The 144,179-nt window shown below is 38.1% G+C and overlaps 7 protein-coding genes and 1 pseudogene across 10 annotated transcripts; 1 reads left to right on the top strand and 7 right to left on the bottom strand.

Moving 5' to 3' along the window:
- Nucleotides 1–13,420: 13,420 nt before the first annotated feature.
- On the top strand, nt 13,421–14,674 carry LOC122672534 (uncharacterized mitochondrial protein AtMg00810-like). The gene has a single exon (XM_043869997.1). It carries the CDS (start codon nt 13,421–13,423, stop codon nt 14,672–14,674), a length of 1,254 nt encoding a protein of 417 aa, XP_043725932.1.
- A 7,856-nt stretch (nt 14,675–22,530) lies between these two features.
- LOC122671329 (uncharacterized isomerase BH0283-like) lies at nt 22,531–56,710 on the bottom strand. The gene is made up of 7 exons (XM_043868482.1): nt 56,676–56,710; nt 56,375–56,593; nt 48,858–49,181; nt 48,138–48,299; nt 46,420–46,503; nt 46,158–46,334; nt 22,531–22,560 (listed from the first exon to the last, which is right to left on the bottom strand). Exons 1-6 carry the CDS (start codon nt 56,703–56,705, stop codon nt 46,227–46,229), a joined length of 927 nt encoding a protein of 308 aa, XP_043724417.1. The 5' UTR covers nt 56,706–56,710; the 3' UTR covers nt 22,531–22,560; nt 46,158–46,226.
- LOC122671326 (heavy metal-associated isoprenylated plant protein 33-like) lies at nt 23,053–25,317 on the bottom strand. Its single transcript, XM_043868475.1, has 3 exons — nt 24,883–25,317; nt 24,608–24,683; nt 23,053–24,383 (listed from the first exon to the last, which is right to left on the bottom strand). The coding sequence occupies exons 1-3, from the start codon at nt 24,910–24,912 to the stop codon at nt 23,053–23,055; spliced, it is 1,437 nt and encodes a 478-aa protein (XP_043724410.1). The 5' UTR covers nt 24,913–25,317.
- LOC122671327 (probable E3 ubiquitin-protein ligase LUL4) lies at nt 33,584–42,057 on the bottom strand. 2 transcript variants are annotated; one of them, XM_043868477.1, is made up of 4 exons: nt 41,823–42,057; nt 41,496–41,789; nt 34,591–35,077; nt 33,584–33,952 (listed from the first exon to the last, which is right to left on the bottom strand). In XM_043868477.1, the coding sequence occupies exons 1-4, from the start codon at nt 41,984–41,986 to the stop codon at nt 33,860–33,862; spliced, it is 1,038 nt and encodes a 345-aa protein (XP_043724412.1). In that variant the 5' UTR covers nt 41,987–42,057; the 3' UTR covers nt 33,584–33,859. The 2 variants fall into 2 exon arrangements, with proteins under 2 accessions (XP_043724412.1, XP_043724411.1); XM_043868476.1 differs by having other exon boundaries at nt 41,496–42,057.
- Nucleotides 56,711–61,025: 4,315 nt separating the features above from the next.
- On the bottom strand, nt 61,026–73,952 carry LOC122671328 (uncharacterized isomerase BH0283-like). 3 transcript variants are annotated; one of them, XM_043868480.1, is made up of 6 exons: nt 73,914–73,952; nt 73,595–73,822; nt 69,539–69,859; nt 69,151–69,312; nt 61,371–61,454; nt 61,026–61,285 (listed from the first exon to the last, which is right to left on the bottom strand). In XM_043868480.1, exons 1-6 carry the CDS (start codon nt 73,941–73,943, stop codon nt 61,178–61,180), a joined length of 933 nt encoding a protein of 310 aa, XP_043724415.1. In that variant the 5' UTR covers nt 73,944–73,952; the 3' UTR covers nt 61,026–61,177. The 3 variants fall into 3 exon arrangements, with proteins under 3 accessions (XP_043724415.1, XP_043724416.1, XP_043724414.1); XM_043868481.1 differs by lacking the exon at nt 61,371–61,454 and adding an exon at nt 68,757–68,840; XM_043868479.1 differs by lacking the exons at nt 61,026–61,285; nt 61,371–61,454 and adding exons at nt 68,512–68,671; nt 68,757–68,840.
- A 4,872-nt stretch (nt 73,953–78,824) lies between these two features.
- LOC122671334 lies at nt 78,825–111,633 on the bottom strand (annotated as a pseudogene).
- Nucleotides 111,634–120,014: 8,381 nt separating this feature from the next.
- LOC122672535 (putative nuclease HARBI1) lies at nt 120,015–120,935 on the bottom strand. Its single transcript, XM_043869998.1, has one exon. The coding sequence runs from the start codon at nt 120,933–120,935 to the stop codon at nt 120,015–120,017; it is 921 nt and encodes a 306-aa protein (XP_043725933.1).
- Nucleotides 120,936–135,154: 14,219 nt separating this feature from the next.
- Nucleotides 135,155–141,022, bottom strand: LOC122671332 (uncharacterized isomerase BH0283-like). The gene is made up of 6 exons (XM_043868486.1): nt 140,971–141,022; nt 140,662–140,880; nt 137,170–137,487; nt 136,584–136,745; nt 135,471–135,554; nt 135,155–135,385 (listed from the first exon to the last, which is right to left on the bottom strand). Exons 1-6 carry the CDS (start codon nt 140,998–141,000, stop codon nt 135,278–135,280), a joined length of 921 nt encoding a protein of 306 aa, XP_043724421.1. The 5' UTR covers nt 141,001–141,022; the 3' UTR covers nt 135,155–135,277.
- Nucleotides 141,023–144,179: the final 3,157 nt, after the last annotated feature.

The raw sequence follows: 144,179 nt of genomic DNA on the forward strand, positions 1-144,179 counted from the left end.
GAGAATCTCTTTCCCCTCAAAAATTGTTGTGTCTTTGATATTGAGCTCAAGAAACTCAAAAATCAAAGCTTGAGCGATTTTATATTAATTTCTATATTTTTTGGGGGAGAGGGGAGAATTGAATAGAATGGTGTATTGTAAGTTATATGCTTTCTCATTGAATTATAATAAAGAGATTAAGAAGAGAAGATAGAACTATGATACGGATTATAAGAAGAGAAGTGGATAAATGTGGATTAATTGAATCAATTGTCTATGATCATCGTATCCCCATGTTAAACCAAAAAAAAAACGAAATTATGCTTGTGTTTTTGTTTGGTCAAATGTTCTTTGTGTCGGGGGTGTAAGTTGTGCTCAAACACTTGGGGGTGGGTAAAATGATTATCTTACCCCCTTGAATGATAGACCCATGTGTTTGGATGTAGACTGCGTTACGGCACAGAGAACATCACCCCTTTTTTTTTTTTTTTTTAGTAGATGAAATTATAATCACATGAACCACCCACCAATCCCAATCTGATGATTCTATGTTTGTTGTTGAAGAGATAATCGTAATCTCTTTAAGCTGTTTTTTTTCTTCACAAAGTAAATCATATTAAGCAGAAGATGAGCTAGCTAATTAAGCTAACTGATGGGCATCATCATCAAACACCAAAGTAGAGGTAGAGAGCAAAAGTACTTCATCATTACAACCTCAAGGAAACAGATAATTATTCTAACAGCTTTGTTATCAAAAAAATTAATTATTCTAACAGCTCACAGCTAACAGCTTTTTCTTTTACGTTTCTTGACTTTTGCTGGCTTTGGAGTTGTCCTTTGTTATGAGGCTTTTATTTTTAGTACACTCTCATTCAATTCAAAATGCTTCTGTCACTTCTCTTACTGGCTTTTATTAATAAGAGAAGAATTCTCTTTCTTTAATTAGAGTCTTAATTTCTTTGATGAATGATGATGAATCCACTCCAATCTACCTCGTAATGGTCACCCACTCACCCTAAACCTGCTCTTTTTTTTTGTGTACGTCGACGTCTTTGGGAAGAATGTACGGTTTAAGTGCGTGACAAAAGCAGCAAAGCTTATTGGGGAAGAGGGAGGCAGACTAGGCAGTATAGTTTACCCCTCAAGGTCTCCATCTTCCACATTAAAGATTTGTATTGATGGCAAGTTTTTAAAATTCGGGTTTTGGTTAGGTTTTCGATCATATTTTGATCGAGATCTAAAACTTTCTTCAGATTAATTCAAATTTTGGTTTCGTGGCATAGAAATTATTTTTTTACCTTAATTCTTGCTGTACTATTTATTTTTGACATTCTAAAACCAATTCATGCATTAGTTTTATATAGAGAACACTAAAAATAATACTTGTGGTTTTGATTCAAGTATGATATTGTATATTGTTCTTGGACATGGTATCAAATAAAGTTTGATCGAAACATAACATTGTCATTATAAATCAAATTTAGACAATCTTGGATTTGTTAGAAATCTGTGTTTTGATAGCTTTCTAACAAGTTCAAGATTGTTTAAATCTAGTTTATATTGAAGGAGTTATTTATCGGTCAAACTTAATTTGGTGTGAGTAAATGTTGTCAAAATCGCTCTGAATGAAAATATTTTTTGGACATCAAAATAAATGAATATTTTACTGCACTTTTGGGTTTTAGCAATGTTTTATCATATTAAGATTTAAGAAATTTTTAGATTTGAGAAAAAACCCCAGCATTAAAAAGTTGAAAATTGTTCTTACCGTCGTAAATCCAGTTTTTGTTCTTGAACTGAGAGATTGATTTTTTTTCTTTTAAAATTTGATTTTTTAACTATTTTTATTGGATTAAAATAGGGGGTATTTGCTTATTTATGAATAATACCTTAAGTAAATGAAATACAAATACATTTCATTTACTTAAATGATATTAGGCATAAATAAGTGTATGTCCTGGTTTCTAGCCTGGTTACTGACATACTCAAATATCAACTATATTGGTTTCGAGCCAGGTTTTCCCAAGTTTTGATGGGCATAAGTGTCGAAACTTGCAAAATTACCAACATCTCAATCGAAACTGATCGAAACCATTGAATTTCGATAGAAACCCTGGATTTTTTAAAATCACCCTTCAATTTGTCTCGAAAACATGCGAAACCGAGTTAACTCGATGGTTTCGACAGGTTTGGAGTTCGCCTTCTATGATTGATGGTAACTATGGTAATTATCCTTACCAAAAAAAAAAAAAAAAAAAAAACTATGGTAATTATCATGTGGGGCCATCTAAATGATACCTGTAAAGTTAAACTTAGAAATTGACATAGGACATCGGTCTTCGATTGATGGTTGGGACCACTGGTCGTAGTAGTGTCTGGGGTATATTGGTCTCGAATTCAAGACCCCTTTTTCTCTATAGCCTGCAACAAATCAGATCTTTTCTGGAATAAGTGTTGGTCTTTCGTGGATCTGTTCCTTGTGGAGTGTCTAAATGACATTTATAGATGTCATTTAAAAGTTGACAACTTCTTTTAATTATCTCGTCATATTCCAAAAGTTTTTTAAATTATAAATATTAAAGAATTTTCTAGTTAGAAAAAAATGAATGCACTATTAAAAGGGTAAACAAATAAAATTACAAATTATTTGACACCTTGAGAGGTATCAATTAAAATCCCATATCAAAATCTATCATTGTTTGACACATTTTCTTAGTACATATATGGAATGACAATATTTATGCTCAATGGAAAAAAATGTAGGGAAGTAGTTTTCAGATCGAGAGTGTGGCCTATACCAGCATTCTCATGAGTCTATCTCTCTACACCTCAAAACAAAGGGGTAGAACTATCTTTTTATATGGAGAGGAGAGAGATAGACTCATGGGAGTGTTAGCGTAGACCACACTCTCGGACATAATTCTTTTTTTCATAAAGGTATTATACTTTAAGGGAGAATGTTTTCTGTGCTGCAGCGCAGCCTGTGCCCAGGCACATGGGCAGCCTGTGCAGGGGGGCAGGGTGGTCATTGCGTCCAACCCCCATGTGCCTGGGCGCAGGCTGCGCTGTGGCATAGAGAACAGCACCCCATACTTTAAATAGTAAAAAAGTAAAGTTACAAATTATTTACAGGGGTGTTAATAACAAAAAGTGTGTTAATTATTTGACAAATTATCAAATATATTAGAGTAAAGTGGATAGTTATGTATGGTTACTCTTAACTATCATAACCACTCTTTTAATAGTATAGCCATCTATTCAAGAGTATGGCCTACACCAATGCGCTTTGTATCTATCCCTTTCCTCTGGTAATAGGGGCAGATATGTCATTTCAAAGGGAGAAGAGAGAGACAAGCTCATTGAGAGCACTAGCATAGGCCACACTTCCAAACCGTAAACATTTTTCCTTATTTTAAATAAGGTGCAAGCATGTTTTGGAAGACTTTGAACATGTCTCCTACTTTATTTTACTTTCGAGGAAGAAATACATGTACACCACAAAAACACATCCCTCTCAATAAATACCACCACTACTAGCTAAATTATGAGCTATTAGCGTTTTTATATTTCTAGTAACATATTCTACCAAAAAAAATATTTCTAGTAACATAATGAAATGAAATGGAACTAAATTGAAATTAGGAAAAACTAATCTCTTCAAGAAGAATAAAAAAAAATTCAATTATTGTAGCAATTGTTCTTGCAATTAGTTAAGCATTCAGCCACAAATACGTGTAAAAAAAAATTTAAAAAGAAAATAAAAAACAGAAAGCCCACTTTAAATTTTAGGCTGTTGAGGAGGTCAATTATTTTTGCCTTTATTTGGGAATAATCCCACGTCATCTAATTTTTGGTGCCTAGAATGACTTTATATCTAATCGCTTAAGCTTTTGACTTGCATAATTCAACAACTTTTTTAATAACCCTTCTTAGCTAATATGAGTATGGATGAAAATTTAAAAAAAAAATAAAAATTAGCACTTAAGACATATGCTTAACCATAGTCAACTAAAAATGTAAACGTCGTTTAAGATGTCAAATAGTTTTCTTTTATTGGCGAATAATCTCATATCATCTAAGTTTTTAGGACTTCAATGACTTCAGATACTATTGATCGAGCCACTCCATCTAATCGCTTAAGTTTTTGACTTGTAAAATTCAACAATTTTTTTAACAATCCCACTTCTCACTCAATATAAATATCTAAGAATTTTTTTTAAAAAAAAATTAAGACTTAAAATGCATGCCTAACCAAAGTCAACTAATGATGTAAATGCCCATCAAATCCCAAACAAAATACAATTCGAAAATACAACGTGAAGTTTCCTCTAGGTTTTTCAACAGAAAATATAATCGAAAATATTAATGCATTGTAGGTCATACAACTGAGATAACAAAAGCTGTGCGTCTAGCTTCTACTTACAAGGACCATCAATAAATTTGGGGCTGAGTGAAAGTCATTTTGTCTCTTAACATTTAAAAAGAAAACATAAAATAAAGGACAATGTTTTCTTCCACACATAGAGGACAGTTCACAAATCTCTCTTAGGGTTTTAGTATGTTTCAAAATACCCTCACAATGCCCATTCCCACCCTCTTCTACCCCTTAGTGAATGGCATTTACCGTGGGTGGAGGGAAACTCGATTCTTAAATTAAATGATCCAAATAAGGTAGTCTTTTTGCTAGGAACAATCTTTCCAATCCATCAAAGTACAGAATATGATAATTGGCAGGCTCAAAATAAGCCCTGGCTTGGTGATCTTAGCTTCCAATGAACTCACTCTATATCCACCCGGGTGTAGGATTAAATAGTTGAATGTGCAAAAGTTCCTAGTATCCAAATAACCCAAATAAAGGTGTAGGCTGTTGGGACTCTAGATTCCACGTAGAAGGCGGAAGTAATAATTTTACATCCGATGTGAGTAACCCGATGTGAAGACTTATAAGTACTTGGATACCTTCTCCTCAATGACTATCTTTTAAAGATAGTTATACCAAAATCCTAAAAAGTGGTATCAGAAACAATTTTGTCACAACATGGTAACTCAGGTGTACCTACTTAGGCACCCACTCCTTGTGGAAAGCAGAAGTAAAAATCCTACAACGAATGTGAGTGGGATACTATGAACATAATGAAAACTTCTTTAATCATCTTCAACTATGAACATAAAATTAACTTAGAAAACTCATTAAACATAGTAAATAGATTTTGAGAAAGAGTTCTCTGCCTGGGAGCATCGCCCTAGCATGAGGACCAATGAAATTGTGCATGGAAGCATCAACGTGCACGGGATTTCTACCTTTCATGGGCGAAGGGCGATCATTTCACCCCATCATATGTTTGGTGCAAGAGTGTACTCCGGACCGAGTCCTTTTTCCTGTAGATTTTACTTCACTTTTCAACCAAAGTGAAGTAAATTTCAATAGCAATTTTAACAACAGAGAAATTTTTACATCATTTTTCCACAGAGTATCTAAAATGTAATTATTCTCAATTATGCTATTGCTTTTTCTTTTTTAAAATTTTTTCCTCATCTTCTACCCGAATTTTTTTTTTCCCCCTCATCTTATTTTACTTCCTAAATAGATGAAGCCATTAGGAGTGGAGGGAACCCAAAAACAAAATTTGGAAATAAATAAAACATCTAGTTGTTTGTGTAAATAATCAAGTATATTAGAAGCTATGCTGCTTTATGCTTAATATTACTTGTGAATGAGGTTAATTTGCCGTTATTAATACAGCTACTTAATTTAAATATTTAATGGAAGATCACTTGAAAGAAGGGTTACCACCCAGCTCCATATTTAAAAAGAAATGTTAGTGAGAATGTTGTTTGTGTAATTTATTGCTTTCATGGTTACTATGGAAACAGTTCTGGAGTACAACTACACAGAGCATCTATGTCTGGCTTCATGAAGACTACTATTGAAACCAATTGATGAGATTGTTAATGCATAATTTTAACATATGGTTATAAAGAGTGAGATTATTAGAGTGTTTAACTTAAGCCAACTTTTACCAAAAAAGAAACTTAAAAGCCAACTATATTACACCAAAGAAGAAAAAAAAAACCAATTTTATAACATTGGCCTTTGGGTGGTATTGAAGATAAGGGTGTCAATTTGTGATCGGAATCACGAACCATCTCAATTTTGACCCTTTAAAATGTTAAATTGAGGTGTCTCATTACTAAATGGGCTAGATCTAGGAGCTGATTTTGAGACCTATTATTAAATGAGATGGGTTTTCCACCTAGCCTAGAATTGGAAGACCAATAAGTAACCAACTAGTACTAGAACTGCCATGATCCGTTTAAGATACATATTTACTTATTTAAGGTAAGTTAATACTTACTCGTTTGTACTTGTCGATAGTTACTGACATGTATCATATCTGTAAGGTAAGGATGGAATACAAATTAATATAGATTCATACAGTTTGATAATAAATCCATACGGCTCGATACTAATCAATACACTTGATATTTATCGATAATTATCTTATAAAAAGATTTGTGGTAGCGATTTGAGATGGGGATTCTATTGTTACATGAAAAATAATTCTAACCAAGCAAAATACAAATTGTTTCGATCATTACACTTCCACAAATATCAGATTGAAGTATCTAATCTGCGTGAGGTAAGTATGAAAACCTAATTTTCTTTTTTTTTTTTGTGCTCGGAATCAATTGAATAAAACAAAAGAATATGATAATTGATTTGTAATTTTTTGACCATATACAATACTATACATCTTTTAAATCAATTTTCTAACAAGAATTATATTGTAATTACAAAGAAAAACTAAAGATTATGTGTTTGAACCATTTAGAAATAAAAATAACCAAAGATTATGGATTTGATTCCTTAAAGGGATTTTTTTTTTTGGGTTGAAGATTCCTTACGGATCAGAATTGATAAATATTGCAGAGCCATGATCACATACATGCGTCGACTGTTGAAAGAGACACTCGATCACAGTCTCACACACCACGATCTTTTATTATAAAAGTCTAATCTCATCTCATTGGATAGATAAAATCCATCCAATATGATGGAGAGGACATATAATAATAAGAGATATGATATGATTGATGAAAGATGTCCACTCATAATGTCAATGTCCACTTCAACAGTCAAATCCACCTAACACAAAATCACAGAAAAGATTACATGCCCCCAATATTAAAACAAGATGGGGTACCATTTCACTTGACCCTGACACTTCCAGAACAATAATAACGCCTAATATTGTGGATCTTTATCCTGCAAATTTTTATCAGGTCCTGGTGTCTTATGCATGTCCCTAACAAGGGGCGCAATGATGATTTCACCTCTGTCCAAGTGGGGTCTATTTTTTTTATTATAGGCACTAGGCGCATGATTCTAAGTATCCGTATTGTATCGCTCTTATCAGACGATTCGTACCGGTTTTACTAGTTATCGATACTGATATCATATTAATATCGTATCGGTAATACGGTATAGACAAGGGGGTAAAATGATTAGAAAACACATTTTTAAAGGGAATTCAGGGGTGACTTTGTCCGATACAGCTGATCCAGGCCGATACCATATCGATATCGTATTGATTTTACGTGTTGCCGATACCCGTTTCAATACCATGCACTAAAACCATGTTTAGGGGGAATTGCAGGCGATAATTTTCCCTAACATTGTTAGGTGTCAATTGGTCGATTTGGTTTTATCGATTTCGGTATTGAAATGAGTGAGTTCAAAACTTGAATTAATAAGGATGCACCGATTTTGATTTGGCTTGGTTTCGATTTCTTATTAGTTTCTCTTAATGGTTTACTATCGGTTTGATTTCGATTTACCATGTAAATATATTACTAAGATCAGTTTTGGTGCGATCCGATTTGGTTTCTATATCACAAAAACCCAGCTCGAAACATGATCCATTAAGCTGTTTAAGCCCTTCTCCACTTAATATGTTATAAAGTTTTAGTCTTACCTTACTTTGTTTAAGCCCTTCTCCACTTAATTTACCCCCCCAAAAAAAATACATACATCTCCACTTAATACCTTAATATTTTGAATTGGATCCTAAAACAGTATTTTATAGGACATCCCACTATATTTAATATAGGCAAGAGATTAAAATCTAGTCATATGACCCCACGTTTGATTTCATGAAGGTGGGACAGTAATGTTAAGTGCCCGTGTGCCCTACGCATAAGGGCTACATGATCAGGTAACATTCGTTTTTTTCTTTTAAATATTAATATTAATAAAGAAGCAAAATCTATCTTGAATGTATTTTCATGAACCATTTGACTATTATAGAACCACATGACCAAGTAGCATTCTTTTTCTCATTTAATATAATACATAAGTAAAATCATCTTGGATGTATCATCATGAACTATTAGATTATTTGGGATCTTAAATGTGTTTTTAAGGGTTATCTCCACCTTATTTCCACTTAATAATCTAAGATTTAAGAAAAAAAAAAAAGGTACTTAAATTAAACTTCAAACTCTCAAGTGATTAATAGAAACAAAATTTTAAAAATTAAAAGCTGGAGTGAAGGAAGATGTAATTGAACATGAACATGAACATGAGTGGAGAATCAACTACACTTCCCAAGAGATAGAGAGATATGTATAATTTAAGTACCTCAAGACTTGGAAGATCTAATTGAACATGAACATGAGTGGAGAATCAACTACAATTCCGAAGAGATAGATTTGTATAATTTAAGTAACTCAAGACTTCACTTTTCAAGAAAATAATTGCCCACCAATTAGTCAAATTAAAGAGAGATCCAAACCCCACTACTACTGCTACTACTACTCGTCACATCGATCAAACCCAACCTCAAAAGACCAAACAATAAAAATAGTAATATTTTCCCTATTTCAATATAGTAACAACCAACTGTTATACATATCTGTCATACGGTCAAACATTTGGTGGGTCCATTAAAATGCTTTTATTCCCTATAGTAGATCCATGGTTTTAGTACACGGTATCAAAACGGGTATCGAGTGAATTTATAGATTGATACGGTATTAGATCGGTATCAATATGGATCATTTGTATCAAATAAATTTGTCTCTAATTCTCCTTAAAATATAGATTTATTGATTATTTTATCCTTTATTTGTATCGTTTCACTGATACGATATCAATATAATATCAAAATTAATCACTTGCAAAATCGATATGTATTGCCTGATGATATGATACCGATAGCTCAAGCCATTGATTAGACCACCTTGTTTTGTTCTGCATGCGAGCTTAAAAAGTCTTCACTGTTCCACCTTAATTGTGAGAGGAGAGTTATGACTTTTGCTTACCTTGATGGAGATGTTGATTTTTCACAAATAGTTGGTTTACCCACACCACCATCACCACCACCACCACCACAGCACCCGGAAACGGAAATGGTTGGGACTTAGTGGTGGACCAGTCACTGGTGGAGTAGACGAGGAGAAGTGGTGGAGTAATATTACTAAGAAGAGTGGAGACACCACCACCACCACTATCAGTCACACCCATCCACCTGTTGCCGGGGATCAAGCAAGTTGATGGGGGATTGGATGACACTGTTTCAAATGGACTCATTTGCAAGAAAGAGAGGCACACTGTCCGCATACGGTAAGCTAAGGAACAACATCACTGTAGGCATGAGACAGAATTTTATACAAGAGGGACAATATCATTTCAAAGCGGGAAGAGAGAGATGTTAAGAAAACAATGCCCAGAATTACGATTTGCAGAAGAAAACGAAAAAAAGAAAAAGAAAACATACAACACACAACACCAAAGATTTACGTGGTTCATTCTTAAGATGGGAAGTTATGTCCATGGCCGAACAATAGAATAGATTTCACAATCTTTTGGAAATGTTACAAACCTCTCTACAGACTACAGCCTTCCCAGAGATAAAAACATTATATAGAGAAATTGAACCTGTGAAAGTACAGAAATACCCTCAGATCCAAAAATGTCAAATCGAACAGGGTTGGACCAAAACATAATATATATCTCAAAATATTTTTTTTTGAAGATCTTGACGAACGCAACACAACACATTACCTTTGGCAATGATGTACGTCATTTTTCAGCAATTCGACATTGTTTCGAGGCTGAAACGATCCTTCGAAGATTCCAACCGCACTTTCTAGACCAAAATCAAGCTTCACCAATAACAAGAGATAGCTAAAACGGATGCTTGTTTGTGGTATACCAAGAATGTACCCAGCTTTTTCCCTTGGAAAAGTTTAGATTATGAAAGTTTAGGCTTAGTATTTTTTTTTTGTTGTTGGACCGAAAAGAAAAACTGAAATTAAACATGGTTAGGTACAGAAATATGACCTCTAGCTATGTCCTACTTGTGGGGCAAAGTTTTGACCTTTTTCATGACCTGTGAAAGACCAAGTCAAACACAGGTGAACGTTGGCTCTCCTAATCTCCAGCAGTCTCTCACAGTTGGAGATAAGAATCCATCTCCTACAATCTCTCAACTAGAGATAAGATAATAATCCCCTTCCCGTTGTTGTAACAACAATTCAAAATACAAATTGTAACTATCTCTACGGAGATATTTCTTGTACAAATTCTATAAATACAGAACTCAACCTCATTGGTTGAGCAAGCTTTACAAACCACTTCCGCATATCACTTTCATGGTATCAGTCGCCTTCTATTAAGATCCGTTCCTTTATTTTTATTTTTTTTCTCTTTCTTTCAAAACCCAATGGCCAATACCAACAACACTTCTAATCCTTTCCCAATTACAAATCTGTCCAATCTAGTGTCTGTCAAACTAGATGGCACGAACTACCTTCTTTGGAAAGAACAACTTGAATCAATCTTCATCTCTTCTGATCTTATGGGCCATATAGATGGCTCTGTCACAGCACCAACCACTCAAGTTCAACCAACAGATCCTGAATCTACCACACTAATACCCAATCCTGCATATCACTTATGGAGGAAAACCGATCATTTTGTACGTGCTTGCATTAACGCTACACTTGATCAATCACTCTCATCTCACATCCTTGGTCTCACCTCTCGCAAAACAAGTGTGGGATGCTCTTGAAGAATTATTTCGCATCACCAATCGCACAAAAATCCTATCTCGCGTGATGAGCTTCTAACAATCAACAAAGGAAGCTCCACCATCACTCGAATATCTCGCAAAAGGTAAAGTCTCTTGCTGATTCACTTGCCGCCGTCGATGATCGAGTGAAGGATTCTGAACTAGTTGGCTATACTCTAAATGGCCTTGGACTGGATTATACTACCTTTGTCATAACTATGGAGAACATGAATCCTCCAGTTAAGTTCAATGAACTGCGAGCAAAGTTACTCACTCATGAGCAACGTCTACGTAAAGGCTATGGTAATCACTCAACTTCATCTGTTGATTCCCACATTGCACTTTACAATACTGATACGGCTCGTAAGTTCAAGCCTTGTGGCAATGGTAATCCAAGGTACCAACAAACCCACACTCCCACCAACCCATCACCACGACCTAATCAAACCACAACCCAATCCATTCCATTTCAGCAATCACCCACCCACCCTACCCACCAAAACCAACGTCCATCATCACCAGCCACATCACAAATCAAATGTCAAATATGTGCCAAATTTGGACATACCGCAAGTAAGTGTTTCTTCGGTACTCCACAGAAGCGATTGCACTAGCACCTCAAACCAATCCTTATGTTGGTCTTCATTCAAGATCATCATCAAAGGCACCAAACTCTGCGTACAATAATGATGCTCAATGGATACCAGATTTGGGTGCTACATCTCATATGACATTTGATCCAGCCCAACTACAACAGTCCAATCCTTACAACGGTGAAGACCAAGTGTCTGTTGGTAATGGTAAGCGTATCTCAATCTCTCACACTGGTACTGCCATTTTACCAACAAAATTGACACCTTTGAAACTCCAAAATGTGTTGGTTGTTCCACAAATTGCAAGGAGTTTACTTTCAATTTCTCAGTTAACCAAGGATAATAATTGCTCCGTTGAATTCTTTCCATGGGGTTTTTCTGTCAAGGACCTGCAATCAGGTACAACTCTAATGACGGGACCAATCAGGGATAATCTCTACACATGGCCGAACCTTTCAGGAGGAGATATGGCACTCTATAGCTCCACCGTACCAGCAACAACTTGGCATCATCGGCTAGGCCATTCATCATCAAAAATTCTTCATCAAATAAGAGCTTCGGATCCTTCTTTAGCAATTCCGCTAGTCAAGAATAATACTGTGTGTGCCTCTTGTCAAATGGGTAGAAGTTGCAAATTGCCATTCAGTCAGTCTGGTCAAGCATCACAGCCTTTGGAACTTGTCCATTGTGATTTATGGGGACCCACTAGACACTATTCCAATAGTGGTTTTAATTCTTACATAATTTTTATTGATGATTTCAGTAGATTTACATGGTTTTATCCATTGCGATTCAAATCTGAAGCTCTACAGTGTTTTCAACATTTCAAGAAAATGGCTGAAAATATACACAAGTCAACAATCAAATATTTCCAAAGTGATGGAGCCTTAGAGCTCACCAAAGGGGTGTTTCAAGCCCATCTTGATGACTGTGGCATTCTTCCAAGAATCTCTTGCCCACACACACTGAGCAAAATGGTGTCTCGAAAGGAAGCATAGACACATTACGGAAATGGGGTTGTCACTGCTATATCAAGCCCATATGCCAAAACAATATCGGCTCAAGCCTTCACAACAACAATTTATGTTATTAACCGGCTTACCCACACCGGTATTACAAGGCCAATCTCCATATGAAGCATTGTTTGGCAGTAAACCAGATTATCAGGCATTACGGGTTTTTGGAAGTGAGTGTTTTCCTAACCTCCGTCCATATAGAAGTGATAAACTTTGTCCCAAATCCAAGTCTTGTGTATTTCTCGGCTATAGCCTATACCACAAAGGCTACAAATGTCTAGATCCTACCATAGGCCGTGTCTATCTTTCACGCCATGTAAAGTTCAATGAGGCCATTTTCCCATTTGCCACAAAAACTAATAACTTAGACACCCCCAGCCGTCCCTCACCCACCACAACCTTAACAATCCCAACCACCTTGGCTACACAACCAAACCCAATACCACTTGTTTCCCCAACAACATCTTCCACACCAAATTCCCCACCATCTCCTCTAGCATCCAATACACCTTCTCCAACACAACTTACTCCATCATTTACTAATCAGCCTCAAACCAATAACCCACAACCCACCCAAACACAACCACCTCAGCCAATTACCAATCCAGCCTCAACAACCACACAACAACCTTCACCATTACCCGCACCCCCTCCTCTACCTACAACCACTCATCATCCTATGGTTACCCGAAGCCAAACTGGCTCCAGGCGTCCCAAAATCCAGATGAGTTTGTTGACCACACGCCATCCTTTACCTATGGCTCTCACAGTTCACCTTACAAAAATACCCCCTGAACCAACATCATACAAAGTGGCTTCAAAGAACCCCTCATGGGTTGCGGCAATGGATTCTGAGTATAAAGCCTTGATGCAAAATCAGACATGGACTTTAGTTCCACCATCTAAAGAAATGAATATAGTGGGCTGTAAATGGGTTTACAGAATTAAGACCAAGAGTGATGGGTCCATTGAACGGTACAAAGCCCGTTTAGTTGCAAAAGGGTTTCATCAACAACCAGGTATTGACTTCACTGAAACCTTCAGTCCTGTTGTTAAACCAGCCACTATTCGCACTATTCTCTCTATTGCAGTATCACGTGCGTGGCATGTCAAGCAACTTGACGTAAAAAATGCCTTCTTACATGGCAACTTGAATGAGGCAGTTTATATGCATCAACCTCAAGGCTATGTCAACCCTACGGTTCCAGAATATGTATGCCATCTTAACAAGGCTCTTTATGGTCTTCGTCAAGCACCACGAGCTTGGTTTCACAAGTTCAGCAATTATCTGATTCAAGAGGGTTTTCGACAAAGCCTAGCTGATTCCTCCATGTTCATCTATAAAGGTGAAAGGGGCATGATTGTCCTACTTCTTTATGTAGATGACATCATTATCACAGGTGACAGTGTTGATCTTATAAAAATGGTAGTTACCCGTTTAAGTCACAACTTTGCTATGACAGATCTTGGTGACCTCCATTACTTCTTGGGCATTGAAGCAAATCGAAGTTCCAAGGGCATCACTCTCACACAGACCAAGTATGCTCTACAGTTACTAGAACGAACAGGCATGACACAATGTAAGCCTATCAATACACCAATGCCCAGTGGACACAAATTATCAACACAGAATGGTGAACCACTACCTGAAGCACATGAGTATCGGCAAATAGTTGGGGCACTTCAGTACCTCACAATGACCCGTCCAGACTTAACTTATGCTGTGAATCAGGTCTGTCAATACATGCACAAGCCAACAACTGATCACTTAGCTGCTGTGAAACGTATCCTAAGGTATGTTAAAGGAACAGTCGGAGCTGGAACAACTATCAAACCGAGTTCTCTCAACCTACTAGGTGCATACACTGATGCAGACTGGGCAGGCTGCCCAGACACTCGACGGTCAACGTCTGGATTCTGCACCTTTTTGGGGAGTAATCTTTTGTCATGGGGTTCCAAAAAGCAACCCACTGTCTCCGCTCCAAGATCAAGCAGCAGTACAAAGCATTAGCATTCACCGTCTCTCGAATTACTTTGGTTGTCTTATGTTTTCAGAGATCTGAACTTGGACATTACTCTACCTCTAATTGTATGTTGTGACAACATTTCAGCAACACAAATGTCAGCCAACCCAATTCTACATGCTCGTACAAAGCATATAGAGGTTGACTATCATTTTGTGCGAGATCTTGTCATCAACAAACAAGTACAAGTTCGCTTTGTTCGCTCCACTGAACAAATGGCAGATATCTTCACAAAGGGTTTACCAACACCTCTCTTTCAGCAACATGCAACCAAACTCCTTTGGCTACCGCCCAAGAGTTTGTGGGGGGATGAAAGACCAAGTCAAACACAGGTGAACGTTGGCTCTCCTAATCTCCAGCAGTCTCTCACAGTTGGAGATAAGAATCCATCTCCTACAATCTCTCAACTAGAGATAAGATAATAATCCCCTTCCCGTTGTTGTAACAACAATTCAAAATACAAATTGTAACTATCTCTACGGAGATATTTCTTGTACAAATTCTATAAATACAGAACTCAACCTCATTGGTTGAGCAAGCTTTACAAACCACTTCCGCATATCACTTTCAACCTGCTAGTTGTCTACAACAGAAGATTTGATATAAGAGTGACAAAGTTGAGAGTGGACATAGACAGAGCAACCAGATCCAAAGAAAAAACCATTGTCGTATCTAAAGCCCTATGTCATTGTTGTCTACATCCGTTTGGCCATTATGTGGATCTTATGTGTACAAAATGGTAAAATGCACTTTCTTTGAGAGCGTAGTGTACGCTAGCTCTTTCCCAAATCTCTCTCTGTTCTGTCTATGAAATGATGTATCTATTTCTTTATTGTGTGAGAGGAGAAAGATAGACTTAGAGAGTGTTAGCGTATACTATACTCCTGGATAGAGAACTCAATCCCGCCTACAGGGGTAAGGGTCCAGGATATATAAAGACTTCACACAATGAGGACGGGAGAGAAGTATGACCCTCCATTTTCTTCATTGTGGGTGAAGAGAAACTTTATATTAGAAGAAAATCAGTATTTTACATGTAGAAAAATTGTTCTCCCCATGATCGAATGTTATTCCAACAAACTTAAGGTTTACTTGACAGCCGCACCATCTTAAATTCTTCTTAGGGAGTGTTTTTGGTTTTTGTTTTTGATTTTTTTTTTTCCCTTTTTGGGTTGAATAATAATTCTTGCAGGGAGTTGGAATTGGCAAGTCGATTGTGGATGGGTTGACATTTCATGGATTAACCGTGTATTTAAACTAGGCTTCCATCTCATGGGTCATTGAATATTATATTTTTATTTTTTTGTATTTTTGAAAAAAATTGACTAAAATTGGCATAATTAAATTTTCAATCACTTTCTTAGACTCATTTCTACATAAAAAACAAAATATTACATTAGAATTAAACTTACAATTAAATAATGATTGACATTATTAATTGTCACATAACTACCTTGTGGCATATATTATCTCTTTGGTGACATCTCATACCCCGTATGGAAAATAATCGAGTAAACCATTAAGTGAGTCGCGAAAAGGCTGGATACAATGTCGGTATACCACATATTAATGAGAAAGAAAAAAAATGAAGATTTTTTATTTTTTTGATAAGAAAAAGAAAAAGAAAAATACATCCAACGGTATGTATATTGGTCACATTGGCCATTAATGGTAAATAAAAAAAAACAAAAAAAAAAAACCCAAAGGAAATAGATGGTTCACCCAATATTGGGTTTCTCTCCCATACATGAACTCATTGTCTCTCTTTATTACATGAAATGATATATCTACCCCTATATATAATACCGTTCCATCCTACTTTATTGGAACGTTTCTTTAGACAATTTATTCACGGAAGTCTCTCTTCTTTTCATTTTTTTTATTGGGTGGGGAGTAGGGAGGAGAGTACATGGATGGCTAAATATATTAGTTGTCGCGGTTTTGCATAGATTGTGAGCTGATTTGTTTTTTATTTAATTTTTGTTTTCGCTTTGACTGGCTGTATCAACTCTGTTCTAAGGGTGTCAATTGGGGTAGTTCCTAACATTTGGGATGGATTCGTACTGTTATTGGTACCAAAAATGTCAATCCCAATACTGTCCCATTTAGTTAACAAGAGCAAACCTAGGACCCAGTACTGATTATTAATGGGACAGGATAGTATTGGTTCTTAAATGAATTTAGGCCAAGAAAAAAAGCAAGGAGATCGAACTTTAATGGTTCCTAACGAGATGGTTCCATTATCAATTCTATAGATCTTTTCATTATCATAAAATATAAAGTATTCTTTATTTTAAGAAACAACTTAGAATATAAAATCACGATGAAATGATCAAGCCCACATGTGGTATTAGTGCCATCACTAAATAAATTTATAGAAATATAAGCAATGGTTCATCAACTGAAACTTCAATAAGATAAAATACTACTCAAATACTTTAATTGCACAATAAAACTTGAATACAAGAATATGAAATATACTCTTTGAAAACGTACTGGTTTGTGTAGTTCCATTTGATGCCTAAATGGTATTTTGATATTATTATCATTATTGGTATCATTGCAAATCTAGAAGATCAGATCATGTCCTTGTATAGGTATTGTCCAAGGCGGCCATTCCATGTGAGTGACCCCGAAGGCGTTGGGCTCTTCTATAATGCGACACAGTGTCTAACGGACATCTAATGGCTTTGTGTGTTTAGGCACGTAGTCCAATACATTGTCTATATATTGGGTTGCGTGTCCAAATACAAGATCATCAGCTGGTGTGCTACACTGTGTCTACGGAGGACCCGAATCCGACCCTGATGGGCTTTGGACGGTATTTGTGCAAGGACAAGATTCGCTTTCAAAATCTTGTCTGAGACTGTTTCATCTCATTTATTATTTGATATCAAAATTAGATTTCAATACCGTGATGGAAAAGGTTGAGTTGACAGTTTCAGTGAGGATTTTGAGTGCAGGTGGGGCCAGGGTCACATCCAGCCTCTGCTCCTCCGGTGAAGAAAAAATGCAGAATACAACCACACCATCCGGCGCGGGACTCTCAGCCTCTGCGCAATTGTTTGGATCTTTGCCGCCAGCAGGACTTTCTGGGGGGCCCACCGTGAAATATATAAGAATTTGGAATGCAAACCTAAAGGAATAAACATTAATTTTCATGATCCCATCCATCTATGTCGTGTCTAATATCAATCAATTTGCGGCCAACAGTTCACAAATATTTCTTAATGGTGGAATCCACTCCCCATTGAATGCCGAATTTGAATCCTCTACTGCCGATGCAGCGCAATGTCCACTTTATCCCTGTTCAAATACTTTGTTCGAGTGGGGGTAAGGCGGTCTTTGCATGTAACACTGTGTCTGAATAACATGGTCTTATCGAACAATTCGACGGTATGCCCCATCCAATAACCCAATCTTTTTCCTAAAAATATCATAAAATAAAGAAAATTCCCATATTCTAATACTGTATCATTTGTCATTATAGGTGAAGTGATCCAAATCATCTCGGATCCATCTAGTATTCCCCCTCTGGAGATCTCTTCAATTGTTGAGGATATTAGATATCTTTGTGCCCCCTCTTCAATGCAATTTTGTGCACATTCCTAGGGATTTGAACAGCATTGCCAATACCCTAGCTAGAAAAGGCCAATCCATCCGGTGTAGGACTTGTTAGAATTTTTATCTCCTACAATTCTGACACCCTCCAATTTCCCTACAATCCCTCACATGGATGTTGAAATGACCACTTATCCATTGTCTGGACACACTTCCCAAGGCAATGGGTAAGTGGTCATTTCACTCTCATGTGAGGGATTGTAGGGAATTGGAGGGTGTCAGATATGTAGGTGATAATGATTCGGACTTGTTGGCCTAATTCCACTCCATGGCTCTCTCAACTTTGTCAAGATGAGGCTTGGGCTTGTAATCGATTTTCCTTTGAATAAACCAATACTTTACCTCCAACCAAAAAAAAAAAAATCAGTACTTTACCAAAAAAAAAGAAGTTAAAAGCGCATGTGGACGGGCCCACCTAACATTGTCGAGATTTTGTCAATTCGAGAACATGGTTTTGAATTGCCGATCAGATCGGTCGATATTAGCCAGATCGGATTGGTATCGGTCGACGCTGATCCTGAGATTATACCGATACAACAAGGTTTGACTGGATCATTCCTTGGATCGATCGATCTGATCCGATCCTTGATCGATCCGACTGAATATTTTTTTTTTATTTTTTTCAAAGTTTTTAGGTTTTTTTTATTTATTTATTTTATCTTGACCAATATTGACTGATATTGATCGATACCAATCGATATTGACCGAACCGATCCGGATAATATCGACCGATCCAATCCCGAGATCAAAACATCCACCAACTTTGGCCGATTCATGACCCGATCCATAAAAAAAAAACGATTTTTGGGGTGTTTGACCGATCCAGACCGATTTGTACCGATCTGATCCTGATCCAGAAAGGTTTTGGCAATGACCGATACCAAGTCCGATACTTGGATTTTGAACCTTGTTCGAGAAGAGGGGAAACAAATAAGGAGCTGAGTAATCTACCAAAAAAATAAAGAACTAAGTTGCAATCGTCAAGAGTCAAGATACTCTCTCTCTCTCTCTCTCTTACATAAATGGGATACAGTTCTTGCACTGGGGCGCAGGGTGCGTCTAGACGCATGGGATGAGCAAAACGATCAAACTGCCCCCTGAATGAACCAAAGTCTGCTCTTGTCCCGCCTCATGTGTTTGAGCGCAGCCTTGACCATATGAGCTCTCATGCAAAGAACATTGCCCCTAAATAAATATATATAAATGTAGGGAAATGACTAGGTATGCTAGCATTATATCGTAAACTAGCACACTATATGTCTATCTCTCTCTTCTTCTCTTTCAGGGGTAAGAGAATCATTTCATAGGGGGGGGGAGGAGAGATAGACACAGGGTTCTAGCTTTTGGTATACCGCTAGCATACCCATCCAGGAGTGTGGCCTATGCTAGCAATCCCATGAGAGGACACATGAGATTGTTGGTGTAGGCCGCACTCTCTAATAGATAATTAGTCTCTCTCTCTCTCTCTCTCTCTCTCTCTCTTTATATATATGTATATATATCCATCCGATCATGTGCTTATGCGTGTACCAGTGAAATGACAGCCCTACCCCCATGGAAAAGTAAGGGTGTGCTGATCATTTTGCACCCGACTATGTTTGGGCACAAGTACACGTTACAACACACGACTGGGTGGCGTTCTTTCTCCTTATAATCTCTTCTACTAATTTGATAAGACGCATTCTACTTATTAAATTCTAGATTGGGATTTCATTCCCAAAAATCAGCTTAGAACTAAGCACAAAAGGTTTTGCTTTTGGTAGAGGTATTAAGAGTAATAGTAATTTGCTTACCCAAAAATCAAAGTATGGAAAAGAAATGCTAACCGATCGTTGGTGTAATGTGTACATGCGTCCAGACAGCCCAGCATGAAAAGATTGATGCATCTCTCTAAAAAGGAAAAAAGTACAGGAGGTGCATCACTCTTTTCATGCTGAGCTGTGTTTACGCGCAAGTATACACCGAGACACAGCACCACCAATTAGCGTTATTCTCTCAAAACAGTAAAAGTAATTCTACGAACTCCATTACTCCAATAATGGAAGAGGACTATGGAGTAATGGAAGAGGACTATGAGTAAAGATAGCATCAAACCCACACCCGAATACACAAAAACCCAACAAATCCCACCTCATTCTTGTGAGACCCGGTTAGTTCTTAAATGTATACAGAACACCGCAGAAGCCCAACCCCAAACCCACCTCCCACATGTGATTTCAGTCAAAAGTTAATAAAGGTTATCCCACCAAGTGTCACAATTAATCAAACATCTGGCGTGCATGCAGTGAAACGAAAGATAACGGCTTGAACGAATTTGCTTCTTGCAACAAAACAAGTCAACCGCTGTTATTATGCCTACGCTGAATTTATCTCATAAATACACCACAGTCAATGCTCCCCCGGCATGGTAGGCACCTATTATGAGTTATGCACCTAATGAACTAATAAAGTAGCGTTCCTCTAGTCGGGTCGTCTGGATCGTGTATCGGATAGAGAGACATGGAGACATACTCTGCATGATGGATAATAAAGTTAGAAAATAAGATTTGGGAGAAATAACGTGATCCGATCGCGCAAGGCACGCTTTTCCTGCGCCCTGATCAAATGACCGCTGGTCCGTTGCACCCCTGATTATTTTCAAGTACGATGGTCATTTTGCATGCTTGTGTGTCAAGGTGCAAGGGGTGCGCGTCTAGCACGAGCCGCATGACCAGGTGGTATTCTTTTTCCCATAACATTTATTGTAAACCCATCCTTTAAAAATAACCATAGGAAAAGATGCATGTCCAGGTCCTTATAAACTCCCATATTACTCATTCATATCCTATGCAACACTATATTTCATTTTATTCCTCGATATCCTTGCATTGGAAAAAAACTTTTGTAATACCTTAATCTTACAGTACATTGCAATGCGGACTTGAGAATTTAACATGTGTAGAAATTGCGATATCCAACGATGTTGAGCTTGAGAAGAGAGAAAATAATTTACCTTGCATCGAACTTGCAACATTGGATAAAACTTCATCAACTTGTTGAGTTCTATGACCTACACAACTACAATGCACCGCAAGATGCCCGCACCGTAGAGGATTTTAATCCTCCCAACATTAGAGAAACACAGAGAGTGGTAGATAAAGATAAGATAATAAGATAGATAGGGTTGTGAGAATGAATGACCATTAAATGCCCATCATAACCTTACCCTATACAGTACTTACAATGCCATGATCCCTACTCCGTATATTCTCTTCCATCTCTCATTGGTCAGATTGGATTCGAGAACAGCATCGATGATTGGCCCAATCACCAGAGAAATGCAACGCTCATTCCATAAGACGAGAGAACCGCTGACTCCCTGACCGACTGAGAGCGAGAGGTCATGGATCTTCTTCTGCAGTTACAGACAGACACTGACCGCTGATGACAAAAAGCAGGTTGGGTCCCTGGTTATTTTGATGTCACCGGTTCTCTCCAGTCTCTGGACCATAGCGTCGCCGACTGTACATCCTTTCTCTCTGTGTCCTCTCCGGCTTGGCGTTTTGTGAGTTCCCGGAAATAGGCCAACACATCATGAGAAATGGGACCCACTTCAATTAAAGTTTTTACTTACATAACAAGTCATGGGCCCATAAAAAAGTGAAAAAAACAAAAGAAAAATTCATTACCTAACACATTTTTAAAGGTCCTTCGAGTTGTAACTGTTACGCAGTGCAGTGGCCCGGCCCAACCCATGACGGCGTGACCTAACAACACACACTTTCCCTCAAAAGATTCTGATCCAACGACTTAGATCATATATGGAGGGGGGGGACCTATGATTGATGATTACTCTCTTAACTCTAATTAACACTCACGCATTCAAAAAACCTAAGCGACAGCTCATGTGAGAATGATATCGCTACACGCACCCTTCATTGAGTTGGACTTTCCGGAATGGCTGGTTCAAAAGTGATAGCGATACAGCTGAAGCTGGCTTGAGCCCATGGGCCATTGCCCAACCACCTTCTGCAACTTTCATGATTTATTCACAAAATTCAACCAAAAAAAAAAAAAATTTGATTTATTCACAATCAATTCATCAGGGATCTAGGCCCACCGCCCACGTCACTCCATTATTCACACTGTCATAAATCAAAAAAACAGTCAAAGCAATCATTCTTCAACAAAAAGATTAGTCCTTTTTCTCAACACATCACATAAATTATGGAAGAGAAAGAAAGATTGAAGAACACATAACATTTAAGAACACTTAGGAATGGATAGGAATTGCAGGCCATTCATTTATCTTTCTTATTCTTAATTTCCCCCCACCACCTTATAAACACATATTAACAGATATCTCATATAAAATCTAAGCTCCTCCTCCTCCACAGCCTCAAAAGTCTGCATTTCATCTGCTGCTGATCTTATAGAGTCATAAGATCACATCAATCCCGTTGATTTTTTTGATTATAACATCAATAAATACTCTCTCTCTCTATATATAATCTATTGTAATTAAAACCCTAATTTCCACTAAAGAAAAAGAAGATTAAAAAATAATAATTTGATAGGCCATTCCATATCTCTCTTTCTCTGTAAATTTGGCATCAGACATTCTCTGGTCCATCACTGTTGTTGAACTGTTGAAGAAGAAGAAGAAGCACCACCACCACTCCGCATCATCACCTCCACAAAGAGTAAAAGACAAACACCCAGCAGGTCGAAAACAGAAATAGAGATGGGTCACAACCCAAGCAATTCACATCACATTGCAACTGTTTGCGTTTTCGTCACTGAAGAAATGGGTGTAGGGGTCCACCGCTGCAGTTGGCGGTGGAGGCAAGTATGTAACCGCCGGGGTTGGCCTGGCATACATCATGGGTTGGAACCGTTCGTTCCCGTTGGCACGCTGCTGGTTCATCATCATGGCCATGTACTGTTGTTGTTGTTGTTGCTGTTGTTGGTGGTATGGGTTCCCAGCCATGATATCTGGCCCTGCTCCTTGGAAGTACCCGCCACCGCCGGCATTAATCGCCGCCGCCGGAAGACCTTGCACCGCTGGAATATTGGCCATGCGGATATTCCCCATCTGACCCACATTCCCTCCTAAGCCACGCGTGACATCGATATCATGGAACCCTGGGTGGTGCTGCATGTTGTTAATTGCTTGACCACCACCGCCACCGCCACCACCACCATCATTCTTCCCTCCACCCTTCTTGCCACCACCAGGATTGTTTCCTCCACCACCACCGGCATTCCCATTATTGCCACCCTTCTGGTTATTTCCACCACCGCTGCCATTTTTACCACCTTGCGGAACAGCACCGTTTTTACCTCCATTTTTGGGGGCAGCACCACCTTGATTTTGATTTCCCCCGTTGTTTCCACCGCCACCCTTCTTTCCTCCATTTCCATTCTTTCCATCATTATTCCCACCCATGCCCTTTACTTGCACAGGTATCTCACCACCACCACCACCACCACCACCTTTCTTCCCGTTACCGCCGCCGCCGCCGCCGCCACCGCCACCGCCACCGCCTTTGCCGCCTTGGAGTTGGGAATATTGACCATTACCCATCATGGGTTTCATTTTGTTCAAGCGTTCATCAAAATCATCATCATCAAATTCGTCTTCGTCATCAAAATCATCGTCATCGAAGTCATCAAAGTCATCCTCATCACTGAAGTCATCCTCCTCGGGCAAGTTAAACTTTACGGATTTCTGGCCCCCGAATGACATCTTTGGGTCCTTGAATTGCGGCAGCTTACTCAGATCTCCGAACCCTTTCATCTGTTGCATCTGCTGTAGTTGCCGTTGAAGCAGCTGTTGTTGTTGTTGTTGCTGCTGCTGCTGTTGCTGCTGACCACCCTTCTGTTGGTCTTTTCCACCTTTTTGAGATTTGTTATCTTTGCCACCTTTGCCATTCTCAATTTGCATGTTCTTGAACTGGTTGTTGCCCTTTTGAGCACTCCATAGCTCTGCATGTTTCCCTGATTTACCGAGTTTCTTTATGAGTGTCGCTGGGTCAACATTACCTGAAACTGTCACCTTCCCCTGTTCTGAATCTATAGTTGTGGTATACACCCCTGACAAGAGAAGAGGAGGAAAAAAAAAAAACAGAAATTATGATATGAAAATTGCAAAAAGAAGAATTCAACAGAATTGGATGTTGAAAACACCTTATTGGAATCCAAATAACCACTTTAAGGAACATAATTAAAGAGAGAAAGAGTGAAAACAATCTTAAGAAATGAAATTTCGAAAATTAGTGTTTCTAAGAAAGCACAAATATCTTAGAATCGGGAAATACCATCGATTTTCTGTAATAGTTTCTTCACCTTCTGCTTACATCCTTCACAGTGAATGTTCACTTTGAGAACACAAGTCTGCAACAACCAACAAGAAGAGTAAATAAGACAGATTATTTAGGAGAAAAAGGAAAAAAGAAAAAAGAAAAAAACAAATTCAGAGATAGATGCGGAGTTAAGAATGAAATAAACATAAAGAAAGAGGAACCTAAGTCTGAGTACAGAACAAGCAAAACCCAATAAAAGAAGAAAGAACCCAGAAGAAATGGAATGCTACCTGGATCTTCATAAACTCTTCTTTACTCATCTCTTCCAGTCAAACAGAAACACAAGATATAAAGCGATAATGGGAAGAGAATTTGGAAAGGACAGAGGAAAAAGTCAGGTTTGAGTAACAGAGGTAGCTGAAACAGAGGGGATGACCTGCTCGAAACCCACAAAGGGCTCCTCTGCTATCCTTTATGGTGGGTTCATCCTACCCAACATAGACGCGAAAACAAATGGTTTCCCAGCAGCGGAGAGGAGAGACAACAAGGTTCTGATTACAAAGAGAGAGAGAGAGACTGTTCAAAGGAGGTTGGAAGACATTAAAATGCTCTTTATCACCGCTTCCTCTACTTCAGGGCTGCGTTTGTCCTGTGAGATCAGGAGAGAAGGGGTGGAGACTGGAGACTGGAGACTGGAGAGGGAGAGAGCGCTCTCTAATCTTAGCTTCTATCCTCCCTATTCCCTTATTTATGGATACTTTTTATCAATTTTTTTCTTTTATTTGGCTAATTTATATCAAACTAGGCACAGCCGGTACATCACAGGCATGGTTCCAGTGTATGGTGTCGGATTGGGTATCGGTCACCTTTAAAAGCACAGATCAGCCTTATCACACAAATTTATCCCTGATTTTCCTTAAATATGAGTTTTTAACTATTTTATCCTTTGTTTGGATATCGGCCAGATATTGGTATTGATCACCTTCAAAACCATGTAGTATCGATCGAATCGGGCGATCGATACCGATGCCTCAAATCATCCGTAAAGGTTAGGTCAGCTTGGCTTGAGATGGGGTCGTCTTCAATGAAAATAGAAAATGGAGGAGGTATCAGGTAATGACCGAGGTTAATCTTTGGAATTAACTAGTTAATAGTAAATAACCTAGAACCTGTCAGATAAATCAACCAAATTGGACTGTATAGTAAATAAGTTAATTGAATGCACCCACGTAGTATATGTTACTACTTCAAAAATCCTAAATACTCTCTCTTTCGTCATTCGTCAAAATACCCTATTTGGTCCTCTGAAACGTGACAGGGAGTATAGCGTATCATCCGTCGACCTGTAACGTTTGGCACGCAACCCAACACACAAGCGGAGTATCAGACTGCATGCTCAAGCACTACAGGCCATTGAATATGCACTACACTCTTTATCACACTATAAAGGAGCCCAACGCCAACACCCTCCCCCCTCAAAAAAAAAAAATTAATCCTATTATATCCTCTCTATACCCTCTCACATTCCACTGATAGACCCCACACTCTCTTCTTATTAATCTTTTCCCTCTATTGGATTATTGGTGTATAGTTTCTCTCATTGATGGCCCCTTACAATTAGTAACAAATTTAGGTAATTAATTCATTAGATCTACTGGATGTGGGTTGCATAGCACGGCGGGCCACAATGGCTAAAAATGGAGGGTGGAGGTGAAGGTAGAGGATAAGGTGGAGCCCATGCCATTTTTTGAAACTTGAGGTACACCAATTGTCATTTTCTTAAACATTGATACCTTAGGTAAAACTTGAGGTACCCAAGTAAAACTTAATTCATTTATAGAATTGATTTTAGAGTACATAAAATTTTTCTTTACTGACTTGTTGCTTATTGTTGTCACCAAAGCAACGAAGTGAGAAGTTGTAATTTTCTTTTGATTGCTTATTGTCTCATACCTAAAAGTTATTTAAGGTATGAGTGAAAAAGAGATTTTAAAAATAGGGCAAGAGAAGGGTAACTGGTCGTGTAGCCTTTGCACTAGTGCAGTAACCAATGAAAGTGCACATAGAAAGAAGCATTGGTCTAGATGCGATTTTTTTGTTCACTAGACATAGAAACAGTTTGTTCACGCACAAAGGCATTAGTTTGTGTCTATCTGCAGGAACCATGCTAACCACGTGACCGGTTACTGTTCTTTTTCCCTTAAAAATAATTTATCAATGTAAAAAATTTTCATGGTTTAGCACATTTTTCAAATACACATGTAAAAATGATAGGATTTACCATCGTTTGAGGGGAAAAAAATGTGTTTAAATAAAAGGACAAAAATAAGGTTATAACTTGTTTTTCACCAACATTGGTTACAACAAGATTTTCTTATTTTTTATTTTATCTCCTCTCTACAAAAAATTGGATAAACATTATAGATTGTAAGCATGCAATATATGGTAACAAATGCTTTGCAATCCAATTTGAGAGTGAATTTAAGATAACTTTGTCATAATTCATGGGGATGGGGGAGAGGGAGATGAAATTAAACCTTTTTTCCTTAATTAACTCTTTCTTGCTTAATTTAGAAAATAGAACTAGGTTAAATAAGATAAGTAGAAGCCAAAACACTGGATTCAAATTGAGGCACCATCTCTCCCCAGTTTGGACAATACTTTTGCAAGCCCATTATAGTTGTCGTTCTTAAAAGCCTAACCCATGAAGAAATTCTTGTCCTTTTACCTTCTTTTTTCTTTGGAGATGTACCTTTGCCTGGAAAAGAAGTATGAACTGTGACAAAGTATCTCCAGAACCCCAAAAAACTTTCCTTACTAGATTATATAAATGGCTGGGAATTCTTCTTGGACCGGGTTTTCCTTCATGATCAGCTGTGGTAAATGGATTCGATGAACCCATCCATTGCGGTGGGTTCACATGTGTGTGGGGGTATTGGGAGGGTATTTTGGGAAACATACTAAAACTTGATAGAGATTTGTAAACCTTAGGATGATGCAATGAACACTCCAGTCCAATGAAAAAAGACTTTTTTTATGAAGACTATAGGATTCATATTTTTTTTCTTGTAAGAATAATTAGGAGAATAACTTGTGTAACTGTGAAAGACATGTTGAGATGTTAAGAGTAATAGAGTTATATTTTCATATCCTTGCTGCCTTCATATAATTGAGGAACTATCTTTACCTAATTAATACCTTAAGATTTTTAGTTGGACCTTCCAACAAGACGTCTCAAAGTATAAAAGAGAATCTTATGACTGACTAGAAAAGAGATTAAAATCCTCTACAGTACGGGCATCTTGCGGAGCACTGTAGTGTGCGCCTGCTAGCTCGACATGTGGAAGAAGCTTCATCCAACGGTGCGAGCTCGATGCAAAGCAGTTTTTATTTTTTTTTCTTTCTTCTCGAACTTGGCACAGTTGGATATCGCTTTACAGTGCACCTCAAGATTAGGGCACTATAGAGGATTTATTTTTCCCTTGATGGAATCACACCTACAAGCTGTGGGGGCACATTGCAAGAAATTAATCTTCTATATTGAAAATGATGGAAGATCTTTTGGGTGAATAATTGGGGATTAGCTTGCTTATAGCTTACATTATCATATTTTCCAAAAACATTTCTGCTTTTGTTTCAATAAAGAGAGAACTTTATATTCCTTTGCAGTGTTGTTCAGATTGATTAGGTAGAGTGTCACATTTAGTTGTTTATTTGCTTCACTGGTTCGATTGGTATTGGTCAAATTCACTTCTAATGACTCATGTTTGTTAAGGTTGTTCTAACAAAAAAAACTCATTAATTAAGATTGGTTTCACATTAACCCTAACCCTAAGCCAAATTATAAATTCCATCAAAACTGAGCTGAACAAGCAAGAAGGGAACTAATTAAAGCCTAGGCAGAACAAGGATGGTTCTTATTATACTATTGAAATATCTTTAATTATTGAACCAAGTAAAATAATAAAAATTTAATTATTTTAATTAACAGATTAGTGAAAGTTAGGCAACATGGCCACTAATTATAATATATTGTTAATTACGAACGAGGGAACCAGCATTAAGGCCAAAAGACATATAATTAATCTTCTTTCACTAACTTTGTTAATTCTTCATTTCCTTCCTTGATTGGTGGGGAAGTAGGGTTTAGTGCTTTAGTCAAATAGCTATGGATTAGTACCGTCGGCAAGACGGAGTTGTGCATTTCCATTCCTAAATATGAAATTATGAAAATATGAAGAGAGATTTTTTAAATGGACAACAATGGAACCTTGCTGGAGTGTCAACTTAGGTCTGTACTTCTGGGCATGAGGGAGGTGGGTTGGGGTATAAACCATTCATCCAACTCATTATCTTGCACAAGTTCAAAAGGGTAGAGTACTGAGAAATTTTAATAGAGGGTTTACATTTTGTTAGAGGAGAGAGAGTATCAGTGTAGGCCTCACCACTCATTATATGAGAGGATGTAGAAAAAAAAATCCCCAATCCGACAACAACGTGTGGATCTTTTTCCCTTATTACTAAAAGTTCATATATTTTAATCAATGTATTAATGTCCATGTAATCGTGTTAGAAACAATATTGAATGGAGAGATATCTTTAGGGTCAATCAGGGCCAGACCAAATTGAGGGTTTGTTAGACCTTGGCAGGGCTTGGACTGAATTAAAAGACCTTAAGGTTGGGCTAGGATTTAGGGCAAGTCGGGCCTACCCCGACCCGTTGACACCTCTAGAAGAGACCAAGTTTTCTTCATGGACGAACAAAGGAAGAATCTCCTCATGGCCATATGCATCTATACCCAGAGGTGTAAATAAATAGCCGAAATCCGTTTCCATATCCGTGTCTGTATCTGTTTAGCACTATCAGAATCCGTTCGAAAGCTAAACGGATGTGGATACGGATAGACTATAGCTATCCGAAAAGCTATATTTATATGTAAATGGATAAAATATCCGATTAATAGTTGTGTTCGTATCCGTTTAGCATTATCTGAATCCGTCCGATAGCTAATCGGATGCGGATGCAGATTTAGCACTATTTGAGCTGAATCCGATCTATTTACAGCCTTATCTATACTCTCCTATTAAACCTAGGAAGGATATTTGTAAGAATGAAACTGCAGTTACAACAATACTGTCATGTGCATCATGCGGTGCAACAACGACCATATGTGAACAATGGGTCACACAACAGCGCTGTAGTTACAATAGCGGATAAAAATTCGTGGAGAAGGGATTCTTCGTTTCTCTATGGCTGGAAGAAAAATTTGCCATAGAAGAATGATGACCGTTTCCTTTACTGTTCACCTCGCTTTGCTTAAACCTTGAGTTACGAATCTTTCAAACTTCATAAAGATCCAAAGCCACCCCAAGACCAATCTCTCTCTCTAGATTGGGATTATAGTAAAAAATATAAAATCATTCTCCCCTCCCTTGTTTTTCAAAGTTAAGGATGGAAAAAAATCCAAATTCTAACGTATATGATGTGGGGTAGATTGCGACCAAATAATGGCTGTGCATGGGGACTTGGGTTGGGTTTAACATATTTTGAAAGCTATAAAAGGTCAAAAGAGTTCCCAAAACGGACGGAACTGAAACAAATCTGGAATAGAGGCTGTAGATCTAGCTACCTATATATATAGGCTGCTATAGAGTTAAGATCTAAGATTGCTTCTTGCTTTCTTTCCAATTACGCGAAAGTTTTTCTTCACCACGGTCCATGGGGAGGGAGGAGAGTGCCTAACGAAAGGGACTCCATTTGGTGGAGGCACACCGCCACTCTGAATTGAATTCTTCCATGTGCTCTACCAGAAGTTAGGGATATATGGTATTCTATTCTGTTCCTCCCTCATTAATTCTTTATCTTTCATACACCATGATTGTTACAAATCAGCTATTTCTTCAGCTACCACGTAACTAACATCAGACATTTACCAATTTGGATCCTCTATTGTCGAGCTATCCGGTAGGATCGTGCTGCCTAGACACGATGAGACGTGCAATGACTGTCTTATTTCTGCCCAAGTGCCTTACCCAAGTGGGGTTAAGGCGATCAGTACATGTCTCATCATGTCTGGGCAGTACGATCCTACCGGGTAACTCAGCAGTAGAGGATCTGGATTCAGCATTTACCTACCTTAGATTAATAAGATCAATAGGACGATTATTACTGAATACTGCCCTTCATAGGGGTGAGTGGTCATTTTGCCCCATTTGTATCTGAGTGCAGGCGCACATTCCACCACAGATAACTTTCTCCCTCTAGTATAATTATGTGATGAATATCCATAAAGCTAACTCAAGATTTTGGCGTTTTATATCGAAACACATCTGGTGGAACGAGCAAAGAATATAGTAGAAGAGCTCGAAGGGGAGATCTCTTTCTTCCCTACAGGGCTACAAGCCTACAAGGTACAGAACATCTCCATGATGGAAAACTCATGTTCACTCACGCATTTTGTCATCCACGTGAAATACAATGAGAAGAATCAGATTAGTGCAGGAAAAAGGAAGCTTCGAAATTTAAATATGTAATCGAAATTTCAGAAACGATGGCAGATTCAACGCAAGCACAAGATAACGATAAAGGTGATCGATCGTCCACCGCATTTGAGTGTTGTCGTGTCGTACGTTCTTAATTAATAAAGAACATGATTTTTATTCTGTATTCCTTCTGGCTATCATAATGTGTCCTCTGAGTTCCTACTCCCTTTCCCATGGCTGCGACTTCCTCGAACCCCACCCCCATACAACCTCATGTGAGATATGGTTTTCGGCGTTGGGTTTCTCTGTAGCGTGACACGCTGTGTAGCGCACATTCAATGGCCCTTTGTGCTGGGTCATACAGTCCAATATCTTGCCTGTTTTGGGTTGCATGTCCAAACACACAAGCCATCAATATCTTGCCTGTTTTGGGTTGCATGTCCAAATACACAAGCCATCAGATGGTGCACTACACACTGTGTCACCCTATAGACGACCTGAATCTTGATTTTGGTTGTAGTTCAGTTATATTTATATTAACGTTATCAAGGTGTATGTGATGCACTACTTTTGCGATATGCAAAATAACTGTCATAACTTTAGGAAATTCTGCCTTTCCATGGGGGCACAACGATCATTTAGCACACCTCTATGTCTTGGCGGCACAGGGGGCGGGGCACCACATGCATTTTTCTTCCATATCTTATATATAGAAAAACTTTTTAGATTGGGCCCCCTTAATATGGTTATCAAAGCAATTCAAAAATCTGTCATTTTATGGATAAGTAGGATCTAAGATTTTCTATAAAATTTCAATTCAAATAGAATCCATCAAGTGACAAAACAAAGTTTTGAAAATTTAGGATTATGATAAGAGATGAGGAAGCATGCCAATACACGAGAGTACATTGATTAAATTTGACACATGGTTAATCTAGATTGTCGTATCTATCCAACACAGTAAAAAACTGTGGTATCATATTACACGAACTCGCAAAATTTTTAGAATAACCCACTTACATAAGTTTATCAAGGTGGCCCAAATATAAACTATGTGACAAATCTAGATGGAACCTAAATTTTGTAGGTAAATGATCCCTAAGATCCCTTGCTCGTGTAAATTTTGTAGGCAAGTGATCCCTAAGATCCCCTGCTCACATGTATAATTTCAGTCGAAACTTTATTTCCCAAGTGGAAAATTAGAATTTTGAAAAGTAAAGACCATAGAAGAATACATAATAGTAGTCGGAATACTATAGGCGTGCATGAAAATACATGAGGATACATGTCAATACACAAGAGCGTAACTAGACACTTAAATTTAACATATGATCAATCTAGACATCATCATTCATGTGACACTAAGGATGCACCACTTTGACGTATAGTTTTTATTTAGCTGTATATTGCCACCTTCAAAGAGGGCAGACCTTGACGCCGTGGTCAGGTTAATTGCAACCTAATGGTCGCGAGTTAGCTTTGCAAGTAGACTTTAACTAAAAATTGTGTGTGTGTGTGTGTGAAGAGAGAGTCGGGTGGAGCAGCGGTGCACATCCAACGGCACAGCAAAGACCAGGTGGCACACATGACCCACATGGCCTCTGCCGTGCCGCCAGATATGCACCACCGCCACGCCGATACTGCAGAGGATTTTAATACCCCTTCCCACCCATACCTCAAACCCAAACCCTGAAATCCTGGAACACAGGTCCACCCATGTTCCACCTGAACAAAGTTTCTTCAAAAGAACAATAATCAATTACTACAGTGGTTACATTAAGAGCGTAAATGATAACATACTTCAAGTAAAGGGCAGCAACCATCACAATAATGCTGGCTAGAAAGAAAGTGGTGCTTTGAACACATTGAAACTAATACAGGAGAGATTGGGTTCCAAAGCCTAAATTGACCATACCCATATTATAGAAGATCAAGTGATCTATAGTCCATGGTTGGCACAACGACAATGCAATCCAACCATCTATGAAATTTCCAACAGTTTAGCCATCACGAACCTTTAAACAAAAAAATCAATCAAAATAAGATAATAGTGCCCTCCATTTCTTCAACTTCACACCACTGAAGAACGTGTGCTTTTCCTCTTCAGAATCCCCAACCACGGTTTGGCAATTCTAAATTTAACCCCATTACTTTTAGAGCTAACTTCTTTAGCAAACATTCCCTCTTTCTCTCTCTTCAGAACAAGATATATCCCACCTCCAACCATTCCCCTGAAAAGAAAGATATTAATAACAGTAGACAGACACCCCTATTGAGTCATCTTTTTCTTGCTTTTTTGACTCAATATACTTTTCCCAAGAGAAGAAAAAGGAAAAGGGCAGGACAAAAGAAATGAGAATGGCCTTGAGAAATTAGCACCACCGAAAACTTTCTCCTAGCTTTTGAAACAAAGAGCTACACGAGCCGCTGCACTCAAATGTGCAGAGGCCGAGACCACAGATAGTATAATCTACCAAGGAGACCCTTTAAAAGGAGGAAGCTAATGCAGAAAAGATAAGGTAAACCAGTCATACATGTTGCTTTACTTATAAGTTATATGTACAATTATATTTACAATCCACAAGAGATCAACATACTAATATGATAAAATTATATTTGAGGACAAGATGGGATCCTAAAGAATTGAAATAATAAGATCAATCTAAGAAGAATAAAATAGTACACGGATGAATAAAAGACGCACATAGAGGTAAAAGAACAGGAATACAAAAACCTTATGCAGCACAAGTTGATGAAATATTGAGAAGCGGATCTTTGTTAACTTTAAATCTCTAAGAGCTCCTGTATGGCCTGACGACATATCGGACACTTATTCGATTGATTCTTTAATTCATTAGCACACTCTCTGCACATACACTGAATTTGGAGCACCATTATTCAAGGTTAGCACAAAGCAGATCAAGACAGTTAAAATTGGCCACAACTTAATATTAACAGAAGGAAGTTTTCTCAATGTACTGAAAGAGAAAAAAAAAAAAAAAGTTTTTCTTCCCAGCATCTGTTTCTTTCACGGCCCACCTAGGAAGGGTTTCCTGTGCGGCCCAAATATTTTGTGAACAGGTAGACCCCAAGGTCCCCTACCCACATATATAATTTCAGCTCAAAAGGAAATTTTCAAGTAGCAAAGTAGATGGGAGAGTGCACTGTAGTGGTCAAAGTACCAGTAGGCATGCATGGACATAGGGTATTTGATCCAATGACAGTGGGCACCTCAATCTCTGAAAATGACCCACGGTCCTATCTCAAATCTTTAATATTGACGCTCAATTGGAAAAAGGATCAGCAAACTACCAAATACATCTGAGTTACATTTGGGTAAAACCCAACATCACACAGATGACATCCAGCTGTCCAGAAGACCATAAAAGAATAAATGATGCATGTGGCTCACATCCCGCTGACTATGAGCCACATGCACCAGGAAGCATATGCTACCTGATGGTTATCTTCAATCCTGTAAATGATATAACAGATATGCTCTTGAAGGCTCTTACCAAATGTCGACAAGGTAAGACAGCTGTATCCTTTGGTTCTGTCATGCAAATAACACACTCCTTCCCTTCGTCATTGTCACCTAACCCTGCTTCAACTGAGTCGCCAATTCCATAAATTTCACGAAGCTCATACCGAACCCCATCAACCCACAATATCTGCTTGACAACTCTCACATGCAATGAGTCTCCATTGTTCTTTCCTAAGATAGCTTGAGTAATCTGTGCATTACCAAGCTGACTGTCTGCAGGCTGAGTTGGTAGCCATGCTTCAGCTAAGATAACAAGTGGGAAAACATCTTCACCTGTTGATGGCTTAGACAGATCATCCAACTCAAAGAAGCCTAGGTCAATGCCAGTTCCTGGAGATTGACGGAATTTCTGGCCCAGTCCTTTCTGAAAGGGCATTCTTACTGGCATACAGGCCTCAGGGTATAGTGGACTGAAGCTGCAGTCTGCCCCTTCTTTTGCAAAGTAGAAGACAGTGATACTGGCATCAAAAAGGCAAAAAAGTTAAGTCATAATATATGTCCCAATGTGTGTGTGTGTGTGGGGGGGGGGGGGGGGTGTGTCTGAGAAAGAGAGAGAGACCTAAATCCTAGTTTGCATAAATTTTTTCAACAACCACAATTTGTGTCGTTATAAAGAGCACTCAAATCAACATCTGGATTCTAGTTCATGAGGCATTTTATTGCATTTCTGAATATGTTGTTCTGACCTCCTAACATCCAGCAACGTTCCAACAGGCCAACTTTTTGGGGCTCAATTTGTCAAGAGATCATGAGTATCAGGATTCAATGATAATATTAAAAAACAATTGGCTACATGCTTGTTCAAGGAACAAAATCAAGTTGATAAAAGGCGATCCTTGATTCACATGCACAAAATGAAAAGCCATCATATTTAAGGAATCAAAATGTGTATTCCCGCAGAGTTCACACCATAAGTGGCTCAGTAATCATAAACTACACTAAAATGGTGTACCCAGTGCACGAGGCTCCCACCATTGCAGGGTCTGGGGAGGATCATAATGTACGCAGCCTTAACCCTACTTTCGTAGAAAGGCTGTTTCCAGACTCGAACCCGCGACCCAGTAACCATACACTACACTAATTACAACAAAACCTCACGTACCTGACCACAATTGATTGACACCTGGCTGAGTTACAAGTGTAACTTGGTCCCTGTAAGGCTTTGCAATAGTTAATGCAATGCACCCAATTTAAGCTCGTGTACCATAAACTCCATGGTACTTGGATTATGAACATAACCACAGACAATTACAAATTTGACAAATCAAAAACCAAAAGGCTCTCCGTCCTAATTTTTTTAAGAGTCACCCTCCCTATATCTCTTCCTCAGAATCTCTTTTTTCAACTCTCTACTCAACTACAATATCCTATCCAGGGCCTTTATTTGTGTTGTACAGATCAAAGGCAAATATTCAGAACTTGTTCACCACTACTCCATTCACAAATACAGATGATTGAATTATTGGAGGTCTCTATTAACTCTAGCAGCAGCACTATCTGAAGGTTTTGTAAACAATTTCTAAGGCCTCCAAACCTTCGGTTACAAATAATGAAACAGTAAATAAGTAACAAAAGGAATCTTTTTTTTTTTTTTTGCAGGGGTAACAGAAATTCAAATCCCTTAAATAATTATACTTGAACACTACCATAAAAATGAATTGGATGAATTAGTGTTTAAAAAGAAACCTCTTTATGAGCTTTCAAGCTAACTGTAAAATAAGTAATAAGCCACAGCCTAAGTTTTAGATACATCATGACTGACCCTAATTTTCTAAGTCGCATGGAACAAGGAAAAGTAAGAGTCCACAATTTAGCCTTGATTAAAAACAAAAAGGAAAAATAGTACCGAGTGACATACATAATTCTATGTCACATAGGTTTGGATAAGGGGATTGGGTATGGGTATATGCATCAAAAACCCCCCACTTAAAATATGGGGATATTTGTCCAAGAATAAGTACGTGAGACTCATCTAAAATGCATGAGAAGGAGAAACCGGAGGGGTTTGATGTGCCAAAGAAGGGAGGGGGTTAATCTTCTTCTTCTTCTTCCTTTCAGCAATGCCCAAATTTCCAAATTTTGAGTGCATTTGATGATATATCCCATTCCCATACCCATGGTATGTCATGTTGACACGGGTACTGCAGGGGTTACATCTTACATGGAGTATCGGGGTCAACAGAGTATAGAATAGAGAGTATGAATGCATAAGAAAGCATCAACAGATAGAGGACTCAATTCATCAAATTGTTCCCACTCCATGAACAATTCCAGTCAAGGGATTGTGCAAGTCTTCCCAAAAAGTTGATCAATAACCACCAGCATCATAAAGTATGGTAACCTAACCTATCAGAAATTGAAAAGGAGAGTGATATCAGTGTACCACACCTACTCCCAAGTGATATCTAAGGCAGAGGGTGCATTTCTTTTATGAAGTTTCAGGTGCACTGAAATCATTCTTAAAATAACTAGCATGAAAAAGAAATATTTCCTTCCATACATCTCACGTCATTATGATATAAAATAACATAATTCCATCTATCCACACCATGGTATTTTAGATTTTTTACTATAAATAAACAAGCAAAAGGACATAGGAATTCTCAAAGTCCACTAGTAGACAATGTAATGCTTTGAAGCCCCACATACACAGTCCATGTGAATTCATGGTTCATAACTTTTCCACCAGCAGAGCTATGTCAATCCTCCATTTAGCAGGCAAACCATAACTCTAACCAAGGATAAAAACTTGCCCTTGCCCAACTGCACCAGAATACTGCATGAAGATCTCTTAGGAATAATTGAAATATCAACCCAACTCAAGGGTTCAAATACTAAACCCCACCCAGCCAGCGCAGACTAGCCTAATCACTGAGGTTTTCAACCTCCAACCCAGGCCATTGGGTTAAGCTCAGCCATAATCCAACCTAACTAATCCAATTTTCTATTTTTTTATTGAAATTGGACTGGGTCAGGTTTGCCCAGTTGCAAGGTTACCACAAAATGTGTATAAGGGCCTACAAAACCATGTTCAAACAAAGCATATACAAAAACCATGAAGGTAAAATACATCAATTCACTTAGTACAAAAGACAGAAAACAAAATGACCACACATATAATTGTTTCCAGTCCGAGCATTATTAAGTTATATTTCTGATATAGACCACGTTACATCCTAGGCCTAACCCAGCCAATCCAACCTTGGGCTTACAATTCCTAAGTCTACCCAGAAATGAGACGTGAAACACAGTCCAACCTTGGAATAAAAGTCAGTTGGGCTAGATTGATTCAACTCCTAAAATTTCACACCAGGACCAAGTACTTGGCCCCAACTTTGCCATATATGGGGTATCATAGGCAACCGACAGGTAGAGTGTGTTCAGCTGTACAGAGGAAAACATAAGATCAGCAAGGACTCATCCCTTGCCCCCCCGCCCCCCCCTTCCACCACCACCATTTTTTGCCAATGAATTAGCACGTCTGTTTGCATTAAGAGAAAAGTTTAACAGGTAAAAGGCCTATCAGAACAAAATCCAAAATCTCCATCAATTACATATGCTAACATCCCAGTCTTTAATTCCTTCTGGCTGCTACTGGTTGCAAGAAAAGGAAAGTGAAGGAAGTGAAACTAATTTAATAAGACGATGGAAACTTCTGTAATGATGGTGGTGTAACCAACCTGAAGGCTTACCAACAATAGCAATTAAACTTTTCAAGTGGATTATTTATTTCCCTATTCAAACCCAATCAATTTGACAGAAAAAAGAAGTAAAAAAGTAGTTACTACAATTGTAAGTATTTGAGTTAATTACACAATCATAGTTTGTACCTATTACAAAAGTTATCATTTTCTTCTTGTTTTAATTTTATTTCCCTTCCTACCAGATGGAGTCTTCATTAAATTACTTGAATAGAGTGTTGCTCTATAGTTAGAGGATCACTTTAGGGACAAACATAAATTGATAAGCCTTGCAAGTAAAGCCCATATGTCTGCCTGACTTGTCACTCCAACACCTCAAGAGAATGTCCAAAAAAATCATTTGCATTTTAGGTGATAAACCTAGATTCAGTGGACAGTGTTACACAACAAGTTGACATTAAATTTTTATTTAGTCCATCTATCAACCATTAACTACTTTGAGTTTCTTTCACCACCATTTATAGAGGGTCTACAACAACCAACCCATAAATGGGTTGCATCTGAAGAAATGGATAGCATATTCTCACATCAGCAACAAAAGCCGGACTCCGAAGTCCATTAACTACAGGAGAACCAAACAAACTATACCCACTAGAATCTGTTATTGTCAAAATGTTTCTGCTTTTCTCTACAAAAAAAAGAGTTTCTGCATATTATCATTCCCAAGGCTCCCACATGCAACAAGCATAATTGTCACGGCGGTTAGGCGACCCAAGGCGTTGGAGAGGGTAAAAAATCAAGGCGACACCAAGTAGGTGCCCAAGGCGCCCAAGTCGACCAAAGCGCCTGGTCGCCTAGGCGACGCCTTGACAACTATGCAACAAAGTACATTGCCTCTCTACAAACAATGGCACACTTAACCACCCTGCAAACAACTCCACCACCTCTCCACTAATATCCACCTAACTATTGTAGCAAAGCTCATAGAAAACTTCTTTATTCAGTTGACCCATTGATGTAGTCAGATTCCTGGGCTAGAAATACAGTCACAGGAAACTAAGCAGTCAGACCCATGTTCTCAAATAATGGGCCAACCAGCCTTGGCTAGGTGTTACTGGTTCACTCAAAACCAGTTATTTTGTTTTTATTTTCTATTTTGAAGTGTCTAAGGTTAGGAAGTTAAATTACTTGGTGTACAAGTCTCAATATTGCTGTGTAAGAGACTTCTAGAGACTTTCTCATTCGTTTACTTTCTATTTTCTTAGTAGCAGCAGCAACTACATGTAATTGAAGCCTTAGAGTCTCCCTCCTCCCCACAATTTAATGAATGAAAACTCACGATCCACCTTCCACCCTATCCCTTTTCTATCTTCTTCTCTTATCTCCCAATCGATATCCAGTTGTTACTCTGTTATTGTTGCTTGTTTGAGGCACAACCAAAGGTGTGTTATTGTTGCTGGAATCCTGATTTGATCATTGGAGGAATGTTCAGTTAGAGCTTCATTAGTCGTTGATTGAAGGACCCCCAAAACAGTCCTGTGGTTCAGTTATTTCAAGGAGCTTTGCTGAGATTTTGAATCCCTTCGATCTGCATACCTCACCATCGACTGTTGCTGATACTTGAAGGACAGAATCAACACTCAAAACCTTCCCTTCTATAGGGATTTGGTGCTGACCCAGTGGTTGGGTTTGTCTATCCCTATTAGTTACTAATTTCTGAACTTTAGTTTATATTTTTGAGATACTGTGATATCTCAGCATCTGTCCGTTAATTTAGCCCAGGATTTCTAGGAACTATTCAGTCCTTTGAGACCCATGCTCGATGGGAATATAAGGCCATCCAACATGTGCAGCTACTGTTCTGAAGTAGGTTATTTTTCTGGTTGTTTGGTCTTGTTCCCTGACCTGCGGTAGACCCCTTATGGCTGCTGGTTGATTTTCTCTTTGGCTGGGATCATTCTAAATCCTTTGCTAATTATTGTTAGAGGTGTGTGGTTGATATAATCTACTGTCCATCTATTGTTAGTGATTGTTTGATGTAGTGTTGCTGAGATTGGTGTTGAGTGTTCTGTTTGCTTGTAATGAGATCCTGCTTGGGGGTTAAGTCACTTGTGACTTAGGCTTACATTACCCATCATTCAGCCCCCTTGCAAATGAGAATCAATTCAGAATGCAAAGTTTCTTGATTCTTTGAGATATTTGGTGATCAGGACAGAGAGATAAAACAATACATTGATAGAGACTTTTTAGTACAACAACAACTCAGCCTGATAAAAGTAAAAAGAAAACATAACAGCAATAGTGACAAAACTCAGCATAGATCTAACTAAATGGGATCAGCTACATGGATCTTTGCCCTCCAATCAGCTCTATTTGAGATCATACTTGAGACATGACCTATTCTAAGCATGTCTTTCATCCACTTCTCTCAGGGTCATTTTAGGCCTGCCCCTAGCTCTTTTAGTGCCTTCAATCTGAATCAAGTCACTTCAAACACTACCAACACCCAAAACAAGGATCTCTGACTCTCTGTCTAGCTAAACAAATATACCTGCCCCCTAGCTAGTATTGAGTTAGAAACCAACCAAAATACTGAAAACCCAAAGAAAGATGGAAACCTATCAAGTATTTCAGGTCAGGTCGTGACACTCAATCAAGCTCTTTAGCCAACATCCACAGCTGCCCACAGATTACATCACTTTTGCTACAAATTCAAGTAGTCCTTTCCACTTTGTGGTGACCCACTCTGATCGAGTTTTCTCTTGCCGCAGCTCTTTCGATGTTTTGAGTTTGGGACGGGTATGATTGTGATAATAAATGTTCTAAAACTAAAACATCCGTAAAAACCCTAGTATTTCAGCACCTTCATTACTTGGTTAAATATCAACTGCAACCATCAAACTTTTCTTCTCAACCCCCTCCTCCACCCCAATCAAAAAAACAAAATTCAGTCAATTCATTCGAGTTACCAATCTGTGTTTTGGCCTAATTTTTTTAGTGGTCCACGGAAAAGATTTTCCAAGCTTCAACGTTCAAAATCTTCATCGAAGGACAAATCTCTTCTCAAACTTACTCAATCAACAATTCTTCGAACTTAAAACTCACAAAGAATTTATATGCACAGTGAATTGGGAGAGTGATCATCAACACCCATGATTCAAATCCATACATAACCAAATAAAAGAAAATTCAAGTCAAACACTAAACAATTAGGCAATTCGTGAATTTCTCATACCTGCCATCCACCATAGCATCGACAGTAAAGGAAACCAAGTGGCAGTCCGGGTTCATCTCATCGACTTCAAGCTTTATCGTATCCTTCCGGACATTGATATCGTTCTTTACCTTTTTAGCACCCTGACGGTCAACAGAAGGAGGCAGAGATTGGGAAGGAGTCCTCATAGCAGTCGAGTCATCAACATGATTAGCGTAATAAGAAGGATAATCATTATACCCACCCGTATACTGATTGTTAGACGAATAAGAAGGGGGGGAAGGTACATGGGAAGAATTCTGAGGTGGAAATGAAGGTGAAGGATGATAAGACGTGTTCGCGGCAACGAAATAGTTCGGCGGAGGAGGAGTAGAAGGGTAGGTTGAAGACGGAGGAGGAGCAGACAGGTAAGAAGTATCGGGCGAAATATATAAGAGTTGAGAAGGAGAAGAACGGCAAAAGGGATTGTTGTTCCTTCTTCTTCTTCTTCTGCTGCTAAAGGAGATGCCCATCTTCTGGGTTCTGGTCTTCTGGGTTTTGCCTACCAATTCAGTGGCAAGAAGGGAAAGTCCTTATACCTTAATACAAGATTTTTTCAGTGACGAATAACGAAAACGCGGAGAGAGAGAGAGAAGAATATTGATTTGCGAGGTTGATGAACTGCGGAAGAATGTGGTGAAGTGTCTGGGGGTACTTGGGATTGACGAATTTGGGGAGGATTCACGACGGGCGTTGGGCTTTCACCAAATGAAGTTGTCATCCTCATACAAGGGCAAGACTTCTGCTTAGTTGAGAATGTCAAACTGTGTAACGTGTGTAGACCGCTAACCCAGTTTTGATGTACCCAAAGGTAAGATTTGAGGGGGAAAAGAGCTTCCATTACCGTGCTGCAACCTTTCGTGGATTGATGATTTGATAGGTTATCCATTGGATAGAATTTTTAAGTTGGGGGTTTTCCTTCGATTTTTGAGCTGTTCCTGTCAAGTCCATTTTCCCAAATTTTGATATTTACATTATCTGTAATTTCATGTTGGTATGAATTTTGAAGTTTGAACAGGAAAATGATGGGGTAAATGAGGGAAAAAAATCGTAATGCGGGTCTGAGAGATCGATACATTCACGTTGTGATGTCCAACGTGCCGAGCTCGAGGAGCAAGGAAAAAAAAAACTGTCTTGCATCGAGCTCGCACCGTTGGATGAAGCTTCTTCCACGTGCCAAGCTCTCAGGCCCCCACTGCATAGGATTTTAATCTGTAACTAAGATGTTCACCAAATGGATCTAATACATCACTTTTTATGTATCCAATTTCTACCTTACACGTGGCCTCCCTTGGGCTATAAACAAATTGGTTCTCAAAACAAAACTCAAAAACCCACGCTCGAGACAGCTATACCAGTCAGGACAAGTCAGCAAAGACAATTGTAAACTTCCAAGTGGGTACACGCTGATAATCGTAATTCACGAGCCACACATGGAAAGGTCCCAAGATTTGATGAGAGAATCTCGGTTCTTATAAAAGTTTCCTAATCCAAGCATGCATGAACCACCTTACCAGAAAGGAAAGCTCCTCTGGTAGATCAGAGGGATGAAATAGGAAAGGGATTGGACATGCATTTGTATAAATAAGAGCCCTAGTGCTCATGTAAGAGAGATCCATTCATTCTTTTATCAATAAAGAAATCAAGAAACTTTGCAGTGTGATCTTCGTTTTTCCCAATTCATTCCTAGCATTCCTAGCCCAAGGCTAGCTTTGAAAGTTGTACTACCTGAGAATCTTCCTCCGGCAAGATTCTTTGTATAACAAGACTAAATCTAGGTCCCAACCTTAAAACCTCAGGTAAGAAGATAAATTTGCATTGGATCAGATTGGGTAACATTGGGATGTTAATATGTTATTGGGGAAAGTTTTCATACACGGTTGTGTAAGCCGTGTATGTGAGAGGGTGGGAGTTTCAAGGCATTAATTAATGGGTGGGGGTTTATGACTTTTTCAATTCTATGTGAGAGGGGACACGACCGTGCATGCTTACACGGCTGTGTAAATGCTGTATAAATGAAAACTTCTCCCCATGTGATTCTTATAGAAATATTTTCTTGTCAATTTTAAATGGATTAAAAGTTTGCCTCCTCCACCCATAGAGGACAAAGTTCACCCACCATCCTAGGGTTCATACACCCCTCCAAGATTGAAATCAACTACAAAATTTTTCAATGTTAGAAAAAGAAAAACCTTCAAGGACTGTCAATGTCTACACCTCCTACAGTACAGTGATAAAACCTTGTACTATTTCCCGATGCCCTCTTAACACGATACCTTCCTAACGGACCAGGATCCTCTACAATCCCGGCGGGGCGGCAGTGCACATCCGACGGCACAGCAGAGGCCAGATGGCACACATGGCACACATGGCCTCTGCTATATCGTCGGATGTGCACTACCGCCCCGCCGGTATCGTAGAGGATTTTTATCCCTTCCTAACACCATCTAAAGACCTCAGTCAAGAGAGATTGATGACGGAAAATTGTTCCCTTCCATTAAAAGTTGTAGGAATTCAAACTAAGAAAATTAAATCATGAGACTTGATTCCACTACAAGGAAATAGCATATTGTGATTGGAAAAAAGATCTTCCATGCTAACTCTCTGGGAATTCTTTCACAAGCCTTCTCATATAAGCGGTCATGAGTTCAACTCTCTTTTATCCAAAACAATAAAAAATAAAAAGTTCCAACTCTCTTTGGGGTCTAACTAAAAATAAACTCTCACTTCCTTGCATTTTTTCTCCCTTTCCTGATCTTGTGAGCTCCTACTAATAAAACCAATTCTCACGTGTTGATTAGTGTGACGTGGGAGATTTTTTGTCCCTTCCCCCATATGGGTAGTGTGGGGAACATTTATATGAAACTTGTAATTCACATTTTAACTATTTTTTATGTTTACTTTAGGGGAAAAGGCTGGGCAAGCCCCAAGGTGCCCAACATGCGTCATCATCCCTCCTTCCCCTTTATAAAAATACCCATTTGCCCTCCTATGTTCAGCCATGTGATTAATGTATGTTGCTAGCTTACTGAAAGCTGGTGGCATGCTCAACCCTCTCCTTTACTTTAGATTGAAAGTTGCTTATGGAGAAATATGTGTTATCTATTGCATGAACCCACCAGTATGTATTCATGTTTTCCACATGTATGCCTTGATTATATGAACATTTTTGATAGGGTGACTTGTTGATTGTATGTATGAAATGGTGATTTTATTTTGCCCTTTTCAACTTATAATGAGATTTATTTCTAAAAATTCACTTTTTAACCACTTCCAATACTCATTTCAGACTTAAACTTGACTAATGAGAAAAATGTGAAATCATCTATTACATAAACCCTTCCAGTCTTTCCATATCCTATATGTGAATAGAGATTATGATTTCATGATCATATTAAGTGCCACCAATACTGGTGACATTTAATTTTTCCTATAATTATTATTTTAAAGAAACATGAAAACTGGACAAAAAAAAAGATGATATGGTCCACCTATTGGAGCACACAAAGTAAGCCCAAGCAACTCTTCAAGGTTCTTTCTTGCTTCAAGTTTAATTGCTGTTGGCTAAAAGTACCAAGTCATGTTCCATGGAGAATAAAGAACTATCACCATATATATGATTAAGAATGAAAATTTCAAGCGAAAACTTTTGGAGAAGTGTTTCCTGTGAGAGAGTGTACTACCCACGCCCAGACATAGAGGAAGGTTAAATGACCGATCCCACCCCATGAAAGGTGATAATAACCACCCGCCTGATGCTTCTGTGCACATTCCCATTGGCTTGCATGCTTGCAGGGGCCAAACCACCCCACAAGAGATGCTTTCCCGAAAACTTTTTACAGAGATGATTTTTTTTCTCCTTTGAAGGAGATTTATGAGAATATGGCTGCGAGGGAGCAATTGGTTACTAGAAAGAGAAGGTGGTGAGTTCTTTGCCTGGGAAAGTATATACTTTCCTTTTTTAAAGAGTAGTGATACTTTGGACGGAGTAAATTGACATTTTAATTTTCATGGATGTAAATGAGGGGAATTGTGGGATGCTATGTGGACATGGAGATGGTGACTGGGTCGATTTTGTGACTAAGATTTTCCTGGTGGGGTTGTTTATTTATTTGGATTCTCAAAGGTGAAGGGATCTTGAAGTTGGGTTGGGGTCTGGTTCCTGGGGATGAAATATTTCTTGGGGATGGAGTGTAAAATTTTCTCTATTTCAATGAAATTTCTTCAGTTTTTTTTTTTTATCAAAAATATCTTTTAAGTTAAACCTTTGTTGTTCCAAGGTTGTCTCAAAAGATCCATATATAGAAGTAAATACAAGTAGAGCTGAACTAACAGAATTGGAAGCAAGTCCTACATGTGGGATCCTCAAATGGTCTTCTGTTTTCAGGAGAAGAAACAAAAAAATGAAATGGCAAGCATGGACCAAAAATGGCGGCAATTCTGGGAAATTTGCGTAAATTGATGAAAGTACATGGGCAAATGCTTCCTTCACTGTTGTTCCCTCTCTTTAAATCAATTCTTACTAATTAAAAGACATGAATGAAAAGAAAGAAGCCAATAGCATTAGAATTTAAACTTGGTAGACACACATTCAATGCAAATACAGGGTCTAGCAATCAACAAAAGTATTTAAGGGGGAAAAAGTCTCTTAAAATTCCAAAATATTGGTACAATTTACATACAATTCCAAGGAAAAGGGAGTTATTTCCTTGGCTATGCTAATAAGGAACCTTCCATGACAGTAACAGCTTTGCCTCGAATCAGTACTCTCTGGTTTGTCTCATCTAAATGCAATTCTAGTACTCCACCCCTTGGAGATGCCTAATCCATATAATTTGTGTTATTGAGAAATCTCATGCATGTATTTGTGTCTGTGTTAGAAAGAGAGGGGAGTTAAAGAGGATACCTGGTATGCAACAAGATCACATTTCCCCAACTTTTTGCTCCAATAGGGCACTAAGGCACAATGTATGCTTCCAGTAATAGGATCCTGGAAGATAAATGGAAGCCGTTTCAAATGAGCCAGACCCATTAAGGATATTTAGAGTAAAATTATGTTCAAAAAATTATTCTTCTTACTTTATAATCTTTTTGAACAATCATCATGGTCCAATAATGGAGTTTATTTGCAAATTAAGTATAAGTTAGGTAAATATATTTGTTTTGTATTTGGTTTGAAAGTATCTTTGCTCGAACAAAAGAAATAGAGAGAGAGAGAGATGCAAACTTTGCAGCATGTGGAGCAAGGTGAACCAGCGAATCCCCTTCGCGCAAATCATTTGTATTTCAACCAACATGGGGAAAATTTTGCAGAATTATAATATAAACACTAATAAGATAAAAGATAAAAGATAAAAGATTAGAGTTAATCAATTCATCTGTTGGCAGTTGGCACTCAAGAGAATTGAAGATGTTACCTAAACTTGAGCTAAAATGTATTTCATCCATGTGGCAAAATGAAAACCACTTTTTGGCTATGTTTCATTGGAATAGACAAAATTTTGACAATTGAAATTTGGGAAAAAGTCAATTACATGGCGGCCTATACAGTTGGATGTGATACAAAATTTGAAATGCAGCCAATCTAGAGGGTTCTCTGTATACTCAATAGTGCAGAATAGCCACATCATCCTTCAACATAGCAAAAATTACAGCTGTTCACCAGGTTGCTCACAAAAGGACATTCTCAATACCTTTACCATAAACATACAGATATGTTCCCTTGTCTAGATTGTAGGGTTGTGCATTAGATATATCATATATGTGTTGGATATCAACACTTATATCCATGTCTCTGTTATGTAGCACCATACAAATTAAGCACTAATACAGCTGTTGACAAACTTGGCATCATAAAGGGCATACCCAGTGCACGAGGCTCCTGCCAAGAAAACTTTAGAACTAAAAAAAACAAAAAACAAAAGAGGAAAAAAAAAGATGGAAGATGCTTGCAATGTTCAACAACGATATAACTAAAAATCTTCATAAGTTTAGTACAACATTCACACCAACAATTAGCTGTATAAATAATATCTATTAAGAGATCATGTCCAAATTTAAGATGCCCAAGTACCAATTACTATATGGAAAACAGGATACAGATTTAGTAAAGTCCAAGACAAAAACAAAGATATTATGGCACTTAACATAGTGACAGTTTATATAAATGATAAACACCAAAAATTGAAAATTTTCTTCCAAAATAAAAAGAGACAGTCAAACAAAGTATAACTAACATCTAGCACAAGAATCCTCAGTAAATAGACACAGTGACGAAGCACAAGTATATGTAGCAAGTACACAAGAAAAACAAAATTAAATGATGAAGTATGGCTTTGTGCATGTGAAAGGAATGAAAGGTAAAAATAAAAGAAAAATGAAAGGAATGATTTTATTCCATTAACATAATTAAATGATGGAGTGTGGCTCAATCTTTCCTATTTACTTCTACAACATAAGTTTCTAAGTAACAATAATAAATTTAGTGACTATCTGTCCGTAAATATAAGTTATGTTTCAAAAAGTAAATTACTGTCAACAAGGCCATTAAAATACTTATTCACGCATGAAAGATAAACAAATAAACCAAGTCCATTTTATGTTCATAAGTAACAAAAAAGTTACCTCATTAATTCCCAACTTTGGACAAAAAAAGCGACTGAAGAAATCAAATCCAGATCCGTCGGGAGCAGGCCCTGTAACAATGACCCCTCTTCCAGGACATTTTCGTATCTCCTCCCATTGTGGTTGTAGATATGCAACAGTCTTTCCGGATGAGAGCTCGACCTAAGCAAATGCAACCAAGTTCCCTCTTTGAGTACAAATGCCAAATTCCTATATTTGAGCTAAAAATAAGGCATCCACTTAGCTTCCAACAAACATGTGAAGCCTGGAGTGGGTAAACACTTGTTCTTATCCAATGGTATAACCTGGGACAGCCATAGTGTCAAATGACATGCAATGCTACAAGCATTAAGCAAGAAATAGGAGATGGACTATAATTAAGAAAAGCAAAGACTTCTGACTCTATCAATTCTTGAAATGAAAGTAATCCAAGTTGTCACCAAATTAAAAAAGGGCGTACGTACACAGTGCACAAGGCTCCCACCACTAAGGGGTCTGCGGAGGGTCATAATGTACGCAGCCTTACCCTTGTTTTCGCAGAGAGGCTGTTTCCAGACTCGAACCCGTGACCACTTGGTAACAATGGAGCAACCTTACCGTTGGCATCTTGTCACCAAGTTAAAGCCAACCAAAAAAGGGTTACTATAGCATACTGATTCAAAGCACCCTAATATATCAATAATCAAGTGTCATTAAAAATGAATAGGATAAAATAAGTACATAGAGGTCAAATTCACCGCCACCAGCTTCAGCTGTTTTACTTATATTGACCACAGGAGCACCATTCAGGGTTTCATGAAGTGATGGAATATCTGCAGATTCACACTCGAGCACAGGAATTGTAGGGAAATCTAATTCTATAGAGAAGTGCTCTTCTGGGTCGCCATCTGAGAACTTTGACGTGTCCACATTACTTCCTGTAGGAACCCTTTTAGCAATCAGAACTCCAGATAGTGTGACGAACTCGATAACATCTGTTCTTGCTAGGCTGGATGCAAAGAGAAAATGTGCAGATGCCAAGGTTCCATGACCGCAAAGCTTGACCTATACATAAAAATGAAAACCGAATTATGTGGGAATTAATTTACTAACAGGTGTGAAAACAATTGATCTATTGACAACTAGCCAATGTATGAAATTTAGCAGAACCAATTGGTACTATACAATGGTAACTAATGAACATGGGCATGATAGGAAGGGGATCATCATTCAATTAGTTCCAATTTGTATATGGTGCACCAAAGGTCCAAAACGCTTCTCTCTCGGTTGACTGTTCCTCGGTGCTACCTTCAGCATCATGAACTATGGGAAGGCAACTTTACAGGGGAAGTTCCACTAAAAATATTGATGTAATTCAAGAGAACAAGGACGGCAGCAGCAAGCCAGGCCATCATACTGGACCAAGAATAGGCTATTACGTGTAATTTTGAGTGTCAAATGCATTGTATGGGCCATGGCCTTTATATTTTTGGGTTTACTTTTGTAATTAATAGGCCAATTCTATAAGCCCAAATATTAGGGATTTAAGTCCTATACGGGATTAAGTAGTTATTTTCTGCTTCTTAGTCATTAAGTGTTGGACAATGACTGACACAGAGGGGGGGGTGAATCAGTGTATTTAAATTTTTCCCTTTTTATCCGACTGGCTCAACCCAAACTAGCAACCCACTTCCGGGACTAATAACAATCAGACTAATGTAGCCTAGGTGAAATAAATCTCACTTAGGACCAGGTTCTGTTTTAGGGTTGGCCGAATGGGCAGTTTAGGTAACTAGGGCAAAATTAGGGTTAGGAATGGGAGATTGAGTTAGGGTTTTATTGGGTAATGGTCTGCAGAATTTTAGGAGTCTATTAGAATAGGTTTTAATGAGGTTTGAATAAGAAATAGAAATTCAGAAATATTAGGGTTAGGGTTTTGGGTTTTCAGATTTAGGATCTAAGCTAAAACTAGGGTTTAGGAGCAGATTTAGGGGCTGGGCTTTAGGTCGAGTTTTCCTAGCAGGGAGGGGGTGGTTCGGCTGGACTTTGGTGGGGTTTTGATGGCTGGTTAGGTCTAGGCAGATCTTAGGGTTTCTGGGTTTTTATGTTGAGGGAGGGATTTAGGGTTTGTAGTGGATAGGTGAGGCTGCAATTGAGACCGAGTGGGAGGGTTACTGTGATGGACCTGTGGTTAGGTTTTGAGTGTAATCTGATGAGGGAATAGGGCTGTGATGAATGTAGATGAAGCTAGGGTTTGGGGAAGTCGATTAGGTTAGATGGAAGTAAGAAGAAGAGATGATAAAGTTGCAGGAAATTGTAACTCTTACTGGAATTGCAGAATTTCAGCAGCAGCAACCTTGAAGAACTTGAAGGAAGAAGAAGACGAACCTCCCGATCTGCAAGATGCAAGGAGTCGCCGGATTACTCCAGCCCTAGCCCTTGATATTACTCACAAGGGGTCTTGATATGACACACAAGACAGAGAAGCAGCAGCAGCAAGAAGAAACAAAATTTCAAACATAATAGGTGGGGGAGCCTCCCACGATTCTACTATTTATAATAATAAAGGGGGGCCTAAAGGCCTTACAAATAATCAATCTAAAGCAATCCTAATCAGATTAGGAGTTGGGATTCCTAATCTGAATCCTAATTATAAAACACAGAATAGACTTATACTCTAAATAGGAGTATAAGTGTAAACAAATAAAATAAAATACTAATCCCTCTAAAATCGTGGAGGGGAACTAAGAAGATAAACCATGAAAAAGACTGTTTTAACCCTAGGCTAAAAGAACAAACAAATAAAAAGGCTCCAACGAAAAATCAAAGAACAGCCAAATTAATCATGGTTTCGGCTTCTGCATCAACTCTCCCCGACTTAGAAACATTCATCTCCGATGAATGGGTGAAATCCATGCAACGCTCTGGCAACTTGGGGCTGAGCTTGTTGGCTTCATGAATGGGAGTCCACGTACCATGCTTGTGTGAAGAAACTCGTCCACGAACCTTGTGATGAGGAGGAAGTAACATGTGGGCAGCAGCTTCAACACTTCCCTGGCATCTGTGAAGTTATAACAGTGGGAATATGGTCTTCAAGTCGTGGGGCCTTCTCTTCGAAGAACCAAGGGGGCATCACAAAATCAATGTGTTCAACCTCCAAAGGGTCTTCAATATTTATAACCTTCTCATTCAGCCCCACCTCTTCAAGAACAGCAACTTGCTTGATACTGTCTCCCTGTGAAATGTTCCCAATTACCTTGTCACAATCAACCACATCATCCATGAGAACTGGAGCAATTGTATGGACACCTTGAGCACCACCATCTAGATCTTCAAGGTGACGGTCTAAGTCTTCATCACTATCAGGGGGTAGTGCATATATGCCATGCTCATCGTGCTCTTCAGAGGTTTCCTCTGCCTTGGCAGCCACATTAACAGGTCTATGCTTTTGTGGGCAATCTTTGGCATAGTGCCCAAGTTCATTGCAATGGAAACACTTGTGGGGTTCATTGCTGTCCATGGGAGCTTTACCTTTATAATCAGCACGTGGAGGATGGGAAGAACTACCAACGGAGTAGCCTGATCGAGTAGGACCAGCAGTAGAATTTCCAATTCGATTGTGACTAGTGGTAGTAGACTTGAATGCTGAAAAAGTTTTGACAGTACCCTCAGTGGAAGAATCAAATCCTCTATTCCCAACCAATAATTCTTCAGCCTTCAATGCCTTCTCAAAACAATCCTTGACGTCCAGAACATCCACAACGCCAATAGCCCTGAGGATGTCAGATCTCAATCCCAATCGAAATCGGGACAACATCTGAGTAGCACTTTCTATTGTGTCAGTGCGAGATGAGAGAGAGTCAAACTTTTGCATGTACTCGGATACAGTCATGTTCCCTTGACGAAGAGTGTTGAATTGATCTTGCATCTGAGCGGTGTAGTGTCTTGGTAAGTACTTCTCTTTCAAATCATACTTCATATCCTCCCAGTTGGTAGGTGCTTTACCTTCACGTTTCATGTCTCGCTCTGCCTTGCGCCACCACTCTCGAGCAGAACCAATTAGTTTAGTGCGTGCCAGTCTCATCTTTCGGTCTTCAAGCAAATCATACCAGTCAAAGTAGTCATCTAGGGCAGCAAGCCAGTCATAGAATTTTTGTGGATCACCATGCCCATCATACTCTTTCAATTCTAGCTTGACCTTCTGTGTATCGAACCGCCGGTTAGTAGCTTCATCTCCAGTGAAGTAGGACCTCAAATATTCCTCAAAGTTAGGTCTTCGAGGTGCTTCAGTAGTTCTGTCCCTGTCTTCTCTGTAGTCATCTCTGTCATACCTACGTCGATCCCTGTAGTCTCGGTCATATCTAGACTGATTTCTGTGGTCCCTGTGACATCTGGGATGACTTCTATGATATTCATCCCTTCCCAGAGTTCCATGTACTTCAGAATGAACTTGGAATCTGTCTTCCTCTACATATAGAGGGTTGCTTACAAGAGGCACAGCTTGCCTTTGTTCTATTGTTGTCATTTGATCACCAAGAACTTGCTGGTCTGTTGAGATCTTCTCGCAAGATAGCCATGATTGAAAGGGAATCAGTTGGGGTGGTCGTGTGGGATCCATAGCAGGGCTGCCATGTTCAGCCATGGCTTTGATACCAATTTAATGTAGCCTAGGTGAAATAAATCTCACTTAGGACCAGGTTCTGTTTTAGGGTTGGCCGAATGGGCAGTTTAGGTAACTAGGGCAAAATTAGGGTTAGGAATGGGAGATTGAGTTAGGGTTTTATTGGGTAATGGTCTGCAGAATTTTAGGAGTCTATTAGAATAGGTTTTAATGAGGTTTGAATAAGAAATAGAAATTCAGAAATATTAGGGTTAGGGTTTTGGGTTTTCAGATTTAGGATCTAAGCTGAAACTAGGGTTTAGGAGCAGATTTAGGGGCTGGGCTTTAGGTCGAGTTTTCCTAGCAGGGAGGGGGTGGTTCGGCTGGACTTTGGTGGGGTTTTGATGGCTGGTTAGGTCTAGGCAGATCTTAGGGTTTCTGGGTTTTTATGTTGAGGGAGGGATTTAGGGTTTGTAGTGGATAGGTGAGGCTGCAATTGAGACCGAGTGGGAGGGTTACTGTGATGGACCTGTGGTTAGGTTTTGAGTGTAATCTGATGAGGGAATAGGGCTGTGATGAATGTAGATGAAGCTAGGGTTTGGGGAAGTCGATTAGGTTAGATGGAAGTAAGAAGAAGAGATGATAAAGTTGCAGGAAATTGTAACTCTTACTTTGGAATTGCAGAATTTCAGCAGAGCAACCTTGAAGAACTTGAAGGAAGAAGAAGACGAACCTCCCGATCGCAAGATGCAAGGAGTCGCCGGATTACTCCAGCCCTAGCCCTTGATATTACTCACAAGGGGTCTTGATATGACACACAAGACAGAAGAAGCAAGCAGATCATGGCGCAAGAGCAAGAAGAAACAAAATTTCAAACATAATAGGTGGGGAGCCTCCCACGATTCTACTATTTATAATAATAAAGGGGGGCCTAAAGGCCTTACAAATAATCAATCTAAAGCAATCCTAATCAGATTAGGAGTTGGGATTCCTAATCTGAATCCTAATTATAAAACACAGAATAGACTTATACTCTAAATAGGAGTATAAGTGTAAACAAATAAAATAAAATACTAATCCCTCTAAAATCGTGGAGGGGAACTAAGAAGATAAACCATGAAAAAGACTGTTTTAACCCTAGGCTAAAAGAACAAACAAATAAAAAGGCTCCAACGAAAAATCAAAGAACAGCCAAATTAATCATGGTTTCGGCTTCTGCATCACAGACATATAGTCATGTGCACACCCACACTGCAACCACTATGTGGTCAGGCATACCAGGTAGTGCACACCCATCCAACAGACAAAAGCAGTTCCAATATACACACATGCACAGCCACAAGAAGCACATCCTTCCTACAGACAAAAGCACTTCCAATATACACACATGTACAACCACAAGAAGCACACCCACAACACAGGATTTTTAGGTTTCTCTACTTTGAGTTTCTATTTCCTTTTAAGTTATATTTAGTTGCTATTTTGTTATTCTCTCCATTAGCTAAGGGGAATTTCTATTTTTGTAACAAGGCAATTTATAAATATAGGAGGAGGTAATTCCTAGCCTCCAACGAATTTGACGGCCATTGAATGTGTGGTTTGTGCATGTGTGAGTATGAGAGACACCCATGTTGTGAGAGACAGCAAACCTTGGTGAGATTCATAGGTGGAGATTTGTGAGAGGCCATCTCCTAGTTGGTGGGATACCAACATATCCCTTTCTTTCTTTCTTCTTCCACTGGTAAGCTGTTCTACTGTTATTTACTATTAGTTTCCTTATTTCTAATCTCAGTTCTCACCTTGTTTCTACTGAACCACATCTGACTTTCCTGTTCAGCTGTTTGAATCCCACACTTCCATTCCAATGACTTGCGCATGGTGCTAGAGGGTTAGAGAACCTTAATTGTTGTTCTCAACCCACCGTTCCCGATTTAGTAAGTTCTATTTCTCTGCTTTCTAATCTGGTGCAGGACTCCTTTGATGATTTCTGTATCTGCTATTGATTGAGACCAATAATCTCCGTTTATATGCTGTTTCCTGACTTTTTAATTCTGGTTTTAGAAACTTGCTAATTCTGTAACACCCTCATAACTTCACATCTAACCATCAGATGATGATCAAATTTTGAAGATGTGTTCTCCACCCAATTAAATACATTCGACAAGAGTTATATCTTCATCAGACTGATCTATTGTGATCTCCCTGCAGTCCTGGTTATTGGTTTCTTGGTCATTATTGGTTTGGTGATTAGGAACCCATCAAATACTCTTGTTATTGCTTCGACTCATAATCCCCAAAAAGTGGATCCCACTCTAATACAATAACAACACAACAAAGCCATATCCCAACTAAATGGGGTCAGTTACATGGATCCTTTCCCTCCATTCAGCTCTATTCGAAATCATATGTGGTATAAGGCGTTGGCTATGCATGTCTTTCTTCACCACCTCTCCTAGGAATATTTTAGACCTATCCTTGGCTCTTTTAGCTTGATCAATCTGAATCAAGTCACTCCTTTGGACTGGAGCATCCGAAGGCCTCCATTGTACAGGGCCATGCCACCTCAAACAACATTCTTGTAGCTTATCATGTATCGGAGCTACACCCAACTCTGCTCTAGTGGATCCCACTCTAATAGCTCCGCATAAATCAATTACATACCAGATGCGTTTTAAGGTTAATTGGAACAGTTCCTTTCTAGTATAGTAGGACTGCCTATGGCAGTCAGTCCTATCAAATGAATGTGCCCAATACATAACATAGTATTGTTTGTCTACCATGAGAGATTTGAGTCTCATGAATTTACCAACAAACCAGAATTGTACCAACTAATAGACAAGATTCCTTCATTATTAAAAATGCACACAAACAATATAGTTCTTCATAACTCAATTATGAGAAGTAATAAATATATTTTTTGTAATTACACGGCCAATAAACCATGAGATTTTAAATTTACAACTAGTAATGGTGTCCCAACTACTAGATACTAAAGCTTCCTAGATCTAATTTACAACGGTAATCACTTACATGAGAATCAGCCAAAACACCAAAAAGAAGAGGCAAATCGAAAAGAATAAAATTACTAGTACAATCCCCCAACACCAACACCTCCCCCCACCCCCCCAAAAAAAAAGAAGAAGTGTGGAGCCTTCTATAGTCATGGAGTAGGAACAACAGCCATACATAGAAACATTCTTTAAATAACTAAATAAAAAAACCCACAAAAACCACAAACTCTATGAGTCATGAATCATGACTCAACCATAAGACCCACCAACCAACATATAAATCCTAAAAAGCAGCTTAGCAACTTTGGGTGAATAAAGTGGGCTAGTTTAAAACCAACTGAGAACTTAGAAATAAATCAAATAAAATAAACAAGTTTTAACACAACTTTAATTAAACAGAAAAAATAGAATTCAAGAACAACGAAACTTTTGATTCAGGGTTTCAGTGAGTAGATTTTCAGGAAAAGCAAAATTGTGTTTCTCTTAGAAATCGTAAAAAAAAAAAAAGATAATATGGAGAATCTAAAGTTTAATATTACTACACAAAATTGAATGTAATTTTTTTTCTTCTCCCGGGGCAGAGTGAGTGGGGGGGGGGGTATAGAGATGAAGAGAGGATATAGAAGGTAGAAGAACATCAAACGAACCTCAACTAAAGGAGTAAACCAGCGGAGGTGGAACCGCGTGACAGAATGGTCATTAGCGTCCGATTGGGTAGAGGAAATCGGAGTCAAGTAACACGTTTCCGACATGTTGAATTCCGCGGCAACAGCTTGCATCCATTTCTCATCTTGATCTTCTTTTTTTTCCAACAAACACACTGCCGCTGGGTTTCCCTTAAACGCCGCATCGGTGAACGCGTCTACCTGATCGAATCATGCACCTTCATCTTAAAACCACAAAATGAGCACAGAGGATAAGAATCAAAGGAAAAAACTGAGAAATTACCACACAGTACTTCACGGGACGCTTCACCATTTGACTGAGAGAGACTGTGAGAGAGAACCCAAGAGGAAACCTGCAAGATTCTTCCCGTATCGACTAATTAGTGCTTAATGCGCCTGCTTGAGTTTTTGTCTTCCGTGTGATGTATATGTGAGGGGTGTTATGTTGTTAAGTAGTGCTGTTAGCAAAAACGCACCGTTTTAAACGCGTTTTCATGTTTTTTTTTTTTTTTGTTTGAAACACGTTTTCTCGTATGTTTTTCCTACCAGGAAAAACGGCAAATGACAAGTATTCCCGTATTTAAAACACATTTAAAACATGTTTCTATTATTTTGATGTTTTTTAAGATCTTAGACTTAAGTGACCATATCTCTTTTTCTTGAACTTTGATCGACTTAATTCTTTCTTCAACGTAAAGATGACTTGAAAGACTGCATTTTTCATGATATCACCTTCAACCTAAGGTTAATGCATAGATACCGAAATTAGAAACATGTATTTTAAATAAAAATTCCTCAATTTATATAAGAATAATATCTTTTTTTTTTTATTCTATTTTTTATTTTAAATATAAACGTTTAAAACTCGTATCGTCCGTTTTCCCTTATTTACAATTCTCTATTTTTTTGATCGTCCATTTATAATTTTTTACCGTTTAAAATCTGTATCGTAAGACTTCTTTTTTTTTTTGTCATTCCCGTTTTTGCTAACTATGATTAAGAGTTATGTAACCTTCTTCCCAAGTCCCCACCTACAATATGGAATGCTCGTAAATCGTGACTTGTGACACGACACACTACAAGCATGGCTGAGCTAGAATCTTGGGCAGGGGTAAGGCAGTCATTGCGTGCCTTGCTATGTCTGCAAAACATGGCCCAGGACATGCAACTCTATAGTAGAGGATCCAAATTGATTAAGTTATCACATTTGTATATATATATATATATATATATATATATATATATATATATATATATATATATATATTTTTGGTAGAAATCACATTCGAATATGGTACATGGATGTCTAATGATGCCAACCTTCTTAGATCATTGATTTAGTAAAGGGAAAATTATATACCCCTCCCTTATACTATAGCTTATTTACATATTCCTCCCTTGTACTTTTCCCTAACTATATTCAGACCCCCTTTGGCTGACAACGGTTAGTTAATGGTTGATAAAGCAAATGGTCTTTGGCTGACAACGGTTGGTTATTGGTTGATAAAGATAATTTTACCTTGTTAAGGTTAGAAAATTTCAATTTAAAAAGGATTCAGTTCTTTATCAAACTGACTGCAGAGTTGGCAGCATATTTTTTTTCAGTCTAACCTACTCAAGGGTCCATAGGCCAACTACAAGCTAAGAGGAAGGCTAAGACAAACCCACAATCTACAACTTGGGGGGGAGGGGGAGAAAGGTGCCTTTTTTTTGGCACAATATGCAATCCAGGCGAGAGTTGGCAGCATTTACAAGAGCGTGAAACAATTAATTCTCCATTTAGGGTGTGTTTGGTTGACAAGAGATGGATAGAAAAGAAAAAAAAAAAAAGAAACGACAAAAAACTTTTATCCTTGTTGTTTGGTTGTAAACTTTTAATAGCAAAGAAAAAAAAAGGAAAAAAATATACATAAAAAAGGCAAAGTGGGGAGAGGGGGGTGTCTACGAGGTAGCTTATGTGGTGCTGATACGTTCTCCCAAGAATGGTTGGTTGGAAATGGGGCCTAAGCACTTGAACTCCTTTCACATTGGTTATTAGCTTATGGATATCGTAATAGCAAAGGAGCTATTTTGAAATCTTTTCAGGTCTCTGGGACCTCTCTCCTTCTCTTCTTCCTCACCTTCTATTTCAAACCTCTAATGGCTGATGATGGAACAAAACCCAATTTCACCCCTTTCAAGCCAAGCATCTCTGTGATTGTTGGAGTCTTAACGACCCTTTTCTCTACCACATTTCTTCTTCTTCTGTATGTGAAGCACTACAAGACAAACAATGGAGCTGGAGGTTACACAGGTAATCACTACCCAAGAGTGATGTTGTGGCGAGGAAGAACTCAAGGATCTATTAGGCGGTCATGGTCATTGAGTTGCTACTGGTTTTCCAGTTTGATCGATTGTGCCGTAGAGGGAAAAAATGAAACTTACAGATGCATTCTCCACCGGAGCAAGAAAAGCAGAGAAGAAGAGAAAGAGTGAAAGAGAAAACACTGCAAATCACACTATTATGCTTTCGTCCAGCAAAAGGCTCCCACAGCTTCGCAAATACTGCTCAGACCCACCAGCTTCCCTGGCGGCAAACCTAGCTGTGACTTCCGCTCTCTAAATCCATTACTATTTCAGCCATTTGTGTGTGCACGACCATGATCCCTTCTCTTTCTCTCTCCCTTTTCAGGATTTCCTTGTGAAAATCCATTTTTTCTTACCATTTTTGTGAGACTTCCTTTTTTACGGCGTTAGAAATTTGCGTTATTTTTTAGGTAAATTTAAATTTTAAAAAAAAAACTGAATCTTCTATGCGTCAGTGGACAACCAAATGCATAGAAAAACTTGGAGCAAAAAATCTGTACCACATCTTCTGTGGGATTGGTGTGGAATTTTATCTGCTGCTGTGCACTGCAAGGTCCATTGGTGTGACTTGGGAGATTCTCTACCCCTCCCCCATATGGGTAGTGGGGAAACCTTTATATGAAACTTTTAATTCAGATTTTAACCATTTTTTATGTTTATTTTAGGGGAAAAGGCTGGGCTCGCCCAGGGTGCCCTTCCCTTTTGGAAAAGATCCATTTGCCCTCCTGTGTTCAACTATGTGATTGATGTATGCCGTTAGCTTATCGAAAACTGGCGGCATGCCCAACCCTCTCCCTTACTTTAGATTGTAAATTGCTTAAGGAGAAACATGTGGTATCTATTGCATGAACTCACCCGTGTTTATTCATGTTTTCCACATGCCTGTCTTGATGATATGAACATGTTGATTGTATGCATGAAGTAGTGAATTTATTTTGCCCTTTTAAACTTTTAATGAGATTTATTTCTAAAAATTCACTTTCTAACCACTTCCAATACTCATTTCAGGCTTAAAATTGACTAATGAGCTAAATGTGAAATCATGTATTACATAAACCCACCCAATCTTTCCATATCCTATGTGAATAGAGATTATGATCTCATGATCATATTAAGTGTCACCAATAATGTTGACATCTAATTTTTCCTATAATTACTATTTTAAAGAGACGTGAAAACTGGGGAAAAAAAATAAATATGGTCCACCTATTTGAGCACACAAAGTAAGCCCAAGCAACTCTTCAAGGTTCTTACTTTCTTAAAGTTTAATTGCTGTTGGCTAAAAGTACCAAGTCATGTTCCATGGAGAATAAAGAACTATCACCATATATATGGTTAAGAATGGAAATTTGAAGTGAAAACGTTGGAGAAATGTTTCCTGTGAGAGAGTGTACTGTCCACGCTCAGACATAGAGGTAGGCAAAATGACCGATCCCACCCCATGAAAGGCGAAAATAACCACCCGCCTCATGCTTTTGCACAAATTCCCATTGACCTGCACGCACGCACGCAGGGGCCACACTCCCCACAAGAAATGCTTCCCCTGAAAACTTTTTCCAGAGGTGATGCTTTTTTCTCCTTTAAAGGAGATTTCTGAGAGTACGGCATCGATGGAGCTATTGGTTACTAGAAGGAGAAGGTGATGAGTTCTTACCCTGGATTATTATGAACTTCCCCTTTTTTTGGAGTGTTTTGTAAAGAGTATGACACTTTAGGCAGGGAGTAAATTGACATTTTAATTTTCAAGGAGGTATAAATGTGGGGAATTGTGGAATTGCTACGTGGATATGGAGATGGTGACTGGGTGGGTTTTGTGGCTGTAAGATTTTCTGGTGGGGTTGTTTATTTATTTGGATTCTCAAAGGTGAAGGGATCTTGAAGTTGGGTTGGGGTCTGGTTCCTGGTGGTGAAATATGAATATCTCTTGGGGATGGAGTGTAAAATTTTCACTATTTCAATGAAATTTCTCAGGTGTTTTATAAAAAATATCTGTTATAAGTTAAACCTACGTTGTTTCAAGGTTGTCTCAACAGATCCATTTATAGAAGTAAGTAGAAGTAAGCTGAACTAACAGATTTGGAAGCAAGTACTACATGCGGGATCCTCAAATGGACTTTTGTTTGCAGGAGGAGAAAAAAACAAGAAAAGGAAAGCATGGACCAAAAATGGCAGCAAATGCTTACTTCACTTTTGGTCCCTCTCTTTAAATTAATGCTTACAAATTAAAAGACATGAATACACTGTATGTATCGCTTTGAAGATTAATAAACGAGATAAGCCAATAGTATTAGATTTTAAACTTGGTAGACATTCATTCAATGCAAATACAAGGTCTAGCAATCAACACAAGTATTTAAGAGAGAAAAAAATACTTTTAAAATTCCAAAATATTGGTATAATTTACATACTATTCCAAGGAAAAGGGAGTTATTTCCTTGGCTATGCTAATAAGGAACCTTCCATGACAATAACAGCTTTGCCTCGAATCAGTATTCTCTGGTTTGTCTCATCTAAATGCAATTCCAGAACTCCACCCCTTGGAGATGCCTAATCCATATAAATTGTGTTATTGAGAAATCTCATGCATGTATTTGTGTCTGTGATAGAAAGAGAGGAGAGTTAAAGAGGATACCTGGTATGCAACAAGATCACATTTCCCCAACTTTTTGCTCCAATAGGGCACCAAGGCACAATGAATGCTTCCAGTAACAGGATCCTGAAGATAAATGGAAGCCATTTCAAATGAGCCAGACCCATTAAGGATATTTAGAGTAAAATTATGTTAAAAAAATTATTCTTCTTACTTTATAATCTTTTTGAACAATCATCATGGTCCAATAATGGAGTTTATTTGCAAATTAAGTGTAAGTTAGGCAAATATATTTGTTTGTATTTGGTTTGAAAGTATCTTTGGTCGAAAAAGAGAAATAGAGACAGAGAGAGAGCGAGAGAGAAAGACATGCAAACTTTGTAGCATGTGGAGCAAGGTGAACCAGCGAATCCCCTTCACGAAAATCATTTGTATTTCAACCAACATGGGGAAAATTTTGCAGAATTATAACATAAACACTAATCAGATAAAAGATAAGAGTTAATCAATTCATCTGTCGGCAGTTGGCACCCAAGAGAAATGAAGATGTTACCTAAACTTTCCTCTATTAATGTGATAAGTTTTAGAGGCAAAATGTATTTCATCCATGTGGCAAAATGAAAACCACTTTTTTGGCTGTGTTTCATTGGAATAGACAAAATTTTGACAATTGAAATTTGGGAAAAAGTCAATTACATGGGAAATGCAGCCAATCTAGAGGGTTCTCTATATACTCAATAGTATGGAATAGCCACATCATCCTTCAACATAGCAAAAATTAAAGCTGTTCACCAGGTTGCTCACAAAAGGACATTCCCAAAACCTTTACCATAAACATACAAATATGTCCCCTTGTCAAGATTTTAGGGTTGTGCATTCGACATATCATATATGTGTTGGATATCAACACTTATATCCATGTCTCTGTTATGTAGCACCATTCTAATTAAGCACTAATACAGCTGTTGACAAACTTGGCATCATAAAGGGCGTACCCAGTGCACGAGGCTCCCGCCAATGTGGAGTCTAGCGAGGGTCATAATGTACGCAGCCTTACCCCTGCTTCATGGAGAGACTCGAACCCGTGACCACTTCGTCATAATGAAGCAACCTTACCGTTGACAAACTTGGCATCAAGATTTCAAAATGTTCGGTTCACTCACCTAGACTCACTATAAGCTTCCTATTTTTCCAGATGGTTTTGGTTTTTTTTTTTTAAAAAAAATCCCCACAATCTCTACATAGAGTAAATAATAGAATCAAACCACGTAAAAACTATTCACTTCAGAAACCATATTGTTTTGGTACAGCAACTATTGCAAACAAGAGTTAATTTCTTTACTCCAAGTCAGTCTCTACTACCTGACTTCTAGAAAAACAATCAATAGACAATCAAAAACCAAGCAAGCTTTAGAACTAAAAAAAAAAAACCAAAAAGAGGAAAAGAAAAGATGGAAGATGCTTGCAATGTTCAACAACGATATAACTAAAAATCTTCATAAGTTTGGTACAACATTCACGCCAACAATTAGCTGTATAGATAATATCCATTAAGAGATCATGTCCAAATTTAAGATGCCCAAGTACCAATTACTGCAAGGAAAACAGGATACAGATTTAGTAAAGTCCAAGACAAAAACAAAGATATTATGGCACTTAACATAATGACAGTTTATATAAAAGATAAACACCAAAAATTGAAAATTTTCTTCCAAAATAAAAAGAGACAGTAAAACAAAGTATAACTAGCATCAAGCACAAGAATCCTCAGTAATTAGTCACTGTGACGAAGCACAAATATATAGCAATTACACAAGAAAAACAAAATCATTACATGATTGACACCCATAAGTGCAAGTTTTTCGTGATTCCATTAAGATTGAAAGTAAAAAAAGGTAAAACAAATAAAAATAAAAGAGAAGTGAAAGGAATGATTTTATTCCATTAACATAATTAAACGAAGTGTGGCTCAATCTTTCACATTTACTTCTACAACATAAGCTTCTAAGTATCAATAATAAATTTAGTGACTATTTGTCCGTAAATATAAGTTCTGTTTCAAAAAGTAAATTACTGTCAACAAGGGATTAAAATACTTATTCACACATGAAAGATAAACAAATAAACCGAGTCCATTTTATGTTCATAAGAAACAAAGAAGTTACCTCATTAACCCCCAAATTTGGACAAAAAAAGCGACTGAAGAAATCAAATCCAGATCCGTCAGGACCAGGCCCTGTAACAATGATCCCTCTTCCAGGCCATTTTCGTATCTCATCCCATTGTGCTTGTAGATCTGCAATAGTCTTTCCGGATGAGAGCTCGACCTAAGAAAATGCAACCAAGTTCCCTCTTTGAGTACAAATGCCAAAAATTCCCATATTGGAGCTAAATAGAATAGTGTCAAATTACATGCAATGCTACAAGCATTAAGCAAGAAACAGGAGATGGACTAGGATTAAGAAAAGCAAAGACTTCCGACTCCATCAATTCTTGAAATGAAAGTAATCCAAGTTGTCACCATGTTAAAAAAGGGTGTACGTACCCAGTGCACAAGGCTCCCACCACTACGGGGTCTGTGGAGGGTCATAATGTATCCAGCCTTCCCCTGCTTTCGCAGAGAGGCTGTTTCCAGACTCAAACCCGTGACCACTTGGTCACAATAGAGCAACCTTACCGTTGGCCTCTTGTCACCAAGTTAAAGCCCACCAAAAAAGGGTTACTATAGTTCTTCCATGCATATTGATTCAAAGCACCCTAATATATCAATAATCAAGAGTCATTATAAATGAATAGGATAAAATAAGTACATAGAGGTCAAGGTCACCGCCACCAGCTACAGCTGTTTTACTTATATTGACCACAGGAGCACCATTCAGGGTTTCAGCAAGTGATGGAATATCTGCAGATTCACACTCTAGCACAGGAATTGTAGGGAAATCTAATTCTATAGAGAAGTGCTCTTCTGGGTTGCCATCTGAGAACTTTGATGCGTCCATATTTCTTCCTGTAGGAACCCTTTTAGCAGTCAGAACTCCAGATAGTGTGACGAACTCGATAACATCTGTTCTTGCTAGCCTGGATGCAAAGAGAAAATGTGCAGATGCCAAGGTTCCATGCCCGCAAATCTTGACCTGTAGATAAAAATGAAAACTGAATTATGTGCGAATTAATTTATCAACAGGTGTGAAAACAATTGATCTATTGACAACTAGCCAATGTATGAAATTTAGCAGAACCCATTGGTACTATACAATGACAACTAGTGAACATGGGCATGGTAAGAAGGGGATCATCATTCAATTAGTTCCAATTTGTATATGGTGCACCAAAGGTCCAAAACACTTCTCTCTCGGTTGACTGTTCCTCGGTGCTACCTTCAGCATCATGAACTATGGGAAGGCAACTTTGCATGGGATGTTTCACTAAAAATATTGATGTAGTTCAAGAGAACAATAATGGCAGCAGCAAACCAGCCCATCAAACTGGACCAAGAATAGGCTATTACGTGTAATTTTGAGTGTCAAATGGATTGTATAGGATATGGTCTTCATATTTTTGGATTTACTTTTGTAATGGGCTAATTCTATAAGCCCAAATATTAGGGATTTAAGTCCTATGCGGGGTTAAGTAGTTATTATTTGTTTCTTAGTCATTAAGTGTTGGACAATGGCTGACACTGAGAGGGGGATGAATCAGTGTATTTAAATTTTTCCTTTTTTATCTGACTGGCTCAACTCAAACTTGCAACCCACTTCCGGCAGTAATAACAATCAGACATACAGTCATGTGCACACCCAAACTGCAACCACTATGTGTGGTGAGTTTCTATTTCCTTGTAAGTTTTATTTAATTGCTACTTTGTTATTCTCTCCATTAGCCAAGGGGAATTTCTATTTTTGTAACAAGGCAATTTATAAATATAGGAGGAGGTAATTCCTAGCCTCCAACAAATTTGACAGCCATTGAATGTGTGGTTTGTGCATGTGTGTGAGTATGAGAGACACCCATGCTGTGAGAAACAGCAAACCTTGGTGAGATTCCGAGGTGGAGATTTGTGAGAGGCCATCTCTTAGTTGGTGGGAGACCAACATATCCCTTTCTTTCTTTCTTCTACTGGTAAGCTGATCTACTGTTATTTACTATTAATTTCCTTATTTCTATTCTCAGTTCTCACCTTGTTTCTACTGAACTGCATCTGACTTTCCTGTTCAGCTGTTTGAATCCCATACTTCCATTCCAATGACCTGTGCATGGTGCTACAGGGTTAGAGGACGTTACTTGCTGTTTTCCAGCCACCATTCCCGTTTTAGTAGGTTCTATTTCTCTGCTTTCTAATCTGGTACAGGACTCCTTTTTTGATTTCTGTAACTGTTATTGATTGAGACCAATAATCTCTGATTATATGCTGTTTCCTGAGTTTCTAATTCTGGTTTTAGAAACTTGCTAATTCTGTAACCCATAACTTCACATCTAACCGTCAGATTTTGACCAAATTTTGATGATGTGTTCTCCACCCAATTAAATACATCCGACTAGAAGTTATATCTTCATCAGATTGATCTGCTGTGATCTCCCTGCGGTCCTGGTTATTGGTTTCTTGGTCATTATTGGTTTGGTGATTAGGAACCCATCAAATACTCTTGTTATTGCTTTGACTCATAATCCCCAAAAAATGGATCCCACTCTAATACAATAACAACAAAGCCTTATCGGTTAAATGGATCCTTACCCTCCATTCAGCTCTATTCGAAATCATATGTGGTATAAGGCCTAGGCTATGCATGTCTTTCTTCACCAACTCTCCTAGGGTTATTCAAGGTTTCAGTGAGTACATTTCCAGGAAAAGCAAAATTGTGTTTCTCTTAGAAATCGTAAAAAACAGATAATATGGAGAATCTAAAGTTTAGTATCACTACACAAAATTGAAAATAATTTTTTTTCTTCTCCCGGGGCAGAGTGATCAGTGGGGGTATAGAGATGAACAGAGATGATAGTAGGTAGAAGAACATTAAACGAACCTCAAGTAAAGGAGTAAACCAGCGGAGGTGGAACCGCGTAACAGAATGATCATTAGCGTCCGATTGGGTAGAGGAAATCGGAATCAAGAAACACGTGTCCGACACGTTGAATTCCGCGGCAATAGCTTGCATCCATTTCTCATCTTTTTCTTCTTCCAACAAGCACACTGCCGCTGGGTTTCCCTTAAACGCCGCATCGGTGAACGCGTCTACCTGATCGAGTCATGCACCTTCATCTTAAAACCACAAAATCTCAAAGCGCACAGACCATAAGAATCAAAGGAAAAGGAAGAGAGAGAGAAAATACCACAGCGTACTTCACGGGACGCTTCACCATTTTTTCGGAAGGGGAGAGAGAGAGAGAGAACCGAATAGGAAACCTGCAAGATTCTTCCTGTATCGACTTATTAGTGCTGAATGCGCCTGCGTGAGTTTTAGTCTTCCGTCTAATTTAATATGTGAGGTGTGTTAAGACTGATGTAACCTTCTTCCCAAGTCCCCACCTAAAACATGGAATGCTCCTAAATCGTGAATCTCGTGACACGACACACTACAAGGATGGTTCAGCTGGAATCTCGGACAGAGGTAAGACGGTCATTATGCACCTTATTGTGTCTGCAAAGCATGACGTAGGATGACAGCTCGGCAAATCCAAATTGATTAGGTTATCACATTTGTTGGTTATCACATTTGTTACATGGTACATGGGATGTCTAATGATGTCAAGTTGTCAACCTTCTTAGATCATTGATTTAGTAAAGGGAAAATTACATGCCCTTCCTATACTATAGTCTAATTACACATTCTTCCCTTACATTTTTCCCTAATTATATTCAGACCCTTTTGACTAACAACGGTTAGGTATTGATTGAAGAAGACAATTTTACCTTTGTACTAAAATATGGACTTGGATCTTGTGCAGTTACTGTGCAGCACCAAAAACCACCCTAAATACAGGGGGAGGGTGGTCATTTCACATGTGGGGCCCAGGTGGGATCCACCTATGAAATGACTACCTTACCCTTATTTTTTCTGTCGTTTAGCGGTGCTGCATAGGTGCAGCTCCCGCCACGGCTGGATAAGATCCAATTCCCTAAAATATTTATTAAAAAATGATAAGGTCAGGAAATTTAAATTTAAAAGGATTCAATTCTTTATCAAACTAACTGCAGCATTGACAGGAACGTGAAGCAATTAGTTGTCCATTTACTACTGACATATGGAAAGAAGAAAATTCTGTAATATCCCAATTCAAGAAACCAAATTCACAAGGGGGGATTCAAATAGTTCACCATTCCTGAACAACTAACAAATAAGAATGTGGGTTTTTTTTAGCAAAAAAGAGGGGGGGGGGGGTTTAGGGATTCAAACTTCTTCACCAGTCCTGAATAGCTAACAAAAAAAGAGGGGGTTCCTCTTCTTCGCAGCATGGGTAGTGTGGGAGAAGCCTTTATATGAAACTTTTAATTTAGATTTTAACCATTTTTTATGTTTATTTTAGGAGAAAAGGATGGGCATGCCCAGGGTGCTCAACATGTGTCATCCTCCCTCCTTCCCTTTTGGAAAAGATTCATTTACTCTCCTGTGTTCAACCATGTGATTGATGTATGCCGCTAGCTTATCGAAAGTTGGCGGCATGCCCAACCCTCTCTTTTACTTTAGATGGAAAGTAAGCTTAAGGAGAAAGATGTGTTATCTATTGCATGAATCCACCCGTGTTTATTCATGTTTCCACATGCTTGCCTTGATGATATCAACATTTTTTATAGGGTGACTTGTTGATTGTACGTATGAAGTGGGGAATTTATTTTGCCCTTTTCAACTTATATTGATTGAGAATTATTTCTAAAAAAATAAAATAGAAAGCATGGACCAAAAATGGCTGCAATTCTGTAAAATTCTGGGAAATTCGCCTAAATTGATAAAAGTACATGGGCAAATGCTTCCTTAACTGATGGTCCCTCTCTTTAAATTAATGCTTACTAATTAAAAGACATGAATGCACTGTATGTATCGCTCAGAAGATTAATAAATGAGAGAAGCCAATAGTATTAGATTTTAAACTTGGTAGACATTCATTCAATGCAAATACAAGGTCTAGCAATCAGCACAAGTATTTAAGGGGGAGGGGGGGGGGGGAAATACTTTTAAAATTCCAAAAATATTGGTACAATTTACATACAAATTCCAAGGAAAAGGGAGTTATTTCCTTGGTTATGCTAATAAGGAACCTTCCATGACAGTAACAGCTTTGCCTCGAATCAGTACTCTCTGGTTTGTCTCATCGAAATGCAATTCCAGTACTCCACCCCTTGGAGATGCCTAATCCAAACAAATTGTGTTATTGAGAAATCTCATGCATGTGTTTGTTTCTGTGATAGAAAGAGAGGAGAGTTAAAGAGGATACCATGTATGCAACAAGATCACATTTTCCCAGCTTTTTGCTCCAATAGGGCACTAAAGCACAGTGTATGCTTCCACAAACAGGATCCTGCAAGATAAATGGAAGTTTTTGTGATTTCATTACGATTGAAAGTTATAAAGGAAAAGAAAAGTGAAAGGAATAAATTTATTCCATTAACTAATTAAATGATAAAGCATGGTTCAATCTTTCACATTTACTTCTACAACATAAGTTTCTAAGTATTAATAATAATGAGAGTGACTAGTTGTCTGTAAATATTAGTTACATTTCAAAAAGGAAATTACTGTCAACAAGGCCATTAAAATACTTATTCATAATTGAAAGATAAACAAATAAACCGAGTCCATTTTATGTTCATAAGTAACAAAGAAGTTACCTCATTAATTCCAATCTTTGGACAAAAAAAGCGAGTGAAGAAATCAAATCCAGATCCATCGGGAGCAGGCCCTGTAACAATGACCCCTCTAGCAGGACATTTTTGTATCTCATCCAATTGTGGTTGTAAATCTGCAACAGTCTTTCCGGATGAGAGCTCGACCTAAGAAAATGCAACCAAGTTCTCTCTTTCAGTACAAATGCCAAAAATTTTTATATTAGAGCTAAAAAGAAGGCAACCACCTAGCTTCCAACAAACAGAGAAACAGGAGATGAACTAGGATTAATAAAAGCAGAGGCTTCCAAATCTATCAGTTATTGAAATGAAAGTCACCAAAAATATATCCATAATCAAGTGTCATTATAAATGAATGGGATAAAATAAGTACATAGAGGTCACCACCACCGGCTTCAGCTGTTTTACTTATATTGACCACAGGAGCGCCATTCAGGGTTTCAGGAAGTGATGGAATATCTGCAGATTCACACTCGAGTATAGGAATTGTAGGGAAGTCTAATTCTATAGAGAAGTGCTTTTCTGGGTCGCCATCTGAGAACTTTGACGCGTCCACATTGTTGCTTCCTGTAGGAATCCTTTTAGCAATCAGAATTCCAGATAGTGTGACGAACTCGATAACATCTGTTCTTGCTATCCTGTATGCAAAGAGAAAATGTGCAGATGCCAAGGTTCCATGACCGCAAAGCTTGACCTATAGATAAAAATGAAAACGAATTATGTGGGAATTTATTTACCAACAGGTGCGAAACAATTGACCTATTGACAACTAGCCAATGTATGAAATTTAGCAAAACCCATTGGTACTATACAATGGTAACTAGTGAACATGAGCACGGTAGGAAGGGGATCGTCATTCAATTAGTTCCAATTTGTATATGGTGCACCAAAGGTCCAAAACGCTTCTCTCTGGGTTGACTGTTCCTCGGTGCTACCTTCAGCACCATGAACTATGGGAAGGCAACTTTGCAGGGGATGTTCCACTAGAAATATTGATGTAGTTCAAGAGAACAAGAATGGAAGCAGCAAACTGGGCCATCAAACTGGACCAAGAATAGGCTATTATGTGTAATTTTGAGTGTCCAGTGGGTTGTATGGGCCATGGGCATTATATTTTTGGGTTTACTTTTGTAATGAGACAATTCTATAAGCCCAAATATTAGGGATTTAAGTCCCATGTGGGGTTAAGTAGTTATTTTCTGTTTCTTAATCATTAAGTGTTGGACAATGGCTGACACTGAGAAGGGGGGGGGGTCAGTGTAATTGAATTTTTCTCCTTTTATCTGACTGGCTCTAACTCAAACTTGCAACCCACTTCTGGCACTGATAATAATCAGACATAAAGTCCTGTGTACACCCATCCTACAGACAAAAGCACTTCCAATATACACACATGCACAGCCACAAGAAGCACACCCTTCCAGCAGACAAAAGCACTTTCAATATACACACATGCACAACCACAAGAAGCACACCCACAACACAAGATTTTTAGGTTACAGCATCTTTGTGAAAGCAGGGGTAAGGCTGCGAACATTATGACCCTCCCCAGACCCCACAGTGGCAGGATACTCTCCATTAGCCAAGGGGAATTTCTATTTTGTAACAAGGCAATTTATAGACATAGGAGGAGGTAATTCCTAGCCTTCAACGATTTTGACGGGATACTCTCCATTGAATGTGTGGTTTGTGCATGTGTGTGAGTATGAGAAACACCCATGCTGTGAGAGACAGCAAACCTTGGTCAGATTCCAAGGTGGAGATTGGTATGAGGCCATCTCCTAGTTGGTGGGAGATCAACATATCCCTTTCTTTCTTTCTTCTTCCACTGGTAAGCTGTTCTACTGTTATTTACTGTTAGTTTCCTTATTTCTAATCTCACTTCTTACCTTGTTTCTACCGAACCACATCAGCTGTTTGAATCCCGGCCCATACTTCCATTCCATTCACTTGCGCATGGTGCTACAGGGTTAGAGGACCTTACTTGCTGTTTTCCAGCCACCGTTCCCGTTTTAGTAAGTTCTATTTCTCTGCTTTCTAATCTGGTGCAGGACTCCTTTTGTGATTTCTGGAACTGTTATTGATTGAGACCAATAATCTCCGTTTATATGCTTTTTCCTAACTTTCTAATTCTGGTTTTAGAAACTTGCTAATTCTGTATCACCCACATAACTTCTATCTAACCATCAGATTTTGATCAAATTTTGAAGATTTGTTCTCCACCCAATTAAGTACATTCGACTAGAGTTATATCTTTATCAGACTGATCTGTTGTGATCTCCCTGCGGTCCTGGTTATTGGTTTCTCGGTCATTAATGGTTCGGTGATTAGGAACCCAAGAATACTCTTGTTATTGTTTTGACTCATAATCCCCAAAAAGTGGATCTCACACTAATACAACAACAACACAAAGCCTTATACCAACTAAATGGGATCGGCTACATGGATCCTTGCCCTCCACTCAACTCTATTCGAAATTATATGTGGTATAAGGCCTAGGCTATGCATGTCTTTCGTCACAACCTCTTCTAAGGTTATTTTAGGCCTATCCCTGACTCTTTTAGCTTTATCAATCTGAATCAAGTCACTCCTCCAGACTGGAGCATCCAAAGGCCTCCGTTGAATATAGTCGTGCCACTTCAAACAACATTCTCATAGTTTATCATGTATCGGAGCTACACCCAACTCAACTCTAATGGATCCCAGTACTCTAATAGCTCCGCATAAATCAACTACATACCAGGTGGGTTTTAAGGTTAATTGGAACAGTTCCTTTCTAGTATAGTAGGAATGCCTATGGCAGTTAGTTGGTTAGTCCTATCACATGAATGTGCCCAATGCATAACATGGTATTGTTTGTCTACCATGAGAGATTTCACGAATGTACCCAACAAACCAGAATCATACCAACCAATAGAGAAGCTGCCTTCATTATTAAAAATGCACAAAAAAAAAAAAATAATAAATGTAGTTCTTCATAACTCAATTAAGAGAAGTAATAAAAATTTTTCTTAAATTACACGGCCAGTAAACCATGAGATTTTACTCTTCACTACTCAACTCTCTGCTGGAAGGTAATAATGGTGCCCAACAACTAAATACTACAGCTTCCTAGATCTAATTTACAACAGTAATCACTTACATGAGAATCAGCCAAAAGACTATAAAGAAGAGATAAATCGAAAAGAATAAAATTTCTAGTACAATCCCCCAACCCCTCCCCATCCCTCACCCCCAACCCCTCCCCCACACCCCCCCCCCCCCAAAAAAAAAAGTAGAACCTTCCACATTCCTAGAGTAGGAACAACAGCCATACATAGCAACATTCTTTAAATAAATAAAAAAAAGGGTAAATTACTCGTCACCCCTGGTTTTCAAACGAAACTCAAATCACCCTTGGTTTTCAAACAATACTCAAATCACCCCTGTATTAGATCCCATTATGACAAATTAGTCCCTATTGTTAGTTTTATGCTGTTAAGTGATGATGTAAGCCAGTTAAATAAATTTAAATCCCTAAACTACCCTTGACATCCAAACATAGATTTTGAAGGGTAGTATTGTAAATTTTATTCTAATGTTTTAGTACAAGGGTAAAATAGTTCTTTCACACCAACAACTAACAGCGGACTAACACCGATACAGTAGAAGGGGACGGATAAGGATTTTCAAAAACCAGGGGGTGATTTAAGTTTCGTTTGAAAACCAGGGGGTGACGTGTAATTTACCCTAAAAAAAACCACAAACCCCATGAGTCATGAATCATGACTCAACCATAAGAACCCACTACCTTCCCATACATTATATTATATATATGTAAAGGGAAAAAGTTCTTTGTCCGGGAGTGTGGCCTACACCAGCACTGTCATGAGTCTATCTCTCTCCTCCCCATGTGAAAAGACACCTTTGCCCCTTTATTTTAAGGAAAAAAAAGATAGACACATGGGAGTGCTGGCATAGGCCACACTCACGTACAGAAAAATGCTTCCCATATGTAAATTATACGTAGAAGACCCACCAACCAACTTGTAATTCCTAAAAAACTGCTTAGCAACTTAAACTTCCACTTAAAGAAAAAACAAAAGAAAGTGGGCCAGCTTAAAACCAACTGAGAAATTAGAGTTTAGAAATAAATCAAATAAAATAAACAAGTTTTAACTAAATTTTAATTAAACAGAAAAAAAAATAGAATTCAAGAACACTGAAACTTCAGATTCTCAGGGTTTCAGTGAGTACATTTCCAGGAAAAGCAAAATTGTGTTTCTCTTAGAAATCGTAAAAACAGATATCATGGAGAATCTAAAGTTTGGAATCACTACACTAAAAATTGAATGTAAAATTTTATTTTTTTTTCTTCTCCCGGGGCAGAGTGAGTGGAGGTATAGAGATGAACAGAGGTGACAGATTGTAGAAGAACATCAAAACGAACCTCAACTAAAGGAGTAAACCAGCGGAGGTGGAACCGCGTGACAGAATGGTCATTAGCGTCCGATTGGGTAGAGGAAATCGGAGTCAAGAAACAAGTTGCGGAAATGTTGAATTCCGCGGCCACAGCTTGCATCCATTTCTCATCTTTTTCTTCTTCTTCTTCTTCTTTTTCCAACAAACACACTGCCGCTGGGTTTCCCTTAAACGCCGTGTCACTGAACGCGTCCACCTGCTCGAGTCATCCCACCTTCATCTTAAAACCACAAAATCTCAAAGCGCACAGACCATAAGAATCAAAAGAAAAAAAACAGAGAAATTACCACCGAGTACTTCACGGGACGCTTCACCATTTTTTCGGAAACCAGAAAGAGAGAAAACCGAAGAGGAGACCAGAAAGATTCTTCCTGCACGAGTTTTTTTCTTCCGTGTAATTTATTTATTTATATGCGAGCCTGTGAGGGGTGAGTGATGTAACTTTCTAGTCTTCACCTGAAACATTGGAATGCTCGTGAATCGTGACTCGTGACACGTCACACAGACACGCATTGCTGAGCTGGAATGTCGTCCTAGTGTAGTATAAGACAGAAAACTATGAGCCTATCACATTCGTATGTGGTACATGCATGGATGATAATGATGTCAACTTGGATCATTGATTTAGTAAAATCCGATACCGAATCGGATCGGTGGTATGACCCATAGGGTAGTGACACGAGGTATTAAGATTATAAAATAAATTAAAAAAAAAAAATTTAAAAATCGGTATCAGATCAATTGTGTAAGGGACGTCGCATGAGCCAACTAATGAGAGCGTGGACGGCAGCACAATGGAGGGTGGAATTTCCACCATACATAGGGAGCATGACGGTCATTCTGTCACCCACTGTACGTAGGCGTGGCCCCTGGGGACTTTTTCCCGTATATATAAATTTTCGAGATGAATGGGTAATCTGACTGTTTTGAATTAGTTCCGGTCCCAAGGGGCCAATCCTAAAACTATTCCATTTATTAAACGGTTCTAAAATTAGGATATAATCCTTCTTAATAATGGAAAATGTCCAATACTAGCTCTTAAGCAGTTCTTAAGAGCTATGTGTTGCAGAGATGAGAATGTTAAGATGAATGTACGACAAAATTAAGAAGGATAAAGTGAGACACAAATGTATTAGAGCTTCGATCAGTGACAAGTTCCGAGAATGTCGTTTTAGATTGGCCATTTACAAAGGAGGCCTGAGAAATGGGGACGCCCCAATAAGGATGAGTGATCTGATTTCAATTGAAGGAGCTAAAGAGCTAGGGAGAGGCCAAAATGATCATAAGTGTGGTTGTGAAGAATGACATGCATAGTTTGGGTCTTGTGCCAAGTAAGACTTCAGATAGAGCCTATTAAAGAGTAAAAATCCACGTTGTATATACCCATGTAGCTAAATCGAGATTTTCCTGATTTCTTGGGCCATCTATTTTCATCTTTCATTTTTCATTTCTTACTTTTCTTATCTCATTTCTCTATTTTTATTCTTCATTCCTCATAAATTTTTTTCCCTTTGTTGTGACGACTTCTGTTTCTTTTTTTTTTTTTCTTTTAAAAGAATCCATATAGCCGAATCCATTTAGTTGGTTAACTCTTAAATTTCCTGAATCTGCCAATTCTTTAATCAACTTTTGGTTTAAAAAAAAACATTAGGAAAGGCAGTCCTAAAATCATCTCATCTCATTATTAATCGATTCCAAAATCAGATACCAAAGCCATCCGGATTCGGAATTTTATTTGACACCCTTGAGTAAAATGTAACTTTTCGCACCTAATGTTTGTTCGGTTGGGTTGGTGATGGAGATGATGGCAATGGAAATGAGAATGTGAATATGAACACAATTGTCTGCAAGGGTAAAGGAGGGGTGGGGTTTAGAAAGACTGAACACCATAATAAAGCCCTCATTTTAAAGCTGCGTTGGAGATTAATTTCTAATACTTCTTTTGTCTGGTCCAGAGTTCTTAAGGAGAAATACTTTCCGAAAACCTCTTTTTTTGACCCTTCCATTAGGAAGAGAAAAGGGTCGTGGATTTGGAATAGTATTACAAATATTATTCCCAACCTTGAAAGATTTGTCATTAGGAAGGTTGGGAACGGTAGATCCACATTTTTTTGGACGGACAAGTGCATTCCTTCTCTTAATGGAAACCTTTTGGGGCATGCATTAATTCCTCTTAATAAGAAAATGCTTTTCTTTTCTATTGACAAATTCAGAATGAGAAATGAGTGGGATGTCAAGCTCCTTAACCAACTTTTACCTCCTAACATCATTTTTCATTTAACTCTTACCAATTTTTCGCCTTGTGATGAAATCAACTCTTACCAAATTCAGAAGAAAAACCTGGAATGCTCATGAATCGTGACTCGTGGCACGACACACGACATGCATTGCTGAGCTGGAATGTCGTCCTAGTATAGTATAAGACAGAAAACTATGAGCCTATCACATTCGTATATGGTACATGCATGGATGATTATGATGTCAACTTGGTTCATTGATTAAAATCCGATACCGATTCGGATTGGTGGTATGACCGATAGGGTAGTGACACGAGGTATTAAGATTATAAAATAATTTTTTTTAAAAAAATAATAAAAATCGGTATCAGATCAATTGTGTAGGGGACGTTGCATGCGCCAACTAATGAGAGCGTGGACGGCAGCACAATGGAGGGTGGAATTTCCACCATACATAGGGAGCATGGTGGTCATTCCGTCACCCACTGTACGTAGGCGTGGCCCCTGGGAACTTTTTCCCGTATATATAAATTTTCGAGATGAATGGGTAATCTGACTGTTTTGAATTAGTTCCGGTCCCAAGGGGCCAATCCTAAAACTATCCCATTTGTACGGTTCTAAAATTAGGATATAATCCTTCTTAATAATGGGAAATGTCCAATACTAGCTCCTTAAGCGGTTCTTAAGAGCTATGTGTTGCAGAGATGACAATGTTAAGATGAATGTACGACAAAACTAAGAAGGATAAAGTGAGAAACAAATGTATTAGAGCTTCGATCAGTGACAAGCTCTGAGAATGTCGTTTCAGATTGGTCATTTACAAAGGACGCCTGAGGAATGTGGGGGACGCCCCAATAAGGAGGAGTGATCTGATTTCAATTGAAGGAGCTAAAGAGCTAGGGAGAGGTCAAAATGATCATAAGTGAGGTTGTGAAGAATGACATGCATAGTTTGGGTCTTGTACCAAGTAAGACCTCAGATAGAGCCTATTAAAGAGCAAAAATCCACGTTGTATACACCCATGTAGCTGAATCGAGATTTTCCTGATTTCTTGGGCTATCTATTTTCATCTTTCATTTTTCATTTCTTACTTTTCTTATCTCATTTCTCTATTTTTATTCTTCATTCCTCACACTTTTTTTTCCCTTTGTTGTGATGATTTCTGTTTCTTTTTTTTTTTTTTCTTTTAAAAGAATCCATATAGCCGAACCCATTTAGTTGGTTAACTCTTAAATTTCCTGAATCTGCCAATTCTTTAATCAACTTTTGGTTTTAAAAAAAACATTACGAAAGGTAGTCCTAAAATCATCTCATCTCATTATTAATCGATTCCAAAATCAGATACCAAAACCATCCGGATTCGGAATTTTAATTGACACCCTTAAGTAAAATGTAACTTTTCGCACCTAATGCTTGTTTGGTTGGGTTGGTGATAGATCCACATTTTTTTGGACAGACAAGTGCATTCCTTCTCTTAATGGAAACCTTTTGGGGCATGCATTAATTCCTCCTAATAAGGAAATGCTTTCCTTTTCTATTGACAAATTCAGAATGAGAAATGAGTGGGATGTCGAGCTCCTTAACCAACTTTTACCTCCTAACATCATTTCTCATTTAACTCTTACCAATTTTTCGCCTTGTGATGACTGCTGGTGGTATATACCATCCAAGCAAGGTCTGTTCACAACTAAGCTTGCTGCCACTGGGTTCAATCCTTCCATTAAGCATAATCTTCTAAATAACAATGCTTGGTGGAAATTTTTTTGGAAACTTCAACTCCATCCAAAATTTAAAATATTCTTCTGGTGTCTTCTGAATGCAGGACTTTCTATCAAGGCAACTCTATCTAAGTGGCTTCCGATCGACCCGTCTTGTGCTCTTTGTGGAAATTGTGCAGAATCATACTGACACTTATTCATATCATGTGATTGGGTCAAGCATCTATGGGTGGCAGGACCTCTTGGCTTGAGAACAGAATTCTTAACATTCCCAAATCTGTTAGAATTTTGCATCTCTATGATTCGTAAAACAAAACTCGATAGAAAGTCTCTTATCTGGTTTTTTAATGTCTTCATTATAACTTGCTACTTTATCTGGGGGGGCTCGAAATAGGGTTGCCTTTGGCACGGACAAACCCTGTCCGACTCAAATTTTAATGCAACTTTCTAGTTATCAATCTGATATGAATATCTTCCCGCCCCCTATTACATCCTCGAATGTAACTAAGGAGCCAGATATTTGTTTGTCTATTTCACAATTCGATGGTTTACCAAATATCAATTCTCATATTGTTATTTGCGCAAGATACTACAAGCCAGGTCTGAGCACAGCAGGATGGGCTTATTGTTTTTTGACAGGAGGACAACTTACCTTTTTTGCTGCTGGTTTTTAGTCTGCTTCGACGGAACTGGAGCCGATTTTGTATAGTATTAGAACCGGGCTGGATCAAACATCAGTTTTGGGGTTGCAGATCCAAGAAGTGTGGTGGTCTTATCCTAGGATCGCCGATGTTCTTCCATCTCCAACCATATCAGCCTGACCCTTACGACATCTTAAAGATTTACTATATATCTCTGACTCATAAAGGAATGTTAAGTATACTGCTAACGGATACCTTTTTTGTATAACTATAGTTCGGAATATGGCTCGCAATGCTCTAAGCAACAAAACGTACCGTATATATTACTTCCTTATATTAATTTTTCCTTTTTTCTTTCTCACCCAAAAAAAAAAAAAAAAACTGTGAGATGTTCGAAGCATTCATACCAATTGCAAGAACAATATAGTCAAGAAAGTTAGACGATCTCCAGAACAATAGTAGAGAAGAATGTCACCAGAAACTCCCTTTAAAAATCTATTGAACTAGCAAACTTGTCTTCAACAAAATGCACAACTACTTACAAAACATAGTTTTAAAATTACAAAATACAGGTACAATTTACAAAACATACTTTTAAAAAGAACTCCAAGGAAGAGGGGGTTATTTCCTAAGCAAGGAAAATAGGAAACCTTCCATTACAACAACAGCTTTGCCTCGAATCAGTACTCTTTGGTTTGTTTCATCTAAATGCAAGTCCAGTACTCCACCCCTTGGAGATGCCTAATCCAAGGAAAATGTATTGTTGTTCCAAAAATCTCAAGTATGTGTTTGTGTGAAAAAAAAAAAGGAGAGAGAGTGAAGTAGTGAAAGAGGAAAACCATGTATGCAACAAGATCACATTTTCCCAGCTTTTTGCTCCAATAAGGCAATAAGGCACAGTGTGCACTTCCACAAACAGAATCCTGGAAGATAAATGGAAGTCATTTCAGATGAGCTAGACCTAAAGAGTAATCCATATTTCATTCTTTAAAAAGAGAGAGAGAGAGAGAGAGAGAGAGAGAGAGAGAGAGAGAGATAACCACACATGGGATCGGAAGAACCTTAATTAACTTCCAAAATCGCTGCAGTGTTCTTTGCAGCAGGGTCACTCTTCTATGGCAGGGAAAATCGCTGCAGATATGGCGCCACTGGTTGCAATCTCCGATGGATACTCCGGCAAAGCGATAGGAGTGAGGGTAAAAGTTCGCAGTGAGGTCGAGAGGGGAGTGAAGCCTTTTCCGCTAGTTACTCTAGGAGCGAGAAAAAAGGGAGGGGAGTGAAGCCTTTTTCCCGTTGGTTACTCCGGCAGCAAAAAGTAAAGAAAAGAGAGGTGCTGCAGAGGACGCGTGACTGTGGAGTGATGGTCTGTTGGTTTTAAATGATTTTTTAAAACAATTAAGATTCAAAATAGGTTTAAATATTTGTTTAAATACAAATAAGTTTCTTTAACATTTTACCCCTTCTTTAATTTGTTTATTCAGTTTTTTTGGAGACATTTTATGTCTCTTTATGGAGCTCCTAAAGCTTTTAATCTTTTCAGTTTTTTGCTCTTATTTTCTCCTCTTAATGTCATTTCTTAAATGCCTTTGGTCCTCTATAAATTGAGGGAACTCTAGTCCTTTACGGATTAAAAGGGGGTTTCTTGAGATTACTTCTTTCTTGAGATTAACCAAGACTCTCGATCTTGAGATTAATCAAGTCTCCTTTGAAATGAATCAAGTCTCTTTTTGAAATCAATCAAGTCTACTTGAGATTGATCAAGTCTCTCTTGAGATGAATTCCCCTTTGTGTCATGTGCATGCATATATTGCATGTTATTATTTATTCTCATTGTTTTGTTGAGTTTTGGAAGTAATATTATTATAAGTATTTTCCTTTTAGTTTGAGCACAGCCTTGTAGTACTCGAAGGGGTCTAGTAGTCGAGTGCACGATTACTAGGGGAGTCAATGGGCTATTTTATCTTGGAGGCCGATTCGCATATTCCCGGTTGCACCATAGGGGGCGTCTATGGTCTTAAGGACAGTGTCAAGTGACACGACTCAGCCTGCAAATTTTCTAACATAATTTTTGGTTACAGGTTCCTGAAAGAGGTAGTGTAAATAATTGTTTGAAAGCTCTTACAGTAAAAATAACTTTCAACTCATTTATGTTTGATCTCTCAATATTCTGACATATAATTTCCTACATGGTCACAATGGCACCGTCCGACACTCGTTTCAGTTTTCCTGGGTTATTTTGCTCCGATGGGTACTCCAACAAAGTGAGAGGAGTGAGGGATTAGGTTCGTAGTGAGAGAGAGGGAGGAGTGGAGAGAGGAGTGAGAAAGTGTGGGAAAGAGGATAGAGAATAGAGGATGTTAGGGTTGAGGTCAAAATTTTTGCTTTCAAAACAGGCCATGTGTTTCTTTATTAGATGGAAGATCAAGGTGCAGTTCGTTCATGGCAGGTCAACAGTTGTGACTTGGATGAAACCTCCTACCGGGTGGGTTGCGATTAACTGTGACGGGTCCCTATGGAACGGTCTCGGGGGTTATGGTGCGATTGGGCGTGATTCCTCTGGGCATGTTTTGTTCGCAATTGCCGGCGCGCAGGGTGACGATAGTATTCTTCGAATGGAACTAATGGCAATCAAAGGGGGCCTTATTCGCACAAGGAACAAAGGGTTGGATCATGTGCAAGTCCGATCTGACTCGCTAACTTCTGTGCATACTCTCCTCGGTCACTTTCAGACCCCATGGTACTTTCATAGCCTGGTTGGCGACATTCTGTACTTCCAAAATTGCTTTAGGAGTTACGTCTTTGTACACCATTTCCGCAAGGGCAACTCATGTGCGGATTTCCTGTCTGGGTTCTTAAACTCTGCCCAGGAGATCGATCTCTATACAGACAGTCTTCCCACGACACTCTCTCGGCTTATAAGAGAGGATGCCTTGGCAAGAAATACTATAGATTGTAATTATTCCCTATTTTCTAATACAAAGCTCTCTTACTCTAAAAAAAAAAAAAAAAAAGAGGCCATGTGTGTACACGTGTCGTCAATCTAAGTTGGGGGGCAATTGGAGAAATGGAACAGATAAAAATTCATCCAAAGGCCTCAGTCAAGAGAGATGGAAGGAAAATTGTTCCTTTAAGGTGTGTTTGGTTGGCAAGTAATGGATAGAAAAGAAAAGAAATGAAAAAAAATAAAATTTCCTTGTTTGATTGTAAACTTGTAATAGAAAAGAAAAGGAAAAAAACTACATAAAAAGGCAAAGTGAGGAAAGGGGGGGTGTCAGCGAGGTGGCTTATGTGGTGTTGTTCTCCCAAGCATGGTTGGTTGGAAATGGGGCCTGAGCACCTGAACTACTTTCACATTGGTTACTAGACTTGGGAAGCTTATGGATATCGTAGTAGCAAAGGAGCTATTTTGAAAGCTTTTTAGGTCTTTGGGCGTTCTGGGACCTCTCTCCTTCTCTTCTTCTTCACCTTCTATATCAGACCTCTAATGATTGATGATGGAACAAAACCCAATTTCACCCCTTTCAAGCCAAGCATGTCTGTGATTGTTGGAGTCTTAAGGACCCTTTTCTCTACCACATTTCTTCTTCTTCTGTATGCAAAGCACTGCAAGACAAACAATGGAGTTGGAGGTTACACAGGTAATCACTACCCAAGAGTGATGTTGTGGTGAGGAAGAACTCAAGGATCTATTAGGCGGTCACGGTCATTGAGTTGCTATTGGTTTTCCAGTTTGATCAATTGTGTCGTAGAGGGGAAAAATGAAAATTGCAGATGCATTCTCCACCGGAACGAGAAAAGCAAAGAAGAAGAGAAAAGTTAAAGAGAAAACACTGCAAAACACACTATTATGCTTTCGTCCAGCACAAGGCTCCCACAGTTTCGTAGATACTACATAGACCCACCAGCTTTCTTGGCGGCTATCCTTCCACTACCGGTAAACCTGGCTGTTGTTAGAATTATGTGTCCATCAAACCTGAAGTATTAAATTATTGAATTTAATTTTTTACACTTTATTATTTTTGGGCTTATAAGAATGTTCCATAGGTCTTTACCTAAAACTTGTCTGAACTAATAATGGGACTGGACATCCCGTTTATATGATTTACATATCGCATGTCACGAGAAATAGTGATTTCGGTGCATGGATGTGGGTACACATCGAGAACGTGTATAGATGAGAATCTGGTGCATATATCTTATGTATTGCTACTGGTTGTGTGTGTGATATACTTACCAGCCACTCGATGGCCCTTTGACCTGAGAGATTCCATTTGTTGTAGTGTGGCATTACAGATTTTGATAAGTCAATGGTTGATGTCCAATCGGACTATAAACCAGTACACTGGATTCGTGATCCCGCATTGTAAACAAAGAGGATTCTCAACATGGAAGCCACTGCCCGTATGCAGGGAATATTCAAGAGAGAGAAAGTGATTGGTCGGAACTAAATCTGGATCCAGTGTTTATTCGAAATGTTTTATTAATTTATTTTCAATATAAAATTACTATATAAATTATATTAAAAATTAATTTTGAAGTTTTTCGGCCATCCGATCGCAATCACATATTCTCTCGATCAACGTACATGATGAATTGGGGATTAGTAGCATTAAAGTACATACCCTATAATTCATTATGGGGTATTAAGAAAGTGGAAGGGTTGATGTACAATAAAAGAGTTTATTGGACACATAGCATTGTAGGGGAGAACAAAATATTTATGATCAAATATCTTTTTATATTATGGCAAGAGATATTATGAGAATATCTCATGAACCATAATTTAGAAAGATTATATCCCTTTTGAGATTCTATGTCTTCACTTTAGTAGCAAATTGGAGTTGCAAAAATTAGAAGATTCACAAAACACCAAAATAGAAGATTGAATCAAGGCAAAGATGGAAGGAGGTTACTTGAGACCTAAGGATCTCCAAAACTATAAAAGAGGGAGAGGGAGGAGCCTTCCACGATATTGGCAGTGCTCTCTCCCCCTCCCACGATTTCTCTCTCTCCCCTCTCTTGTAGTGGTGTGTGTGAGACTTGAGTCAGAGAACTCAAGAGGCTTTGGTGATTTTTGTGTTCTTCTAAAAGGTTGCAAGGATTGATCAAGCTTCAAAGTGTTGAACGATTTTTCAATCTCTAAGTTTGCACAAGTTGGAAGACCTATTATCTATAGGAGGAGTTTCACTTGCGACTCTAAGGTAACCATGAATGTTATTTTGAAATTGTTTCTTCCCTACTCTTGATCATGAACTACGAGCATTGACCTGATCCAAATTCTGCTGCGTATCAGGTTTATTCTCAACAATTGGTATCAGAGCGTTGTTTGTACGTTCATGGTTGGAGTATGATTTTGATAGAATAGGATTCTCCATGATCTTAGAATAAATTTGTTATTTTTTTCAATAAGAGGATATATGTTTTGATTTGATTATATTATGATTGATATGAAAAGGGAAGAAAAATAAATAGTTATTTTTATTGGACTTTTTAGTTTAATTTTTTGAATGCACTCACACTTAATGGTTAAGTAGGTGATTTGCATTCACCTAATTTTTGCCATATGTTGATGTGGGATCACATGTATCATTACCTTATTGGACTAGATCATGGAGAATTTTTATTTTATCTTAATGGTTATGGGAATTGATTTAATATGTAAATCTATGTGAATGGTGGTATTTAATTGTTTATGTGAAATATAGAATGTGATGTGCGTTGTGTTCTCTTTCTCCTCTATCTCTCTCCCCCCTTTCTTTTTGATAAAATTATGTATTCCACCTCTTAGGCAATCCAATGGTGGGTTGTGTTTACCAAGGAAGTTTCTTCCCCAAGGAAAGTGTATAGAGAATTATGTTGTAATTTTATTTATTTTATGTAAGTTTAATCGATGGAGTTTTTGAAGATCTTAAAGAAAGATGGATGTCAACATACGATGATGGAAGGAGATAGAAAGGAGCATGAAAATGCAAAGAACAAAGCATGGAGATGCCAATGGATGGAGCAAGCATTTTGTTATGCATCACTTGATGCATTGGATGCATAATTCTTTTCACATTAAATTAAATAATTATTGATTTAGTGGGAGTAATAATACGTTATTATTCTCACTAAACCTACCATCCCATAACCACAATTTATATATGTGTTATCTTGTGCGTTGTATTTTCTATATATGGCAATATATTTTGTGCGTAATAGTTTTTCCTCTATTTTTAAAAGCATGTGTGATATGGATAGATCTTAACCGATAGATCTTTATTTATGGCCCGCTATTGATGATGGATGTAGAGGTAGGTAATGAAGTCCTAATAATAGAGCCGATAGGACATTGTGAGGATTTCACTATCATACGGTCTGCACCTTCTCCTATTGGATAGAAAATGGACATGGATAGTGGGAGGGCACTGCGTTAGTAGGCCATCTCTCATGATGCCATGATTCATTCTGAATCATTAGGAATACACATGACTTGAGTGTGTGTCAGCCGATAGGATATGGACATGACACTCAAGTGGCCAATTACATTGGAAGCCTAGGAGGCGGACAGAATAGTCCACCCAATCACCGTATGTGGGATAATCCCCGATAGGGTAAATTTTACATACCAGGACTGGTGAGTTCCAATACATTTTTTTTCATTATGGAGGGATATGAAAAAGATGAAGGACCATTGTTTTAATTAGCCCAAAATCAAAATTCAATGGTCTCGATATTTATTGTGTTCTTACTTGTACATGTGTAGATCTTTTCGACATGGCTGTCCCAATCAACAACACCCTTATGTCACTTATTACCCAATCAAAATTGACCGGACCAAATTATGAGGATTGGCATCGTAACATTATGCTCCTCAAGGCTGAGGGACTTGACTCTATCCTAATGGAAGAGTCTCCCACTATACCATCCGCTGACATGGATGGGACTGAGGATATTACTGAATTTACAGCAGAACAACTAAAGAAAAGGGTGGACATCTTCAAATCCTACCATTAAAGGGATTCAAAGACCCAACTGTATATTTTGAATTTCATTGACAAATCGATTGTCGAGTCTATCAAGGGAATATCTTCTGCGGGTGACATGATGGCTAAGATCAAAGAGTTGTATAGCCAACAAGACACCCACATAGAGTACGAGCTGGTGGATAAGATCCATAGTCTTAAGATAGAACCTGGAACTCCGATCTTGGACCACGTGATGAAAATTCAAAACCTGTTCGAACAATTGGAGGGTTTAGGTTTTGAAAAGTTCTCCTTGAGGTATAAGTGGAACATCATTTTTAAATCTCTCCCTGGCTCATTCAGCTCATTTATTTTCAACTTCAATATGAATAAGTTAGATGTTTAGTTGACCGAGCTGGGTAATATGTTACAAGAAGCCGAGAGAACGATTAAAAAGGAAAAGGCAGAAGTGCACCTCACCGAGGTGAAAGAAAGTTCTTCCAAGAACAAGGGAAAGAAAAAGAAGGGTAAGATCCATAAAGAAAAAAACGAAAAAATTCAGAAGAAGAAATCTCCTAAGGAAGGAAAGTGTTTCTTTTGTGGGAAGGAGGGGCATTGGAAATGTAATGCCATGCATACCTGGCTTCCTTGAAAAAGAAGTCGGATGACAATGATACCTCTTCAGAAGGTAATTTAAATGTTTTTGTCCTTTTCGAAACAAATATGTCTATTGGACCATCTAACTCATGGCTTGTGGATACCGGATCTACGGTCCATGTCTGCAATATGTTGCAGGGGTTCAAGGAGACAAAAAGATTGGACAAGAATGAAGTGTGTCTCAAGATGGGCACTGGAGCAGAGGCCAAGGCATTAGCAGTTGGAACTTATAGCATAGAATTTGATTCTGCATCTTTAGTTTTAAATAATTGCTACTATGTTCCTTCTTTTAAAAGGAATATTATTTTCGTTTCAAAGTTGGTTTCAAACGGTTATGTATTTACTTTTGGTACTAGACTTTCAATTCGTTATAATAATATCTTTGTTGCTTCTGAATTTTTACAAAATGATTTGTATTTTCTAGAACAACTCTTGATAACGAATGAGGTTTCAAATATCGATTTGAAACGAAAGAGAGCTCCAATGAGTCCTACTTACCTATGGCATCTCAGATTAGGTCACATCAATATAGACAGGATTAACAGGTTGGTGAAGGACGGGCTGTTAGAAAGCCTAAAGGTTGAACCATTCCCAACCTGTGAATCATGCCTACAGGGAAAGATGACCAAGAAGCCCTTTCCCAATAAAGGCAAGAGAGCCGACAGTTTGTTGGAATTAATTTACATTGACGTGTGTGGGCCCACTAACATCCAAGCTAGGTATGGTTATGAGTACTTTGTGACATTCATCGATGATTATTCTAGATACGGTAGTATCTACTTAATGCGTAAGAAGTCAGAGACTTTTGAAAAGTTCAAAGAGTTTCAGGCTGGAGTTGAAAAATAATTAGATAAACACATCAAGTCCATTCAATCGGATCGAGGAGGGAAATATTTATCAGACGAATTCAAAGCATATCTCACGACCGAGGGGATTGTGTCACAACTATCAAATCCTAGTACGCCTCAACAAAATGGTGTATCTGAGAGACGCAATCGGACTTTGTTGGACCTGGTTCGAACCATGCTCACCTTTAGTGAGTTACCCTTATCCTTCTGGGGGTATGCCCTAGAGACTGCGATCTATATATTGAATAGGGTTCCTACTAAAACTGTACCCAAAACCCCGTTTGAATTATCGTATGGACACAAGCCCAGCGTAAAACACTTTAAGGTTTGGGGTTGTCCTGCGTATGTACGCAAGCAATAAATAGATAGTAAGTTGGAGCCACGTTCTTTTAGATGCTTATTCTTGGGATACCCAAAAGGCACAATAGGTTACAACTTATATGACCCTGCAAATCAGAAAGTCATTGTTAGTAAGCATGTTACTTTCATTGAAGAAGATTTGATTGCTAAGAGAAGTGACCCTGTTGTCATAGAAGAGACGTCTTCTATACTTGAAATGCCTAATCCATCAATTGAACCAACTATCAACCCCATTGAGCCTGATATAGTTCAGGAGTCGCGACGTAGTGGGATGACCATAAGACCACCCACACATTATACACTTCTTGATGAGCACATTTATGTGTGAAATCTTAGGGCATAAAGCATACATTTTATCACATTGGACAGAGTTACTCGGTGCTTTCTTGTGCTTTTCAGGTTGTAGGTGATTTCTTGTGAAAATGGAGGAGATGATGCTAAGGAAATGTTTTTAAGCTGTTTAAAGGTGTTAATGGCTTGGATGTGTAGCCCATCGAGTCAGTTTCGTAACGGTTCAAACGGCACATGATTCCGAGTTGAAACGAAGAAGTTACGGATGTTTCGTAAGCGAACGAAAATGGTCTATAGGGGTTTATTTGTAATTATTGACAGTCGGCTGGGGATAAAGTGAAACGAAAGTTCAGATTGCAGGGGCCTTAACGCAATTATTAGAAGTTATATTTCTTGTACCCGAAAGATTCCATTTGGAGGGCTCTGGACAGTCCAACTTCAACTTGAGATATCTTGGGCTCCCGAACTCCAAATTGGACGAAATTTGGGTCTATTTTGGGTGATTCTTCGCAAGGAACACAATGGTGAGGCCTATATAAGCACCCCATGCTCCACGTTTCCTGAAGGACAGAATGGATATTTTATTTATTCTTGAAAGAATCCTAGTCATCACCCTTACTCTCTCTCTCCTCCAACTTCTCAAGGGTACTTCTGAAATTCTATTTGGGATAGATTTATTTTGAAAGATATTCTCTCACCTATGGAAAGTTGAAAAATCAAAGATGCTTTGATTTTATTGCTTGGAGAAGATATCTACAAAGAAAAGGAAGCACTTGTTAGAATTGGAAGTTTACTTTTCTAGAAATAGAAGGTCTATGTAAACAATTTTCTCTTCTTCTTCTTTCTATTTTTTTCTTTTTTCTTAGGATTCAAGGCATTGTAAAAGAGGAAGGAGAAGAGAATATTCTCTTTTCTTAGGGAATATTTCTCCTACACTTCCCTCTTCTTTCTTCTCCTCTCTTCCTCTTATAAATACCCCTTACCCTCTGGGTTGTAAGGAGTTAGTGAGTTTTTTAGTTCAGTTTTTTAGTTAGTTTCTAGTTCAATTTTAATTTAGTTTTTTAGTGTAATTTTTACTTCATTCACTTAGTGAAATTTTCTCTTCTTTTCCTATTTTTGGCTTAAGTTCTTAGTTTTGATTTCAAGTTCTTAGTTTTGATTTCATAAGTCTAGTTTAATGGTTGTAATAGTTATAGTTTAAAGCTTCCTAGTCTAAGTTCCTATGTTGATGACAAGACATGGAGATTTAGAAGAGGAAGCCATGGTGAGTTTATTCAAGTATTCAAACACATCAAGGTATCTCATTCTCTAAACCCTTAATCTCATTCTCCCTTTCCTCTATCTCTCTCTATCTTCTTCTTCTTCTTCTCCCTCTATTTCTTTTATTTTTTTTATATGGTTGTGGTTTGTGGATGCACTTTTATTCCCTTATTCCTTTTTATATGGTTATTATGTGTGGCTGTTTTTTTTTATTCCTTTCAATTTGCGTTAGTCTGATAGGTTAGATGCTCATGTGTTAGGACGCCAATTTAATCCCTTAATTTTGTTAGATGTTTATGAGTTAGGATGCATTAATTTTTATTAATTTAATTAGTTTAATTTAACACTTTAATTTGGTTCACTTTGCATTACTTTTAAGTTAGTTAAATAGAGTGGCGTATATCTCCTCGTGTTCGACCCGTAGCTACGATTGACCCGTACGCTTGCGGTATTATTTTAACTCAAACAAGTTTTTGGCGCCGTTGCCGGGGAGATTATTGACCACTTTATTTTTCTGATTTTTAAGTAATTCGAAGTGCTTTAGTTTCTTCTCTTTCTCCTCTTCTCTTAAAAAAAAAAAAAAAAAAGGTTTTTGAAAACCTCTTCTTGTTTCTCTCTTCTGTTTCAAATAGTGTGCGCCCAATCTAAAGTCTTTCATATGCCCAAACCCAGCCAATCTTGGTGCCCCTTGATTCGTTGGGTGGTTTGGATTGGCATATGACTTATCTTTGGAGGTGACCACTCTTGATAACAGGAAAGCGACATAGTGAGAGCGTTGGAAACATAAACGTATAGTAGTCCTCCACCCTACATCAGATTCCATTTGGAGTCGCCCGTAGGTGGCTCGTGAAGACTATACGGGTTCCCTTGCTGTCAACCTATATGGCAACCTTACAGCTTTGGAATCATTGTTTCGATTTCTGAGGGATAGATACACTATCTACCTTGGGCTCCCTCTTGTTTTTAGTATTTTTTTTTTCTAGTCTTTTATTTTTCTTTAAATTTTTTTTTTTTTTTATGGGAGACCTCAATTTGGGATAGGTGGTTAATTTAGAATAATGGGAGATACACTTCCAAATAAGACTTTGGGGGAAAGATGGACCTATGCTAAGGCAACCATGATTTTGGAGGAAATGTTTAAACAGGTTAGGGAAGCCAAAAGTAGTGAGAGAGAGAACAATTTTGCACCACCCCCAGTACAATTTTGCTCCCCAACCCAACTATGGGCTTTCGGAAAATTTTGATTGGTCACTTCCCCGACAATCCATGTTATGGAAGGATGCCCTAATCTTTATGGGGGTGGCTATGGTGATGAGAATGTGAGTCCTCAATTTCAATACAATTCTTTTGGCACTTACAATCAGGGGTGGAGTGATCATCCCGATTTTTTGTGGGATCAATGGAATAACCAAGCTGGACCACCCAATTTCCTATATCATGGTCAGTTTGGTCCTCCAATGCCCAACCCTCCATTAAATCTCAATGGGCCACCTCTCCTTGAACCATATCACCAACCCCTTGAGTTTCAGAACATGGGTGAGGAGGCCAGATTGAATGAGCTTGAGAAATACATAGACCTTCTCACAACAAGCCAAAATACCATGGAGAAGCAACTCTCTCAACTGATAACCATGGTACAAGAGGAGGAAACGGGTACATTACCTAGTCAGCCTAAACCGCCCCATCCCCAGTTTAAGGATATTGAAATTCCACCACCCCAGTTTGAGGTTAATGAGAGTCATTCCCAACAAGCTGCTTTTCATGATGATTTATTTGTTGAGATTGAGTCTCCTCAGGACATTAGTGAAGCGAGATTTGATGAGCTACCTGGGGAAGTCCAACTTTTTCCTAAAATTTCTGATTTTAGTGAGCCTAGTGTTTTTATTGATTTAGAATCAGATTTTCATGATAACATAGAAACCCAGGAAATTCGATCTCCCCCTCTCTCTTTGGAAAACTTAGATAATTGTCATTTTGAGGATTTCATTGTCTCACATGTTGATTTGTCCAAACCTCCTAGGTTTGACGATTTTATTGAGGAGGACAATGTTAGTCATAATGCCTTTCAAGCATATTTCCATGATCCTTATTTGGCAAACCAAGTTATGCAAAGAGCGGATAGTTGTATTGCCAGGATTGATTTGAGTAAACCTCCAATTTTTGATGATTATTTAGATGAGGTTATTCATAATCCTTTTTATGCTTATTGTGATCCGTTTTTGATTGGTTTTTCAAAGAATGATAGGTGTTCTACATTGCAAACGGGAGAGGAGGGACGAATTTATGGCCTGAGTTTTAATGCCTTCATTTTCCACTGTCCCATGAGGATAGATTTTTCTATTGAATATTTCTCAGTTGTTCTTAACTTCCATATTATTTCTCGCTTTACTAAAATTCATGGTCGAGTGTTTTCTGGGTCTGAAGCTATTTCTCCATTTACTGGCCATGGATTGAGATTTCTGTTTCTGCTCCTAGCACTTTTTGTAAAGCTCATGACTCTTCATGATTCTCTTTGTTGATTATATCCGGTAAGCCCCTTCATCTCCTCCCTTGTCCTTATTCTTTCTTTTATGCATGCATTGAGGACACTGCATGAATTAAGTGTGGGGGGGGGATGTTGGGCTTAATTGGTGAATTTTGATTGTGACAATAGTTTGATTTTGTGCATATGTCTCTTTGATTGCAAAGCGAGAGAAAGAGAGAATTAGGTATCCTAGCATGCGAAATAATAAAAAATCCATTTTCAAGGACGGTAATTGGTTTGTATCCGGTGAGAGGGATTGAATTGAAAAATATGAGCGTTATTTCATTTGATGGCTAGATTCCTCTATGTGTTTTATGGACCCTTTGATCTTTTGGCTAGTAGTTGAGACCAATTTGTTTGTGGCAAGGCAAGGCATGAAAGTGGAAGTGAATGAAAAAAAGAAAAAGAAAAAAAACAAGGAATAGAAAAGAAAGTGGAATTCCTTGGGACTAGACAGGGCACTGTGCCTCATGAAGCAGGGTGACTTGATCGAAATTCCTTGAAAGGAAACTCAAAAAAAAAAAACTCTTGCATCAATGTCTCAAAGTCTCTATGGATATATGCAAAAGCGAAGCTACCAAGTATTTGGGTGTCAGTGTATGCTCCACCATGTCATTCAGAGAACAGATAGTGGAGTAGAAATAGAGTTTGTGGTTGAGAAAGAAAAAAACTTTTGCCTTAATGCGAAAAAAAAAAAAAAAAGTATGGTCAACAATACTCAATGCCTAAGTCTTTAGTTCCATCGATGCTATGGGGGGGTTTACTTGAAAGTGAGTAGTGTTCAGAAAATATGAGGAGATCCCTTGAACTTGTTGCATGCTTGTTACTTGAATTGATGTGGGGTGATAAAATTCAAGTGTGGGGGAACCTTTGGCTCCTTAATCTTTAGTTGAGTATTTCTTTGAGATTGTGTGCCCTATCTTACTTATGCCATGAGAAAAATTTACATCATTCTTTTTGATTTATTGAATTTTGGGTGTATATTCACTGCAAACACCCACGAGACACAACTCGTCCACTAGGGGTAACCTAGGGGTTGAAAGGCTTGTTGCACATGCTAAGTGCAACCGTGATTCCTACGAAAGTGAGTTAGGATTTTCTGCATTCTAGGTTAGTTTTCTTTTGCTTTACTTGAGGACAAGTAACGTTCAAGTGTGGGGGAATCTGATGAGCACATTTATGTGTGAAATCTTAGGGCATAAAGCATACATTTTATCACATTGGACAGAGTTACTCGGTGCTTTCTTGTGCTTTTCAGGTTGTAGGTGATTTCTTGTGAAAATGGAGGAGATGATGCTAAGGAAATGTTTTTAAGCTGTTTAAAGGTGTTAATGGCTTGGATGTGTAGCCCATCGAGTCAGCTTCGTAACGGTTCAAACGGCACATGATTCCGAGTTGAAACGAAGAAGTTACGGATGTTTCCGTAACGAAGCACGAAAATGGTCTATAGGGGTTTATTTGTAATTATTGACAGTCGGCTGGGGATAAAGTGAAACGAAAGTTCAGATTGCAGGGGCCTTAACGAATTATTAGAAGTTATATTTCTTGTACCCGAAAGATTCCATTTGGAGGGCTCTGGACAGTCCAACTTCAACTTGAGATATCTTGGGCTCCCGAACTCCAAATTGGATGAAATTTGGGTCTATTTTGGGTGATTCTTCGCAAGGAACACAATGGTGAGGCCTATATAAGCACCCCATGCTCCACGTTTCCTGAAGGACAGAATGGATATTTTATTTATTCTTGAAAGAATCCTAGTCATCACCCTTACTCTCTCTCTCCTCCAACTTCTCAAGGGTACTTCTGAAATTCTATTTGGGATAGATTTATTTTGAAAGATATTCTCTCACCTATGGAAAGTTGAAAAGTCAAAGATGCTTTGATTTTATTGCTTGGAGAAGATATCTACAAAGAAAAGGAAGCACTTGTTAGAATTGGAAGTTTACTTTTCTAGAAATAGAAGGTCTATGTAAACAATTTTCTCTTCTTCTTCTTTCTATTTTTTTCTTTTTTCTTAGGATTCAAGGCATTGTAAAAGAGGAAGGAGAAGAGAATATTCTCTTTTCTTAGGGAATATTTCTCCTACACTTCCCTCTTCTTTCTTCTCCTCTCTTCCTCTTATAAATACCCCTTACCCTCTGGGTTGTAAGGAGTTAGTGAGTTTTTTAGTTCAGTTTTTTAGTTAGTTTCTAGTTCAATTTTAATTTAGTTTTTTAGTGTAATTTTTACTTCATTCACTTAGTGAAATTTTCTCTTCTTTTCCTATTTTTGGCTTAAGTTCTTAGTTTTGATTTCAAGTTCTTAGTTTTGATTTCATAAGTCTAGTTTAATGGTTGTAATAGTTATAGTTTAAAGCTTCCTAGTCTAAGTTCCTATGTTGATGACAAGACATGGAGATTTAGAAGAGGAAGCCATGGTGAGTTTATTCAAGTATTCAAACACATCAAGGTATCTCATTCTCTAAACCCTTAATCTCATTCTCCCTTTCCTCTATCTCTCTCTATCTTCTTCTTCTTCTTCTCCCTCTATTTCTTTTATTTTTTTATATGGTTGTGGTTTGTGGATGCACTTTTATTCCCTTATTCCTTTTATATGGTTATTATGTGTGGCTGTTTTTTTATTCCTTTCAATTTGCGTTAGTCGATAGGTTAGATGCTCATGTGTTAGACGCCAATTTAATCCCTTAATTTTGTTAGATGTTTATGAGTTAGGATGCATTAATTTTTATTAATTTAATTAGTTTAATTTAACACTTTAATTTGGTTCACTTTGCATTACTTTTAAGTTAGTTAAATAGAGTGGCGTATATCTCCTCGTGTTCGACCCGTAGCTACGATTGACCCGTACGCTTGCGGTATTATTTTAACTCAAACAAGTTTTTGGCGCCGTTGCCGGGGAGATTATTGACCACTTTATTTTTCTGATTTTTAAGTAATTCGAAGTGCTTTAGTTTCTTCTCTTTCTCCTCTTCTCTTAAAAAAAAAAAAAAAAAGGTTTTTGAAAACCTCTTCTTGTTTCTCTCTTCTGTTTCAAATAGTGTGCGCCCAATCTAAAGTCTTTCATATGCCCAAACCCAGCCAATCTTGGTGCCCCTTGATTCGTTGGGTGGTTTGGATTGGCATATGACTTATCTTTGGAGGTGACCACTCTTGATAACAGGAAAGCGACATAGTGAGAGCGTTGGAAACATAAACGTATAGTAGTCCTCCACCCTACATCGATTCCATTTGGAGTCGCCCGTAGGTGGCTCGTGAAGACTATACGGGTTCCCTTCTGTCAACCTATATGGCAACCTTACGGCTTTGGAATCATTGTTTCGATTTCTGAGGGATAGATACACTATCTACCTTGGGCTCCCTCTTGTTTTTAGTATTTTTTTTTTCTAGTCTTTTATTTTTCTTTAAATTTTTTTTTATGGGAGACCTCAATTTGGGATAGGTGGTTAATTTAGAATAATGGGAGATACACTTCCAAATAAGACTTTGGGGGAAAGATGGACCTATGCTAAGGCAACCATGATTTTGGAGGAAATGTTTAAACAGGTTAGGGAAGCCAAAAGTAGTGAGAGAGAGAACAATTTTGCACCACCCCAGTACAATTTTGCTCCCCAACCCAACTATGGGCTTTCGGAAAATTTTGATTGGTCACTTCCCCAGACAATCCATGTTATGGAAGGATGCCCTAATCTTTATGGGGGTGGCTATGGTGATGAGAATGTGAGTCCTCAATTTCAATACAATTCTTTTGGCACTTACAATCAGGGGTGGAGTGATCATCCCGATTTTTTGTGGGATCAATGGAATAACCAAGCTGGACCACCCAATTTCCTATATCATGGTCAGTTTGGTCCTCCAATGCCCAACCCTCCATTAAATCTCAATGGGCCACCTCTCCTTGAACCATATCACCAACCCCTTGAGTTTCAGAACATGGGTGAGGAGGCCAGACTGAATGAGCTTGAGAAATACATAGACCTTCTCACAACAAGCCAAAATACCATGGAGAAGCAACTCTCTCAACTGATAACCATGGTACAAGAGGAGGAAACGGGTACATTACCTAGTCGGCCTAAACCGCCCCATCCCCAGTTTAAGGATATTGAAATTCCACCACCCCAGTTTGAGGTTAATGAGAGTCATTCCCAACAAGCTGCTTTTCATGATGATTTATTTGTTGAGATTGAGTCTCCTCAGGACATTAGTGAAGCGAGATTTGATGAGCTACCTGGGGAAGTCCAACTTTTTCCTAAAATTTCTGATTTTAGTGAGCCTAGTGTTTTTATTGATTTAGAATCAGATTTTCATGATAACATAGAAACCCAGGAAATTCGATCTCCCCCTCTCTCTTTGGAAAACTTAGATAATTGTCATTTTGAGGATTTCATTGTCTCACATGTTGATTTGTCCAAACCTCCTAGGTTTGACGATTTTATTGAGGAGGACAATGTTAGTCATAATGCCTTTCAAGCATATTTCCATGATCCTTATTTGGCAAACCAAGTTATGCAAAGAGCGGATAGTTGTATTGCCAGGATTGATTTGAGTAAACCTCCAATTTTTGATGATTATTTAGATGAGGTTATTCATAATCCTTTTTATGCTTATTGTGATCCGTTTTTGATTGGTTTTTCAAAGAATGATAGGTGTTCTACATTGCAAACGGGAGAGGAGGGACGAATTTATGGCCTGAGTTTTAATGCCTTCATTTTCCACTGTCCCATGAGGATAGATTTTTCTATTGAATATTTCTCAGTTGTTCTTAACTTCCATATTATTTCTCGCTTTACTAAAATTCATGGTCGAGTGTTTTCTGGGTCTGAAGCTATTTCTCCATTTACTGGCCATGGATTGAGATTTCTGTTGCTGCTCCTAGCACTTTTTGTAAAGCTCATGACTCTTCATGATTCTCTTTGTTGATTATATCCGGTAAGCCCCTTCATCTCCTCCCTTGTCCTTATTCTTTCTTTTATGCATGCATTGAGGACACTGCATGAATTAAGTGTGGGGGGGATGTTGGGCTTAATTGGTGAATTTTGATTGTGACAATAGTTTGATTTTGTGCATATGTCTCTTTGATTGCAAAGCGAGAGAAAGAGAGAATTAGGTATCCTAGCATGCGAAATAATAAAAAATCCATTTTCAAGGACGGTAATTGGTTTGTATCCGGTGAGAGGGATTGAATTGAAAAATATGAGCGTTATTTCATTTGATGGCTAGATTCCTCTATGTGTTTTATGGACCCTTTGATCTTTTGGCTAGTAGTTGAGACCAATTTGTTTGTGGCAAGGCAAGGCATGAAAGTGGAAGTGAATGAAAAAAAGAAAAAGAAAAAAAACAAGGAATAGAAAAGAAAGTGGAATTCCTTGGGACTAGACAGGACACTGTGCCTCATGAAGCAGGGTGACTTGATCGAAATTCCTTGAAAGGAAACTCAAAAAAAAAAAACTCTTGCATCAATGTCTCAAAGTCTCTATGGATATATGCAAAAAGCGAAGCTACCAAGTATTTGGGTGTCTGGTGTATGCTCCACCATGTCATTCAGAGAACAGTAGTGGAGTAGAAATAGAGTTTGTGGTTGAGAAAGAAAAAAACTTTTGCCTTAATGCCTGAAAAAAAAAAAAAAAGTATGGTCAACAATACTCAATGCCTAAGTCTTTAGTTCCATCGATGCTATGGGGGGGTTTACTTGAAAGTGAGTAGTGTTCAGAAAATATGAGGAGATCCCTTGAACTTGTTGCATGCTTGTTACTTGAATTGATGTGGGGTGATAAAATTCAAGTGTGGGGGAACCTTTGGCTCCTTAATCTTTAGTTGAGTATTTCTTTGAGATTGTGTGCCCTATCTTACTTATGCCATGAGAAAAATTTACATCATTCTTTTTGATTTATTGAATTTTGGGTGTATATTCACTGCAAACACCCACGAGACACAACTCGTCCACTAGGGGTAACCTAGGGGTTGAAAGGCTTGTTGCACATGCTAAGTGCAACCGTGATTCCTACGAAAGTGAGTTAGGATTTTCTGCATTCTAGGTTAGTTTTCTTTTGCTTTACTTGAGGACAAGTAACGTTCAAGTGTGGGGAATCTGATGAGCACATTTATGTGTGAAATCTTAGGGCATAAAGCATACATTTTATCACATTGGAGAGTTACTCGGTGCTTTCTTGTGCTTTTCAGGTTGTAGGTGATTTCTTGTGAAAATGGAGGAGATGATGCTAAGGAAATGTTTTTAAGCTGTTTAAAGGTGTTAATGGCTTGGATGTGTAGCCCATCGAGTCAGCTTCGTAACGGTTCAAACGGCACATGATTCCGAGTTGAAACGAAGAAGTTACGGATGTTTCCGTAACGAAGCACGAAAATGGTCTATAGGGGTTTATTTGTAATTATTGACAGTCGGCTGGGGATAAAGTGAAACGAAAGTTCAGATTGCAGGGGCCTTAACGAATTATTAGAAGTTATATTTCTTGTACCCGAAAGATTCCATTTGGAGGGCTCTGGACAGTCCAACTTCAACTTGAGATATCTTGGGCTCCCGAACTCCAAATTGGATGAAATTTGGGTCTATTTTGGGTGATTCTTCGCAAGGAACACAATGGTGAGGCCTATATAAGCACCCCATGCTCCACGTTTCCTGAAGGACAGAATGGATATTTTATTTATTCTTGAAAGAATCCTAGTCATCACCCTTACTCTCTCTCTCCTCCAACTTCTCAAGGGTACTTCTGAAATTCTATTTGGGATAGATTTATTTTGAAAGATATTCTCTCACCTATGGAAAGTTGAAAAATCAAAGATGCTTTGATTTTATTGCTTGGAGAAGATATCTACAAAGAAAAGGAAAGACTTGTTAGAATTGGAAGTTTACTTTTCTAGAAATGAAGGTCTATGTAAACAATTTTTCTTCTCTTCTTCTTTCTATTTTTTCTTTTTCTTAGGATTCAAGGCATTGTAAAAGAGGAAGGAGAAGAGAATATTCTCTTTTCTTAGGGAATATTTCTCCTACACTTCCCTCTTCTTTCTTCTCCTCTCTTCCTCTTATAAATACCCCTTACCCTCTGGGTTGTAAGGAGTTAGTGAGTTTTTTAGTTCAGTTTTTTAGTTAGTTTCTAGTTCAATTTTAATTTAGTTTTTTAGTGTAATTTTTACTTCATTCACTTAGTGAAATTTTCTCTTCTTTTCCTATTTTTGGCTTAAGTTCTTAGTTTTGATTTCAAGTTCTTAGTTTTGATTTCATAAGTCTAGTTTAATGGTTGTAATAGTTATAGTTTAAAGCTTCCTAGTCTAAGTTCCTATGTTGATGACAAGACATGGAGATTTAGAAGAGGAAGCCATGGTGAGTTTATTCAAGTATTCAAACACATCAAGGTATCTCATTCTCTAAACCCTTAATCTCATTCTCCCTTTCCTCTATCTCTCTCTATCTTCTTCTTCTTCTTCTCCCTCTATTTCTTTTATTTTTTTTATATGGTTGTGGTTTGTGGATGCACTTTTATTCCCTTATTCCTTTTTATATGGTTATTATGTGTGGCTGTTTTTTTTTATTCCTTTCAATTTGCGTTAGTCTGATAGGTTAGATGCTCATGTGTTAGGACGCCAATTTAATCCCTTAATTTTGTTAGATGTTTATGAGTTAGGATGCATTAATTTTTATTAATTTAATTAGTTTAATTTAACACTTTAATTTGGTTCACTTTGCATTACTTTTAAGTTAGTTAAATAGAGTGGCGTATATCTCCTCGTGTTCGACCCGTAGCTACGATTGACCCGTACGCTTGCGGTATTATTTTAACTCAAACACTTCTTACTGAAGAAGCTAAGACCGTAGAAGAATTCTACATGGTTACCACTGAATTGGATGACGATCCGTATACATATAAATAAGCTCTTCAAGATGTAGATACACCCAAATGGGAGGAAGCCGTGCGCTCTGAAATTGACTAAATGTATTCCAATAACGTCTGGACTCTAGAGGATCCACCAGAAGGCATAAAGCCCATTGGATGTAAGTAGATCTTCAAGAGGAAGAGAGGCATAGATGGAAAGGTTGAGAGATTCAAGGCAAGATTGGTAGCAAAACGTTATATCCAATAAGAAGATATAGACTATGAGGAGACCTTTTCACCAGTAGCTATGATGAAATCCATCAGGATTTTGTTGGCAATAGCCGCATACCACAATTATGAAATCTGGCAGATGGATGTGCAAACTGCATTTCTAAATGGATTTCTTGATGAAGAAATCTACATGCAACACCCAGAGGGGTTCACTTCAAAAGGTGAAGAGAACAAAGTGTGCAAGTTGTTGAGATCCATTTATGGACTCAAGCAAGCTTCCAGGAGTTGGAACATCCGTTTTGATCAAGCAGTCAAATTGTTTGGCTTTGAACAGAACATGGATGAACCATGCATTTACAATAAGTTCAGTGAGAGTGCGGTTTGTTTTCTCGTATTGTATGTAGATGACATTTTACTAATAGGGAACGATGTTGGGTTTCTTTCATCCGTAAAGGTGTGGTTGTCCACCACTTTTTTGATGAAGGACTTGGGTGAAGCTAGCTATATCCTTGGGATCAAGCTTATTAGAGATCGCCAGAAAAAGATGCTAGGCTTGTCACAATCCACATACATAGAAAAGATACTGGCAAGGTTTAACATGGAAAATTCCAAGAAAGAAAATGTTCATTTTCGCCATGAAATATCACTTTCCAAATCTCAATGCCCCAAGACTCCAGAGGACATTGAAGAGATGAAGAGAGTTCCCTCTGCCTCTGTAGTGGGAATTCTGATGTACGCTATGTTGTGTACAAGGTCAGATATCTACTATGTTGTAGGGATAGTGAGTCGGTTTCAATCCAATCCAGGAAAAGAGCATTAGACTGCGGTCAAGAATATTCTCAAGTATTTAAGAAAGACCAAAGACTATTTTCTGGTGTATGGGCATGATGAGTTGTCAGTAGTTGGATATACGGATTCGGATTTCTAAACTGACAAGGATGATAGAAAGTCTACATTCGGTATGGTTTACCTTATGGGTGGTGGAGCGATTGTGTGGAGAAGCGCCAAACAGAAATCTACAGCCGATTCTACTACCGAGGCAGAGTACCTGGCAGCTGGTGATGCAGCCAAGGAAGGTGTCTGGCTCAAGAAATTTCTTATCGACTTGGAGGTTATTCCAAAGTTAGTCAAGAACCCCATACCTTTATTATGTGATAACACGAGGGCGATTGCACAGTCCAAGGAGCCTAGGGCTCATCAAAGGAACAAACATGTGCAGCAGAAGTATCACCTGATTTGAGAGATAATCCAGCAAGGTGATGTAGTTGTTTCCAAAGTTGGCACTACTAATAATGTGTCAGATGCGATGACAAAAGGATTAGCTCCTATAGTGTTTGAAAAACATATTGAGAGCATGGGTGTAACTTTTGTTGGCAATTGGCTTTGATGTACAAGTGGGAGATTGTTGGAATTATGTGTTCATCAAACCCGAATTATTAAACTATTGAATTTAGCTTTTTACACATTATTATTTTTGGGCTTATAAGAATGTTCCATAGGTCTTTACCTAAAACTTGTCTGAACTAGGAATGGGACTGGACATCCCGTTTATATGGTTTTCATATCGCATGTCACGAGAAATGGTGATTTCGGTGCATGGATGTGGGTACACGTCGAGAACGTGTATAGATGAGAATCTAGTGCGTATATCTTATGCATTGCTACTAGTTGTGTGTGTGATATACTTACTAGCCACTCGATGGCCCTTTGACCTAAGAGATTCCATTTGTTGTAGTGTGGCATTATGGATTTTGGTAAACCAATGGTTGATGTCTAATAGTACTATAAACCGGCACACTGGATTCGTGAACCCGCATTGTAAACAAAGAGGATTCTCAACATGGAATCCATTGCTCGTACGCGGGGAATATCCAAGAGAGAGAAAGTGATTGGTCGGAAATAAATCTGGATCCAGTGTTTATTCGAAATATTTTATTAATTTATTTTTAATATAAAATTACTATATAAATTATATTGAAAATTGATTTCAAAATTTTTAGGCCGTCCGATCTCAATCACATTCTCTCGATCAACGTACATGATGAATTGGAGATTAGTAGCATTAAAGTACATACCCTATAATTCATTATGGGATATTAGGAAAGTGGAAGGGTTTATGTACAATAAAAGAGTTTATTGGACACATGGCATTGTAGGGGAGAACAAAATATTTATGGTTAAATATCTTTTTATATTATGGCAAGAAATATATGAGAATATCTCATGAACCATAATTTAGAACGATTATATCCCTTTTGAGATTCTATGTCTTCACTTTAGTAGCAAATTGGAGTTGCAAAAATTAGAAGATTCACAAAACACCAAAATGGAAGATTGAGTCAAGGCAAAGGTGGAAGGAGGTTACTTGAGACCCAAGGATCTCCAAAACTATAAAAGAGGGAGAAGGAGGAGCCTCCCACGATTTTGGCAGTGCTCTCTCCCCCTCCCACGATTTCTCTCTCTCCCCTCTCTTGTAGTGGTGTGTGTGAGACTTGAGTTAGAGAACTCAAGAGGCTTTGGTGATTTTTGTGTTCTTCTAAAAGGTTGCAAGGATTGATCAAGCTTCAAAGTGTTGAACGATTTTTCAATCTCCAAGTTTGCACAAGTTGGAAGACCTATTATCTATAGGAGGAGTTTCACTTGCGATTCTAAGATAACCATGAATGTTATTTTGAAATTGTTTCTTCCCTACTCTTGATCATGAACTACGAGCATTGATCCGATCCAAATTCCGCTGCGCATCGGGTTTATTCCCAACAGCTGTGACTTCCGCCCTCTAAATCCATTACTATTTCAGCCATTTGCGTGCACACGGCCATGATCCCTTCTCTTTTTCTCTCTTTTAGGATTTTTCTTGTGAAAATCCATTTTTTCTTACAATTTTTGGGGAGACTTCTTTTTTTACAAAATTAGAAATTTGTGCTATTTTCGAGGTAAATTTAAATTTAAAGAAAAAACTGAATCTTCTGTCTGTCAATGGACAACCAAACGCATAGAAAATTTGGAGCAAAAAATCAATACCGAATCTTCTGTTTTTTTTCTTCCTATTCTATTGATGTCGTGACAAACAAACACAACCTTAATAAATTAAAGTTGAAGGAATTCAAACTAAGGAAATTAAATCATGAAACTTGATTCCAATATAAGGAAATAGCATATTGTGATTGGGAAAAATATATTCTATGCTAACTTTGTGGGAATTCTTTCACATGCCTTCTCATAGAACCAATGTTTAACTTACAAATAAGATGTCCTGAGCTCAACTCTCTTTGGGGTCTAACCAAACAAGAAAAACTCGGATTTCCTCACATATTTTTCTCTCTTTCCTGATCTTGTGAGCTCCTATTAACAAAACCCATTCTCACGTGCTGATTGGTGTGACTAGGGAGATTCTCTTCCTCTCCCCCATATGGGTAGTGTGGGGGAAACCTTTATATGAAACTTTTAATTCAGATTTTAACCATTTTTTATGTTTACTTTAGGGGAAAAGGCTGGGCACGCCCAGGATGCACAACATGTGTCATCCTCCCTCCTTCCCTTTTGTAAAAGATCCATTTGCCCTCCAGTGTTCAACCATGTGAATGATGTATGCCGCTAGTTTATCGATAGCTGATGGCATGCCTAACCCTCTCCCTTACTTTAGATGAAAGTTGCTTAAGGAGAAAGATGTGTTATCTATTAATGCATGAACCCACCCGTGTTTATTCATGTTTCCACATGCTTGCCTTGATGATATGAACATTTTTTATAGGGTGACTTGTTGATTGTATGTATGAAGTGGTGAATTTATTTTGCCCTTTTCAACTTATAATGAGATTTTTTTCTAAAAATTTACTTTTTAACCACTTCCAATACTCATTTCAGGCTTAAAATTGACTTGTGAGATAAATGTGAAATCATGTATTACATAAACCCACCCAATCTTTCCATATCCTATGTGAATAGAGATTATGGTCTCATGATCGTATTATTATTTTAAAGAAACATGAAAACTGGAAAAAAATATGTATATATGGTCCACCTATTAGATCACACAAAGTAAGCCCAAGCAACTCTTCAAGGCTCTTACTTGCTTAAAGCTTAAATTTACTTTGAAGCCCGCCTGATGCTTCTACACACATTCCCATTGGCCTGCACCCATGCACGCATGCATGCAGGGGCCACACTTCCCCACAAGAAATGCTTCCCCCAAAACATGACTGGGTGGGTTTTGTGGGATGCTATGTGGATATGGAGATGGTGACTGGGTGGGTTTTGTGGCTGTAAGATTTTTTGGTGGTGAAATATTTCTTGGGGATGGACTGTATAATTTTCTCTATTTCAATGAAATTTCTCTCTTTAAATTAATGCTTACTAATTAAAAGACATGAATGCACTGTATGTATCACTTAGAAGCCAATAATATTAGATTTTAAACTTGGTAGACATTCATTCAATGCAAAATACAAGGTTTAGCAATCAGCACAAGTATTTAAGGGTACAATTAACATATCATATCATTCCAAGGAAAAGGGAGTTATTTCCTTGGCTATGCTAATAAGGAACCTTCCATGACAATAACAGCTTTGCCTCGAATCAGTACTCTCTGGTTTGTCTCATCTAAATGCAATTCCAGTACTCCACCCCTTGGAGATGCCTAATCCATATAATTTGTGTTATTGAGAAATCTTATGATAGAAAGAGAGGAGAGTTAAAGAAGATACCATGTATGCAACAAAATCACATTTTCCCAGCTTTTTGCTCCAATAGGGCACTAAAGCACAGTGTATGCTTCCACAAACAGGATCCTGCAAGATAAATGGAAGTTTTTGTGATTTCATTACGATTGAAAGTTATAAAGGAAAAGAAAAGTGAAAGGAATAAATTTATTCCATTAACTAATTAAATGATAAAGCGTGGCTCAATCTTTCACATTTACTTCTACAACATAAGTTTCTAAGTATTAATAATAATGAGAGTGACTAGTTGTCTGTAAATATTAGTTACATTTCAAAAAGGAAATTACTGTCAACAAGGCCATTAAAATACTTATTCATAATTGAAAGATAAACAAATAAACCGAGTCCATTTTATGTTCATAAGTAACAAAGAAGTTACCTCATTAAGTCCCGTCTTTGGACTAAAAAAGCGACTGAAGAAATCAAATCCAGATCCGTCGGGAGCAGGCCCTGTAACAATGAGCCCTCTAGCAGGACATTTTCGTATCTCATCCAATTGTGGTTTTAAATCTGCAACAGCCTTTCCAGATGAGAGCTCGACCTAAGAAAATGCAACCAAGTTCCCTCTTTCAGTACAAATGCCAAAAATTTCTATAATTGGAGCTAAAAAAAAGGCATCCGCCTAGCGTCCAACAAACATGTGGTGCCTGAATTGGGTAAACAACACTTATTCTTATCCAATGGTACAACCTGGGATAGCCAGTGTCAAATTACATGCAATGCTACAAGCATTAAGCAAGAAACAGGAGATGAACTAGGATTAAGAATAGCAGAGGCTTCCAACTCTATCAATTATTGAAATGAAAGTCGTTAAGTTGTCACCAAGTTAAAGCCCACTAAAAACGTGTTACTACAGTTGTTACCTGCATGCTCCTTCTAGCATACTGATTCAAACCTACACAAATGAAGCACCCTAAAATATCCATAATCAAGTGTCATTATAAATGAATGGGATAAAATAAGTACATAGATGTCACCACCACCGGCTTCAGCTGTTTTACTTATATTGACCACAGGAGCGCCATTCAAGGTTTCAGGAAGTGATGGAATATCTACAGATTCACACTCGAGCACAGGAAACGCAGGGAAGTCTAATTCTATAGAGAAGTGCTCCTCCTGGGTCGCCATCCGAGAACTTTGACACGTCCACATTGCTTCCTGTAGGAACCCGTTTAGCAATTAGAACTCCGGATAGTGTGACGAACTCGATAACATCCTGTTCTTGCTATCCCGTATGCAAAGAGAAAATGTGCAGATGCCAAGGTTCCATGACCGCAAAGCTTGACCTGTAGATAAAAATGAAAACGAATTATGTGGGAATGTATTTACCAACAAGTGCGAAAACAATTGACATATTGACAACTAGCCAATGTATGAAATTTAGCAGAACCCATTGGTACTATACAATGGTAACTAGTGAACATGAGCACATTTTGTATATGGTGAATGAAAGGTCCAAAACGCTTCTCTCGGGTTGATTGTTCCTCGGTGCTACCTTGGCGTCATGAACTATGGGAAGGCAACTTTGCAGGGGATGTTCCACTAGAAATATTGATATAGTTCAAGAGAACAAGAACGGAAGCAGCAAACCAGGCCATCGAACTGGACCAAAAATAGGCTATTATGTGTAATTTTGAGTGTCCAGTGGGTTGTATGGGCCATGGGCTTTATATTTTTGGGTTTACTTTTGTAATGGGACAATTTTATAAGCCCAAATATTAGGGATTTAAAACCCATGCGGGGTTAAGTAGTTATTTTCTGTTTCTTAGTCATTAAGTGTTGGACAATGGCTGACACTAAGAAGGGGGGGGGGGGTAATGTAGTCCTAGATAGGTAGGAGACCTAATAGGAGCTAGTTCAACCAGGATCTAATCTGAACATGTCATCCGAATGGGAGAAACTTGAGTTTTAGGTCAAAATTAGGGTTAAAGTTAGGTTTAGGTTAGAGTTGCCTTATATAGTAATGATGGGCAGGTGTAGGGAAGTCTAATGGTATAGGTTTTATGATGTTTGAGTGAATGGAAGTAGGTTAGGTGAGTTGGGCAGCAAGATAAGGTTATTTGAGACAATTCCTAATGGAGGTAGGAGAAGGGGATTCTAAGGTTTAGAGATATGATTTGGTTACTAATTTCAGAATTATCATGTCATGAAATCAACTACTTATTCTGAGCATGAAATCAGAATCGAGTATGGTTGAAGGTCTGAAACTGTGTTTTAATGGAGGTAGGGGTAGAATGGGAAATATGAGAATATATTCAAATCAGGCCACAGGAATTAGGTCAAATTTGAATCACTTCCCAAATTAGGGTTAATAGAGGTATGGTGAAAATATGAGTTCAATCGGATGGCTGGTTTGGTAGATCTCAAAAATCACCTTGTATGTGACCTTCTAGAAGGAAGAAGAATAGTTGCAGAATTTCTTACTTGTTGCAGGTCTTCAATGGTAGCAGCTTTGAAGATGAACAATGGGGTGTCCCGATCTTCACGATACAAGGAGATAAGTAGCAGCCCTCCCGATCTTCACGATGCAAGGAGTCGATTGGAGATCCACCAATCCCTTCAACCTTGATATTACTCACAAGGCACACTCACAATGGAGCAAAGGCAGCAACAAAGGCAGCAAGCATAAAGCTAATTTTTATTAATCAAATTCGTATTCAATGTTGGCCTCCCTTACAAACTTATATAGAAGACTCAAAAATAGACTTAGACACTAAAAAGGAATGGCCTAACCCAATCCTTAACCTATAAGCTAACTTAAACTGACTAGGAAACTAAAATAGACTCAAAATAGAGTCCTAATAACTTAAAAACAACTTAAACTACTTAAAATAAAGAAGATTCTCTAGCAGCCAATAGGATATAAGAACCTCTTAGCCAATAGGATCACTTCACTTAAATTAGACCAATTGAACCAATTGGATGCAACTAATTTAAACCGGTTCAATTAAAAACACACAATAAAAACTTAGTATTGGGCTAATCCCGTATGCAACCTATGTACCCCTAATTTAGGCCCAGAAAAGTGGCCTATTACATTAGAAACTCATGGGATCAAAAGCCCAACATATATGTAACCCAACCCTAGACTTATTTCTAATGAAACAAGCCCTATTTGGTGATGAATCTGCATCAACTCTCCCCAAGACGAATTTTGTAGTGATGAGGGGGAATCAACATGTGATCAGCAGCTTTGAGTGTCCAGTGGGTTGTATGGGCCATGGGCTTTATATTTTTGGGTTTACTTTTGTAATGGGACAATTTTATAAGCCCAAATATTAGGGATTTAAAACCCATGCGGGGTTAAGTAGTTATTTTCTGTTTCTTAGTCATTAAGTGTTGGACAATGGCTGACACTGAGAAGGGGGGGGTGTATCAGTGTATTTAAAATTTTCTCTTTCTATTTGACTGGCTCAACTCAAATTTGCAACCCACTGCTGGCATTGATAATAATCAGACATACAGTCCTGTGTACACCCATCCTACAGACAAAAGCACTTCCAATATACACACATGCACAGCCACAAGAAGCACACCCTTCTTGCAGACAAAAGCACTTTCAATATGCACACATGCACAACCACAAGAAGCACACCCACAACACAAGATTTTTAGGTTACAACATATTTTCGAAAGCAGGGGTAAGGCTGCGAACATTATGACCCTCCCCAGACCCCACAATGGTGGGAGCCTCGTGCACTGGGTATGCTTTTTTTTTTTTATAGATTTTGAGTTTCTATTTGCTTGTAAGTTTTATTTAGTTGTTATTTTGCTATACTCTCCATTAGCCAAGGGGAATTTCTATTTTGTAACAAGGCAATTTATAGACATAGGAGGTAGTAATTCCTAGCCTTCAACGATTTTGACAGCCATTGAATGTGTGGTTTGTGCATATGTGTGAGTATGAGAAACACCCATGCTGTGAGAGACAGCAAACCTTGGTGGCATTCCAAAGTGGAGATTGGTGAGAGACCATCTCCTAGTTGGTGGGAGATCATATCCCTTTCTTTCTTTCTTCTTCCACTGGTAAGCTGTTCTACTTTTATTTACTATTAGTTTCCTTATTTCTAATCTCACTGCTCACCTTGTTTCTATCGAACGACATCATGAGCTGTTTGAATCCCATATTTCCATTCCATTGACTTGCGCATGGCGCTACAGGGTTAGAGGACCTTACTTGCTGTTTTTCAGCCACCGTTTCCGATTTTGTCAGTTCTATTTCTCTGCTTTCTAATCTGGTGCAGGACTCCTTTTGTGATTTCTGTAACTGTTATTGATTGAGACCAATAATCTCCGTTTATGTGCTGTTTCCTAACTTTCTAATTCTGGTTTTAGATGTGTTCTCCATCCAATTAAGTACACTCGACTAGAGTTATATCTTCATCAGACTGATCTGTTGTAGTCTCCCTCCGGTCCTAGTAATTGGTTTCTTGGTCATTAATGGTTTGGTGATTAGGAACCCAAGAATACTCTTGTTGTTGCTTTGACTCAATCCCCCAAAAGTGGATCTCACACTAATACAACAACAACAATGCCTTATTCCAATTAAATGGGGTCAGCTACATGGATCCTTGCCCTCCACTCAACTCTATTCGAAATTATATGTGGTATAAGGCCTAGGCTATGCATGTCTTTCGTCACCACCTCTTCTAGGGTTATTTTAGGTCTATTCCTGACTCTTTTAGCTTTATCAATCTGAATCAAGTCACTCCTCCACACTGGAGCATCCAAAGGTCTACATTGAACATGACCGTGTCACCTCAAACAACATTCTCATAGTTTATCATGTATCGGAGCTACACCCAACTCAAATCTAATGGATCCCAGTACTCTAATAGCTCCGCATAAATCAACTACATACCAGGTGGGTTTTAAGGTTAATTGGAACAGTTCCTTTCTAGTATAGTAGGAATGCCTATGGAAGTTAGTTGGTTAGTCCTATCACATGAATGTGCCCAATGCATAACATGGTATTGTTTGTCTACCTCTACCATGAGAGATTTCATGAATTTACCCAACAAACCAGAATCGTACCAACTAATAGAGAATCTGCCTTCATTATTAAAAATGCACCCCCAAAAAAAAAAAATGTAGTTCTTCATAACTCAATTAAGAAAAGTAATAAAAAAAATTCTTAAATTACACGGCCAATAAACCATGAGATTTTATTCTGCACGACTCAACTCTCTGCTGGAAGGTAATAATAACAAACCCCTTGAGTCATGCATCATGACTCAACCATAAGAACCCAATACCTTCCCATACATTATTATATTATATATATGTAAATTATATGTAGAAGAAAAAACTTAAACTTCCACTTAAAAGAAAAAACAAAAGAAATTGGGCCAGCTTAAAACCAACTGAGAAATTAAAATTTAGAGGGAAATTTTCACGGACACCCCTTAAAAGTATTCAATATCTCGAAACTTATCATACTTAATCAAAATGTCACGGACATCCCCTATTTTTATGAATTTATTTCAATTTAGTCCACTCCGTTAGTCTCGCAGTTAAGTGTCTGTTAACTCTTTTTAAATGGCAAAATTACCCTTACCACAGTGAAATCCCTGTAATACCCTTTTCGATGAATTAATGATGTTAGAAGTTAATTTTTAGAAAAAGACAATTTTGCCCTTGTTTTTATTCAATACTTTTTGTTATTCCTTTTTCTCTCCTTCTTCTTCTCCTTCTTCTCCTTCTCTGTTTCTTCCATGCCGCCACCACCACCGCCACCGCCAACCCCTCTAGCCCTCCTTCTCTTGCTCCCTTGCAACCCCTCCACCACCCTCTCCAGTCTCCTCCGCCTGAGCATGCTCTCAGCAATCCAACCCCATAAAAACCCTAACTCTACAAATTAAAACCCTAACCCACCAACGTATGGCGTAGTCCAAAAAAGTCTTATGCTATATGAAACAGAAAAAGGAAACAAACACAGAATACTCGCCTATCGCCATTGCCATCCGCGGATGAAAACGAAAGCAAAGGTTGCATTGGCGATAGAGGAGAGGAACACAAACGGAATTTACCAATTTCATCACAACAAAAGGAAAACACAGAAAGAGTGGAGACTAGACTGTAGAATACATATAGAGCAAATACTTTTTTCGGCCATTTCCTAATTTTTGTTGCTCCACCCACCAGAAACTTTGTTCTGTTCTTCCCATTGGCAAGAATGCAAAATTTAAAAATAAAAAATGAATAAGTGGAGAGAGAGAGAATTTTTTTCATCATATTTTGATTTTTAATACTATATTTGAATGAAAAACACCGACTAAACAAGTAGTAATTTTGTAGAAAATTGCAACGAATCAAATTGATAAAAACAGGGGAATTAATCCTTATCGGAAATGCTCTTGTGGGGAAATGTCTTTGTGTGTGTGTGTGTGTGTGTGAGAGAGAGAGAGAGAGAGAGAGAGAGAGAGATTACTAGCCCTCTCGAGGGCTCCAAGGCACCTACTGAAGCCGAATAGGAGGAGTTTTTGCAATTCCGCTCCAAGTTCCTAACGGCGGCAGTGGGCGTGGCGTTATAGTGTGAAGAAATTAAACGCAGCGGGACAACTAAGCAGGTGATCTGATGAAGCCGAATCCCGCAGAAACAAAGGATTGTGTAGCATGTCGCGTTGGGCTGTGGAATATGGATGTTCCGACTAAGAAGCGACATTTGCAGCGAATTCACACACTTCTGCCCATCCGATGACGACGCTGGAGTTGGTGCCGAACCCGCAATGCAAACTTAGCATGTGTCGTAAGCTGACCCACGCCACTAGAACGAGACAGCAACGGCTACTGTCAAGAGACTCCCTCTGCAAATGGGACAGCTGCATGCGTTGATTCCATGGTTGCCGTAGCCGGAACAGGTGATGGTCGCCGGAGCCACATCCATAGAGGGAAGAAGATGAAATGACAGTTTTGTCCTTTTATTTAAATAACTAAGGGGTAAAATGGATATTTCACCTTTAGGTACTAATTGTGCTTAACGTTTGGGGTGTCTGTGACATTTTGATCAAGTATGGTAAGTTTCTGAGATATTGGATACTTTTAGGGGGTGTCCGTGAAATTTTCCCGAATTTAAAAATAAATCAAATAAAATAAACAAGTTTTAACTAAACTTTAATTAAACAGGAAAAGAAAAAAAAAAAAAACAAAGAATTCAAGAACACGGAAACTTCAGATTTGGTTTTCAGGGTTTCAGTGAGTACATTTCCATGAAAAGCAAAATTGTGTTTCTCTTAGAAATCGTAAAAACAGATAATATGGAGAATCTAAAGTTTGGAATCACTACACTAAAAATTGAATGTAACTTTTTTTTTTTTTTTTTTTTTTTTTCTCCTCTTCTACAGGGGCAGAGTGAGTGGGGGTATAGAGATGAAGAGAGGTGATAGATTGTAGAAGAACATCAAAACGAACCTCAATTAAAGGAGTAAACCAGCGGAGGTGGAATCGCGTGACAGAATGGTCATTAGCATCCGATTGGGTAGAGGAAATCGGAGTCAAGAAACAAGTTTGCGAAATGTTGAATTCCCTGGCCACAGCTTGCATCCATTTCTCATCTTGCTCTTCTTCTTTTTCCAACAAACACACTGCCGCTGGGTTTCCCTTAAACGCCGTGTCAGTGAATGCATCCACCTGCTCGAGTCATCCCACCTTCATCTTAAAACCACAAAATCTCATAGCGCACATACCATAAGAATCAAAAGCTAAAAAAGAGAGAAATTACCACAAAGTACTTCACGGGACGCTTCACCATTTTTTCGGGGAGAGAGAAAGAGAGAACCAAAGAGGAAATGGGATCAAAAATTTTTCCGCGTCACCGGTGTTGGAGTGATGTAACTTTCTTCCCAAGTCCTCACATGAAACAGTTAGTAAGTTTGAAAACGGTAATAATACGGGAACGGATACATACGACAGTCAAATAGATTTTATGACAATAATATTTTTCAAAAAATCCGATGCAATAAAACGCTTTGACAATATTACAATACGGTTTTTAATACGGTGACTCTAAAAAAATGCAGGAGCAAAAATACGGACATATATTCACTATATAATAGAAGCTTATCGGTCACACTCACTATAATTATTATTTGTTGCTAGTTAGATTCTTTTGTTTTTGCATATCTCTCCTGCAGCACCTCCATTATCATCAATTTAATTGTAAATGGAGCTAAGGATAATAGAGAAAGATGGGTGCAAGATTCACAAGTAACAGGGGAAAGTAAATCAGGAAAAGAAAAAAACAAAAACACAAACAAAATAAAATGTTCTACTTTAAATCTTGTAGGAACAGATATGGGACCTTAGCTTGCAAATGATCAAGATTCCTTGTCACCCATGGTTGGGTATCATGCAATTAATGCAATAATCCAATGGTTATATTTAAAGTTATATATGAAAGATCTTAGTTGGATTAGGACTGTTCTAGAACCAAGAATTGATAGCAGAATATGGATTGATCTCAGAAATCAGAACAACATACAAAAGTAAATAGATTAAAAACAGCAGTAAGGAAACTTAGATTTAATATCATATTAAACAAGAAGCAGAAGCAAGAGTTGGATCATCCCACACGGTGTGTGACACACACACTCACACACCTAAGCCAATAACCTCCAAACTCAATCACAAGCCGTAAAGTTCCTCATGGATCACAAAGAAAATAAAGAAAAAAAAATGCTGTAAATGACATTACAAACAGCCAAGGTCCTCATGGATCACAATTCAGGAAAATCACAAATCTTCACAACATCAGAAACCCACCTTAAAAAAGAAAAAGGATTTCAAAAAAATACCTTACAGGAATCTACCGTTGCAATCGCCGGCGGCCGGCCTGAAGAACAGAAGAACCACGGTCACGGGTCGTCAGAAGTAGAAGGGACGGAGAAGAATGGAGAAGGAACCAGCCGCGGGACCTCGTTTTATCTCTGGTTTCCGCGAAGAATAATCCGGAAGAAAGTACGAGGGTTTGATAATAGTGTAATAAATTAGATTAGAAAGCTTACCAAAAAAAATAATAAAAAATTGGGTAAATTACATATGCCTCCCCTGTACTTTGCCCTAATTACACGTTTTTCCCTTTAGTTTTTCCACCTTACATTTTGATCCCTTATGGCTGACGGTGTTAGTTTGCTGTGAGTTAATGATTTGAAAAGACAATATTACCCTTGTTCTAAAACAACACAAGTTGAATTACAATGACACCCTTTTCATCATCTTCAACCTTAAAACACTCATTTCTTTCCTCCTGCACCGCCGCCACCACCACCACCACCACCACAGCCGCTGCCTCCTTCTCCACCGCCACCACTGTCGCTGCCGCCTCCTCCTCCTCGGACTCTTATTCCCTAAAACTTTAAATTCACGCACTGCAAAGACCCGAACAAGAGATGGGTTCATCATCATAGCTTCCATTACCGCGTGAAAAGCACAGCAGTGTTGATTTCAATCTTCGATGCTTCTGCTTGAACACGCTGGAGCATCTCTTGTTCTATCACGTAGGAATCACAGAATAACAAATTAAAACTGCATTTTCAATTCTACCTTTCTCATCATCTTCAACCTAAAACACTCATATCTTTCCTACTCCATTGCCAGCACCACCACCACCGCCACCACTGCTGCATTGCTGCCTCCATCACCGCCACCATTGCAGCGCCGCCGCCTCCACCACAAACAAATAAGAAGAGATTAGAGGAGAAAGAAGGGATACCGATTGGTAAAAGATCACCGAAGGTTCTTTGCGAGTAGGACTAAAACATTAGAAACCGACGTAGCGCAACCTCTCTGCGCACATAAGAAAAAACACTGTGAACCTCTCTGGTTCTACCCACGTTTTATATTTATGTCTTTCATCTAAATCATCTTCTCCATAATTGCGGAGAAAAATAAGAAAGAAGAAGAAACACAGAGGCGAAGGAGCCCTTTGGTTTCTCCCGACCGGAGGGCAATCAATTTCCGGAAGGAGAGACTAGAGAGAAAAGAGAGATTGAAGGAGAAGACGGAATTCAATGCGATTGCAGAGATTCTGTATTTAAATTTTCTTTTTGTTTTATTTGTTTATCAGCTTTTGAATTTTTATCTGTCAATAGATGAGATAAGATGAAAGATCTGATTATTTTCTTTCTGCTTCTTATTTCGGCAGTGCTTTTATGTCTTTCCTTCTTGAATTCTAACAGGCATTTTTATTGTTTGATTCCATTCTCATCCAAAATAGCACCAAAGATTCACTTCCACCAACATAATTGGTAGTTTTTTTTATCACTCTTTTCAATGGAATTTTTGTTTCCTTTACTGCTGGTAATTCATAAATCCAGGCTTTTTCAAGGTGTACAGAAATCACACACAAAGAGAGCATACCTTGTAGCAGAGAACCGTATGGAATGAAGAGAAGTTGGTGAAATTGAGGCCTGAAGGTGGGAATGGGTTTCGATAGCAAAAGAAGAAGAAGTAACTCCATTCTCTCTCTCTCTCTCTCTCTCTCTCTCTCTCTCTCTCTCTCTCTCTCTCTCTCTCTCTCCTGCGTTAACAAGCCACAAATACAAGAATGGGGGCTGGCTGCCCTGAAACTTAAAACTAGAAACTGAATCCTATAATACAAGAATGGAGAAGGGCTTCTAATAATTGTAAAAGAAAGAAAAAGAAACCGGTTTGGGAAGGAATCTGTTTTAGAACCCAGAAACAATCTGAATGACAGCAATGGTCACTGTGAGCATAAATACTCAGGCACTGGTAGGGGTATCGTTGCCGGCGATTACAAGGTTCAGAGGTTGAAGATGAAGTTGGGAGAGGAGAAAGGGCAAATTTTTCCTTCTTATTTTGGTTTTTATCAAAAGGGTAAATGGGTCATCTCACAATGACCAAGGGTTAGTTTGGGCATTATAAAAAATCTAATTATGCCATATCAGCACTTAACAGACGGATGCTAACGACAGGGGAGGAATTAGTAATTTTTTGAAAACTATAGGGGAATCGTATGTAAGGTGGGAAAATCAAGGGGAGGAATGTGTAATTAGAACAAAATACAGGGGAGGCATATGTAATTTACCCTAAAAATTCAGATTTGAAAGAGGAAACAGAGTTGCCACTGTGGGTCAGGTATGTACGGACTAAACCTAAAAAATATTATTACTGGGGTGATCGATGTTTGGGTAGGATTGCAAGTGTTCTTGGTCGTCCGAGTTGGACCGATAGGAAGACGGTTCCATGGGTAAGTGGCTGTCTTTTGCATGCATTTGCATCTCCATCAAAGCCGCTGACAGGCTTCCTGCTTCTATTTTTATCGCTCAGGAAGATGGCACACTGCTTGAACAACCAGTACAGTAGTACACTATGACGTACTGGTCCCCTCCACTCGACTGTGCAGTGTGTGTGTGTGTAAGTTGATAAATATTGTCCTATTGCTGCCATCAATAAGTCTCAGGAATAACGTGATTTGGTTCATGATGCCATGCAGGTCGAGGAGAATTGGCAGCGTCGTCCAAGGGGACGCAGGGCAAAAGGAAAACGCTCCTTGCCGCCGGAGGTTTCTTCTGGCGTTTCAGACAAGGTGGCGCCGGCGACTCCAACTGATCAATCAGTTCCAGCAGTTAGAGAGAAGATGGATGTAGAGAAGACAGGTGGCGTAGTTGAGATTAATTATTCAAATAATTCTAGAAGTGTGGTTCCACGTGGAGCAGTTGAGTTTAAAAATTCAAATGGAACTGGAGTTGTGATTTCAAATGGTGCAGTTGAGATTAAAAACTCAAATAATTCTGGAAGTGTTGGGAAATCTAATGCAGTTTCGGTTAAGGCAGCCATAGAGGTTGAGGCCACACGTGACAAACCAGTAAATGATATATATATATTGGTGAGATAGGAGTGATTAGCACATTTATGTGTGAAAATATTTCATTTAATTATGTATTTTATCTGTTTAGAATGGAACTACCTTGGATATTATCTATCTTTTTCAAGGTACAGGGTATTTTCGACATATAGGAAGAATTGGAGAAAAATACATTTTCGAGAGACTAAATTAAGAAAATCAGATCGGAGTAGTTCAATGCTACACAGTCAGTCTACCCATGGATCGACTCACAAGTGATCAAGGGCGAGATGGGAAGAAGTTTTCTTGAAGATCCAAAAGCATAATCATCATTTTATAAAATTGGGAAATCTTAGGAAGATATCCGATATTGGGCTCATACTATCCGAAATATTAATTGGAGCAACTTTAATTCTCGGTTGAGTCCACCTAGGGCCAGTGAGGAGAGAGGTTCTCAAAAACAGAATTTTAATCAAAATAGATAATTTAAGATTAAACTCTCTCTCTCTCTCCTCCCTAATATCTCCCTCTCATCTACTACGGGTTATTTCTCTATTCCAACTTTAATTCTTTCTCTCTCTCCCTGTCCTCTCTCTTAGTTTCCAAATCGCCATCTCCCTCTGCCTCTCCTCCATTTCGCACGTTTTCCTTCTTTGTTTTTGTTTCCTTTTTTTATATTATTCTTTTTAAAAGCCAATTACAAAAACAGCCACGGATTATCCCACCTTTCCTAGTTTTATTCCACTTTTCTCTCTCTCTCTCTCTCTCTCTCTGCTACTAAAAATCACTCACGGATTCTTTATTCCTACATCTCCTCTATCTCTCATGCTTTCTTATTATTAACTTTTTTTTTAAACACCGAGAGATATATAAACCCACGGACAGATTAGAGAGGGGATCCGATTCTATTCCCATAGCCATTAGCCGTCTATCTCTCATGCTTTCTTAGTATTAAACTTCTTTTTTTAAACACCAAGAGATATATAAACCCACGAGACAGATTAGAGAGGGGATCCGATTCTATTCCCATAGCCATTAGCCGTGCCCTCTTCTTTTATTTTTCTTCTTACTTCATCTTTCATCTTTGGGAAAATATCATCCCCCTCCCCTCTAAGTATCCTTAATATCAACCCAGTATCTAAGTTTTAAAAAATATCATCCCCCTCCCCCACTTTTTAAAGTTACTATCAACCGTACCCTTAGTGACTAATTCTGTTAAAAAAAGACATATAAAAAGATAAAATTACCCAAGTCATCTTTAGACAAAATTACCCAACCGTACTCCTCTACTTCCATTCATACTTCTATCTTACTTTCAAACGCTCACAGATCACCACGTGTCAAAGTAGTCATCCAACGTTTCAAAATGAAAGTATTCAAAAAATTTCAAATTTTTGTACAAACCTTTATGATACCATTGAACCATGACTTGGACCCCTAAACTGCCCAACCCAACCGGTTCAAAGGTTACACAAACCATGCCCAAACCCATATTCTCTCAAATCCCTAAGGATGTGTTTGGTTGGAGGTGTCGTAGGAGCCGGATTCTTAAATTGGATCGGATTCTTAAGAATCTGGTTCATGTGGATTTGGATCCTGATAAAAAACCTGTTTGGTTACCCAAAATCTGTCAGGTGGAATCCAGTTGAAAAACTGTTTGGTTGCTCTGGTTCTGTCAAGTGGAATCCAGCTGAATCCATATATAAGACTGTTTGGTTTCCCTGAGTCTGACAGTTGGATTCTTCCTGAATCCATATTCAAAATTGTTTGGTTACCCATGAATCCATTAGTTGGATTCTACTTGAAATAACTTTTAATTTAAAATTTTTTTTTTATATACAACATATGCATAAATTTAATGATAATTTATTAAAAAAAAAGATAAAAAAATTGTAAGTGGTGACATGACACTTCAATATGTGATCTTTCCCAATTTTTTTTGTATCCATACTAATATAAAAATCTGTAGTAAGTGGTGATATGATATTTCAAGTCCACAAAAAGCATGGATAATAAGTCACAGCCAAATATGGAATACATTGTATTGAATTGAAGTACATACATATGAGAGTTCATCTTCTCAAAATACATCACTGTTAAGATCTAATGTTTTTACGCATCAAGTATCTCTTCCAACGTCTTTGTATGCTGCTCACATAATCTTGTTTGTTGTTTTGAATCTTTGATTTTACTAGTAAGGATTCTCTCCAGATTTTCTTTGGATTGACTTGAAGTCGGTAGGATGGTTGGTTCATGTTTGTCAGTATTCCTCGCTTGGTTGTCTGAGGAGGATGTTTGTCCATCATTAATAAATTTAAAGAATCCACAACCAGTATATTTTCCCTGCTAGAAAATGAAAACAAAAAATTTTATGAAAATGAGTAAGAATGAATTATTACAATGACAATAATATTAAAGAGGAAAATTGTATGATAGCCATACTGCAGTGGAATTGGGGCAACACAAAAAATCTCGCCCTATGTCTGATCCTCCTGTGCACCTACGGACCTTGCACTGACCTTTTCCACAGTCACACATTCTCAAGTGATCCACCCACATAAAAAAAAAAACATGTGAACAGGGCATTTGAAGAATTTTCTTCTCGGATTATTCGTCGTAGTTGATGTAAATACGTTACATCTACTTTGACAAATTTTGCATCTACCAATAATGTCCATCTGGGTACATTGAAAATTGAAGAACATAAGTAAATAACAAACGATCCAATGGCTGATTATAGGGTGAGAACCAAAAAATCAGAATCTGAGATCACATTTAAAATTTGAGGAGATTTTTCAAAGCCCTAGATAATAAAGGTCGAAGGACCTTCTTTGGAAGGGCAATAATGCGTCAATATATTAGGAAAATAATAAAAATTATCACCTCCATGTCAAGCATAAAAAAATGACAGAAACAGAAATGAAATCAACACATTGAGCTGTTCATAAAATGAAATAAACAGTACCATTTGATAAAATTGTTCCAAGATGCCATTCTAAAGATAACCACCACAGAAATATAAACTCTAAGTCATAAGTTCATAAACACAAAATCACAAAACATCCATGTCAACTGTTTAATATCTCAGAAACAGAAAGTCATAAGTTCATAACCAAGTCTTCCACCCAAAGCATCAAATAAAATTGCCCTTCTATTCCATCATTTGAAGATAATAGTCAATCATTTCAGGCCTCTCTTCAGAAGGAGCAGTCAAGAATAGAGTAGCCTTATCCTTCTTCTCCATCAAATACTCTTTGATAATCATTTTCTTGTGAAAGTCAATCCCTGGAATGGCACCAATTGCTTCATGTAACTTAGTTGCAAAATCAGCCTCCTTGGTTGATATGGCAGACATTGCCTTGGCTATCATTTTTAATGGACTGGCAACCTTATCAACACCTGCTTTCTTTTTCTTTGATTGGGCTTGATTATTTGCTAGATGTAGAAGCCCTTTTCTTTAAACGGTTTGTACTCTGATTGAGAGTGGTACCTTCTCCTTCAAGATCCATGTCTTCACTCTCAAGGTTGATATTATCAAATGCCCCTATGGCTATTTCATTGCCTAGCCAAATAGCAACTTCAACATGAATTGGTAGAACGTTATGATCTTTCCAATATCGTTGCTCCTTCTTCTGCCAAACATTCAAATACATTATTATTCTAGCTTACCATATACATAAATTTATAAACATTAAAATGATCACCAATATTACCTTGAATTCATTCCAAACATGTTGGCCTGCATCAAACCTATTTTCTTGAGCATTTCAACCCATGCCACTATTTTTCTGCATATCACTAAGCGCTTTGAATCTTGCCTTCCAAATCTTGAAATGGTTTCGACATTGTTCCCAATCGTATGTCATCCCATACTTCTCATTCAATCCTTTAGATATTTCAAGCCATACCTCCTTCCTTAACCCATTGTCTCCACTCTTTCCAGTTTTATGTTGTGTGACACATAATTCCAACATATGATGAGATACTTCAAGTGGCCAACTTGCTTGTGATCTAGACTGGGTTCTCTCTTATGTGGCCATTGTTTATGCCCAGTGTGGCTAGTAATAAAAATAATATACAAAAATTATTGAACTATCTTCATACACAAAATCAATAATTGCATGGCAATTTGTATTAATACAATCATTTATCATTAAAATCTAATCATCCATTCAGCATTGAGATCATGAAACATAATAAACCTAAAACTTAACACAACATGACATAAGTCCATAAACCAAATATAAAGGAAACATGTCAAAAGTTTAAACACCAATTCAACACAAAAATCAAGATTTAAGTTTATAATCCAATACATTAAACTATCAATTACATTAACCATCAGCAGAAGTAGAAGTTTCTTCATCATCCATATCGCATGTCATCCAGTCAGCCCACATGTTGTCAGCTATTTCTTCTCTGAGTTGATTAGCATTAAGGGCTTCACCACTGTAATTATCCTCAACTTCATCATCATCATCATCAATTTGTTGGTTTGGTTGAACACTAGAACTAGGCCCTGCAGCTCTCTCATCTGCATCTAACCACTCATCTTCTTCTTCAATACTGTGCTGTGTAAGGATATGGTTATGAAGTAGAACACATGCTTGAACAATTTTTACTTGAGTCCTAAATGGGTATTCCGCTTGAGCCTTCAATATCTTGAACCTTAACTTCAAATTAGAGAATGCCCGTTCAATAACGCTTCGTAGCTTAGAATGTCGCAGATTAAACAATTCCTGTTTATTTGTTGGTGACAAGTTTGAATTCTTCCACTCCTTTAAATGGTACCTAACATTACAATACGATCTCAAGAATCCAGTTCTGTTGGCAAATCCAGCATCAACTAGATAAAATTTACCTGTAGGTACCACTAACTTGCTGTCACCTTGTCTATGAATGACATCCTCTAATATTCTAGAATCCGATGCAGATCCTTCCCGACTAGATAGTATGTACGTAAACCTTCTACCATGATCGCATGCAGCTAAAATATTTTGAGATATAAGTCCTTTCCTATCACGAAACTTGCAATGATCAGCAACTGGAACCCAAGCTGGTTCATGTGACCCATCTATGGCTCCAATGCAATCCTTGAAGTAGGGGTAGTAGCTTCTTGGGTTATTCAATGTTTTTTCATGGGTTGTGGTACTTGGAGGGGTCAGTAACACTGGGTACAGTTTAAGAATTGCATGTAATACTTTGTTTAAATACCGACTTGCTGTCTCACCAGAGTGTCCAAAATGCAGCTTCATAACTCAATTCTTAACATTGTGGGCAATTGTAAATAAAAACATGACCAATTGTTCTTCCACTCGAACTGAGTTCGTGTGATATAGAAGGCCACCATCTTGTAGCCTTTGACATAAGGTAAAAAAAGACCTTCTACTCATTCTTATTATATCTCTACAAGTCCAGTCGGAAGCACCAATTATTCTCTTTGTCTCAATCCATCCATGATTACCCTCAAGTCGATAAGGTTGTTTTTTGAGGAACAGTTTGTGATACTTTTCTACTCCTATGACAACAGCGGTAAGTACCCAAAACAATATCATCTCTTCATCATCGGGGTCAATATCCATCTAGTACAAAAACAAAAATTACAAAATATGATGACATCAATTACGACATATGTTAACCATATGAAGTACTAAAGCAAAATTTTCATATACAATCTTTACACAACAACTTTATATACACAGTTCAAGCCATGATTCAAACATTCAATAAAACAACAGGCTTTTCACCCAAGCAATTCCCCTGAAGCTCTAGCTTTCTAATCCCTGTTTTGTCCCCTTAATTTTATAATCCCCTCTTTGTCAACTTCAGTCCTTCTCTCTCAGATATCTCTTTGATCTCCTGCAGTCAATAATTTACCTATCTCCTTATACACCATTCACTAAATATAGATTGGCAAAGATATTTCTTTCACAATCTCATTGGATTCCTTCTTCACCTCCTTCGAGATGTGTGCAAGGGCCGCTGCCTAAGTATACAAACTGGTGTTTTAAAAACACCATAGTTGGACTTGCTCAACCAATGAATGACTCAACCAAGGTAACAGTAATTGGTTACAATCTTCCTATCATTTGTGGAATTATTAATCACAAGAACCCAAAGTGCAACATTTCAGATGAGTGAATACCAAAATTGTGAAGAGTTCTAGAAATGATATTGCTTCCTTTATAACTTAGTCCAAAATAGTTAAAGATCACGAAATGTGAGCAACACTGTTCAAGATTATAATCTCAAACTGAACTACATAGTTGCCATGGCTACTAGGTGAGGCCAAGGAGCCCTAGGGGAGCACCATATTCCAGGAAGATTTGCCTAATTACAGGGTATGCTTCCATATTCAACCTGCCTTGTTTCCATGGCATTGCCTACATGATGCCTTGACAAGTGACAACTTCAACCGAAAGAAACAAGTTACGTAGTTGGATCACTAGCTGAATACAAGAAGAAGCTTGAAGGAGGCCAAATTGCAACTTGTTTACTCATAATCAATAGTAAATGAAACATTCAAGCCATCATATTGTTCATATACTCATTTTAGTTAGAAAGAAAAGAGGATATTTGCTACACATGGAAATAAAGAGAAAAATAACTGGTCATTATTAAGGGTAGAAAACAGAGATGCACGTTATGGAAAAAAAATTATGAAGAAAACCCTTTTAAGGAACAGAGGATAAGGATAGTGCATTTAATTCATCCCTCTCCTTGAATATGACCCTACTGTCTACCCGTAACCAATTCCAAAGTTCCAAAATTCTTTCCTTGTTTCACTAAAGCTAGAAGTAACAACCCCTTAATTAACTTACCATAACCCTAGAACCCCACAGAGGAGACTAGAGAGTGAAGATAAATGATTTCAATGTTAAATGACCCCCCATGCAAAGCATAAGAAGATTCCAAATGCTTCAAAAAGATATTTAAGATTAGATACTGAACAACAGAACCCACCTTCAAGGTCAAATCCAACAGGATTTTAGATTTAGAATTTGTCCAATTTAAAATTCAGTTTAACTCAAGCATATTCTTAACACTGGTTTTCTCAGAGTGGGTTCTCAAACAACTGATTTCAAGGATCGAATGGAACAACCTGCAACCATAGCTTAAGAAAATATGATGATACTGTGTTATGGTGGTGATTCATGGTAAGTTATTTAATGGGAAGACATGTGAACCAGCTGAAACTTAGATTTTGTGCTGGAATCAGAAGAATTAGAAGTGAAAATTGAGGTGGTCCCCATTTATTTTTCCCTCGTCAGAGTAAGGTGGTCTTGGATGATGGATCAAAGAATGTAAAATAATCCATCGTTGTGTGTAAAGCTGGATTTTGCTAGTCTGAACTGCTATCAATGAGTAAAAATTTTGACCTTTGTTAAATCTTGAGATTTTGAAGCCAGCCAAGCTTATGTTATCAGAAATCTGAGTGATAATGATGACCATTGGTCCACATTGGGGGTGCAATATTTTATTGAACAAGGATACTTGTGTTATGGCCCTGTAAAGTGATGGGTGCACCTTATTCAGCATAGCTTAATATAGTGGGTCCTATTGTTTTACGTGAAAGCAATACACTGTCTGGGATGGATTCAGAATCCTCATAACTCCTTCATGGCATGAAGCCTACCCTTCTCATTTGCATAATCATATTCAGAGAATTTTGATATTTAGGGAATATAAGTGATACAAGTATTCAGCTTGAGTTATACTATGTTCTTCTTTGTGTGTTTTTATGGCATTGTGACCATTGATGCTAAAATCCGGAATTGTTTGACAATCAGCTCGGTGTGGTATAGGACTGGGAACAAAAGTGGTATCCCTCTTGAGTAGAGGGTGTCTAATGATATTTTCTGTTCTTGTTTACCGATTTATTAGTTATTACCTAAATACGACTCTCCTAGATCTACTAGGATTGTCCTATATGGCCTGAATTATTCTTTGATTTAAAGATCTTGTCTATTGGCTACTGTTTCGAGTCTTTCAAATACAATACTACATTAGAAGGGGTAGAACAGGATAACAGTAAAGAGAGCTGGTAAGGAAGAAGAGGAACAAAGAAAGATGAAGGGAAATCATACCAAGGGGAAAAAGGAAGAAAAAAAGAACGGAGGAGAGAGAGAAGTTTCTCACGCCACAGCCATAACACAGTAGCAACTCAAAAACTCTTTCACTTCATTTTAATCTTCCATTGCATTACATCAATATAAAGAAAAACACTTTTACATGATAATAGAAACTCAAATAAAATGGAAACTAAACAATCTAGGCAATATATCAAATATGCTCTCAAGTCTCCCCCAAATCATCTACTCAACCTATGTATTTTTTAAAAATCCATAACTATAATGCAGCTGTCTCAGAGAAGGGAGAGAGTGAAGAAATGTGGCATACCTGTGTTAATCCAAGATGTTCCTTCCACCACAGATTTTCAAAACAACCCTAATTACAATCAAACCTGAAATGGAGAGGAAAATCGGTTAGCAATCAAATAATTCCAATTTTTTTTTTTAAAAAAAAAAAACCCTAACTACAATCGGAGAATGATAAAGGGAGAGATAGGGAGATATATACATAGACACAGAGAGAGAGACAGGGACAACGATAGAGATAGAGAGCGATAGACAGAGAAACAAAGAGAGAGAGAGAGAGAGATAAATGGAGTAGTAAAGAACCTTTGTAGACGAAAAGGAGAAGGCTGAGAGAAACCCTAGTATTGACTTCCTTCGTCTTCGGTTTGGAGAAAAAATGAGATGGCAAGACCAGAGTTGCAGAGACAACTTCGGCTTTGGTTTGGAGAAGAAATGAGAAGGATGCGAGAAACCCTAGTCTTGATTTCCTTCGTCTTCAGTTTGGAGAAGAAACGAGATGGCAAGACGAGAGTTGCAGAGACGACTTCGTCTTCGTTTTGGAGAAGAAACGAGAAGGCTGAAAGGAACCCTATCGACTTCCTTCGTTTCGATCTCGATAAAATTGGAGTCCACAAGATTCCACCGTATTTATTTGAGGGCTTGGAATCCTGGATTCTATTTGGAATTCACCCCCTTGGACGAATTCTGGTGGATTCCAAAATTTAGCCTAAAAAGTAGATTTTTATGGATTCTTGGAATCCAATACGGATCTGCGTTCCGAGAAACCAAACACCCAAAAAGTGACAGAATCCGGATTCCGTCGAATCCGACTCCGAAGAAACCTCCAACCAAACGCGTCCTAAACTATACAAAACAGAGAACCCCATCTTCTTTCTCCTCTTCTTCTTCTTCTTCCTCCCAAAAACTCATCTGCTCCGCTCCTCAACTCTCTTTTGCTTTTCTTCCTGAGGTTTCAGAGAATCCTTGCAAACGTTCAACGACCTCTTCGGCCATCGAGATCTAAAGGCATCTGCTACGCTCCGCTACTCCCTTCTTCTTCTCTTCCAGAAATCTCAGAGCACACCAGGTTCTCTGTTGCAGGAAGACGACATCAACAGGTAATTTTTTAGTTTAAAATTTTAATATTAATTTTTGTAAGGCCTCCCACCCACCACCGGTCCACCACCACACACGATAGTACGATACAGAAACCTTCAACCTTCAGGCTTCAACAGCATTTGTGACAAAAAAAATTATTTAACAAATAAAATAGTCTCCGTTGATTGGGGAACTCTTTCAGCCAAACAGGGCTTTGTTCTTCTTTTGTGATGTTTTAACTTGACTTTGTGAATCCATTTGAGCTAGTTGTATCGTCTATGGATTTGGTTGCTCTGTTTTGTGTGAATGATGCAATGTTTTATCTCTGAAATTGTGTGTTTGATGCTACTATTTGTTGTTTTAATGTTCTTTTTATCTTTTCCACTTGCAATATAAGGTAACTGCAGAACAAGTGTGGTGTATCTATCTTAGTTTAGGGCTTTTGTGTTCATGCTAAGCAAAAAAAATTTGTGTAAAAAAATTCTGAAAATAAATCGTTTAGGATTTCATTTTTAGAGAAATTTTTTGTAGAGAAATTCTACTGTATAAATCGCTTGATGTGATTCTGATTTTAAAATCTCTGCCATGACTCCCTAATTCGTCTTCCACTCAAGATGCCATTTATACCGATTATATATATTTTTTCAACTTCATCTTTGGAAGTTGAAACATAGTGGTCTACATTCCATATTATTCGGTCCTTGTCAAGCCACTGTTTATGAGAGATCAGCAGAAAACCCTCAATAAAGGATCTAAACTACTGTTTACAAGCCTATGTTGTGGGATTTAGTGTGGTCACCTTCATCAGTTAGCCATTCCAACATGTTTCAATTGTTCTAAACATATAGAGGAACCACATTATTTAAACAAAATTGAATAATTTTTACTACAACTATCTCTCTCCTCCAGCAGAGGGTTATTGGGTTTAATTTTTTGGGTTTCATTTTAATTCTTTCATTCACTTCAAGCAGATAGAATCTGGCATGTGGTTGTGTAGGTTAGTCTTTAGCTCAAAAAGGGAGAGCGCCTGGGTAAATACCAGGAGATGGAGGTTCGACTCCGCCAAGACTATTGGTTAAGAAAATCTTTGGAAATTGTTGATGGAAACTTAAACACAAAATTAACTAAAACTTAAAGAGTAGAACTAGAAGCAAAACAAAAACTAGGGCTAAACAAGATAGAGATAGACTAATGATAGCAAAACAGATTGAAATTGAGAGGAAAAGCATCCGTACGTTTAACTAATTTATATAGTTGATGGAAAGAAGAATAAAACAGAGCTGTCAATGTTTAGAACATATTGGTATTATATAACCAAGAGCCATGCTATCCTATTTGTACTGGTGTCCTTTTGAGGAGCACACCCCTATTTGTACTGATTTCTTATTCTCCTTTTTTAGGAGCACACCCCTATTAGTTGCATGACTCTTGGTGGATTTGAACCACCATCTCCTCGGTAAATCCAAGGTGCTCTTCCATTTTTGAGCTAAAGAGTCACCGACCTACACAAGCTATATTGTTTCATGCCATTTTTACTCCAAATGGGACATGCATAACATTCTTTCAGACAATGCACCCACATGAAAAATCCCAAATGGAACATACATACAAGAGAGAGAATCACAAGCACATAGGCACAAACCATAATACAATCAATCTTGTTTTAAGACAATCCAGTGCATTGCAATCTCTACAAAACTTATGCCCAGAACAAAGCAATCTTGTTTTAAGACACTCCATAAGGTATCTCCAGGGAATATTGGCATGACAATCAACAGAACACTACTACTCATTTGGCACACATGATTCCAGGGCTGACTTGCAATTTGAGAGTTAAAAACACTGCCTACTAGGATTGAATTCTGCACTGGGTTTTCCACAATCTGCAGCCAGGGACTGTATGTAGCCTATGGTGATCTAATGAGAATGATTCAAGCAAACTAGGACCAGTGGGTAACCCACATCCATTCATTATTTTGTTCTACAGCTTCAACATGGCTAAAAATGGTGGACTCCAAACCAAACTGCATAAAGCTCTTTGCTGCTGCAGTTGTTAGTTCCAAAGGGAAACAATTACATTTAGAAGCTTAGTTCTCATCGTACCTCGACATAGAGCCAATTAACATAAAAACATTTTCGGATTTCAGACTAAATAACGAAGGAAGGTTCACACTACAAATGCATTAGACGTTATGGCTATCTCGCGAGAATGAGAACAACTAACATCTGCAGATCTCTATTGATCCATTGCAGGAGCCACATAGGCACCTTCCTTTAAGATCAACTAAATCAAGACAACTGATGGAAGTGAACGCTTATAAGCCTGGTTTGATGGAGGCCCATAGCAGGATCATGTACAGCCAAGCTTTGTGGACTGGTGGTGGGTGAATCGGCCTTACAAAAAATTAATATTAAAATTTTAAACTTAAAAATTACCTGTTGATGTCGCCTTCCTGCAACAGAGAAACTGGTGTGCTCTGAAATTTCTCATGGAGGCCCAATAGCAGGGTCATGTACAGCCAAGCTTTGTGGACCGGTGGTGGGTGAACGGCCTTACAAAAATTAATATTAAAATTGTAAACTAAAAAACTACCTGTTGATGTCGCCTTCCTGCAACAGAGAAACTGGGGCGCTCTGAAATTTCTGGAAGAGAAGAAGAAGGGAGTAATGGAATGTAGCAGGTGGCTTTAGATCTCCATGGCCGAAGAGGTCGTTGAACGTTTGCAACGCTTCTCTGAAACTTCAGGAAGAAAAGCAAAAGAGAGTTGCGGAACTGAGCAAAGCAGATGAGTGTTTGGGAGGAAGAAGCTAGAAGAAGAGGAGAAAGAAGATGTGGTTCTCTGTTTCATATAGTTTAGGACGCGTTTGATTGAAGGTGTCATAGGAGTCGGATTCTTAAATTGGATTGGGTTCTTAAGAATCTGGTTCATGTGGATTTGGATTCTGATAAAAAACCTGTTTGGTTACCCAAAATTTGTCAGGCGGAATCCAGCTGAAAAACTGTTTGGTTGCTCTGGTTCTGTCAGGTGGAATCCGGTTGAATCCATATGTAAGACTATTTGGTTACCCTGAGTCTGTCAATTGGATTCTACTTGAATTTTGTCTGGAAAAATATTTTAATTGGTGTTATGTTACTTCAACAAAGCAAAACTCATAGTACGGGCATTTTCAAACAACAGAGATCTCTACATAGGGTAAAAAATCCATATCCATTTAATTTAAGTACATACATATAAATTTTTTGTGAAATTTTAAAGATGTCATTAAATTTGGGTTCTTGTGTGGATTAGTGTCATAACTGACTATGCTATAAACAGTTGAATAAAAAGGGCCTTGGTGGATTCAAACCACCATCCCTGGAACATGCGCATGTTCCAAGTGCTCTACCAATTTGAGCTAAAGATCCACCAAGTGGAGCTTGGAATTTACAAATAACTAAAATAAAAGAAAAAACTAACAAAAAACAAATCCTATGCTTCCACAATACTCATTCAAAGCCTTTCCAAGTTAATTCTCCAATTCTAAATTGAAGCCCACAGATCACAAGAACCATTGGTCCAGTAAGTCCAGAAATGAAGAAAGAGCAGCCATTCACATTAAAAGGGAAAAACCATTGAGCAGTATCACAAATCATAGTCCCAAATCCACGTATGAGATTACAAAAAATGATAATAAATGAACAAATATGCATTTTTGGTCTGTTTTCTCTTAATACAGCTTACACGAAACACAAAATCAATTATAAATGCAAACTTAATTGGACTTAAGACATAATATAGTTTCCTATTCCAATCACAGTTTTGTTGTCTAGGCCATGCCATTCCAAGCATTAATTCCTTACAATGATAAGGTATCATTTAGTTCCTGACTCATCAACACAAGTCATAATGGAGAACTGATTCAATCAATCACACTCTTCAGTTTATTATATACTTAAATGACAGACCCACCTTCACCACAGCAAAATACAATACTCAAATGAAGTAACAAAACACTTCTTATTACCCTAATCTTGAATTGATTGCCACCACTGGGTAGTCTTTAAAATTAAGTACTAATTTATAATAAGTCACTCGATGATTTGACTAGTTCTATCATAATTCCTATTCCGGATTAGATATGGGAGATAGTACTCACCACAATGACCAGGAGGATGAGTTATAAGACTCTTAATCAGCTAAATCTCATGTCATATGGGGGTATGTTAACTGTGGTACATACTATAGGCTGACCTAAGTGGATGTAAGGGATGATGCCGCCTCCGATGAGAATTTTATGGGCAAATTCTCTAAACATTCATAAGTCCAAGATGGGGACAAGGCCAAAATGTCCATAATATAAAAAAAGGGTGATTACAGCGTCGAGTGGTAGGATATGGATGGTAAGCCAGTCGGCTACACCAATGACGAAAGGTTCAAGAAGTCTGACTTCACCCGTACTCTGTAGCGTGGCTTATCAGACCTAGTGTAGATTCAAATCGAAAGACATTTGCAACGATGTGTCCTACCATTCTAATGTGCTCAGACTAATTTTTTGTTTTATATTTTACTGGTATTTTGAATCTTGTGGGGGAATTGTTGGTTTTACATGATTTTTTAAAACAATTAAGATTCAAAATAGGTTTAAATATTTGTTTAAATACAAATAAGTTTCTTTAACATTTTACCTCTTCTTTAATTTGTTTATTCAATTTTTTTGGAGACATTTTATGTCCCTTTATGGAGCTCCTAAAGCTTTTAATCTTTTCAGTTTTTGGCTCCTATTTTCTCCTCTTAATGTTATTTCTTAAATGCCTTTGTTCCTCTATAAATTGAGGGAACTCTAGTCCTTTACGGATTAAAAGGGGTTTTCTGGAGATTAATCAAGACTCTCTTGAGATTAATCAAGTCTCCCTTGAAATGAATCAAGTCTCTTTTTGAAATCAATCAAGTCTCTCTTGAAATGAATTCCTCTTTGTGTCATGTGTATGCATATATTGCATGTTATTATTTATTCCCATTGTTTTGTTGAGTTTTGGAAGTAATATTATTATAAGTATTTTCCTTTTAGTTTGAGCACAGCCCTATAGTACTCGAAGGGGTCTAGTAGTCGAGTGCACGATTACTGGGGGAGCCAATGGGCTGTTTTATCTTGGAGGCCGATTCGCATATTCCCGGTTGCACCATAAGGGGCGTCTACGGTCTTAAGGACAATGTCAAGTGACACAACTCAGCCCGCAAAATTTCTAACATAATTGGGGAGCCAATGGGTTGTTTTATCTTGGAGGCCGATTCGCATATTCCTGGTTGTACCATTGGGGGCGTCTACGGTCTTAAGGACAGTGTCAAGTGACACAACTTAGCCCGCAAATTTTCTAACATAATTTTTGGTTACAAGTTCCTAAAAGAGACAGTGCAAATAATTGTTTGAAAGCTCTTACAGTAAAAATAACTTTCAACTCATTTATGTTTGATCTCTCAATATTTTGACATATAGTGTCCTACATGGTCACAGCGGCACCGTCCGGCACTCGTTTCAGTTTTCCTAGGTTATTTTACTTCGATGGGTACTCCAACAAAGCGAGAGGAGTGAGGGATTAGGTTCGTAGTGAGAGAGAGGGAGGAGTGGAGAGAGGAGTGAGAAAGTGCGGGAAAGAGGATAGAGAATAGAGGATGTTAGGGTTGAGGTCAAAATTTTTGCTTTCAAAACAGGCCATGTGTTTCTTTAGTAGATGGAAGATCAAGGTGCAGTTCGTTCATGGTAGGTCAACAGCTGTGACTTGGATGAAACCTCCTACGGGGTGGGTTGCGATTAACTGTGACGGGTCCCTACGGAATGGTCTCGGGGATTATGGTGCGATTGGGCATGATTCCTCTGGCCATGTTTTGTTCGCAACTGCCGGCACGCAGGGTGACGATAGTATTCTTCGAATGAAACTAATGGTAGTCAAAGGGGGCCTTATTCGCGCAAGGAACAAAGGGCTGGATCATGTGCAAGTCCAATCTGACTCACTAACTGCTGTGCATACAGTCCTCGGTCACTTTCAGACCCCATGGTACTTTCATAGCTTGGTTGGCGACATTCTGTACCTCCGGAATTGCTTCAGGAGTTGCGTCTTTGAACACCATTTCCACGAGGGCAACTCGTGTGCGGATTTCCTGTCCGGGTTCTTAAACTCTGCCCAGGAGACCAATCTCTGTACAGACAGTCTTCCCATGGCACTCTCTCAGCTTATAAGAGAGGATGCCTTGGCAAGAAATACTATAGATTGTAATTATTCCCTATTTTCTAATACAAAGCTCCCTTACTCCAAAAAAAAAAAAAAAAAGGCCATGTGTGTACACGTGTCGTCAATCTAAGTTGGGGGGCAATTGGAGAAATGGAACAGATAAAAATTCATCCAAAGGCCTCAGTCAAGAGAGATGGAAGGAAAATTGTTCCCTTAAGGTGTGTTTGGTTGGCAAATAATGGATAGAAAAGAAAAGAAAAGAAACGAAAAAAAAAAAAAAATTTCCTTGTTTGATTGTAAACTTGTAATAGAAAAGAAAAGGAAAAAAAACTACATAAAAAAGCAAAGTGAGGAAAGGGGGGGTGTCAGCGAGGTGGCTTATGTGGTGTTGTTCTCGATCCCAAGCATGGTTGGTTGGAAATGGGGCCTGAGCACCTGAACTACTTTCACATTGGTTACTAGACTTGGGAAGCTTATGGATATCGTAGTAGCAAAGGAGCTATTTTGAAAGCTTTTCAGGTCTTTGGGCGTTCTGGGACCTCTCTCCTTCTCTTCTTCTTCACCTTCTATATCAAACTTCTAATGATTGATGATGGAACAAAACCCAATTTCACTCCTTTCAAGCCAAGCATCTCTGTGATTGTTGGAGTCTTAAGGACCCTTTTCTCTACCACGTTTCTTCTTCTTCTGTATGCGAAGCACTGCAAGACAAACAATGGAGTTGGAAGTTACACAGGTAATCACTACCTCAAGGATCTATTAAGCGGTCACGCTCATAGAGTCGCTATTGGTTTTCCAGTTTGATCAATTGTGTCGTGGAGGGGAAAAATGAAATTTGCAGATGCATTCTCCACCGGAGCTAGAAAAGCAAAGAAGAAGAGAAAAGTGAAAGAGAAAACACTGCAAAACGCACTGTTATGCTTTTGTCCAGCACAAGGCTCCCACAGTTTCGCAGATACTGCATAGACCCACTAGCTTTCCTGGCGGCTATCCTTCCACTACCGGTAAACCTGGCTGTGACTTCCGCCCTCTAAATCCATCACTATTTCAGCCATTTGCGTGCGCACGGCCATGATCCCTTCTCTTTTTCTCTCTTTTAGGATTTTCCTTGTGAAAATCCATTTTTTTCTTACAATTTTTGGGGAGACTTCTTTTTTTACAAAATTAGAAATTTGTGCTATTTTCGAGGTAAATTTAAATTTAAAGAAAAAACTGAATCTTTTGTCCGTCAATGGACAACCAAACGCATAGAAAATTTGGAGCAAAAAATCAGTACCGAATCTTCTGTTTTTTTTTTCCCTATTTTATTGATGTCGTGACAAACAAACACAGCCTTAATAAATTAAAAGTTGAAGGAATTCAAACTAAGGAAATTAAATCATGAGACTTGATTCCAATACAAGGAAATAGCATATTGTGATTGGGGAAAATATATTCTATGCTAACTTTGTGGGAATTCTTTCACATGCCTTCTCATATAACCAATGTTTACCTTACAAATAAGATGTCATGAGGTCAACTCTCTTTGGGGTCTAACCAAAAAAGAAAAACTCTGATTTCCTCACATATTTGTCTCTCTTTCCAGATCTTGTGAGCTCCTATTAACAAAAGGGAAAATTACACGATTAGCTACTTTTGGGTTTTCATTTACAAAACTGTCCACCCTATGTTTGAGTTAACAAAAATAGATAAAAACAAGTTTAGTTTTACAAAACTAGACAAAACAGTGACTCTCCTTCCTTCCTCGGTAGTTCCCCTCTGAAAAAAATCTCTTTTTTTTTCCTCTGTTAGTTAGGGTAGCAGAGGATGGCGGTGGCTGGGACAAGGGTAGGGTTGCAGGGAACGGAGGATGCCTGGGCGAGAAGGCAATGACAGGGGTAAAAATGTCTAAAAAAGTAAGTGTGGGAAGGAGAGACACTATTTTGTCCAATTTTGTAAATCTTAACTTGTTTTTGTGTATTTTTGTTAACTCAAACATAGGGTGGACAGTTTTGTAAATGAAAACCCAAAAGTAGCTAATCATGTAATTTTCACTTGACAAAACCCATTCTCACGTGCTGATTGGTGTGACTTGGGAGATTCTCTTCCCCTCCCCCATATGGGTAGTGTGGGGGAAACCTTTATATGAAACTTTTAATTCAGATTTTAACCATTTTTTATGTTTACTTTAGGGGAAAAGGCTGGGCACGCCTAGACGCACAACATGTGTCATCCTCCCTCCTTCCCTTTTGTAAAAGATCCATTTGCCCTCCTACGTTCAACCTTGTGAATGATGTATGCCGCTAATTTATCGATAGCTGACGGCATGCCTAACCCTCTCTCTTATTTTAGATGAAAGTTGCTTAAGGAGAAAGATGTGTTATATATTAATGCATGAACCCACCCGTGTTTATTCATGTTTCCACATGCTTGCCTTGATGATATGAACATTTTTTATAGGGTGACTTGTTGATTGTATGTATGAAGTGGTGAATTTATTTTGCCCTTTTCAACTTATAATGAGATTTATTTCTAAAAATTTACTTTTTAACCACTTCCAATACTCATTTCAGGCTTAAAATTGACTTATGAGATAAATGTGAAATCATGTATTACATAAACCCACCCAATCTTTCCATATCCTATGTGAATAGAGATTATGATCTCATGATCATATTATTATTTTAAAGAAACATGAAAATTGGAAAATATATATATATATATATATATATATATATATATATATATATATATATATATATATATATATATATATATATATATATGGTCCACCTATTAGAGCTCACAAAGTAAGCCCAAGCAACTCTTCAAGGTTCTTACTTGCTTAAAGTTTAATTGCTATTGACTAAAAGTACCAAGTCATGCTGCATGAAGAATAAAGAACTATCACCATATATATGGTTAAGAAGGGAAATTTCAGGTGAAAACTTTGGAGAAATATTTCCTTTGAGAGAGTGTACTGTCCACGCCCAGACATAGATGGAGGCAAAATGACCGATCCTACCCCATGAAAGGCGAAAATAACCATCCGCCTGATGCTTCTACACACATTCCCATTGGCCTGCACCCATGCAAGCGTGCATGCAGGGGCCACACTTCCCCACAAGAAATGCTGCCCCAAAAACTTTTTACAGAGGTGATGCTTTTTTCTGAGGGAGCTATTGGTTACTAGAAAGAGAAGGTGGTAAGTTCTTACCCTGGAAAATTATAAACTTCCCATTTTTTTAAAGTGTTTTGTAACGAGTGTGTGATACTTTGGGCAGGTATAAATGTGGGGAATTGTGGGATGCTATGTGGATATGGAGATGGTGACTGGGTGGGTTTTGTGGCTGTAAGATTTTCTGGTGGGGTTTTTTCCTGGTGGTGAAATATTTCTTGGGGATGGACTGTAAAATTTTCTCTATTTCAATGAAATTTCTCCAGTGTTTTATAAAAAATCTCTGTTTTAAGTTAAACCTTGTTTCAAGGTTGTCTAAAAAGATCCATATATAGAAGTAAATACAAGTAGAGCTGAACTAACAGATTTGGAAGCAAGTACTACATGTGGGATCCTCAAATGGTCATTTGTTTTCAGAAGGAGAAAAAAAATGAAATAGAAAGCATGGACCAAAAATGGCTGCAATTGTGTAAAATTCTGGGAAATTCGCTTAAATTGATAAAAGTACATGGGCAAATGCTTCCTTCACTGTTGATCCCTCCCTTTAAATTAATGCTTACTAATTAAAAGACATGAATGCACTGTATGTATCGCTTAGAAGATTAATAAACGAGAGAAACCAATAGTTAGATTTAAAACTTGGAAGACATTCATTCAATGCAAATACAAGGTCTAGCAAATAATACAAGTATATAAGGGGGAAAAAATACTTTTAAAATTCCAAAATATTGGTACAATTTACATACAATTCCAAGGAAAAGGGAGTTATTTCCTTGGTTATGCTAATAAGGAACCTTCCATGACAGTAACAGCTTTGCCTCGAATCAGTACTCTCTGGTTTGTCTCATCTAAATGCAATTCCAGTACTCCACCCCTTGGAGATGCCTAATCCATATAATTTGTGTTATTGAGAAATCTCATGCATGTGTTTGTGTCTGTGATAGAAAGAGAGGAGAGTTAAAGAGGATACCATGTATGCAACAAGATCACATTTTCCCAGCTTTTTACTCCAATAGGGCACTAAAGCACAATGTACGCTTCCACAAACAGGATCCTGCAAGATAAATGGAAGCCATTTCCAATGAGCCAGACCAATTAAGGATACTAACAGTCTAAAATTCTGTTCAAAAAATTATTCTTCTCACTTTATAATCTTTTGAACAATCATCATGGTCCAATAATGGAGTTTATTTGCACATAATAGAATCAAACCACGTAAAAACTATTTCACTTCAGAAACCACATTGTTTTTGTACAGCAACTATTGCAAACAAGAGTTAATTTCTTTACTCCAAGTCAGTCTCTACTACCTAACTTCTAGAAAAACAATCAATAGACAATCAGAAAACAAGAGAGCTTTGGAACTATTAAAAAAAACCCAAAAGAGGAAAAGAAAAGATGGAAGATGCTTGCAATGTTCCACAACGATATAACTAAAAATCTTCATTAGTTTGGTACAACATTCACGCCAACAACTAGATGTATAGATAATATCCATTAAGAGATCATGTCCAAATTTAAGTTGCCCAAGTACCAATTACTATATGGAAACAGGATACAGATTTACTAAAGTCCAAGATATTATGCCACTTAACATAGCGACAGTTTATATAAATGATAAACACCAAGAATTGAAAATTTTCTTCCAAAACAAAAAGATACGTCAAACGAAGTATAACTAGCATCTAGCACAAGAATCCTCAGTAATTAGTCACTGTGACAAAGCACAAGTATATGTAGCAAGCACAAGAAAAACAAAATCATTACATGATTGACACCCATAGGTGCAAGTTTTTGTGATTTCATTACGATTGAAAGTTAAAAAGGAAAAGAAAAGTGAAAGGAATAAATTTATTCCATTAACTAATTAAATGATAAAGCGTGGCTCAATCTTTCACATTTACTTCTACAACATAAGTTTCTAAGTATTAATAATAATGAGAGTGACTAGTTGTCTGTAAATATTAGTTACATTTCAAAAAGGAAATTACTGTCAACAAGGCCGTTACAATACGTATTCATAAATGAAAGATAAATAAATAAACCAAGTCCATTTTATGTTCATAAGTAACAAAGAAGTTACCTCATTAATTCCCATCTTTGGACTAAAAAAGCGACTGAAGAAATCAAATCCAGATCCGTCCGGAGCAGGCCCTGTAACAATGAGCCCTCTAGCAGGACATTTTCGTATCTCATCCAATTGTGGTTTTAAATCTGCAACAGTCTTTCCGGATGAGAGCTCGACCTAAGAAAATGCAACCAAGTAACCTCTTTCAGTACAAATGCCAAAAATTTCTATATTGGAGCTACAAAAAAGGCATCCGCCTAGCTTCCAACAAACATGTGGTGCCTGGAGTGGGTAAACAACACATATTCTTATCCAATGGTACAACCTGGGATAGTCAGTGTCAAATTACATGCAATGCTACAAGCATTAAGCAAGAAACAGGAGACGAACTAGGATTAAGAAAAGCAGAGGCTTCCAACTCTATCAATTATTGAAATGAAAGTCGTTAAGTTGTCCCCAAGTTAAAGCACACTAAAAACGTGTTACTACACTTGTTACCTGCATGCTGCTTCTAGCATACTGATTCAAACCTACACAAATGAAGCACCCTAATATATCCATAATCAAGTGTCATTATAAATGAATGGGATAAAACAAGTACATAGAGGTCACCACCACCGGCTTCAGCTGTTTTACTTATATTGACCACAGGAGCGCCATTCAGGGTTTCTGGAAGTGATGGAATATCTGCAGATTCACACTCGAGCACAGGAATTGTAGGGAAGTCTAATTCTATAGAGAAGTGCTCTTCTGGGTCGCCATCTGAGAACTTTGACGCGTCCACATTGCTTGCTGTAGGAATCCTTTTAGCAATCAGAACTCCAGATAGTGTGACAAACTCAATAACATCTGTTCTTGCTATCCTGTATGCAAAGAGAAAATGTGCAGATGCCAAGGTTCCATGACCGCAAAGCTTGACCTATAGATAAAAATGAAAACGAATTATGTGGAAATTTATTTACCAACAGGTGCGAAAGCAATTGACCTATCGACAACTAGCCAATGTATGAAATTTAGCAGAACCCATTGGTACTATACGATGGTAACTAGTGACCATGAGCACGGTAGGAAGGGGAATCATCATTCAATTAGTTCCAATTTGTATATGGTACACCAAAGGTCCAAAACGCTTCTCTCGGGTTGATTGTTCCTCGGTGCTACCTTGACATCATGAACTATGGGAAGGCAACTTTGCGGGGATGTTCCACTAGAAATATTGATGTAGTTCAAGAGAACAATAACGGAAGCAGCAAACCAGGCCATCAAACTGGACCAAGAATAGGCTATTACGTGTAATTTTGAGTGTCCAATGGGTTGTATGGGCCATGGGCTTTATATTTTTGGGTTTATTTTTGTAATGGGACAATTCTATAAGCCCAAATATTAGGGATTTAAGTCCCATGCGGGGTTAAGTAGTTATTTGCTGTTTCTTAGTCATTAAGTGGTGGACAATGGCTGACACTAAGAGTGGAGTGTATTAGTGTATTTAAAATTTTCCCTTTTTATCTGACTGGCTCAACTCAAACTTGCAGCCCACTTCTGGCATTGATAATAATCAGACATACAGTCCTGTGTACACCCATCCTACAGACAAAAGCACTTCCAATCCAATATACACACATGCACAGCCACAAGAAGCACACCCTTCCTGCAGACAAAAGCACTTTCAATATACACACATGCACAACCACAAGAAGCACAACCACAACACAAGATTTTTAGGTTACAGCCTCTTTGCGAAAGCAGGGGTAAGGCTGCGAACATTATGACCCTCCCCAGACCCCACAATGGCGGGAGCCTCGTGCACTGGGTATGCCTTTTTTTTTATAGATTTTGAGTTTCTATTTCCTTGTAAGTTTTATTTAGTTGCTATTTTGCTATACTCTCCATTAGCCAAGGGGAATTTCTATTTTGTAACAAGGCAATTTATAAACATAGGAGGAGGTAATTCCTAGCCTTCAACGACTTTGACAGCCGTTGAACGTGTGGTTTGTGCATGTGCGTGAGTATGAGAAACACCCATGCTGTGAGAGACAGCAAACCTTGGTGACATTCCGAGGTGGAGATTGGTGAGAGGCCATCTCCTAGTTGGTGGGAGATCAACATATCCCTTTCTTTCTTTCTTCTTCCACTGGTAAGCTGTTCTACTGTTATTTACTATTAGTTTCCTTATTTCTAATCTCACTTCTCACCTTGTTTCTACCGAGCGACATCACCTGTTTGAATCCCATACTTCCATTCCATTGACTTGCGCATGGCGCTACAAGGTTAGAGGCCTTACTTGCTGTTTTTCAGCCACCGTTTCCGATTTTGTAAGTTCTATTTCTCTGCTTTCTAATCTGGTGCAGGACTCCTTTTGTGATTTCTGTAACTGTTATTGATTGAGACCAATAATCTCCGTTTATACGCTGTTTCCTAACTTTCTAATTCTGGTTTTAGAAACTTGCTAATTCTGTATCACCCCCATAACTTCATATCTAACCATCAGATTTTGATCAAATTTTGAAGATGTGCTCTCCACCCAATTAAGTACATTCGACTAGAGTTATATCTTCATCAGACTGATCTGTTGTGGTCTCCCTGCGGTCCTGGTAATTGGTTTCTTGGTCATTAATGGTTTGGTGATTAGGAACCCAAGAATACTCTTGTTATTGCTTTGACTCAATCCCCAAAAAGTGGATCTCACACTAATAAAACAACAACAAGGCCTTATCCCAACTAAATGGGGTTACGCTACATGGATCCTTGCCCTCTACTCGGCTCTATTTGAAATTATATGTGGTATAAGGCCTAGGCTATGCATGTCTTCGTCACCACCTCTCCTAGGGTTATTTTAGGCCTATCCCTGGCTCTTTTAGCTTTATCAATCTAAATCAAGTCACTCCTCCAGACTGGAACATCCAAAGGTCTCCGTTGAACATGGACGTGCCACCTCAAACAACATTCTCATAGTTTATCATGTATCAGAGCTACACCCAACTCAGCTCTAATGGATCCCACTCTAATAGCTCCGCATAAATCAACTACATACCAGGTGGGCTTTAAGGTTAATTGGAACAGTTCCTTTCTAGTATAGTAGGAAGGCCTATGGCAGTTAGTCGGTTAGTCCTATCACATGAATGTGCCCAATGCATAACATGGTATTGTTTTTCTACCATGAGAGATTTCATGAATTTACCAAACAAACCAGAATCGTACCAACTAATAGAGAAGCTACCTTCAATATTAAAAATGCAACAAAAAAAAAACAATGTAGTTCTTCATAACTCAATTAAGAGAAGTAATAAAAAAAATTTCTTAAATTACACGGCCAATAAACCATGAGATTTTATTCTGCACTACTCAACTCTCTGCTGGAAGGTAATAATGGTGGCCAACTACTAGATACTACAGCTTCCTAGATCTAATTTACAACAGTAATCACTTACATGAGAATCAACCAAAAGGCTATAAAGAAGTGATAAATCGAAAAGAATAAAATTACTAGTACAATCCCCAACACTCTCCCCCCACCCCCACCCACACCCACACACACACCCAAAAAAAGTGTGGAGCCTTCTATAGTCCTGGAGTAGGAACAACAGCCACACATAGCAACACTTTAAATAAATAAAAAAAAACACAAACCCCTTGAGTCATGAATCATGACTCAACCATAAGAACCCACTACCTTCCCATACATTACTATATTATATATATGTAAATTATATGTAGAAGAAAAAATTTAAACTTCCACTTAAACAAAAAACAAAAGAAAGTGGGCCAGCTTAAAACCAACTGAGAAATTAAAATTTAGAAATAAATCAAATAAAATAAACAAGTTTTAAATAAACTTTAATTAAACAGAAAAAAAAATAGAATTCAAGAACACCGAAATTTCAGATTCTCAGGGTTTCAGTGAGTACATTTCCAGGAAAAGGTAAATTGTGTTTCTCTTCGAAATCGTAAAAACAGATAATATGGAGAATCTAAAGTTTGGAATCACTACACTAAAAATTGAATGCAAATTTTTTTTTTATTCTCCCGGGGCAGAGTGAGTGGGGATATAGAGATGAACAGAGGTGATAGATGGTAGAAGAACATCAAAACGAACCTCAACTAAAGGAGTAAACCAGCGGAGGTGGAATCGCGTGACAGAATGGTCATTAGCATCCGATTGGGTAGAGGAAATCGGAGTCAAGAAACAAGTTTCGGAAATGTTGAATTCCGCGGCAACAGCTTGCATCCATTTCTCATCTTGCTCTTCTTCTTTCTCCAACAAACACACTGCCGCTGGGTTTCCCTTAAACGCCGTGTCAGTGAACGCGTCCACCTGCTCGAGTCATCCCAGCTTCATCTTAAAACCACAAAATCTCAAAGCGCACAGACCATAAGAATCCAAAGGAAAAGACAGAGAAATTACCACAGAGTACTTCACGGGACGCTTCACCATTTTTTCGGAGAGAGAGAGAGAGAGAGAAAACCGATGAGGAGACCAGAAAGATTCTTCCTGCGCGAGTTTTTTTTTTCCGTGTATTTTATTTGTGAGCCTGTGAGGAGTGTTGGAGTGATGTAACCTTCTTCCCAAGTCCTCACCTGAAACATGGAATGCTCGTGAATCGTGAATCTTGAATCGTGACTCGTGACTAGTGACACGACAAACGACACGCATTGCTGAGCTGTAATGTCGTCCTAGCATAGTATAATAAAGAAAACTATGAGCCTATCACATTCGTATATGGTACATGCATGGATGATAATGATGTCAACTTGGATCATTGATTTAGTAAAATCCGATACCGATTCGGATCGGTGCTATGGCCGATAGGATAGTGACACGAGGTATTAAGATTATAAAATAATTTTCAAAAAATTAATAAAAATTGGTAGCAGATCAATAGTGTAGTCGCATGCACCAACCAATGAGAGCACGCACGATAGCACAATGGAGGTGGAATGGGTAATCGATTGTTTTGAATTAGTTCGATCCCGAGGGGCCAATCCTAAAACTGTCTCATTTATTAAACGGTTCTAAAATTAGGATACAATCCTTTTTAATAATGAGAAATGTTCAATTCTAGCTCTTAAGCGATTCTTAAGAGCTATGTGTTGCAGAGATGAGGATGTTAAGATGGATGTACGGCAAAACAAGAATGATAAAATGCGAACGGATGTATTAGAGATTTAGAGCTGATGTGGGAGTTGCCCGATCAGTGACAAACTTCAAGAATGTCGTCTAAGATGTTTTGGCCATGTACAAAGGAGGCCTGAGGAGTGGGGACGCCCCAATAAGGAGGCGTGATCTAATTTCAATTGAAGGAGCTAAAAGAGTTAGATACAGGCCAAAATGACCATAAGTGAGGTTGTGAAGAATGACATGCACAGTTAGGGTCTTGTGCCAAGTAAGACCTCGAGATAGAGCTTATTGGAGAGTAAGAATCCCCATTGTAGACACCCATGTAGCCATTAATCGATTCCAAAATCAGATCCCAAAACCATCTGAATTCGGAATTTTAATTGACACCCTTGAGTAAAATGTAACGTTTCCCACCTAATGTTTGTTTGGTTGGGTTGGTGATGGAGATGATGGCAATGGAAATGAGAACATGAATATGAACACGATTGTCCGCAAGCAACTGTGAGATGTTCGAAGTATTCATACCAATTGCAAGAACAATACAATCAGGAAAGGATCTCCAGAACAATAGTAAAGAAGAAGATCTCCGGAAACTCCCTCTGAAAATCTATTGAACTAGCAAACTAGTCTTCAAATGCACAGCTACTTAAGGGAACAAAAGAAACTGAAAACATAGTTTTAAAATTACAAAATACAGGTACAATTTACAAAACATACTTTTAAAAAGAACTCCAAGGAAGAGGGAGATATTTCCTAAGCTAGGAAAATAGGAAACCTTCCATTACAACAACAGCTTTGCCTCGAATCAGTACTCTTTGGTTTGCCTCATCTAAATGCAAGTCCAGTACTCCACCCCTTGGTAAACCAATGGTTGATGTCCAATAGGACTATAAACCGATACACTCGTGAACCCGCATTGTAAACAAAAAGTATTCTCAACATGGAATCCACTGCTCGTACGCGGGGAATATCCAAGAGAGAGAAAGTGATTGGTCGGAACTAAATCTGGATCCAGTGTTTATTCGAAATGTTTTATTAATTTATTTTCAATATAAAATTACTATATAAATTATATTGAAAATTGATTTCAAAGTTTTTCAGCCGTCCGATCTCAATCACATATTCACTCGATCAACGTACATGATGATTGGGGGATTAGTAGCATTAAAGTACATACCCTATAATTCATTATGGGATATTAGGAAAGTGGAAGGGTTTATGTACAATAAAAGAGTTTATTGGACACATGGCATTGTAGGGGAGAACAAAATATTTATGGTTAAATATCTGTTTATATTATGGCAAGAGATATATGAGAATATCTCATGAACCATAATTTAGAACGATTATATCCCTTTTGAGATTCTATGTCTTCACTTTAGTAGCAAATTAGAGTTGAAAAAATTAGATGATTCACAAAACACCAAAATGGAAGATTGAGTCAAGGCAAAGATGGAAGGAGGTTACTTGAGACCCAAGGATCTCCAACTATAAAAGAGGGAGAGGGAGGAGCCTCCCACGATTTTGGCAGTGCTCTCTCCCCCTCCCACGATTTCTCTCTCTCCCCTCTCTTGTAGTGGTGTGTGTGAGACTTGAGTTAGAGAACTAAAGAGGCTTTGGTGATTTTTGTGTTCTTCTAAAAGGTTGCAATGATTGATCAAGCTTCAAAGTGTTGAATGATTTTTCAATCTCCAAGTTTGCACAAGTTAGAAGACCCATTATCTATAGGAGGAGCTTTACTTGCGACTCTGAGGTAACCATGAATGTTATTTTGAAATTGTTTCTTCCCTACTCTTGATCATGAACTACGAACATTGACCCGATCCAAATTCCGTTGTGCATCGGGTTTATTCCCAACATTGTGACTTCCGCCCTCTAAATCCATTACTATTTCAGCCATTTGCGTGCACACGGCCATGATCCCTTCTCTTTTTCTCTCTTTTAGGATTTTTCTTGTGAAAATCCATTTTTTCTTACAATTTTTTGGGGAGACTTCTTTTTTTACAAAATTAGAAATTTGTGCTATTTTCGAGGTAAATTTAAATTTAAAGAAAAAACTGAATCTTCTGTCTGTCAATGGACAACCAAACGCATAGAAAATTTGGAGCAAAAAATCAATACCGAATCTTCTGTTTTTTTTTTCCTATTCTATTGATGTCGTGACAAACAAACACAACCTTAATAAATTAAAGTTGAAGGAATTCAAACTAAGGAAATTAAATCATGAAACTTGATTCCAATACAAGGAAATAGCATATTGTGATTGGGAAAAATATATTCTATGCTAACTTTGTGGGAATTCTTTCACATGCCTTCTCATAGAACCAATGTTTACCTTACAAATAAGATGTCCTGAGCTCAACTCTCTTTGGGGTCTAACCAAACAAGAAAAACTCGGATTTTCTCACATATTTTTCTCTCTTTCCTGATCTTTTGAGCTCCTATTAACAAAACCCATTCTCACGTGCTGATTGGTGTGACTAGGGAGATTCTCT

Source organism: Telopea speciosissima, chromosome 8 (genome assembly GCF_018873765.1).
Source record: "Telopea speciosissima isolate NSW1024214 ecotype Mountain lineage chromosome 8, Tspe_v1, whole genome shotgun sequence".
NCBI classification, from domain to species: Eukaryota; Viridiplantae; Streptophyta; class Magnoliopsida; order Proteales; family Proteaceae; genus Telopea; species Telopea speciosissima.

Excerpts from the sequence above, each read along its gene's own strand:
- LOC122671329 (XM_043868482.1), bottom strand. The coding sequence starts at position 56,705 with ATGGTGAAGCGTCCCGTGAAGTACTGTGTG. Across the intron at positions 56,594-56,675 it reads GTCCCGTGAAGTACTGTGTG|GTAGACGCGTTCACCGATGC; the intron begins GTAATTTCTCAG and ends TGATTCGATCAG. Across the intron at positions 48,300-48,857 it reads GCGGTGAATTTGACCTCTAT|GTCGAGCTCTCATCCGGAAA; the intron begins GTACTTATTTTA and ends GCATTTGCTTAG.
- LOC122672534 (XM_043869997.1), top strand. The coding sequence starts at position 13,421 with ATGGCTCTCACAGTTCACCTTACAAAAATACCCCCTGAACCAACATCA.
- LOC122671327 (XM_043868476.1), bottom strand. The coding sequence starts at position 41,986 with ATGGGCATCTCCTTTAGCAGCAGAAGAAGAAGAAGAAGGAACAACAAT. Across the intron at positions 35,078-41,495 it reads GATGCTATGGTGGATGGCAG|TATCACTGTCTTCTACTTTG; the intron begins GTATGAGAAATT and ends TTTTGATGCCAG. Across the intron at positions 33,953-34,590 it reads TCTTACCTTGTCGACATTTG|TGTATGTGCAGAGAGTGTGC; the intron begins GTAAGAGCCTTC and ends CTCCAAATTCAG.
- LOC122672535 (XM_043869998.1), bottom strand. The coding sequence starts at position 120,935 with ATGAAGCTGCATTTTGGACACTCTGGTGAGACAGCAAGTCGGTATTTA.
- LOC122671332 (XM_043868486.1), bottom strand. The coding sequence starts at position 141,000 with ATGGTGAAGCGTCCCGTGAAGTACTCTGTG. Across the intron at positions 137,488-140,661 it reads GGTTTACTCCTTTAGTTGAG|GTCAAGCTTTGCGGTCATGG; the intron begins GTTCGTTTTGAT and ends TTTTATCTATAG. Across the intron at positions 135,386-135,470 it reads GTGATCTTGTTGCATACATG|GCATCTCCAAGGGGTGGAGT; the intron begins GTATCCTCTTTA and ends TATATGGATTAG.
- LOC122671328 (XM_043868480.1), bottom strand. The coding sequence starts at position 73,943 with ATGGTGAAGCGTCCCGTGAAGTACTCGGTG. Across the intron at positions 73,823-73,913 it reads GTCCCGTGAAGTACTCGGTG|GTGGACGCGTTCAGTGACAC; the intron begins GTAATTTCTCTG and ends TGACTCGAGCAG. Across the intron at positions 69,860-73,594 it reads GGTTTACTCCTTTAGTTGAG|GTCAAGCTTTGCGGTCATGG; the intron begins GTTCGTTTTGAT and ends TTTTATCTATAG.
- LOC122671326 (XM_043868475.1), bottom strand. The coding sequence starts at position 24,912 with ATGAGTAAAGAAGAGTTTATGAAGATCCAG. Across the intron at positions 24,684-24,882 it reads AAGAGTTTATGAAGATCCAG|ACTTGTGTTCTCAAAGTGAA; the intron begins GTAGCATTCCAT and ends TGGTTGTTGCAG. Across the intron at positions 24,384-24,607 it reads ACTATTACAGAAAATCGATG|GGGTGTATACCACAACTATA; the intron begins GTATTTCCCGAT and ends TTCTCTTGTCAG.